The sequence below is a fragment of the Neoarius graeffei genome, chromosome 4 (assembly GCF_027579695.1).
Source record: "Neoarius graeffei isolate fNeoGra1 chromosome 4, fNeoGra1.pri, whole genome shotgun sequence".
Lineage (NCBI taxonomy): Eukaryota > Metazoa > Chordata > Actinopteri > Siluriformes > Ariidae > Neoarius > Neoarius graeffei.
The window spans coordinates 112,174,993-112,319,171 of record NC_083572.1 but is presented as its reverse complement, the minus strand read 5'-3'; the positions used below and the strand labels follow the sequence as shown (position 1 = coordinate 112,319,171).

The 144,179-nt window shown below is 43.0% G+C and overlaps 1 protein-coding gene across 1 annotated transcript; it reads left to right on the top strand.

Annotated features, from left to right (window-relative positions):
• The first annotated feature begins 64,116 nt into the window (after positions 1 to 64,116).
• On the top strand, positions 64,117 to 131,490 carry eif4bb (eukaryotic translation initiation factor 4Bb). Its single transcript, XM_060920206.1, has 15 exons — positions 64,117 to 64,141; positions 87,576 to 87,716; positions 88,908 to 89,113; positions 97,490 to 97,606; positions 97,721 to 97,775; positions 98,296 to 98,436; positions 98,517 to 98,675; positions 98,923 to 99,042; positions 99,169 to 99,415; positions 114,199 to 114,272; positions 123,006 to 123,210; positions 123,305 to 123,339; positions 123,436 to 123,571; positions 131,162 to 131,228; positions 131,345 to 131,490. Exons 1-15 carry the CDS (start codon positions 64,129 to 64,131, stop codon positions 131,420 to 131,422), a joined length of 1,794 nt encoding a protein of 597 aa, XP_060776189.1. The 5' UTR covers positions 64,117 to 64,128; the 3' UTR covers positions 131,423 to 131,490.
• The last annotated feature ends 12,689 nt before the right edge of the window (positions 131,491 to 144,179 follow it).

Genomic DNA, 144,179 nt, shown 5'->3' with positions numbered 1-144,179 from the left:
TACACACTGATCCAAGAACCTCCTCCCTCACTGGAACAAGAAGAAGACCCAATATACCAGGTACACAAAATCTTCAATTCTCAGTGCAGACAGGGCAACGAGCATACTTAATGAACTGGGAAGGGTATGGCCCAGAGGGACACAGCTGGGTAAATGCTCAGACATCTTCAACCCACTCCTCACCCAGGAATTCCACACTGAAAACCCAGACTAGCCAGCACCAAGAAAAAGAGGCTGTCCCAGAAAGGAGATCGTTCCCAGAGTGAGCGCCTCAGGGAGGGGGCGTTGTTCTGTCAGGAATAGCACTGAAAACCTGAGTTTGGAGCAGCCTCCAAACATGGCTGCTCCAGACTACATTTCCCAAGCACCATAGCACCCCTCATCTAGAGCAGTAGCCTAGCCTGACAAATAGCAATATTGGACAATGTGCAATATAAATGTGCAATATAATGTGCAGTACCTCTCCTGCTGGACTTTTTTTTTTATATTTGTGTATGTAAATACTTAATTTAAATTATCTAGAAGTTTTCTCTATTTTCTATTCTTTGTTTATCCTGTAATGATGCTGCTGGAATTTTTAATTTTCCTGAGGGAACCCTCCCAAAGGGATCAATAATGTTCTATCTAATCTAATCTAATCTAATCTAATCTAATCTAATCTAATCTAATCTAATCCAATCCAATCTAATCTAATCTAATCTAATCTAATCTAAATCTCCAGAACCCTAGGAAGTACACCTATTTCTCATTTCCCCGTAATTATCTCCCTATATAAGCTCAGCATTCACAAATGCTCACCGCAAAGTATCTTTGTGTCCCTGTGCCTGATCATACCAAGCCTTCTGACTTTCTGCCTGACTTCTTGTGCTTTTGACTTTTTTACATTTATTTATGACTACAGTTACCCTCCTGCCCTTTGACATTCTGTTTGTGAATAAACTGACCTTTGCCTGTCCCTGACTATGTCTTCAGATTGCTGTATTGGATTTGCTTTCCAGTTTGCGATGCACCTGCTCTCCCCTGCGCTTGCATCTGTAAGTGCCTGAACCCATAAGTCATAATGAGAGAGACAAGAAAGCAGTTGTGGAGCTATTAAAGCAGGTGCCATTGTCATAATAATAATAATAATAATAATAATAATAATAATAATAATAATGGGTTGTTGTGTTTTTGTGATATACCTCATATTTTAAAAGTGACAAACTGACAGTCTCTCTCTGTCTGTTTCTTTCTTTGCATCTGTGTCTGACTCACATAGTCTCACTTGGCTCTTCTTGAGGTGAATGGTTGTAGAGATTTTGCTGATAGCTATTTTTGTGGAAAGCTATTTGGACATTTTGCAGATGGGTGCAGTGTTTCAAAATCTGCACTAATGTTATTGAAGGTATGCAGTGATATGTAAAATATATGTAGATATGTAAGAATGTTGACACAGTTCTCTTTGCCTTTTCCTGCTGTGTGCCACTTGCTGTAGTCTCGTCTCGTCTTCATCCGCTTATCCGGGGCCGGGTCACAGAGGCAGCAGTCTGAGCATGGAAGCCCAAACTTCACTTTCCCCAGACACCTCGGCCAGCTCCTCGGGAAGAACACCGAGGTGTTCCCAGGCCAGCCGAGAGACATATTCCTTCCAGCGTATCCTGGGTCTTCCCTGGGGCCTCCTCCCAGGGGGACATGCCTGGAACACCTCCCCAGGGAGGCGTCCAGGAGGCATCCGAAAAAGATGCCCGAGCCACCTCAGCTGGTTCCTCTCGATATGGAGGAGCAGCGGCTCTACTCCGAGCTCCTCCCAAGTGACTGTGCTTCTCACCCTATCTCTAAAGGGGCACCCAGCCACCCTGCAAAGGAAACTCATTTCGGCCGCTTGAATCCGCGATCTTGTTCTTTCGGTCATTACCCAAAGCTCATCACCATAGGTGAGAGTCAGAACGTAGATCGACCGGTAAATCGAGAGCTTCGCCTTTTAGCTCAGTTCCTTCTTCACCACGACGAACCGGTAAAGCAACCGCATCACTGTGGAGGCTGCACCGATCCACCTGTCAATCTCATGCTCTATCCTTCCCTCACTCGTGAACAAGATCCAGAGATACTTAAACTCCTCCACTTGAGGCAGGACTTCTCCGCCAACCTGGAGAGGGCAAGCCAACCTTTTCCGGTTGAGAATCATGGCCTCGGACTTGGAGGTGCTGATTCTCATCCCAGCTGCTTCACACTCGACTGCAAACCACCCCAGTGCATGCTGAAGGTCCTGGTTTGAAGAAGCCAACAGGACAACATCATCCGCAAAAAGCAGAGATGAAATCCTGTGGTTCCCAAACAGGATTCCTTCCAGCCCCTGGCTGCGCCTAGAAATTCTGTCCATAAAAATTATGAACAGAGCTGATGACAAAGGGCAGCCCTGCCGGAGTCCAACATGCACTGGGAACAGGTCTGACTTACTGCCGGCAATGCGAACCAGACTCCTGCTCCGTTCATACAGGGACCGGACAGCCCTTAGCAAAGGGCCCCGAACCCCATACTCCCAAAGCACCCCCCACAGAATACCACGAGGGACACAGTCGAATGCCTTCTCCAGATCAAAAAGCACATGTGGACTGGTTGGGCAAACTCCCATGAACCCTCGAGCACCCTATGAAGGGTATAGAGCTGGTCCAGTGTTCTGCGACCAGGACGAAAACCACATTGTTCCTCCTGGATCTGAGGTTTGACTATTGGCCGAATTCTCCTCTCCAGTACCCTGGAGTAAACCTTCCCGGGGAGGCTGAGAAGTGTGATTCTCCTATAATTGGAGCACACTCTCCGGTCCCCTTTCTTAAAAAGAGGGCCCACCACCCCAGTCTGCCACTCCAGAGGCACTATCCCCAACTGCCACATGATGTTGCAGAGGCATGTCAGCCAAGACAGCCCCACAACATCCAGAGACTTGAGATACTCAGGGCGGATCTCATCCACCTCCGGTGCCTTGCCCCCGAGGAGCTTGCAGACCACCTCAGTGACATCAGCTTGGGTAATGGACAAGTCCACCTCTGAGTCATCAGCCTCCACTTCCTCAATGGAAGATGTGACGGTGGGATTGAGGAGATCCTCGAAGTATTCCTTCCACTGCCCAACAATGTCCCCAGTCGAGGTCAATAGCTCCCCACCCGCACTGTAAACAGTGTTGGCAGAGTACTGCTTCCCCCTCCTGAGACACCGGATGGTTTGCCAGAATTTCTTCAAGGCCGACCAATAGTCCTCCTCCACGGCCTCACCGAACTCCTCCCAGTTCCGAGTTTTTGCCTCCACAACTGCCCGAGCTGCAGCATGCCTGGCCTGCTGATGCCCGTCAGCTGCCTCAGGAGTCCCGGAGGCCAACATGGCCTGATAGGGCTCCTTCTTCAGCTTGACAGCATCCCTTACTTCCGGTGTCCACCACCGGGTTCGGGGATTGCCGCCACGACAGGCACCGGAAACCTTGCGGCCAAAGCTGCGAACAGCCGCGTCTACAATGGACGTAGAGAACATGGTCCACTCAGATTCAATGTCCCCCGCCTCCCTCAGAAGCTGGGAGAAGCTCTCCTGGAGGTGGGAGTTAAAGACCTCCCCAACAGAGTGCTTGGCCAGACGTTCCCAGCAGACCCTCACCATATGTTTGGACCTGCCAGGTCTGTCCAGGTTCCTCCTCCACCAGCGGATCCAACTCACCACCAGGTAGTGATCAGTTGACAGCTCAGCACCTCTCTTCACCCAAGTGTCCAAGACATAGGGCCGGAGATCAGATGAAATGACAACAAAGTCGATCATCAACCTCCGACCTAAGGTGTCCTGGTGCCACATGCACTTATTGACACCCCTATGCTCAAACATGGTGTTCGTTATGGACAAACCATGACTAGCACAGAAGTCCAATAACTAAACACCACTCAGGTTCAGATCGGGGAGGCCATTCCTCCCAATCACACCCCTCCAGGTGTCACTGTCGTCACCCACGTGAGCGTTGAAGTCCCCCAGTAGAACAATGGAGTCCCCAGTCTGAACACCTCTCAGTACCTCTCCCAGGGACTCTAAGAAGGCCAGATACTCTATACTGCTATTCGGCCCATAGGCACAAACAACAGCAAGAGCCCTCTCCCTGATCCGAAGGCGCAGAGCGGCGACCCTCTCGTTCACTGGGGTAAACTCCAACACATGGCGGCTAAGCTTGGCAGCTATAAGCAAGCCCACACCAGCCCGCCACCGCTTACCATGGGAGACTCCAGAGAAGTGGAGAGTCCAGCCCCTCTCGAGGAGCTGGGTACCGGAGCCCAAGCTGTGCATGGAGGTGAGCCCGACTATCTCTAGCCGGTACCTCAACCTCCCGCACAAGCTCAGGTTCTTCCCCCCCAGCGAAGTGACATTCAATGTCCCAACAGCTAGTCGCTGTGTTCGGGGATCAGGTCATCGAGGCCCCTGCCTTCACCTGCCGCCCAATCCACACTGCACCGGCCCCCTACGGCTACCTCTGTGGGTGGTGAACCCACAGGAGGTCGGGCCCACGTTACCGCTTCGGGCTGAGCCCGGCTGGGCCCCGTGGGCAAAGGCCCGGCCACCAAGCACTCGCATACAAGCCCCAACCCCGGGCCTGGCTCCAGGGTGGGGCCCCAGCTGCGCCATACTGGGCGATGTCATGGTCCTTGATCTATTATTATCCATAAGGGTTTTGGTGAACTGCTCTTGGTCTGGCCTGTCACCTAGGACCTGTCTGCCTTGGGAGACCCTAACAGGGGCGTAATGCCCCCTACAACATAGCTCCTAGGATCATTCAAGCACACAAACCCCTCCACCACAATAAGGTGGCAGTTCTAGGAGGGGACTTGCTGTAGTGCTGTTAATAATTTTTTTTTTTTTTGCTATTTGGAATTTCAGAATATATTCCACACATCTTTGACCTTTTGAACTATTGATCCCTTCTCATTGTCTTCTTTATGTCAGAGTGCAGGCACTTATGAATGTATGTGCAGAAGAAGGCATGAAGCAAACTGTAAACAAATCCAAATCGAGAGACAGAACTCCTGGTCAGTAGCAAGCAAGGGTCGGGCGATCAGCAAACAATGTGGTAGAGGAAAGACAAAGGGCGAAAACGTGAAAGAGTGAGCAAAGGTCAGAAATAGAGAGGCAGTCAGAATAAATAAGGCTTGGTATGAACTGAATGGAGCAGAACAATACTTCACACTGAAGTGGCATGTGTGCGAGGCTTAAATGGGGAGAGTGGTGATTAGGGAAATGAGTGTCAGCTGAGACCAGTAGTCAGGAGACAGAGGGCGCTGTGAGACTTGGGGATTGTAGTTTGAGGTGTCCATGTTTGTAGTCAAAGCGTTCTCAGCCGATTTACTGACAGAACCTTCCCCCGAGGAGCTCCCTTTGGGAGCTACATTCTTCCTGGGATGCCCCCTACCTCTGGGTGCTGGTTTTTCAGGATGTAGGGTGTGGAATTTTTGCTTGAGGAGCATGTCTAGAACATCCTTGGTGGTGACCCAGCTCTGTTCTTCAGGGCCGTAACCCTCCCAGTCTACCAGGTACTCGATTTGTCCTCCTTTTTGTCTTGAGTTGAGCATCTTATTTACCTGGTAGACTGGTTCACCCCCTATGTCGAGAGGTGGGTGCTCCTGGACTGGTGCATTCTCAGCAAGGGGCCCTGGGATTGCAGGTTTTAGACTGGAGACGTGAAATGTGGGTGCTAGCCTGCTGTGAGGGTGGAGTTCCAGACAGTATGAGACCTCATTTATGCAACAGATGACCTTGAATGGTCCAATGTATCATGGCTGGAGCTTCTTACAGGTGTTGAGTTCTCTGAGGTTCCTAGTTGCCACCCATACTCTGTCGCCTGGAGAAAAGTCTGGACTGTTTGCCTGCCACTTGTCAGCATACTCCTTATACTGGGCATTGACTGTTTCCAGACGTTGGTGGACCTCTTCCCATATAGCTTGGTTGCATGAAAACCAGTCTTCTACTGCTTGTATGTGGCTAGGTGCATCATCCTAGGGGAACAAGGGTGGTTGGTAGCCGAGTGTGCACTGAAATGGTATCAACTGAGTTGTGGAATGTTTCAGGGAATTCTGTGCATACTTGGTCCATGCAAGGAAACATGCCCAGTCCCCCTGGTTGTGCATGCAGAAAATTCTTAAGAAGCAGCCAATTTCTTGATTAGCTCTTTCAATTTGACCGTTTGACTGTGGATAATACCCTGATGTGAGACTCACTGATATCCCCAGTTTTTCCATGAAGCAAGTCCAAAAGTGTGAGATGAACTGAGGGCCCCAATACCTGATGATGTCTTCAGGAAGGCCATAATATCTAAAAACATGCTGGAACAGTAATTCTGCAGTTTGCGCTGCTGTGGGGATGCCAGGTAACACGATAGGGCTTTGGAGAAGTGGTCGATGGTGACCATGATGGTTGTATTGCCTTGAGAGGGGGGGAGGTCAGTGATGAAATCGATAGCTATGTGGGACCAGGGTCTCTGAGGTACAGGGAGGGGATAGAGCTTGTCTGCTGGTGGGGTTCTTGGAACTTTGGCTTGGGCACAAATGGAGCATGAAGCGATAAAATGGTTGATATCTGTGATCATGCTCTCCCACCAATACTTGTTCTTCAACAGCTGATGGGTGCATTGACTGCCGGGGTGTCCAGTAGCGGGAGATGCATGACCCCATGTGATGAGTCTGCCTCTGAGGTGATTTGGTACATATAGTAGTCCTGGTGGAAGATTGAGAGGTTGAGTTTGAGGTTGGGATTCCTTTATTTCCTTATCGAGGTCCCAGGTGATAGACTGGACAAAACACTTCTGTGGGAGAATTGGGTGTGTGACAGAGTCTTGATGAGGTGGGGCAAAGTCAAGTCAAGTCAAGTCAAGATTATTTGTATGGTGCTTTTAACAATAAACCTTGTCGCAAAGCAGCTTTACAGAATTTGAATGACTTAAAACATGAGCTAATTTTATCCCTAATCTATCCCCAGTGAGCAAGCCTGTGGCAATGGTGGCAAGGAAAAACTCCCTCAGATGACATGAGGAAGAAACCTTGAGAGGAACCAGACTCAAAAGGGAACCCATCCTCATTTGGGCAACAACAGACAACATGACTATAACATTAAAAGTTTTAACATGAAGTCAGTTTCGGTGATGTTATAACTCTTCATTGATGGAAACTTGAGTGCAAAACTGTTCATGACAACTGTAGTCCTCAGCCATAAAAGTATTACTGTAAGAGTCCAGAGCGTATACATATTGCCCTGAGTACAAGCAGGGACTCCGGCAAAACTAAGACAGCATAACTAAAAGGGGAGAGCCAGAAGGTAACACAGGCATGAGGGAGCCCCAGGACATAAAGCAGCAGCCACTACACCATCAACAAACTTGAGTGAGCAAGCGAGAGGGGGACTGACAGCATCCATACATCCCAGTTTACCAAAACACTCTGTCTGAGGATCCTCCAGATCTACACCTTTACCTCATAAACACCATTATCACAAGGCTTGACTAAACAGATATGTTTTCAGCCTAGACTTAAATGATGAGACTGTGTCTGATTCCCGAACATTACTTGGAAGGCTGTTCCATAACTGTGGGGCTTTGTAAGAAAAGGCTCTGCCCCCTGATGTAGCCTTCACTATACGAGGTACCAGCAGATAGCCTGCACCTTTTGATCTAAGTAGGCATGGAGGGTCATAGAGGACCAGAAGTTCGCTCAGGCACTGTGCTGCAAGACCATTCAGTGTTTTAAAGGTCAATAGTAGTATTTTATAATCAATACGAAATTTGGTTGGGAGCCAATGCAGTGTGGATAAGACAGGGGTAATGTGGTCATATTTTCTAGTTCTAATAAGGATTCTTGCTGCTGCATTTTGAACTAACTGGAGCTTGTTTATGCACTTATTGGAACATCCAGACAGTAAGGCATTACAATAATCCAACCTGGAGGTAACAAAAGCATGAACTAGTTTTTCCACGTCATTTAGTGACATTAAATTTCTTATCTTAGCAATATTTCTGAGATGAAAGAAAGCTATCCAGGTAATGTTATCAATGTGAGTTTCGAATGAAAGACTGGGGTCAATAATCACTCCAAGGTCTTTTACTGCTGCACTTGAAGAAACAGAAAGGCCACCCAGAGTTACTGTGTAATCAGAAAACTTACTTCTAGCTGCATGTGGTCCTTGTACAAGTACTTCAGTCTTGTCAGAGTTAAGCAGAAGGAAGTTAATAAGCATCCAGTGTCTAATGTCCTTCACACATTCCTCAATTCTATTAAGCTGGTGTCTCTCATCAGGTTTTGCGGAAACATGTGTGTCATCAGCATATCAGTGGAAATAATACAATGTTTATGAATAATATTACCCAGAGGTAACATATATAAAGAAAAAAGCAGTGGACCCAAGACAGAACCTTGTGGAACACCAAACTTTACCTCAGTATGTCTAGAAACATCACCATTTACATCAACATACTGATAGCGATCAGTTAAATAAGAGCTGAGTCAGGAGAGGGCCGTTCCCTTAACTCCCACAACATTTTCCAGTCTATCCAGAAGAATGGAATGATCAGTGATATCAAATGCTGCACTAAGGCCAAGCAACAGAAGCAGCGAGACACAGCCCTGATCAGACACCAACAGTAGGTCATTTACTACTTTAACCAGAGCTGTCTCTGTGCTATGATGAGGTCTAAATCCTGACTGATACATTTCATGGATGTTATTCCTATGTAAATATGAGCATAACTGCTGCGCCACAGCTTTTTCAAGGATCTTGAAGATAAAGGGGAGGTTTGATATTGGCCGATAATTGGACAGCTGACAGGGATCAAGGTCAGGTTTTTTAATCAGGGGTTTGATAACTGCTAGTTTAAAGGATTTGGGTACATAGCCGATCCTAAGAGAAGAATTTATTATTTTTAGAAGCAGTTCAGTTACTTCAGGTATTATCTGTTTGAATAGACGTGTAGGTAAGGGATCTAGTACACAAGTTGAGGCTTTTGATGTAGAGATTAATGAAAGTAATTCAGTTTCTCTAAGGGGAGTAAAACATTCTAATTGCTGATCTGATACAGTTATATTGTTAACTACAGGGTCACTTACATTGTCTGACCTTAAATTTGTAGTTTGAATTTTTTGTCGGATATTTTCAATTTTGTCATTAAAAAAATTCATGAAATCATTGCTACTACATACTACAGGTGTGCATGTGTCTATAGTGGACTTATTCCTGGTTAATTTTGCTACATTATTAAATAGGAATCTCTGATTATTTTTGTTATCTTCTATTAGGGAGAAGAGATATGTTGATCTAGCAGCACTAAGAGCTTTTCTATAGATTAGATTAGATTAGATTAGATTAGATTAGATTAGATTAGATTAGATTCACTTTATTCATCCCACATCGGGGAAATTCACGTGTTACAGTAGCAAGAAAATGTCAAACAGATAACAAATAAAACTGAAATAAAAATTTGACAAACGAAGGATTAAATACAGAGGGCTATTTGCATTATCTACTGTGAAAAAGTATAGAAAAATTGCCTTATTGAGAGGCTCAGAAAAATTGCACATTACAGGTAGACTCTGTATATATACAGAATATATACATAAATTATATATATAAGTATGCATAAAAATAGGTTAGGGCCTATATTATTGCACACAATAATTGCATCGATGAGAGATGGCAGAGGTAGTAGTGGTGAAGTAGTGCAAATTAAATGACAAACAGGTTATTGGTGCTACGTTACAAGTTGTGGATGTTATACAGTCTGACAGCCATAGGTATGAATGACCTGCGGTACCTCTCCTTCTTACACCGTGGGTGTAGCAGTCTACTACTAAAAGAGCTGCTTAAAGCCCCCACAGCCTCATGTAGGGGGTGAGAGGGGTTATCCATGATTGAGGTCAGCTTGGTTAACATCCTCCTCTCACCCACCACCTCAATGGAGTCCAGAGGACAGTCCAAGACTGAGCCAGCCCTTCTGACCAGTTTATTAAGTTTCTTCCTCTCCCTCTCTGAACTTCCACAGCCCCAGCAGACCACAGCGTAGAAAATCGCTGATGCTACTACAGAGTCATAAAAAGTCCTAAGCAGTGTCCTGCACACACCAAAAGACCTCAGTCTTCTCAAGAGGTGGAGACGACTTTGGCCCTTCTTGTACAGGACATCTGTGTTGTTAGTCCAGTCCAGTTTGTTGTTGAGGTGAACACCCAGGTATTTGTACTCCTCCATGATCTCAATGTCCAAACCCTGGATGCTCACTGGTGCAATTTGAGGAACCGTCCTTCTGAAATCGATCACCACCTCCTTTGTCTTGCTGGTGTTGATGCGGAGGTGGTTCAGTTTGCACCAGGTGACAAAGTTCGTGATGACCTCTCTGTACTCCAGAGGGGAGTACTCTGTACTCCCCTCTGACACACGTCCAATGATGGCTGTATCATCTGAGAACTTCTGGAGGTGGCAGCTGTCCGTGTTGTAGCTGAAGTCAGATGTGTAAAGTGTAAAGAGGAAAGGAGAGAGCACTGTACCCTGTGGAGCCCCCGTGCTGCAGACTACCACATCAGACACACAGTCATGGAGCCTCACATACTGCAGTCTGTTAATGAGGTAGTCGATGATCCATGCAGCCAGGTGGCAGTCGACACCAGCTCCCTCCATACTCCATCCTCTATTCTTCAGGAAGCTCACTTTCCATGCTAATTTGAACACTACCAATTTTGTTTGACACCATTTACATTCCAATTTTCGAGTGGTCTGTTTTAAAGTGCGAGTGTCATCATTATACCAGGGTGCTAATTTTTTGTCTCTGACCATTTTCCTTTTAAGAGGAGCTACATTAACTAAAGTATGGTGGAACGTTGACTCTAAGCATTCAGTTGCCTGATCAAGTTCTGCAGGGGCTGACAGTGACCCAATCAAAGTTGATAACTCTGGGAGATCATTTATAAAGCTCTGTGCAGTAGTTGACGTGAATGTACACTTAATACAGTAGCATGGTGAGGTGCATATATTATGACATATTTTGAATGAGATGAGATAATGATCTGAGATAATTTCAGACTGTGGAAGTATGACTATATTTTCTACGTTTAACCCGAATGTTAGTATTAGATTGAGGGTGTGACCATTATTATGGGTCGGTCCTATGACATTCTGATTAATCCCTACTGAATCTAAAATGGACACAAATGCTGTTTTCAAAGGGTCTTCTGGGTTATCGAAGTGAATATTAAAATCTCTGACAACTAAAGCTTTGTCTAAGGAAATAATCAGGTCTGAGATAAAATCTGCAAATTCAGAAAGAAACTCAGAATATGGCCCCGGGGGCCTGTAAATAATAAGTAACGGAATTAACTGGGAATACTTATTTTTCGAGGCTACATACATATGAGTATGAAGAACTTCAAATGTATTAAATTTATAACCAGGTTTATGTGTTACACCTAGATAATCATTATAAATAACTGCGATGCCTCCTCCTCTGCCAGTTAGACGAGGCTGGTGTATGTAACTGTATCCAGGAGGACTCGCTTCATTTAATGCTATATATTCATTTGGTTTAATCCATGTTTTAGTTAAACAAAGTACATTAAACTCCTGATCAGTAATAAGTTCATTAACCATTAGCACTTTAGATGTAAGCGATCTAATATTTAATAGCCCCACCTTTAGATCAAAGGTGCTGGCAGCAGCTGTACAGTCCGTATGATCTAATTTTATATTGATTAGGTTACTGGAACAAACTCTCGGAGTATTTCTACTTTTTTGTTTAGCTCGGGGAACAGACACAGTCTCGATGTAGTGGACCCTGAGTGACGACTCTGTGCAGCTAGCAGACAGTCGGTTTAGCCTGTTCATCTGCTCCCTGGCCTTGGCTCTGGATTATCAGAAATTAACTAGGCCTGTTCTGAGACTATGAACTATGCTGCAGGAAACGAGAGCAGCACCTTCCCGAGTGGGATGGATACCGTCCCGCCCTAACAGGCCAGCAGTGCCCTCAAAATTAGCCCAATTATCTATAAAGCCCACACTGTTTTCAGAGCACCACCTGGACAACCAGCAGTTCAGAGACCATAACCTGCTGTAAGCCACATCGCCATGCCACAAAGACTTGTGATAGTGCATCGGCATTGGTATTCTTAGAGCCTGGACGGAATGATATGTTGAAGTCAAACCTTGTAAAGAAAAGAGCCCACCTGGCCTGATGAGGGTTTAATCTCTTAGCTTTTCTCAGAAAAAAGCTAAGATTTTTTTGATCTGTGAGGATGATAAACAGATGAGTTGCTCCCTCTAACCAGTGTCGCCACTCTTCAAGGGCTAGTTTGATGGCAAGCAACTCTCTGTTCCCCACATCATAATTTCTTTCTGCAGGCGAGAGTTTTCTGGAGAAGAAGGCTATAGGATGAGTTTTCAATTTCTCCCCAAAACGTTGTGACAGAATGGCCCCTACTCCAGTGTCAGATGTGTCTAACTCAAGAATGAATGGCTTTGATGGGTCAGGATGCTGTAACACTGGGGCTGAGGTGAAAGCTTGCATCAGACGACTGAAGGCTTCTTCTGCCACTTACCATTCCTAAATAGTTCCTTGAGGTCCAGATAACATTCTGGGACGTTGTCAAGTGAATCCAGTTGCAGACTTTCTCCCGATGTAGATGAAATGCTTACTTGAGGTTGAGCGATGCAACCCTGGAAGCAGGTGAGTGACTACTAGAGTATTTCTTTGCTTTGCCAGGAAATCAAAGGATTGTGAAGCTGCAGCCAAGGGTAGCCAAGGATGATATTGTGGTCCTCCATAGAGGTGATGTAGAGGGAGATGAACTCTGAATGTAACACCCCCACCTGGATGTGAAGGGGGATGGTGTGCCTAGTGACAAGACCCTTTCCTGTGGATCCTCTGTCGATAGCTCGCATGCTAAGTGCACTTTGGAGAGGGGTTGTTGACAGGTTGAACCGCTGGGTAACGGAGTCACTGACAAAGTTCCCCTCTGCCCCTGAGTTGATAAATGCAGAGAGGATATGCGTGGAGTTTGCCAACTTTAACAGTACAGGAAACGATTTTGAATTGAAAGTTTGTGTGGGACTCATGTTACTGCAGTGGGAGCTGCACAAGACGGACGGAGGTGACACTGTCTGAGCTGGTGCTCGGCACTCCTGCAGTAGACACATAAACCCTCCTGTTTCCTCCGGAGACGTTCGGAACGTGTCACCCGGGTACGAGATAGATCCATGGGTGAATCGCTTTCAGATGACTGAACTGGCTGAGCACTTTCCTGAATGGAGGGGCTGTGTGAAAATAGATGGCCCAGGTGGATGGCTAGGTCGATGAGTGAATCTAAAATGCATTGTTTATTGTTAAATGCGCTGTACAAATAAACTTGATTTGATTGTTCATCTTTGCAGACGAGTTCACTGGGAATCTTGGGACACAGACCTTGACGAAAGACTGCCTTCAACGCTGGATCATTCCATCCACTGGTGGCCACCAGTGTCCTGAAGTCCAACACGTATTCAGCCATGCTATGCGAACCCTGGGAAATGTTGACAAGGCTCTCTCACCTGCTGTCAATTAATGTGTGTGTGTTTGTTACAGGGGCAGAGCATAAAAGGAGGAGGAGAGCAGAGAAAAGAGGCTCCCGACCAGAATGCGTGTGTGTGTGTGTGTGTGTGTGTGTGTGTGTGTGTGTGTGTGTGTGAGAGAGAGAGAAAGAGAGAGAGAGGCTGAAAAGCTACACACACACACACACACACACACACACACACACACACATATATTTAAAAAATAAAAGTTTGCAAGAACTTCAGGTCCCGCCTGCCGTGCTTCTGTACTCCACCCAAATCATGGATTTGCTACAGTGGTGCTGAAACCCGGGAGTGAGCATGGAAGGGAACCACCCAATGGAGCCCTCCCCAATTATGGAGCTCATCCATGCCCTCACTGCTGTCCAGTAGAACCAGCATCAAGCACTGACCGCCCTCTGGAAGGACCAGGTATAACACTTTGAAGCCTTGATGCTGGCCCAGCAGGAAGATCGCCAGGTGTTCCGGCATCTGCTGGTGTCGGCAGGGGCATCCAACATTACCACCCTGGACTCCCCTCAAGTCACCCTCACAAAGATGGGCCCGCATGACGAGCCTGAAGCCTTCATTGCTCTCTTTGAGCAAGCAGCCCAAGCGTGGTGGTGGCCAATCGAGCAGCATGCGAATCACCTCCTCCCACTCTTGACAGGCGAGGCACAGCTCGCGGCGCAGCAGCTCCCTGCCGACAGCCGGCTCAACTATGCCAACCTCAAGAGGGCCATTTTGCAGTGGGTCGGCCACTCCCCGGAGCAACATTGCCAGCGGTTCCGGAAGCTGACACTGGAGGAGGTTGGTTGACCATTCGCATTTGGCCAACAACTCCGGGATGCCTGCCAGCGGTGGCTGAGGGTGGAAGACTGCGACGTCAACAGGATCATCGACCTGGTGGCACTGGAACAGTTCATCTCTCGGCTTCCGGAAGGAATGGCAGAATGGGTCCAGTGTCACTGCCCAGTGTCACTCCAGCAAGCCATCGAGTTGGTGGAGGACCAACTGACGGCGGTTCCGACGACAGGCGGACGAGGCAAAGGTGCCTCTCCTTGTTTCTCTGCTCTCCCACTCCTTTTATGCTCTGTCCCTGTATCAAACACATACACACACACATTAATTGACAACAGGTGGAATGACTTACCTTCACTTACCTTCCCCGCCCCCACCCTCCATTCACAGACTGCTGCTTGGCCACACCCCTGCTGCCACAATGGTCAAATACCCCTCTTGAATCGAGGAAGAAATTGTTTGTAAGACTTCGTTTGCTCACCTCCTTGGTTCCAAATGGCACTGGCCCATCAGAGTGCTTTACCGGTGAAAAAAAAGAGAGGAACTTCGCAATTTTATGTTCTTCAGACAGGTTAGGCATGGAAGCAAAATACATGGAGCACTGTAGCAAGAAACCCTTACATGCATTAGTGTTTCCCGCGAATCTTTCTGGAGCAGGAAGTTGCAGCGCGAGGTTTGGAGGAGTCTCGGGGCGTGCTAGGAGGGCCTGCAACATCACAGAAGCTAGTTGCACCATTCTTGTGTTGAGGTCCGCTATCATCTGCTGATGTTCTCCCACTTGCGAATGTATGTACAGAAGAAGGCATGAAGCAAACTGTAAACAAATCCAAATCGAGAGACAGAAATCGTGGTCGGTAGCAAGCGAGGGTCGGGCGATTGGCGAATAATGTGGTAGAGGAAAGACAAAAGGCGAAAACGTGAAAGAGTGAGCAAAGGTCAGAAATAGAGAGGCAGTTAGAATAAACAAGGCTTGGTATGAACTGAATGGAGCAGAATGATACTTCGTACTGAAGTGGCATGCGTGCAAGGCTTAAATGGGGAGAGCAGTGATTAGGGAAATGAGTGTCAGCTGAGCTCAGTAGTCGGGAGACAGAGGGCACTGTGAGACTGGGGGATTGTAGTTCTGTCACGCTTCTGGGCTCACCCTCCATCTGCATCAACCCACAGGACTCCAGTTCCTACAATCCCCCTCCCACACCAGTCACTACCATGTGCACTCCATCATCCAATCCGGAACCACTTCCTAGGAGTGGTTCACCTGAGTTCTAATCACAAGCACCTGTACCTTTTTGTTTTTGTCTGTATTTATACCCCTTTGTCTGTTTTGTTTTTTGCACAGTATTGCCTTTACTTCTCATAAGCCTACTGAGCATTATTATTTTGATTGTTTCTCTGTGTATGACCCTATTTGCCTTCCATTTTTTTTCTCACTTAGCCTAGCCCTTTTGTTTTGATTGCTCATTTCTCTCAATTCCTGGTTTCTCAATCCTTGTCTGTTTTCTAACTATGATTTGCCTAGCCCTTGTGTTTACAGTGGTGCTTGAAAGTTTGTGAACCCTTTAGAATTTCCTATATTTCTGCATAAATATGAACTAAAACATCATCATATTGTCACACAAGTCCTAAAAGCAGATAAAGAGAACCCAGTTAAACAAATGAGACAAAAATATTATACTTGGTCATTTATTTACTGAGGAAAATGATCCAATATTACATATCTGTGAGTGGCAAAAGTATGTGAACCTCTAGGATTAGCAGTTAATTTGAAGGTGAAATTAGAGTCAGGTGTTTTCAATCAATGGGATGACAATCAGGTGTGAGTGGGCACCCTGTTTTATTTAAAGAACAGGGATCTATCAAAGTCTGATCTTCACAACACATGTTTGTGGAAGTGTATCATGACACGAACAAAGGAGATTTCTGAGGATCTCAGAAAAAGCGTTGCTGATGCTCATCAGGCTGGAAAAGGTTACAAAACCATCTCTAAAGAGTTTGGACTCCACCAATCCACAGTCAGACAGATTGTGTACAAATGGAGGAAATTCAAGACCATTGTTACCCTCCCCAGGAGTGGTCGACCAACAAAGATCACTCCATGAGCAAGGTGTGTAATAGTCGGCGAGGTCACAAAGGATCCCAAGGTAACTTCTAAGCAACTGAAGATCTCTCTCACATTAACATTAGCCAATGTTCATGAGTCCACCATCAGGAGAACACTGAACAACAATGGTGTGCATGGCAGGGTTGCAAGGAGAAAGCCACTGCTCTCCAAAAAGAACATTGCTGCTCATCTGCAGTTTGCAAAAGATCATGTGGACAAGCCAGAAGGCGACTGGAAAATGTTTTGTGGACAAATGAGATCAAAATAGAACTTTTTGGTTTCAATGAGAAGTGTTATGTTTGGAGAAAGGAAAGCACTGCATTCCAACATAAGAACCTTATCCCTTCTGTGAAACATGGTGGTGGTAGTATCATGGTTTGGGCCTGTTTTGCTGCATCTGGGCCAGGATGGTTTGCCATCATTGTTGGAACAATGAATTCTGAATTATACCAGCAAATTCTAAAGGAAAATATCAGGACATTTGTCCATGAACTAAATCTCAAGAGAAGGTGAGTCATGCAGCAAGACAGCAACCCTAAGTATACAAGTCGTTCTACCAAAGAATGGTTAAAGAAGAATAAAGTTAATGTTTTGGAATGGCCAAGTCAAAGTCCTGACCTTAATCCAATCGAAATATTATGGAAGGACCTGAAGCGAGCAGTTCATGTGAGGAAACCCACCAACATCCCAGAGTTGAAGCTGTTCTGTATGGAGGAATGGGCTAAAATTCCTCCAAGCCGGTGTGCAGGACTGATCAACAGTTACCACAAATGTTTAGTTGCAGTTATTGCTGCACAAGGGGGTCACACCAGATACTGAACGCAAAGGTTCACATACTTTTGCCACTCACAGATATGTAATATTGGATCATTTTCCTCAATAAATAAATGACCAAGTAGAATATTTTTGTCTCATTTGTTTAACTGGGTTCTCTTTATCTACTTTTAGGACTTGTGTGAAAATCCGATGATGTTTTAGGTCATATTTATGCAGAAATATAGAAAATTCTAAAGGGTTCACAAACTTTCAAGCACCACTGTATATTGCCGATGTCTCCTGATTCCCGGTTCTTTGACTATTGCCTGTTTTCCGACCACAATTTGTCTAGCCCTCGTTACTGTTTTGGATCTCTCAGTATTGACCTGGCCTGGTTTTTATACATTGTTTTTGATTACCCTTTACTCATTAAAACCTTGAGTTCATTTATAATCCGCGAGCATCTGGTCTGTCACAGTCGCATGGTTGCAAGTTTTTTAGGTTCTGAAAAAGTCATTTTTCCAAATTGTGTAAATCCGTTGAGATTTTCGGGGGGGGTGTATAGGGGTGGCCCTCTCACTGTCTCACTCTCAGTGTATTACCGGGTTACCACGGTACAGTCTCTGCACGAGACAAATCGTTTCATCTCGTCTTCACCACAAACCTCATTCAATTTATACGCCACTCACCGACGAGCGGTCCTGACTAGCCCGTTGTTTCACGGTGTTATACATGTGTGGTTTCACGCACATAGCACATTGTTCAACCAAATCAACACAGCTATTCCCATGAGTTGCCATTTCTTTTGGTGCAAGTTAGAACGGTGCTTTTGATTGGCTCACTGTTAACTACTGTCCAATGAAACTTCAGCTTTTATAATAAGCCTTATTTCGCTTCCCTCCCTTGTGACAGATGCACGTGCTTTGCCTCTGGTTGCTGATCAAAATATGTCAAAATTAAGTTTTTATCGGAAGGCTTCAATACAAAAGAATTAGAAAAGACGTCTAGAATTAAATGGAGATGGGAATGGTTAAGCGAGTGTGACAAAAACGGTGACAAATGGGGAATATGGCTGAGAAAACCAGACGTCCCGGGAGTTGCGTATTGTGACTGCTGTTCAAAGATTATCAAGTACTTAAGAAGGGACTTAAAAGTCACACCGATGAGACTAATCACTTTCCTGATTTTTGTGCTATGTAGTAATAAGTGAATTCAAAACATTTATTGGTGATTTAAATTGTCATCTGATATTGTGTGATGTGCAAATGCAATGTGCTTTCTTCTAGAATTGAAATTATTCATCACAAGTATCTGCTTTTATAAACATGTTTTGTTTTTTTACATTTGATTACCTTTCGGCATGGTGGTGTAGTGGTTAGCGCTGTCGCCTCACAGCAAGAAGGTCCGGGTTCGAGCCCCGTGGCCGGCGAGGGCCTTTCTGTGCGGAGTTTGCATGTTCTCCCCGTGTCCGCGTGGGTTTCCTCCGGGTGCTCTGGTTTCCCCCACAGTCCAAAGACATGCAGGTTAGGTTAACTGGTGACTCGAAATTGACCGTAGGTGTGAATGTGAGTGTGAATGGTTGTCTGTGCCTATATGTCAGCCCTGTGATGACCTGGCGACTTGTCCAGGGTGTACCCCGCCTTTCGCCCGTAGTCAGCTGGGATAGGATCCAGCTTGCCTGCGACCCTGTAGGACAGGATAAAGCGGCTAGAGATAATGAGATGAGATGAGGCTAATACAGGGAATGGGGGTAGAAGAACATTTTCACATGCAGCATGCATATGCGACTCGGAATGACCTATGGTATTTCAAAAAGAGCAAGTATTAAATGGTTTGTCGTGGAATGACACCTTGTGACGGCCATGAGCTTTTGAGTAATGATTGTTTTTTTTCCTGTTTAGTGCGTCTCTCTAATCTGTCTTGAAGCGCAGGTGTGTGCAAGGGGCGGGCCGCTTCTAATGGATTATGGCTTCCACCGGCGCGCAGGTGGAGCCTCTCCTTCAAAATGAGCGTCACCCGCGACCGAGGGGAGCTTCCCTTCTTTCTTCTCACCTGGATTCTACAGACAGACAGCACGTTCCACTCCACTCCTGCGTTTGCACGCACTGCTGGTGGCCTGCCGTCCCTCTTTACACTATTGACTTTGATCGCAGTTTTTGTTGGAACTGAGATTTTGGGTCTTTTAAAAAATAAATAATACGTAGGATTTTTCATTGCAAACGTCGTGTCGTCTCCCCCATTCTTTTTGGTATTGTGGTGACTCCCCTAGGTCACAACAATTTGGGGGCTCATCCGGGATGCGCACCTCACGTGCCCACTGGTTTTGTGTGCTTAAAATCCCCCCATCGGTAACCGCAGAAGACCTAGGGTCTACTTAGTTTAGTTTTGGAAGTGTTTTAGTTGGGTAGATGGGGATGTAAGCGTGAGACTGCTGATAACAGTTGTGTGGTTATTTGGTTTTGGATTTTCGGTACGCCTTGAATAAAGCAGGCTGTTTTGTTTGGATATGTCGATCGTTGACGATTTCGTTGCCACTCCCTCTGTGGAGACGTTTAATTTATTAACTAAAATCCAGCTCTTGGACATTGCCGAGCGTTATAAGGTTCCTCTAACTAGTGAAGACAAACGTTCCAAGTCGCTCATGCAACTAGTTGTTAAAGCGGCGTTGATTAAAGCGCAGGTGCTGCCCGAGGAGGAGGCGACTCCTCCCTCTCCGGCAGCGGCGGCTGAAGTGACATACGAACAGCAAAAAGAGCTCCTTAGGCTTCAAATGGAGAAAACCAGACTGGAGTATGATAAAGAAATAGAAAAACGACGCCTCGACCGGGAAGTGGAATTGTTTAAATTGGATGTCGAGCGCCAGCGTTTAGCTTTGATTGAACGTGGCAAAATGCCTGCTGGTACTCCTGGGGAATTTGATGTGGCATGTAGTTTAAAGCTGGTGCCTAAATTTGATGAAGCCAAAGTGGAAACTTTTTTTACTCTGTTTGAGCGTGTCGCCAATGCGTATCACTGGCCTGACGTCGAGCGCACACTGCTACTGCAGTGCACCTTAACTGGCCGCGCCCAGGAGGCCTATTCCGCGCTGGATGGCACCGAAAGCCTGAAATACGACTCTGTTAAACAAGCAGTGCTCAAAGCTTACGAGCTTGTTCCTGAGGCCTATCGCCAAAAGTTCCGTAGCATGCGAAAACGACCTACGCAAACCTATACCGACTTCGCCCGTGAGCTTGCCGTTCAGTTTAATCGTTGGTGTGTAGTGTCTGGCGCTGAAACACAAGCTGGCCTTATAAACCTAATTTTGGTTGAACAGCTAAAAAACACACTACCCGAAGCTATGGCCACTTTCCTTAGTGAACGTGAAGCGATCACACTGACTGCTGTAGCTGCATTGGCCGATGATTATGCCCTCATTCATAAAAGTAGGTTCTCTGCTCCACCGAGCCGTGACATTCGCTGGTCACGGAACACTCAAACACCCCGCGATGCTGTACCTTCGAATAGGGGCGCTCCTCGCGCTCGTAATCAACCAGATCCAAGCAGCGTTTGTAATTACTGCTTGGGGAAAGGGCACTGGAAGTTTGAATGTCCCGTCTTACGGGGTAAAGAGAAATGTAAAATTCCCGTTAAGGACAATGCCTTGGCTGTGCCAGTTGGTCATCTTGCTTGCGTGGATGAAAGTTTTTCACCCTTTGTGTTTGATGGTTATGTGTCACTGCGTCATGGCAGCGATAAAATCGCAGTGAAAATCCTGAGGGATACGGGCTCCGTAGAGTCTTTCATTTGTAGGTTCGCCTTGCCTTTTTCAACGTCTTCTGATACCGGCCAGTGTGTTTTTGTTCATGGCATTAATTTGAATGTCCTGACCGTGCCCTAAAACAGCGTGTACCTAGAGTCTGTTTTGGTCAGTGGAGATGTTTCACTCGGTGTGCGCCCTATGCTCCCTGTCCGTGGGGTTTCTGTTATTCTTGGGAATGGGTTAGCTGGGGCTTGTGTATGGGCAACTGGGGTGATTGAATGTGGGGGTGTCCAAAATTCAAATAGTGCTCTCTCAGACCGTGAAGTTGCGCCTGTGTCCGTGGTAACGCGCTCGTCCAGTAAAAGGACAGCTGCGCTGGAGAACGATGATGCTCATTCTTTAACTGGTTTGCCGACCTCGATCTCTCGCCAGCAGGTGATTGACGCGCAGCGGTCGGATGCTTCCCTGCAGATGCTGTTTCCCAAGGCTCGTGGCTGCGACGATGACATATCTGAAGGTTACGTACTGAAGGACGAGGTCTTGATGCTTAAACGCCCTCCAAGCGGCCCAGCTGATGAACATGCATGGCAGGTAGTGGTGCCAACCACCTTGCGTAGCCTGGTGTTAAAAACTGCCCATGATGACGCCGGGCACTTGGGTGTCCTTAAAACCTACGACCGAATCACACGCTACTGCTACTGGCCTAGGGTAAAACGTGACATTACGGAACATGTGCGAGCCTGCCTTGTCTGTCAACAGACTGGCAAGCCTAATCAAATGTCAAAACCGGTTCCTCTGCGACCCATCACCCCTGCGTCAAAACCGTTCGAACACCTCGTCATTGATTGTGTCGGGCCACTTCCTCGGTCCAAAACCGGATGCAATTATTTGCTAACTGTCATCTGTCAAACCACCCGTTATCCTGCGGCGTACCCGCTTCGGTCCATTACAGCCAAACCCGTTGTCAAAGCGCTGTCTCAGTTCATGTCAGTGTTTGGTATCCCAAAAACCATACAGTCAGACCGCGGAACGAACTTTACCTCCAAAACCTTTGGCCAGGTGTTGCGCTTACTGAACATCCGTCACAACAAGGCGTCAGCGTACCACCCCCAAAGCCAAGGGGTCTTAGAACGGTTCCACCAAACGCTCAAGTCCATGTTGAGGGCGTACTGTGTGGAGCTGGGAAGCTCCTGGGACGAAGGACTGCCCTGGTTGCTGTTGGCGGCCAGAGAGGTGACCCAAGAAAGCACTGGCTTTAGCCCAAACGCGCTGGTGTTTGGCCATACAGTGCGAGGTCCGGTAGCAACGTTGATGGGCGATGTTGACTTGTCTAGCGGTCCTCCGCAATCTTTAACTGACTACGTCAATGGGTTTCGCCGTAGATTGTATGAGGCGGGGAAAATCGCACGGGAAAAACTGCTCTCCACGCAAACCAAAATGAAAAAAGCATATGACAAAAAGACTGTACGTCGTGTGTTTAAAGTTGGTGATCAAGTAATGGCCCTTCTCCCAGTCGTGCATTCGCCTTTCCAGGCCAAATTCGCTGGCCCTTACAGGGTTGTTCGCGTAGAGCAAAATGACAATTATGTGGTGGCAACACCGGACCGGAAGACTAAAACCCAACTGTATCACGCCAACTTGCTGAAACAATATTTTGATCAGGCAAAGGTTGAACCTGCTACTGCTTTGGCTACCTCTGTCTGTCCTCTCTCTTGCTTGTCTGTGGCAGGGTCGGCTGAGGAGAACGACAGACGTCCATCCTTGGGTGAGATGACTCCTCCAGCGGGGGCAGCGCTGCAGGAGGTAGAGGTTCGTGAACCTGACGATGCGGTCTTGTTAGGAAGGCTCAAAAATTCTGAGTCATTGGCTAACCTTCCGATGCTATTTAACCATCTTACCCCACAACAGTCGTCCGAATTGGAAGCTTTGATAAAGGAATTTCCGTCCTTGTTTTCTGACACCCCCACCCAAACATCTGTGCTTACCCATGACATTGACGTTGGGGACTCTCCCCCCATTAAACAGCGTTTTTACAGGGTTTCCGGGGAAAGACAAAAAATCTTGGAGGGGGAAGTGCAATATTTGTTGAAACACGACCTGGCTGAGCAGTCGTACTCTAGCTGGGCTTCGCCTTGCATCTTGGTGAACAAACCCGACGGTACCTATCGATTTTGTACGGACTACCGTAAATTAAACAGCGTCACTAAACCTGACTCCTTTCCACTACCACGTGTAGACGACTGCGTTGATCAGGTGGGATCTGCCAAGTTCGTAAGCAAGTTTGACCTGCTCAAGGGATATTGGCAGATTCCCTTGACTGCCCGTGCACGAGAAGTCTCCGCGTTTGTTACACCTACAGGTCTTTACGTTTACAAGGTGATGAGTTTTGGGTTGCGTAATGCGCCTGCCACCTTCCAGAGATTAATGAATAAAGTTGTCGCACATCTGGAAGGCGTTGCGGTGTTTCTAGATGATGTAGTCCTGTGTAGCGAAACGTGGGAATCACATTTGCATCGCATCCGCCAGCTTTTCATACGGTTGGCCCAAGCCAACCTTACGATCAACCTGGCCAAATGCGAGTTCACTAAAGCAACGGTTACCTATCTTGGCAAAGTGGTGGGGCAAGGTCTTGTGCGCCCTATTCGTGCCAAAGTCTTGGCTATTGACGCATTTCCACAACCAACTTCAAAAAAGGAACTTATGAGGTTCCTGGGGATGATTGGCTATTACAGAGGGTTTTGCCAAAACTTTTCGTCTATCATAACACCCCTCACTGATTTGCTCAAAAAGAGCAAACCGTTCGTTTGGAGTCCTGCTTGTCAAAACGCTTTTGACAAGATCAAAAGTGTCCTCACCTCTGCGCCACTCCTCGCGGCACCGAAATTGTATGAGCCTTTTAAATTGCAAGTTGACGCGAGTGGGGTAGGCGCTGGAGCTGTTCTACTGCAAGAGGATGATGAGGGTGTTGAAAGACCAGTGTGTTACTTTTCGCGTAAATTCAACACTTATCAGTTGCACTACTCCACCATCGAAAAGGAAGCGCTCGCCTTGATTTGGGCCCTTCAACATTTCGATGTGTACCTGGGGGGTAGCGTAAGCCCAATTACGGTCTACTGCGACCACAACCCCCTTACCTTTCTCCACTCCCTCCAAAATCCCAACCAAAGACTAATGCGCTGGTGTATTTTCTTGCAACCTTTCCATCTAAACATCAAACACATCCCAGGGAAAGAGAATGTGGTAGCGGACGTGCTGTCACGCTCTCCAGCCCCATAGATCTATCCACTGTGTTTGTAATGCTGTTATACTGTGTCTTCTATTCCAGGGCCCGGAATTTGAAGGCACCGCTGGGTTGCCACCAGGCCAAGTCGGGTTGGTAATGTAGTACGAAAATGGTGAACATGGATTTGTGACTGTTTTGTGTGAATGCCTTTGGTGTATGGTGTTATATCCCCTTGATATTTGCAACTTAGAAACGCTACTAAATGTGGACTAAAGTGGCTTGAGAAAGCAAGAACCAAATATGCTTGTGTTGAGTGATAACCATGGTTAGACTGTGAAATGTTTTGAGAATTTAGGAATTGTAAGTGCACTAACTATTTTGTGTTTTCGGAGGGTATTCATTTGCTGGAAACCCATAGGGTTTCTTTTAAAGGGGGAGGTGTGACGGCCATGAGCTTTTGAGTAATGATTGTTTTTTTTCCTGTTTAGTGCGTCTCTCTAATCTGTCTTGAAGCGCAGGTGTGTGCAAGGGGCGGGCCGCTTCTAATGGATTATGGCTTCCACCGGCGCGCAGGTGGAGCCTCTCCTTCAAAATGAGCGTCACCCGCGACCGAGGGGAGCTTCCCTTCTTTCTTCTCACCTGGACTCTACAGACAGACAGCACGTTCCACTCCACTCCTGCGTTTGCACGCACTGCTGGTGGCCTGCCGTCCCTCTTTACAATATTGACTTTGATCGCAGTTTTTGTTGGAACTGAGATTTTGGGTCTTTTAAAAAAAATAATACGTAGGATTTTTCCTTGCAAACGTCGTGTCGTCTCCCCCATTCTTTTTGGTATTGTGGTGACTCCCCTAGGTCACAACACACCTTTAAGAAAATAAGGTTGTGTGTGAACATCATCTCCTGTATGCTGCACTTCAGTGTTCCACCCATGTCAGGGATAATAACCTTTCAGTTATTAAATAAAAGTAAGGTAGGTCTTGAAATAAGTTTGGTAGCTTTTTTATCATCTTTTCTAATGTGGTTGTTAGGTTGAAAACTCATTTGTAGTCAGTAATGGATTATAAAATATAGATATTTTTGTATATGGAAAAGCTGAATCTTGTTATTTGCTAAAATCCAGGAGTCTCTGAGGACATCAAGACATGTGGCCCCTTATTTTAACTCAAGCTGTGTAAATATTGTAAAAAAGGTATCACAGCAAAAGCATATTAAAAATGGTTGTTTCAACATTTAAATTAGTAGTTGCTAGATGTTTTGAAATATCAAGCCTTGTACTTGAAGTATTGCTATTTCAGATGAATTTATGAAATGTATTAAACATTTGATGTGAATATGCAAATCATATAACTATTAATATTATAAATGTTTGCATGAGATTGCATGAGAGACAACCATTTTAACTTGTAATTTAATTTTTTTTTTCGAGCCCTAAGGGGGGCTCACCCCCCTGCATGGCTGCACCATGCATGTCTGACTTTGTCAGACTTTTCAGGTTTTTGAAAATTTTATACTTGCACCCATGCAGTCGCGTTCCAGAATACTGTGCCAACATGCAGACGGCGGATTACATGGAGTTACAGGTAGCGATTAGCAGCCAAGGACAGATGCTTGGATAACATCACCAGCGTTTTGATTCCATGACTCAGTCCATCCAGACTCTCATGCAACAGCAAGAAGAGCAGCAAAAACAGTTGGTACAGATTGTTGAAAGCATGAGAGAAATTATCACCCAACGCCAATGACTCAGCTCCTCCAGCTCACCTATAGTTCCCAACCAAGCTGCTCCCTCCACGACTGTTACCAGTTTGTTTGTTGTCAGTAAACCAGATAAATTTGATGGCATGCCTAATCAGTGTAAAGGGGTTTTATTACAATGCTCTATCTTTTTTGCTAATTCCTCTCCAAGGTCTGACAAGGCTTGTATTTCTTTTATGATATCTCGTCTTACGGGCAAGGCGTTAGATTGGGCTACCACAGTTTGGCCCATAGTCCAATCCAACACTTATGACCACTTTGTTAGAGAATTTAAAGCAGTTTTCGATCACGCCAATGAGGGCTGCTCTCAAGGGGAATTACTCACCTGACGACGTCAGGGTAACCGCTCAGTTTCCGATTACGCTTTGAAGTTTCGCACTCCTGCGGCTGGGAGTGGTTGGAATGAGCCTGCATTACAAGTGACATTTCACAATGGACTGAACTCCGACATCCAAGCTGAAATGGCTTGTAAGGACGATGGTCTTTCACTAGAAAAGTTGATTTCATTGGCCATTTGCCAAGACCAACTGAAACACAGGAGAGGTCCTCGTAAATCTTCTATGGTTCCAGCTGCTACATTGACCCCTCACTGCTCGTATCCACCAATGACCCGGATTCGTGAGGATCCAGAATCCCCGGAACCTATGCAGTGTGACGCATTTCATTTGTCTGCGGAAGAAAGGCACCGACGTCTCCATGAAGGGTTGTGTCTCTATTGCGGAACCGCCGGTCACCTTCTACGTGACTGTCAAATCCATCGACATAAAATTCCGGTGCCAACCCCGGAAAAGTGCATGACGTCTACTCCATGTGCTAATGTGGCGAGTACACCCACTAAGGGGTTGGTCTCCAAGTCCTTTCTCTTACCTGTGACAGTTAACTACCCTCAGTCTGTCTCTGTGTTCTCAGCATTGATTGATTCCGGAGCTGAAAGGGACTTTATTCATGCCAAGCTGGTGGAGCAACTCCAGATTCCTTTGGAGCCACTGAGATTGACTGCTGTCGAAGGGGATCCCATGGGAGAAGGACTTGTTAGCCAGGTCATGAAACCCATCAGTATGACTGTCCATGCTTTACATTCAGAAGGGATCTGTTTTTTGTATTAAATTCTTGTGAGTATGCTATTATTTTAGGTTTGCCCTGGCTTAGAAAACTGAACCCCATCATATCTTGGTCCGATAAAGAAATACTCTCTTGGTACAGTTACTGTTATAACAACTGTCTAGCACTTCCCACAGTTATGGTATCGTCAACGACTATAGAAAGCCCCAATGCCAATGTTGTAGTCTCCATTCCCCCTGAATACAGTGACCTGTTAGAGGTGTTTAACAAGAAAAGTGCTACCAAACTTCCTCCTCACAGAGAATATGACTGTTCCATTGAGCTAATAGATGATGCTATTCTACCCAAGTCTAGGATTTATCCACTCACTCAAGCAGAGGAGAACGCGATGGAGGAGTATGTTCAGGAGGCTTTAGAACAGGGTTTCATCCGTCCTTCTACATCTCCCGCAGCTGCAGGGTTCTTCTTCATCAACTTGAAGGATGGGGGGCTTAGGCCCTGCATTGATTATCGTGGGCTAAATCAGATCACTAAACCCTATTCATACCCACTGCCTTTAGTCCCCGTAGTGCTAGAACAACCACCATTTGCCCTTCCACATTTCTCTCTCATACACTATATCTGCCCATCACGTCCTCATCTCCTCTGTTTCCCTCACCAACATGTCCGTTGAAATCTGCTCTTATCAGCAAGCGCACCTAATGGAGATGTTTGACATAAAATATCTGACATAAAAATTTAAATATCAATACCCTCTGACATCAGCCTTTCAACTTATGTCCCTATCTTCAGCTCCTAATAGCAAACACTATGATTCTCTTGCCCCTGCACATTTTTAAATCCCACTACACATTCAATTGAAATATCTCGAGTTAACACATTGCACACAACAATATGATTGCTTTTTATTTACTTTAGGGTACATTTTAATATATGTGCTGCCATAGCAAGCACTACTTTAGGGTATAATTTTTAACAAAAGACACAACCAAATTGTCATTTCTAATTTGTATTTATTTATTTATTTGTTTGTTTGCTTGCATAGTGCTTATAACAATAAACATTGTCGCAAAGCCGCTTTCCAAAAAAATATAAATTTTAAACATATGAATTTAAAACTGTATCCCTAATGAGCAAGCCTGAGGCAATATTGGCAAGGAAAAACTTGCTGAGATGAAATCTCTCTCTCTCTATCTCTATCCATTTAACATCAGTTTCCACTGCTGGTGAGCGGGTTTGATGGTGCATGGTATGAATATGGTTTCCTCCTCCACTTTATTCGATCATGGGCATCTGCAAGAGTGAGGCTACTCAATTTCAAGTCTTCAGATAGCACCTCTCCCTATGTTTTACAGGGCCTACCCCATTTCTTGCACCTGTCCACCTGGGAAACTGAGGTCTCATTTATTCAGTGTGTTTGTAGGAGGATCTTCTACAAACACAACATTCTGGTACATTTCAGACCCAGTAACACTCTGAAGCAGAAACTGGTCCACCCTAAGGACAGAATACCCAGACACAAACAGGACAACATAGTGTATGCCATTCAGTGCAGTGAGGAATGCACAGACTCGTATGTTGGGGAGACAAAGCAACCGCTTCACAGGTGCATGGCTCAACACAGGAGAACCAGTTCCTCAGGCCAGGACTCTGCTGTCTACCTTCATCTTAACAACAAAGGACACTCATTTCAGGATTGCAACGTATGCATTTTAGCCAGAGAGGATCGTTGGTATGAGCGAGGAGTTAAAGAAGCCATTTTTGTCAACCTGGAACGGCCATCACTGAACAGAGGTGGGGGTCTAAGGTGGTGTTTACATTAGACCGTATCCATCTCGTTTTTGTCGCGGATGCACTGTCCGTTCACATTAAAACACCGGGAAATGACTCCACAGGCGGAACAACTTGAATCCGCCAGGGCCCACGTATTCAATCCATTCAATCCGTATCTGATCCGGTGCTGTGTAAACATTGAGAAACAAGGATATGCTGTGCTGAGCTCTAGCTGACGTCGTCATTGGACAACGTCACTGTGACATCCACCTTCCTGATTCGCTGGCATTGGTCATGCCACGTGCTGACGTCGTCATTGGACAACGTCACTGCGACATCCACCTTCCTGATTCGCTGGCGTTGGTCATGCCACATTGGTCATGTGACGCGACTGCTGAAAAATGGCGCAGACTTTCACTTCCTGCTATTTGTCCCGAATCACTGCTCGTGTGCTTCACTCGCTCGCTCTGTGAGCTGCGCAGGGCCGGAGTGCGCACCCTCCAGAGGGCACTCGCTGTTCAGGGCGGAGTGATTTGGAGCGCAGGATGCCTGCAGAGCCGAGCGTATCCATGTATTGGCGTTGCTGTGTGCACGCGAATCGTTTTAAAAACGTTAATCTGATGATCCGCTGATACAGTCTAATGTAAACACCACCTAAGACATCATTTATCAGCCACCTACAATGCAGTCCTTGGCACACTTCCCAGACAACTGAATGCACACCAAAACCCAGCTGTTTTCAGTGACTCAGCCCATGTTTATATTAGACCGTATCAGCGGATCATCAGATTAACGTTTTTAAAATGATTAGTGTGCACACAGCAACACCAATACACGATTTGCGTGCACACAGCAACGCCAATATACGGATACACTCGGCTCCGCAGGCATCCTGCGCTCCAAATCACTCCGCCCTGAACAGCGAGTGCCCTCTGGAGGGTGCGCACTCCGGCCTTGCACAGCTCACACAGCACGCGAGTGAAGTGCACGAGCCACGATTCGGGACTGAGCCGCTGTGTGTGTGATCCCAGCGCATATCACTTACTACTTGCAAGTGGAAGGATGGCAAGCCTAAAGACAATCATAACTACACAATAGGCAGTATTTGCATCAGTATTTGCAGTATTTTCATACTTTTATACTCTTTAATGAAAGGTGATACAAGGCAGAAGTCCGCGCCGTTTTTCAGCAGTCGCGTCACATGACCAACGCCAGCGAATCAGGAAGGTGGATGTCACAGTGACGTTGTCCAATGAGATGCCAGCTAGAGCTCAGCACAGCGTATCCGCGTATTCTGAATGTTTACACAGCACCGGAGCTGACACGATCTGGATTGAATACGTGGATGCTGGCGGATTCCCGTTTCCTGGCGTTTCCAGGCGGTTTAATGTAAACGGACAGTGCATCCACGAAGAAAATGAGACAGATACGGTCTAATGTAAACGTAGCCTCACAGGAGGACAGAGAGAATCAGCATTCCATTGATCACCCTAACAGGCAATCCATTGATCATCCTAGACTCTCGAGGCCATTCACAACCAGCCCCCAGTTGACCCACACCAACAGGATGACTCAATGACACCTTAGATGAGATTTTCATCCATGAGAGGATAAATACCTGATGCTCCCTACCAGTCAGACAGAACTGAAGAAGCCTTTCGGATGAGAGGTGAAACGTCTTCAAGAATCTTCAAGCAAGTCCAGTTGCTCTCTTTTACCACCCACAGCATGTGTGTGTTCACTGCTTCAGATGGGTTAAATGCAGAGAGGAAAATTTCACAAATGCGTGATGAATAAAGTTGTGCTTTCTTTCTTTTTTCTTTTTCTAAAGAGTTTGGACTCCACCAATCCACAGTCAGACAGATTGTGTACAAATGGAGGAAATTCAAGACCATTGTTACCCTCCCCAGGAGTGCTCGACCAACAAAGATCACTCCAAGAGCAAGCCGTGTAATAGTCGGCAAGGTCACAAAGGACCCCAGGGTAACTTCTAAGCAACTGAAGGCCTCTCTCACATTGGCTAATGTTCATGACTGTCAATGTGTGCTCAAAGAACATAGACATAGAACATGGCGCGCACGCACAGTTGGTTGGGCTCCGTGCTTGCTGCAATCGGTGCATTTTTTATCGGATTTACTCATATTTTTACGCATTTTAAATATAATTTTAATAAGTTTTTTATGACAATACGTGCATTGCTGCAATATGTTAGAAAACGTAGTGCCTGTGTGCATGTTGAACAAAAACAACTACAACATCAGAGACGGCACGCAAACGAACAATGGCACCTGAATCACCTGCTAATGTTAGGCCTACTGCTGTTTATCTGTGCTGTGGCGGCATTTCTCGTCTCTACGGGTTTGTTTGGATCATCAACATCTAGATCCCCACCAAAACTCGTAAGAAATGTCCAAACACTGGGTTTTATCCCGGACAAACTCCATCTGAACAATTTTGGATATGGGCAACTCGCCATTTATCGCTCATTTTTAATCCTTGGTCCAAGGCGCCGTCTGTGCACGGCAGTCCATTACTCTAAGCGCATAAGAACAAATAAATCGCATTGGAAAGCATACCTTCTCTTCCTGATCTTGCTTGCTGGAGACATACAACTCAATCCAGGCCCAGGCCCTGTGGATACACCTGCTGACAACGTGGCGGGCCTTCCTCGCCAACCGGCGGAATTTCCTACTATGGATGTCGCGGCTCTGATCACCCCCACGCTACCTGGAGTACCCGCAGGTTTCCTAACGCGTTTGACTAACGAGGACGGAGCCTGCTACGGCGATCCGAATCTACATCATGGCGTGGAGAGTTTAACAGCACGATCTGTGAATCCATCCTGTATGGTTGAAAGGTTGGTGGAGGCTGCAGAGCTTGGAAATAAACAAGAACCGACAGGCGCCTTGGATTGTTTAACTGACCGTGCCGGCTGGCGTGGAACAACTGTCCCCATTAAAGTAAGATCACTTCAAACACAAGCACAGACAAAGCAGAGACGGACTTTATTCTTTCAAACTGTTAATCACGCCAAAGTAGTGTGGGACCCTACGGTAAAACCTAAAGGTATTTTGGGGGGTCATCTAAACATCCGAAGTCTGGTTCCTAAGTGTGATGAGATCAGAATGCTACTGTCCGAGTCTAATATTGATTTTCTATGTATTAGTGAAACATGGCTGCATGAAAAAATTTTAACCAGTATAATCAATGTTCCGGGATATAAATGTTTTAGAAGAGACCGAACTTTCGGGAGGGGAGGGGGTGTTCTTATATATGTTAAGGACTCGCTCAATGCAAAAGAAGTCTCCCTGACGGCTGATATTGAATGTCTATGTATTAATGTCACATTGTCGCAAAACATGCAATTTAACATAATGGTGGTATATAGCCCTCCTTCTGCGTGTACTACAAAGCTTTGTGCGAACTTAGACGCACTGTTTAAAAACTTTAAACATAACAGTGAAATACTGGTATTCGGGGATTTTAATATAAATTGGTTAGACAAACGCGGTAGAAAACTTTTTAAAGATCTCTCATTTAAACATGATTTTAGCCAGCAGATTAAAAACCCCACACGCATTACCAAGAGCAGCCAAACACTAATAGATTTAATGTTTACAAATAAGCCTGACAGAATCATAAAAACTTATAATTTAGTCACTGGTTTGTCAGATCATAATTTGACACTAGTTGCAAGAAAACTCACAAAAAAACGATTGGCAAAGTTTATAAATCAAAACAAAAAATCCTATAGATTTAAGATTCCTCATAAAACAATGACTGCATTTGAGAACGAATTAAAGGGTGTTAATTGGGATGACCTCCTACAACTTGATCAAGTAAATGCTTGCTGTGATCATCTAACATCTGCTATTGTATGCATTATTGACAAGTTCACGAAAAAGACAAAACAATCCCACAAAAAATTTCAGTTACCATGGATGACTGATGATATCCGAAAACTGATGAAAAAGCGAGATTATACTCTGAAAATGTTTATTAAAACTCGTAGTGATATTGATTCAAAATTATATAAAAGTCTGCGTAACCAGGTGGTTAAACAGCTTAGAATGTCCAAATCAAATTACTACATCCATGTTTTATCAGAGGCCAAAGGGAATGGCAAGCTTATCTGGAAGCAACTAAATAGTCTATTAAATCCAGAGGGTAAAAACACCCAAAATCAATTTAAACTCAAACTTGGAGAAAATGTCATCTCTGATAGTACACAAGTCTCAAACGAATTTAATAATTTCTTTATAGAATCTGTCAAGAACCTTGCCTCAGGTTTCCCCTGTAAGAATAATGCTGTCCAAACAGCATTAATCGATGACCAAGAGAATTCATTTCACCTTAAAGAGGTCAGTCATACTGCTGTTTTAAAAGCTATAAATGACCTAAACACCACATACTCAAAAGACATTTATAATTTAGACACAGCTTTTCTCAAGAAATACAGCAGCATCCTAGTCCAACCCCTCACCCATCTTATTAATATTTCTATTAAAACTGGACAATTTCCAGATGGGTGGAAAACTGCTCAAGTAATACCACTCTTTAAATCTGGAGATGCTGGAATTATATCTAATTATAGACCCATTAGCCTTCTTCCAGTTTTTTCTAAAGTCCTGGAGAAGATTGTTTTAGAACAACTAATGCGCTACCTTGAGTCAAATCACTATTTGCATCCTTTGCAATTCGGATTCAGATGTAACTACTCTACAGAATCCGCTACTTGTTATTTAACTGAAAAAATAAAACAATCACTTGACAAAGGGCATGTGGTCGGTGCAGTATTCCTAGATTTAAAAAAAGCGTTTGATACAGTCAATCACAATATTTTAATTTCAAAACTAATTAAGTTCAATTTCTCTAAAAAGTCATTGTCTTGGTTTGAGTCATACTTAAAGGGCCGGGAACAATGTGTTACTATTAATGATGTGAGTTCTAATTTTCTTAAAATTGAAACGGGGATCCCTCAAGGTACTGTCTTAGGGCCTATACTGTTCAGTCTTTATATCAATGACTTACCAGATGTGTGCCCAGATATAGGTCTACAGATGTATGCAGATGACACAGTGGTATATGCATCTGGTAAGACCTGTACTCTTGTGGCTGAGAAACTAAATACTACCTTGCATAAAATAGCATTTTGGCTGGCTTCATCCTGTTTAACCCTAAACATTAAAAAGACAAATTCTGTGTGTTTCTCTATAAAGAAACAACCAATAAACACCCTGGATATAAGAATTAACGGTGAGCCCATTGAGCAAGTCCCCGAAGTGAAATATCTGGGTATAATCATGGATTATCAGTTGAACTTTAAAAGTCATGTAAAGAAAATGTGTAAGACTATTAAGGCAAATCTAGGATGTTTTAAGATGATAAGAAATTGCTTAACTCTAAATTGTGCCTTTGTTTTTATGAATTCTATGATTTTCTCACATATATCTTACGGTTTGACCACATGGTCTCAGGCTCACCAGACAACAATAAAATGCATAGAATGCCTCTATAACCAAACCCTCAAAGTTTTAGACAAGAAAAGAATAAGGCATCATCATTGCCAAATTTTAAACAAATATAAGATTCTCAGTTTTACTAATTTTATTTCATTATACACAGTTAAATTGGTTTTTAAATGCCTCAATAATACTGCTCCTCAACTGCTCTGTGAGTCAATAACAAGACTTCAAAGTGGTACTAGATCCACCACCCGAGCAATGTCAAAAGGCAATTGCACTGTTCCATTCCGTAGAACTTCATTTGCACAAACCTCTTTTTCAATAAAAGGAACACAATTATGGAATTCTCTACCAGACAGTTTAAAATCCATAGCTACACTTCTCTCTTTCAGAAAACAAACAAAACAATGGCTAGTTCAACAGCAATCCTGCTCTCATATTTAGTTTGAATCACTAGTTTAGATACTTAGCTTGTTATTTGTCTTTTTATTTTTACTATTGCTATTGTTATTTTTAATTTTGTTATTATTATGATCATTATTTCTTATTTTATTTTATTTTTATGTATATATATTTTTTTCTCATAGATTTTAAATATTCATTTTCTCTTTTTTTGTTTTGTTTAATTAAAAGCCCAACTAGGGACAAGTGTTGTGAATTAGCTTTGGCTACAAATACTGTGATGCATACATCAGATAACTGTTCCAGATATCTATGTTTTTGTATCTGTCCCTATTCAAAAATAAACAATACAATACAATGAGTCCACCATCAGGAGAACACTGAACAACAATGGTTTGCATGGCAAGGTTGCAAGGAGAAAGCCACTGCTCTCAAAAAAAACCATTGCTGCTCATCTGCAGTTTGCTAAAGATCATGTGGACAAGCCAGAAGGCTATTGGAGAAATGTTTTGTGAATGGATGAGACCAAAACAGAACTTTTTGGTTTAAATGAGAAGTGTTATGTTTGGAGAAAGGAAAACACTGCATTCTAGCATAAGAACCTTATCCCATATGTGAAACATAGTGGTGATAGTATCATGGTTTGGGCCTGTTTTGCTGCATCTGGGCCAGGATGGCTTGCCATCATTGATGGAACAATGAATTCTGAATTATACCAGTGAATTCTAAAGGAAAATGTCAGGACATCTGTCCATGAACTGAATCTCAAGAGAAGGTGGGTCATGCAGCAAGACAACGACCCTAAGCACACAAGTCGTTCTACCAAAGAATGGTTAAAGAAGAATAAAGTGAATGTTTTGGAATGGCCAAGTCAAAGTCCTGACCTTAATCCAATCGAAATATTGTAGACGGACCTGAAGCAAGCAGTTCATGTGAGGAAACCCACCGACATCCCAGAGTTGAAGCTGTTCTGTATGGAGGAATGGGCTAAAATTCCTCCAAGCTGGTGTGGGTGCATTTGGGTAATTGAGTGATCAATCTCATTAAATCAGTCTCATTAAATTTGAAGGTTAATAATTAAATTGGGGCGGCACGGTGGTGTAGTGGTTAGCGCTGTCGCCTCACAGCAAGAAGGTCCTGGGTTCGAGCCCCGGGGCCGGCGAGGGCCTTTCTCTGTGGAGTTTGCATGTTCTCCCCGTGTCCGCGTGGGTTTCCTCCGGGTGCTCTGGTTTCCCCCACAGTCCAAAGACATGCAGGTTAGGTTAACTGGTGACTCTAAATTGACCGTAGGTGTGAATGTGAGTGTGAATGGTTGTCTGTGTCTATGTGTCAGCCCTGTGATGACCTGGCGACTTGTCCAGGGTGTACCCCGCCTTTCGCCCATAGTCAGCTGGGATAGGCTCCAGCTTGCCTGCGACCCTGTAGAACAGGATAAAGCGGCTAGAGATAATGAGATGAGATGAAATTGAATCATTCAAGTGAATCATTCAAGTGAATCATTCAAGTGAATCACTTAAAGTGAATCACTTAAATTATTATGATCACTTACCGTATTACATAACATATGCACCTTTTTGAATTCTTTGGGAGATTGGGGACTTCGAGTATATTGTTGGGCACAAATAAAACACACAGTTTCATTTATAAATGAATTTATTATAACAAAGATAAAAATGGATAATAGCAGATTGAAATATATACAAACAGTGAGGTGTGTGTGTGTGTGTGTGTGTGTGTGAGAGAGAGAGAGAGAGAGAGAGAGAGAGACCTTGGGTGTGGCTTACAAGAGGGTTGGTTCTTGTAGCTAACTCCACGTGTGTTTGTGGGAGAGGAGTTAAAGGATATGGGACATGAAACATAAAAGCACACTATATCAGTTTCTTTCCATTAAAAATATGAATTAATTGCATCAACAAATACAAAATCATCTATTAAATTCAGCAAAATCGTTATATTCGTGATGATTATATGGCATTTCTGCTCGACTTCCGATATGCATTTTTTGCAACCGGAAGAGCCGCTGTCACGTGATCATATGTCACAAAAACTTTCGGGCACAGCACAAGCGGGTAGATGAATGGAGAAGTGGATGACAAGAAAATTGTTTTTATAGTCTTTAAAGTACATTGGACATCATACATTGGACATCATGGTGTATTGTGCTGCTTATGGTTGCAATAATTCCAATGGGAAATGCCCTGGAGTAAGTTTTTTTGCATTCCCCAAGGACCCGAAGCTGAGGAAAGTGTGGGCTCACCTGCGCATGCGCAGTAGGCTTCGCGCAGTAGGCTTGGTAGGACAACTTTACAGAACGCCTGTTGAAAAAAACTTTGCACCTACTGTTTCCCATAAACTGTATTCGGACCATTTCACTGAGGATTCTTTCAACATTAATACTCAGGTACTGAGCGATATTAATTCATGAAACATGAAACAGGAAGCATAAGGATGAGGAAAAAAAACAGTTAAAATCAGGAAGCCGCGCACACCTGCGCCAGGCTGCACAAATGCGCGCAGCTTCCCGACCCAAACCGCCTCTCTCTCATCCTTACACTTCATGCCTCATGCTCCATGAACCAACATCGCTATTTTTTTTTTTTTAAATCGGATCTGCGCGATTCAGCCGTGAAAAAGGCAGCATCCGCCGAAAGGCGCGCTGTTTGCATCCCTGCACGGAGGCCAGGGGACAGGGCAGGAATATTTTTGTTGATATGAGTGATCCGGTGCGATTCCGCGACCCCCCTGTTGAAGACCTCTGCGCTAAGCGACTGAAAGCCGAGGTAAGGATTAGTATTATAATTTGGGTGTATCAATTATTGATTATCATAATTCTGACTCGTTTCGCCATTTTGAATGTTTTCATCTCGGACTCTGGAAGCATTGTATCTCAATCAATCTCGAAAAATATCAGCAAAAAAAAACTAGCTTGCAACGGACTTTAGCTAGATCTATGATGAACTTTCAATGTATGATACAAAAATAATACTTCTTTCAACAGATCATTAGCCTTTGAGCAGAATTGTTTTTAACTTATCAGGAAGTGTTATTGAGCCGACCACTTTCAGTTTCATGAGGGCTGAATGAACTCTCACTCTCAGAATCATCTGACCCGTCAGAGTAAAGACAAGATCCATGTTCATGTGAATTTCCAGCTATCGGTTCGAATTGATAGGGTCTAACTTCACATCTCTGTGAAACATCGGGAATATCACTGTCAATGGTGTCCATTTCAGTAACCTGTTTACATTAGATACCCAAGCGCTGGCTCCTTGGAAAGTTTTTGTGATGTCACGGGTCACGTGACCACCTAGCTCATTAACAAATCCTTGTTTTACGCTGATGTATAGAAAAACTTGAATAATGTGATGATTTTCACATTTTTGACGCCCTGCAGTGATTTAGATGGCATTTCTTATGTCCTTTATACATAATTATGCCCAGGTAAAAATCCATGTCCCATATCCTTTAAGGCCCAAGGACCCTACCTCGTGGAGTTAAAACAAAGGAAGGTGTGTGTGAGTGTGGGAGAAGGACTGCCACGTGTTGAAGGCCTAGATTAACCTCGTGTGGCTAAGCTAAGACAAAGGGAAGCTAGCAAAAGGTGTGTTTGTGTAGGCCTAGATTAGCTTTGTGTTGCTAAGTAGACAAAGGAATGCTAGCTCATAACACTACTAAATCCACTGAAGTCTTGATGCAGTCAAGATGTATAATAAGAGAGCTAAATATGTTAGTTGGAGTAAAGAGAAGCATGCACAGCCTATCTATTAAACAATTGAGAGAACATAGAACAAAATAAATAAACACGCTACGTATTTAACAGTGTAACAAATAAACCTGGGTTTAAATTCACACTATTTCAATAAAAGCAAATTCTTAAGACTAGCTTTAATTATGCCCAAAAATGCCAGTCTTACTTAATATCCCGCTTCTACGCGAGATTATGAGAAGAGAGACTTTGGAGTTTTTCACCGTTGTGAAGCACATGAGTCACAGGGAAGTACTTGGAGAGGTTGAGTTTCACAGAGGCCCGTGGAGCACGTCTGTGGAAAGCAGAGAATTCTTGATCCGGCGCTTCGTGGCTCGTGGGAAGAAAAACTCTGATTAACAATGTGCACAGTGCTTCAATCAGGAGGAATTCTGGTCGCTCCTAATTATAAATTAACTGCTTTGAGCTGCAGTCATACGTACTTAATGAATGAAACCGGTTGTAACTCACTGAGTTTAAAATCGCGCGATCTTAGAGTCTACCGTGGCCAAAGGTAAACAAAGAAAAGCGCGAAACTCTGATTCTTGCAAGAAAGAAAAAAAAAGAAGTCTTTATCTGGTTGGCTCGCAGAGCGAGCCTTCCTCTCTGTGTCCGTGTGGAATCACGGCGCCAAAAGAGAAAGATATGGCAGATTTCCAGGTCCTTTACGGAATCATGGAGGATGTGATGAAAGTGATCCCGCCCAGGCGTGACATAGGTCAACGCGGAAGTTGGCTGATGGGAAATGTAGTTTCTTAAAAAGGGACTGTACCTACAATCCCCCTTTTGGTCTCAGGGGTATGATGGAGTCATAGCACTGAGAGCACAGTACCGTGCAGTCCACATGTCCGTAGTCCTTGAGGTAGCCTTGCTCTGCACGGTCCATGGTGTCCTGTGAAAACTGTGTAAACTCATGAGTTCCAGTAAAACAGTTGGAGGCAGAGGCATTTTGGGCATATAATCACTATAGGCATTTTGGGCATATAATCACTCTAGCTAACTAGGTCAACATCACATCTAAAAAAAAAATTAAACATTGAACATGAAACATGTAGTGTTTAATTTCCTATGCAAAAAGAAAAACAAGAAAATGGAAGAAATGAAGGAAAGAAGTATTAGTGTTTGGGTTGGTAAACCTAATCTTCTAGAAAGGAGTAATAGCAGTGGGTGGTCTGGCCAGAAAGCGTGCGCTACTGCGTCTAAAGCTGTCAGGGACGCAGACCATCTTATCCAGCTTGGCGTGTAGTGTTATGTATGGGTTGCCTGGGCAGACCAAGTGGATGTCTTTAGTGGAGGTGCACATCTCTAAGTCTTGTGGATTCACAAAAATGAGGATAGCACTGCCAAGACTATATGCCAGGTGTATTTGCAATGAATACACACTAGTAATAATCGCGGATTTTAGTATTTTATCTATCATGTTATACCGAAGGGTTATTACTTTATTGGGTTGGTAAGTCTGACCAGGAATGTTAGTGTACGCTTATGGGTGAGTGAGGCATACAAGCTAGGTGGACAGGATGGGCCTAACTGTCGTCCCCCCCCCCCTTTTGGAGTGAGGACTGTTCAAAGGCTTCATTTGATTGTTATGGAAATCGATATGAGAGCGTTTGATTGGGTCTGGATGTCCTAATGCGATACGTGACAGGGGACAGTTTTCCTACGATCGAAAGGTCCCGACCAGTGTGGTAGGAACTTTTTTTTTTAAAACTCCTACCAGTTTGATGAAGTTAAAATATAGGACTTTGTCGCCTATTTGATATGTGTGATGGGAGGCTTTTCGGTCGTAGTAGGCCTTTTGTTCTTTTACGCTCATTTCGATTTATTTTGTTGAGGGGTCTGACCTCTTTTGTAACAGTTCTTTAATCTCAGCCAACTGGGCTTTTAAAGATTCCAGCTCTGAGCAGAACTCACCAGGTTGGTCTAAGTCACTGAGTCACTAAGTTGGTCATTTCTACCCCTACATTTAGAGTTACGGTCGGAACGCTCCTGCCGTCTCTGGCCAGAGCGGGGATGACGGTCTTGCTGCCAGCTGCCTTGTTCCCTACGACCCTTTTTACATGATGGGCGGTTACCATAGTCACTGTGGACTTGCCTTCGGTCCCTCCTGGTCTTACCTTGCCGATTCTCCCACTCACCTTGGTGATGGCTCGGCAAGGGGTGGTTTGGACCGGGATTTCTCTGGGGGGGGTCCCCCTTTTGGAGCTTCACCTCCTTCTAAGGCTAGCGGGGGCCCGTCTGCATCCTGGAGCCTAAGGACTCTGGGTTCATTATCATTTCCGTTTGCAGTTTTAACAATGGTCTCCCAGGTCATTTGGGCTAGTCGCCTAATTTCCCTCATCGAGTGAAAACCCTGTCGACACGTCAGTGTGACTTGAGTCCACATGCTTGGGTGGAGGTTATGTAAGAAGAGGGATTTGAAACCTCTATCTTCTTCCAAGCCTGATGCGCTACTACCCTGGAAATAGGCAGTACGTAGCCGTCTATAATATTTACGAGGCGCCTCAGACCATTTTTGTTTGATTTGTAATGCACACAACATCACGGAGGTTTCATCCGTGTACGGCGCATATTCTTCCCTCATGTAATTGCGAAGTTTCGAGTAACTATCGCGAATGTTTGGGGGTAGAGTCTCTAAAAAGGCACGAACGCTGCTACTGGAGGTCTTCCAGATTAGTTTAAGTTTTTCTCGCATTGTGGCATTCGGCAGGTCCATCAGGCATCGGTCTATTTCTCGTAAATAATCATTCACGTTAGTTCTTTTATTGTCGGGATCGAATCGCTCAACATCGTTGGCAAGTAGGTCAATTTGCCGTAAGCGAAGGGTTTGGTGCACGTCCTTGTGCAACCTTCTTGGCTCTTCTGAGCACTCATTATCTAAGCTACTCTGGTGTTGCTCCTGTTTTGCACTAGATTCATAGCCTGATTCATCCGACAATGGATCAGGGACACTGTAGCACACTGACTTGGGTGTGCTATGGGTCTGGGCTCAGGATGAGCACAGTACGGCTCCACCCTGGCTAAACAATGAAGTCGTGTAGCAAGTTGGAGTTTGGCGGGGTGTCTGGTTCTCGACCAGGTCATCTATGGTGTCCGGTTCGGACGCCTCTTCCCGCTCTGAACTTTGGCAAATTGTTGGGGGTCTTTCACGCCCCTTGTGCTCTTCTTGGGGGGTCTGCTCCTCAGCAGCCCTCTTGGCAGCCTTTTCGGCTTTTTCTAGCCTTTCGGTGCCATCCTCAAGGGAGTTCTTCAAGAGCTCACACTCCCTATGTAACTTATTATTATCGGCTGCCAGCTCAGTGTTGCTGGTGGTCAGCCTTTCAACCTCTCCAAGGAGGCATCTGATTTCTGAATCAGTATCTCGGAAATATGATAGGAATAGCTTACCTAGTGCCGCTTGGACACTAAAAGTTGTTCTTTTTGGATCTCTCATATGTTTATTCAAGTTATCTATGTTGTTTTGGCATTCACTCTTACTCGTGTTCCTAATGTTCGGCTTTTCAGAGGCAGAGCAGTGAATAAGGTCTGCGATGACCTCAAGGAGAGACACGTCTTGAGCCCTGTCTTCAATTTTTGAGACACGAGGGGATGCCATTTCGCTGAGGTTGGATATTGGATAATTAATTAATCAATGAGTTAATTTATTAATTAATTGTTATTAATTAATATTAACTATGTAATTAATTAACCAGTTGATAAGGCTGTTTTTGCTGACAATGCTCTGTTATCCTAAGTTATGAATAGGTTATGAGTATTTGTGATATGGTTATCACACTACTGTTAACCGTTTTAACACCTGGGAATATACCTTAGCAGTTGATGAATCAAACTGATATTTTATTTGTTGTTACAGTATTCAAGAAGTCAACAAACCAATCTCCTCACATGGGGCACCAATTTAATATGTGGGTGCATTTGGGTAATTGAGTGATCAATCTCATTAAATCAGTCTCATTAAATTTGAAGATTAATAATTAAATTGAATCAGTCTCATTTGAATCATTTAAATTGAATCATTTAAATTGAATCATTCAAGTGAATCATTCAAGTGAATCACTCAAAGTGAATCACTCAAAGTGAATCACTTAAATTATTATGATCACTTACCGTGGTCCTCGCCCTCCGTTACTACCTGCTGGGGGGCCCTTTCACCCTCTGTTCGGACGACGTGCCCCTCCAGTGGCTCCACCGCATGAAGGATGCCAACGTGCGGATCACCCGTTGGTATCTGTCACTTCAACCCTTTAACTTCAAGGTGATCCACAGGCCGGGGGCGCAGATGGTCGTAGCGGACTTCCTCTCCCATCGGGGGGGGGGAGTCGGCTGCGGGCCGGAAGGCTGCCCGGCCTGAGTCGGGCAGTGGGGGTATGTGGCAGTGGGGGCGTGGCCAAGTGTCGGTCTGTGACCGGAGGGTGGAGTCAGGGAAGGTAAGTGGCAGAATCACTACACCTGATGTGAATTAACCTGTGGTTGTGTGTCTTCCCCAGTGACCGTGCCCTATTTAAGGAAGAGAGCGAGAGCAGAAAGGGTTCGCTCCCCAACCAGACGACTGGTGTGTGCATGTGTATATAAAAGTATAATTAAGGCTGAAAAGCTATAATAAACATGTTTGTGAACTCAGTCCTGGCCTGCCGTCCTTCTGTGCTCCACCCACCCATCCAAGTTGCTACAGGGGTCCTTCTCACTTTTTAAAAGAAAAAAAATCGAAGCTTGGGTCAAAGTAGGTGGTAATGAGCCATTTTCAAAAGATTCATTAAACACTGACAAAAGTAAAGGGGACAATTTATTGATAAATTTCTTAAAGAACTTGATAGGGAGTCCATCCAGGCCAGGGGCCTTATTAGATTGCATTGCTTTAATTGAAGATTTTAATTCCTCAAGGGAAAGAGAAGCATCCAATTCCTTTGCTTTGTTAGGTTCAATAGTGGGAATTTGAAGATCAGCCAGAAACTTGTTCATTTCAGTGGTGTCAGTGGGGAAATTGAGATTTGTATAAGTAGGAATAAAAATATTTAAATATGTTATTAATTGCTACAGGATCAGTGACAATAACATTGGAGTCATTATTATCCTGGTATATGAGACAAGAAGTGGATTGATGCTTCAACTGGTGAGCTAGCAATCGGCTTGGTTTATCACCATGTTCATAGTAAATACCTCTGGTTTGTAATAGCATACGCTCTGCATTTCTGGTAGAGATGAGATCAAACTCCGCTTTAAGGTTTAGCCACTTTTTAAATAATTCTGGAGAGGGAGTAGAGGCACATTCCCGATCAAGGTCATCAGTAGCAGAGGCTCACTCTAAGTCTAGCATTCCATTTCTTGTTAGAATAAGAAGAAAAAGATATAATCTGTCCACTAAGAAAGGCTTTTAGAGACTCCAAAAGTAATGAATAAGATGTGGATTCATTTTGATTAAAGGACAGGAAGTCATATATAGATTTGGAAATAAACTCACAAAATGAATTATCTGCAAGTAATCGAGAGTTAAACCTCCAGAGGGGAGGAGTAGGTTTAAGCATGGAGAACTGGATGTCTAGATACAAAGCCGCATGATCAGATATTAGAATACTTGATTAATCAGAGGAAACAACACATGAATTAAGTCTATTATCTACAAAAAGTGGTCTATTCTCGAATACAACTGGTGTACTGGTGAAAAGAAAGAAAATGTCTTTGCTAGGGGATTGCGGAATCTCCAAGGGTCAACCAAGCCACTTTGAGTCATAAAATCAGAAAAAGACCTAGCCATGGCTGAAAGGGGTATAGAGTGGGGACTAGAGTGATCCAGTACAGGGTCAAACATGCAATTCAGGTCACCTCCAAGAATCAACATGTGGGTGTTCAAATGGGGTATATTGCTAAGTAATCTATTAGAGAAATTAACATCATCAAAGTTTGGTGCGTAAACATTAACCATCACCACTTTTGTTTGCATTAGTGTACCTGCAACTATAATATATCTGCCATCCTTATCAGCAATGATGTCTGTAGACTGAAACTGAAGACATTTATTGAATATAATAGCAACCCCTCTAGCTTTAGAGTTGAAGTCAGAGTGGTATGTCTGCCCTATCCAGGGAGACTGGAGCCTGTAATGATTTTTACGTCTAAGATGGGTCTCCTGCAAAAAAATTATGCCAGAATTAAGTAGAACTGCCCAAACCACATGCGTTCCAAGTAAGAAAATGAATTGGCTTACCTGAACACATTTGTGTGTAAAGAAATAAGGGACCCCCAGAAACGATTTAAAAGAACCAGAGTGGACTAAACTCCCATCCCACCCCCCCCCACCCGACACATATACACGAACACACAACAACGTAAAATTGTGTCTCCAAAAGGGAGAACACAGTGAAAAAGGCGAAAAGACCATTGTTACCACAGAACCATGACAACAACTCAGAGAAAACCACTTCATGGAATGTCACTTCGCTGGGGGGGGAAAGAGCCTGAGCTTGTGCGGGAGGTTGAGAGGTACTGGCTAGAGATAGTCGGGCTCACCTCCATGCACAGCTTGGGCTCCAGAACCCAGCTCCTCGAGAGGGGCTGGACTCTCCACTTCTCTGGAGTCGCCCATGGTGAATGGCGGCGGGCTGGTGTGGGCTTGCTTATAGCTCCCCAGCTCGGCCGCCATGTGTTGGAGTTTACCCCAGTGAACAAGAGGGTCGCCTCTCTGCGCCTTCGGATTGGGGAGAGGGCTCTTGCTGTTGTTTGTGCCTACGGGCCGAATAGCAGTATAGAGTATCCGGCCTTCTTGGAGTCCCTGGGAGGGGTACTGAGAGGTGGTCAGACTGGGGACTCCATTGTTCTACTGGGGGACTTCAACGCTCACGTGGGCGACGACAGTGATACCTGGAGGGGTGTAATTGGGAGGAACGGCCTCCCCGATCTGAACCCGAGTGGTGTTTTGTTATTGGACTTCTGTGCTAGTCACGGTTTGTCCATAACAAACACCATGTTCGAGCATAGGGGTGTCCATAAGTGCACGTGGCACCAGGACACCTTAGGTTAGAGGTTGATGATTGACTTTGTTGTTGTTTCATCGGATCTCCGGCCCTATGTCTTGGACACTCAGGTGAAGAGAGGGGCTGAGCTGTCAGCTGATCACCACCTGGTGGTGAGTTGGATCCACTGGCAGAGGAGGAAGCCGGACAGACCTGGCAGGCCCAAATGTATGGTGAGCATCTGCTGGGAACGTCTGGCCGAGCACTCTGTCGGGGAGGTCTTTAACTACCACCTCCGGGAGAGCTTCTCCCAGCATCCGAGGGAGGCGGGGGACATTGAGTCTGAGTGGACCAAGTTCTCTGCCTCCATTATTGATGCGGCTGTTCGGAGCTGTGGCCTCAAGGTCTCCGGTGCCTGTCATGACAGCAATCCCCGAACCCGGTGGTGGACACCAGAAGTAAGGGATGCTGTCAAGCTGAAGAAGGAGTCCTATCAGGCCATGTTGGCCTCCGGGACTCCTGAGGCAGCTGACAGGTATCAACAGGCCAGGCGTGCCGCAGCTCAGGCAGTTGCGGAGGCAAAAACTCGGAACTGGGGGGAGTTCGGTGAGGCCATGGAGGAGGACTATCGGTCGGCCTCGAAGAAATTCTGGCAAACCGTCCGGTGTCTCAGGAGGGGGAAGCAGTACTCTGCCAACACTGTTTAAATTGCGGGTGGGGAGCTGTTGACCTCGACTGGGGACATTGTCGGGCAGTGGAACGAATACTTCGAGGATCTCCTAAATCCCACCATCACGTCTTCCATTGAGGAAGCAGAGACTGATGACTCAGAGGTGGACTCGTCCATTACCCAAGCCGAAGTCACTGAGGTGGTTAGCAAGCTCCTCAGTGGCAAGGCACCGGGGGTGGATAAGATCCGCCCTGAGTATCTCAAGTCTCTGGATGTTGTGGGGCTGTCTTGGCTGACACGCCTCTGCAACATCACGTGGTAGTTGGGGACAGTGCCTCTGGACTGGCAGACTGGGGTGGTGGGCCCTCTTTTTCAGAAAGGGGACCAGAGAGTGTGCTCCAATTATAGGGGAATCACACTTCTCAGCCTCCCAGGGAAGGTTTGCTCCAGGGTACTAGAGAGGAGAATTCAGCCAATAGTCGAACCTCGGATCCAGGAGGAACAATGCAGTTTTCGTCCTGGTCGCGGAACATTGGACCAGCTCTATACCCTTCATAGGGTGGTCAAGGGTTCATGGGAGTTTGCCCAACCAGTCCACATGTGCTTTGTGGATCTGGAGAAGGCATTCAACCATGTCCTTCATGGTATTCTGTGGGAGGTGCTTCGGGAGTATGGGGTTCGGGGCTCTTTGCTAAGTGCTGTCTGGTCCCTGTATGAACGGAGCAGGAGTCTGGTTCGCATTGCCGGCAGTAAATCAGACCTGTTCCCAGTGCATGTTGGACTCCGGCAGGGCTGCCCTTTGTCACCGGTTCTGTTCATAATCTTTATGGACAGAATTTCTAGGCGCAGCCAGGGGCCGGAAGGAATCCTGTTTGGGAACCACAGGATTTCATCTCTGCTTTTTGCGGATGATGTTGTCCTGTTGGCTTCTTCAAACCAGGACCTCCAGCATGCACTGGGGCAGTTTGCAGTCGAGTGTGAAGCGGCTGGGATGAGAATCAGCACCTCCAAGTCCGAGGCCATGGTTCTCGACTGGAAAAGGGTGGCTTGCCCTCTCCAGGTTGGTGGAGAAGTCCTGCCTCAAGTGGAGGAGTTTAAGTATCTCGGGATCTTGTTCACGAGTGAGGGAAGGATAGAGCATGAGATCGACAGGCGGATCGGTGCGGCCTCCGCAGTGATACAGTCACTTTACCTGTCCGTCGTGGTGAAGAAGGAGCTGAGCCAAAAGACGAAGCTCTCGATTTACCGGTCGATCTACGTTCCGACTCTCACCTATGGTCATGAGCTTTGGGTAATGACCGAAAGAACAAGATCGTGGATACAAGCAGCCAAAATGAGTTTCCTTCGCAGGGTGGCTGGGTGCTCCCTTAGAGATAGGGTGAGAAGCACAGTCACTCGGGAGGAACTCGGAGTAGACAAATAAAGAGATGAGACAAATAAAAATAATGGTGGCCAACACTAACCAAATACTAAAGTACCATATTTCAATAAGTGAACATACCAGTATATCATATGAGGGAGCATATGATACGCAGTAGAAACATCCAGAACATTGCAGCTTAGTAAGTCCTGACTTTTTAAGGTTTGAGGCATAGTACAGTATATTATCAGTGCAAAATATTAAGTAAACAAAATATTTATAAATACTGTACAAAGGAGAAGACCTATTAATAATTTTATTTTTTAAGTTTATATCTTGTACCTATATTTTATATTTCATGTTTATTACTGTTTGCACCACGGATAAGAGGAAACGCAATTTCAATTCTCTGTATGTCCTGCACATAATGGCATTATTGACAATAAAGTTGACTTGAACTTGAACTTGATAACACACACATACACAAACAAATAATGCGAGGCCAATACTATTCACAGGTAAGCAAACGGCCTGAAGGCCTGCAGCCCAGTGTGACAGTACTACACCATGTAGAGTAAAAATGTCAGGCAGTGTTCAGCTTCTTGGCATAGGTCATAGCATCCTCTGCTGAAACAAAGTCCTTAACCCTCTCCGTTATGGCTGATCCGAAGTCGAGCTGGAAAGAACAACCCATAATGGACCCCCTCCATACCATGCAGTAGCTTTCGGACTTCATTGAACACTGCATGGGCCCTGGCCACCTTAGCAGTATGGTTAGGGAACACAGAGATCCTCGTGTTGCCAACAGAAATCCGTTGAGCCTCTCTGGCGTGCCACAATACATCCGCACAATCGCTGTAGTAATGGAACCTGGCAATGATGGGACACGGCCTCTCTCCTGGTCGCGACTTGGGCTGGGTGGTTCGGTGCGCACAGTCAAGTCATGGTTCTTTTTCCATTTTTAATGCCTCCTTAAGCAGCGCAGCAACTGCAGTGATGTTAACAACCATCTCTTCAGCGACGCCTACGATCCTTATATTATTCCTATGAGACCTAGATTCAAGTTCTTCACATTTACTTTCCAGTTTGGAAACCTGAGCCGCTAAATTCTCAAGTTTGGTGTTAATCTCAACAACATCATCCGCGCAGCCATAAAGAGACACCTTGATATCCCCACAGTACCTTTGAGTGTGGCTATCTCGGCCTTCGTAGCAGCCTTGTCGTTCTCGAGTTGCATTTTCACTGATTGAAGGTCAGCTCTTATTGCAGTCAGGTCGTCGCCCAACGCTTCACGGAGTTCAGCCTTAAAAATGGCCACAATATCTAGCCTCAACGATGCTAGTACTTCTAGCTTCAGTGCCTCCATATCGGAAGGGGTGGGGTCACCCGGTGAAGCCGAGGTACCTGAGCACGGGGTCTTGCTGTGTGCAGCAGGCCGTGTCTGCCGAGAAGTTTTACGAAGCTCGGTGGACTCTTTCTGCATTATCAACTAGGTCAAAAGTGCTGAAATTTGGAAACTTGTAGAAAAACACACCGTAGCATCAAAAAGAGTCAGGAGTTATGGCCAACTAAAAAGGATTTAAAACAAAGTCCGTGGGAGCTACTAAATATGTGTCCTACTCCATTAGCTGCTCTCAGGTGCCCCCCGAGTTTGTATGTTCTCCCCGTGTCTATGTGGGTTTCCTCCGGGTGCTCTGGTTTCCCCCACAGTCCAAAGACATGCAGGTAAGGTAAAGGTCCAAAGCCCAGATAGACTGGGGAGGGTTGTGTCAGGAAGGGCATCTGGTGTAAAACCTATGCCAAACCAAATATGCAGAACAGATTCACTGTGGTGACCCCAAACATATGGGAGCAGCCAATATGAGAAGAAGAATTGTGACAGAAAAAGTCTGCAGTGGCAACTTATCTCATCTCATCTCATTATCTCTAGCCACTTTATCCTGTTCTACAGGGTCGCAGGCAAGCTGGAGCCTATCCCAGCTGACTACGGGAGAAAGGCGGGGTACACCCTGGACAAGTCGCCAGGTCATCACAGGGCTGACACATAGACACAGACAACCATTCACATTCACACCTACAGCCAATTTAGAGTCGCCAATTAACCTAACCTGCATGTCTTTGGACTGTGGGGGAAACCGGAGCACCCGGAGGAAACCCACGCGGACACGGGGAGAACATGCAAACTCTGCACAGAAAGGCCCTCGCTGGCCACGGGGCTCAAACCCGGACCTTCTTGCTGTGAGGCAACAGCGCTAACCACTACACCACTGTGCTGCCCCGGAGTTTTATTCATAAGAGAAAAACACAAAACAAACACAGTGACCAAGGCACTGGGAATGCGGAATAAACTGGGCTGAGCAAGACAAAAAGGTGCACAAAACTCAGGCTTTTAACAAAGAACTAATTACCCAAATAAACTCAGAATAAGTGTGCATCATCAGAAGCATGTGATCAGCTCAGGGGCTGTTGGGATATGGAGTTCATCATCAGATGAGAGGTACGCTCTCCACGAAGCTCAGTCTGGAAGTCCCACCTGCTGGCATGACAGTAAAGCCAATTTAGGTGAGCATCTGAACAGAACTGAAGACAATGCTGTCAACAATTGTACTGTACTGCATCAGGTGTTTGCCAACAGCATACATCAGCATATTTTTTATAAGTTATGACTACATTTTATCAAATATAAATGCTCATTATTGACAGTTAGGCCTACAATACAATAAAATCACATAATTTAGCAACTCACGTAACATTTGGACAGATGAAATTCAAACATGCTTGTCAGCTTGTTATTTGACCTTTTTATAACAACTTTATGACAATTCAGTTGATGCCTGGATGCGTAAACATTTGTGCTTTCTGACTGGTCGACTGTGTTCTGTTAAATTGTCAGCAAGGTCAAAGTTCACTGACTCACAGATTGTAACTCATTAAAATTGAATTTATTTTTTTGTAAATATTTCCATAAAAAATGCACAGATTAGCTCCTTTTCCCAGTTATTTAAAACATGTAGAAATAATGCTACTAAAATAGCAGATCCAGGAGTTATATTTGGTGATTAGTATATATAGTAGCTGTTTAATATTTTCCAATACAGTGGACAGACTTTTACATGAATACTCATGATCAATTCATCAAGCTATTACAGATGAAAAGAGAAGTCTTAGAAATATATTATTGCACAATGTAAAAACTTAAAACATGCTTTTGTAATCCAACAACATTTCATTCACTGTTATTGAAAATTTATGTTTGTTTTTCATTTTTCAATTTGACCTTTTTTTATCTTACTAAAAATAGTGTTTTCTGACATGTATAGGAATGAGGAAGGAAAACAACATTTTGGTTGAAATTGTTTTTATCACTTGTCTCTAAAGACGTATGTTATGACAACAGATGTTGATAACAAGAAAATCCAGGCTCAAAATATACTGTAAAGCAAATGTATGAGCCACATACCAAAATACAGACAAGACCTATTTTTCTTGCATTGCTTTATTGTAAGCCGTGTTATTCCTTTTTTTTATCCTGTATGCCTCTGTAAAAGACAGGTTAGTCCTGTTTTTAATGTCGTGACTTCTTGAAAATGTCTTGTTAATTTTGTATCATTTTACTGTAAGATGTTTGAGCATTGCTCTTCCTGTAATAATCATTTTAATGCACATAGGAATGTCATGGTACTGGTTACCTGTCCTGTAGTAGTGTGTCATGCAATTATCTCATTTGGCATCTGGCTTTCCTGCTGTAAACCATTTGTGTCGAATAATTATGTCATTATAAACCTTGAGTCAGGTATGTTGGCTCACATATGCAGTATTTGGTTTCCCACTGGAAATGAGAAGTAGTGAGAAGCTGCCAGAGGTCTGTTATGGTTCTGTGTGACAAATGTGTTTGTTGAACATCCCATTCCAGATTTATTCACCCTTTTTTGGTATAATAAGCTCCACTTTTCTTTCAACTAGATTTTAGGGTGTGGTTGTGTGGATTTCTATTCTTTCAGCAACAAAAGCACTAGTGAAGTCAGGTACTAATGTTGTTTAAGGAGGTTTGGGGTGCAGTCTGTGTTCCAGTTCATCCCAAAGATGTTCAGTGGGGTTGTGGTCAGTCAGGGCTCTGTGCAGGACACTCGAGTTCTTCCACTCCAACCCTAACACACCATGTCTTCATGGAGCACAGGAGCATCACCATGCTGGGACAGGTTTGAGCCTCTAAGTTCCAGTGAGTGAAATTGTAATGCTGCAGCATGCAAAGATATGTATGTGTGCACATACCTTTGGCCATACAGAGTGTACAGCTGTCCTATTCGAGCTATAACACCTAACCCAAATGAGACCCTAGTTAGAATGCTGATTAAGTATTCATTATAAAATCAACATACAACCCCAATTCCAAAAAAGTTAGGACACTGTGTAAAACATGAATAAAAGCAAAATGTGAAGATTTGCAAATGAACTGTAGGCCATGTAAACTGTAAATAAAAATAGACCATGATAATTTCCAAATCATGGAAATCTAATATTTCATCGAAAATAGTACAAAGACAACAAATCAAATGGTGAAACTGAGAATTTTATGGTTTTTTGAAAAATATATGCTCATTTTGAATATGATGTCAGCAATCCGTTTCAGAAAAGTTGGTACAGGGGCAACAAAAGACTGAAAAAAGCTGCGTAATGCTAAAAAAAACTAATTTGGTTAATTAGCAACAGGTCAGTAAGATGATTGTGTATAAAAAGGGCATCCCAGAGAGGCGGAGTCTCTCAGGAGTAAAGATGGGGCGGGGTTCACCACACTGTGAAAGACTGTGTGGGCAAACAGTGCAATAATTTAAGAATAACGTTCCTCAATGTAAAACTGCGAAGAATTTGGGGATCACATCATCTATGGTCCATAATATCATTAAAAGATTCAGAGAATCTGGAGAAATCTCTGTATGCAAGAGACAAGGCTAAAAACTGACATTGGATGCCTGTGATCTTCAGCCCCTCAGGAGACACTGCATTAAAAGCAGACATGTGCCTGTAGTGGAAATCACTGTATGGGCTCAGGAACACTTCAGAAAACCATCGTCTGTGAAAATACTTCATTACTGCATCCGAAAATGCAAGTTAAAACTAGATATAAACAATATCCAGAAACACCGCCACCTTCTCTGGGCCCGAGCTCTTTTACGATGGACTGAGGCGAAGTGGAAAACTGTCCCGAGATCTGACGAATCAAAAGTAGAAATTCTTTTTAGAAATCATGGACCCCACGTCCTCCAGGCTAAAGAGGAGAGGGACCATCCGGCTTGTTATCAGTGCACAGTTCAAAAGCCAGCATCCGTGATGGTATGAGGGTACATTAGTGCACATGACATGGGTAGCTTGTACATCTAGGAAGGCATCATTAATGCTGAATGATATATACGTACACGTTTCAGAGCAATATGCTGCCATCTAGACAAAAAATTTTTCAGGGAAGGCCTTCCTTCATTCAGCATGACAACGCCAAACTGCCTTCTGTACATATTAAAACTACATGGCTCCGTAGTAAAAGAGTCAGGGTGCTAAACTGGCCTGCCTGCAGTCCAGACCTGTCTTCCATTTAAAACATTTGGTGCATTATGAAGCGCAAAATACGACAAAGGAGACCCCAACTGTTGAGCAACTGAAATTGTATATCAGACAAGAATGGGACAACATTTCTCTTTCAAAACTACAGCAATTGGTCTCCTCAGTTCCCAAACATTTACAGAGTGTTGTTAAAAGTAGAGGTGATGTAACATAGTGGTAAACATGCCCCTGTCCCAACCTTTTTGAAATGTGTTGCTGACATCAAATTCAAAATGGGCATATATTTTTTAAAAACAATCAAAATTTCTCAGTTTCAACATCTGATATGTTATCTTTGTACTATTTTCAATGAAATATCGGGTTTACATGATTTGCAAATTATCACATTCTATTTTTATTTACAGTTTACACAGCATCCCAACTTTTTTGGAATTGGAGTTGTAGATTGCAAAATTATTTACAAGTTGTGATTGCATAAGTGTTACTTTGAAACCCCTAAATCCATTCTGTTGCATCCAGTTACCATCAGGAGTTGCACAATTACTTAAATAAAGTCAAGGTGTCAAGTGATTTCAATATAAATAAATCTGTCCCTGAAAGAACCCAGAGTTTGATTGAGAAGGAACTAGGATTGATAAGTGTGGCAGTGGGGACGTGGCCGAGCATCAGTTTGTGAATGGACGGCGGGGTCAGGGAAGGTGAGTGGCAAAGTCAATGCACCTGTTGTAAATTAATGTTGTGTGTGTGTGTTTGTTGCAGTGACAGCAGGGAGTAGAAAAGGAGGGAGAGAGTGAAGAGAAGTGCACTCTCCCGACCAGAACACGTGTGTGTCTGAGTAGTGAGCGAGTGAGTGAGCAAATTTTTATTTATTTATTTAACCTTTCTTTAACCAGGAAATGGTCCCATTGAGTTACAATAACTCTTCTTCCAGGGAGTCCTGGCCAAGATAGGCGGCTAAAAAGTTACATTACAATAAAACACATAAAACAAACCACAGCTACACCACATCTAAACAGACAAAAACAAATCAATGCTAACAGCCTATGTATACACAGACTACTAAAAAAGCACACGGCAAACAAATAATGATATTAAAAACAATTACAATGCTCAGTTAATGTTGCTTTTAAAAGGTCTTTAAAAGAATTAATGGGTGGAAGAATTTCAAGATTTAAAGTAGCTTGAAGTTCATTCCAAAGCTTTGGTGCATATGAAGAAAAGGCAGTTTTACCAAGTTCTGATCTTGTTTGTGGAGCATGTAAAAGTATTTTTCCTGATGACCTTGTCCGGTAAACACTATTATGAAAAGAAAGCAAATTAAAAATGTACAGGGGTAGTTTACCCATTAGGGCTTTAGCAATAAAAGTCAGTGCATGGATTCTCCTTCGGAGAGAGAGAGAAGACCATTGTACAGTTTCATAAAGAGTGCAGTGGTGAGTCCCGGCTGATACACCAGTGATGAAACGCAGGGCTGAATGGTACAACACATCCAGTTTTTTAAGTAAAAACAAACTGGAGTGCATATATAATGTGTCCCCATAATCAAGCACTGACAAGAACGTGCTTAGAACTAACCTTCTCCTTGCATGATAAGAAAAGCACTTCCTCATTCTAAAGAAAAAATTCAACTTTGGTCTCAATTTCTTGCAGAGGCTCTCAATATGTACACCAAAAGACATCTTATCATCCAACCAAATCCCTAGATACTTGTATGATGATACTCTTTCTATTTCAGTGCCATCTAATGTTGACACACCAATATTAGCTGGAGAGCGTGATCGTGTAAAAGACATTATTTTTGTTTTTTTAGCATTCAGTACCAACCTTAACTCAATAAGAAATGTTTGTACATGATTAAAAGCAGACTGCAGTTGTGCAAATGCATCATTCACTGATGAAGCTGTGGTATACAAAATGGTGTCATCTGCATAAAGATGCACCTTTGCTTGCTTCAAGTTCTTACCTAAATCATTTATATAAATAGAAAATAAAATTGGGCCCAAAACAGACCCTTGTGGGACACCCATAAAGACTTCTAATGATGATGAAGTATAGTTATCAATAACAATACATTGTGTTCTACCACTGAGATAATTTGAAAACCACCTTAATACAGTACCACTAAAACCTATGCTTTTTAATCGCTTCAGAAGGTGGTCATGGTTCACCGTATCAAACGCTTTAGAAAGGTCAATAAATATTGCAGCACAAGACTCCTTATTATCCAAGGCATTTAAAATATCATTTGTGACTACGGTTACGGCTGTGACTGTACCATGGCCTTGTCGGAAGCCAGACTGCATAGGATTTAAAATGGAGTTTTCAGTTAAAAAATGTTTAAGCTGCTCATTTATAAAAGCTTCAAACAGTTTAGCCAGCACAGACAATCTGGAGATTGGGCGATAGTTGTCCAATACAAAAGGATCTCCACTTTTTAAAAGTGGGAGGACAAATGCAGACTTCCATGATTTAGGTATAGAACCACTGAGTAAACTAAGATTAAAAATGGAGGCAATAGGGCCAGCAATCAACTTAGCAGCAGTCTTAAGAAAGTAAGGCTCGATCTGGTCAGGGCCAGCAGACTTTTTACAGTCCAATCCAAGCAAAGCCCTCTGAACTTCACAGGCAGATATAGAGCTGAAATTAAAACTATTTAAACTTAAGTTTGGATCTGGGACAGTCATTATACTATTAATAAAATTGGTTGGAAGAGTCGACTGAATAGCAATTCCAGCACTAATAAAATGCATGTTAAAAGTGTCTACCATGTTTTGTTTATCCCTAATTTCTCCCTGGCTAGTCACTAAATATTCAGGAATAGTAGGAGGTGGCACATTACCCGAGGATGATTTAATTGCTGATGAATGAAGCTGATGAATGAAGCTGAAAAGCGATAATCATAAAAATAAAGTATGTGTGAACATCATCTCCTGCCTGCCGTGCTTCAGTACTCCACCCACATCAGGGCTTACTACAGTGGTGCTGAAACCCAGGATACTGAAGGGAACCACCCATGGAGTCCTTCTCATTCAAGGACCTCATCCATGCCCTCGCTACCATCCAACAAAACCAGTATCAAGTTCAGATTGCCCTCTGAATGGAGCAGGAGCAATGCTTTGAAGCCTTGGTGCTGGCCCAGCAGAAAGATCCCCAGGCATTCCAGCACCTGCTCACGTCAGCGGGGTCCTCGACCGCCACTGCAGTGGATCCTCCCCACATCACCCTTATGAAGATGGGCCCACATGACAATCCAGAGGCTTTCATTGCTCTCATCGAGCAAGCGGCTGAAGCAGGGGGGTGGCCAGTCAAGTAGCGCATGCCGCACCTTCTTCCACTACTGACCGGTGAGGCGCAGTTCGCCGCACAGCAGCTCCTCGCCAACAGCCGGCTCGTATACGCAGACTTGAAGTGAGTGATCCTGCAGCATGTTGGCCACTCCCCGGAACAACACTGTCAGTGCTTCTGGATGCTGACATTGGAGGAGGTTGGCAGGCCATTTGCATTCAGCCAACAGCTCCAGGATGCCTGCCAGCGGTGGCTGAGGACGGACGACCACAATGCCAAGGGAATCATCGACCTGGTTACACTGGAACAGTTTGTCATGTGACTTCCAGAAGGAACGGCGGAGTGGGTCCAGTGTCATCGCCCGGCATCGGTGGAACAAGCCATTGAATTGGTGGAGGACCATCTGCCAGTGGTTCCAACGGCAGACAGACATATCACCGCTTCTCTTTTTCTCTCTCCTTCCCCCCCTCTTCCCTTCCCCGCCCTGTTCCCCCACCACGGAGGCAGGGGCTGGCTCCTCCCCAGCCAGCCCATCACACCCACGGTGTCCTCCCATCTTCCCCTTCCATGTCTGTGTCTTCTCCCCCTCAGGTGAGTGATGCCCATAACACTGGTGCAGAGTGGAAGCCTGGACCAGTGTGCTGGTGCTGCGGGGAGCTGGGACATCTCCAGAATCAATGCTCCATGATGGAGGTTGGAGCAGTAATCCAGATCCCTGATGTACCAGAGACCACCCCTGATTGGGCTGGGGCATATCACATACCGATAAGTGTCCAAGGGGATATGTATCACACATTGGTGGATTCCGGCTGTAATCAGACTTCAATCCACCAAAGCCTGGTGCAAGATGAGGCATTGGGGAGAGCACGAATGGTGAAGGTTCTGTGTGTGCACAGGGATGCTCATAACTACCCAGTAGTGTTTGTCCACATTCTATTCCGGGGAGAAAAGCATAGAATAAAGGCAGCGGTTCATCTTCGTCTCACCCACTCTCTGATTTTGGGGACTGATTGGCCAGGATTCAAAGGATTGATGGAACACATAGTAGGGGGTGGGTCCTGCATTACTACATCATGGGGAGAACCCAGTGTGGCATTGACTGGGGAAGCTGTCACAGAGCTGTCGATGTCAGCACCGCATCAGGGCGATATGAGGAGTGAGGAGCAACTCATCCCTCCTCCCTCTCTCGGGGATTCCCTCGAGGATTTCCTGTTCTAGCAGTCATGAGACAAGACTCTGTGTCATGCGTTTGACCAAGTGAGAGTAATCAATGGTCAAATTCTCCAGCCAAATGCAACACCAGCCTTCCCGTATTTTGCTATTATTAAGGATAAGCTGTACCGAGTGATGCAGGACACTCAAAGCAGTGAACAGTTAACCCAACTGTTAATCCCTAAGAGTCATAGGGAATTTGTGTTCCATGTGGCTCACTTTAGTCCCATGGCCAGACACTTAGGGCAGGATAAGACACTAGCCTGAATAATGGTCCGGTTCTATTGGCCAGGGATTCGCGGGGATGTCTGTCAGTGGTATGCAGCATGCCACGAATGCCAGTTAGCAAATTCTGTGTCCACTCCAAAAGTGCTTTTGCATCCTCTCCCTCTAATCGAGACCCCCTTTAAGAGAATTGGTATGGATCTCGTCGGGCCATTAGATTGGTCATCATGTGGATATTGCTTTATTTTATTCCTAGTGGACTATGCAATGCGATATCCAGAAGTGGTGCCTCTCCATAATATCTCTGCATGCAGTATTGTGGAGGTGCTCTTCTGTGTTATCTCCCGGTTTGGGTTCCAAAAGAAATCCTGACAGACCAAGGCACTACATTTATGTCACACACACACTGCGTGAGTTGTATGAGTTGTTGGGAATTAAATCTATCTGCAGCAGTGTTTATCACCCACAAATGAATGGTTTAGTAGAGCGCTTTAACCAATCCCTCAAAAATTTAATTCAGAAATTTTAAGTGAGGATGCACATAATTGGGATAAATGGCTTGAGCCCCTGTTATTTGCAGTACGAGAGGTCCCGCAAGCCTCCACTGGATTTTCCCATTTGAATTATTGTATGGGCAGAAGCTGCATGGCATTTTAGATGTGCTGCGAGAAAACTGGGAGGAGGGGCATTCACCTAGTAAAAACGAAATTCAATACATTCTTGACCTGTGCACAAAGCTCCACACCCTTAAACACTTAACCCAGGAGAATTTGTGGCAGGCACAACAGCATCAAGCCCGGCTATATGACAGGGGTGCACACCTTAGGGAATTCACACAGGGAGAAAAAGTACTTGTGTTATTGCTCACATCAAGCTCCAAATTAGTCACCCAGTGGCAAGGGCCCTTCGAGGTCACACGGTGAATCAGGGACATCAACTATGAGATGAGGTGACTATGACGTGAACAGATGGGGGGAACTCTGCAAATATACCACCTCAACCTCTTAAAACGTTGGAATGAGGGGGTCCCTGTGGCATTGGCGTTGGTAGTTCCAGAGAGGTAGGGAAGGCATTAATCAGAGAAGCCACTAAGTCACCAAGGGTAACTCTAAAAAAGTTGGATAGGTCTGAAGCTCAGATGGGTGAATCTGGTCACAGGATAACTATTGCTTGGACACTCCACAAAGCTCAGTTTTATGGAGGAGTGGTGAATAGAGAAAAATAAGTCATAATCTAGAGGTTTGCTAAAAGTCATGTTAGATACATGTGGGAAAAGTTTCTCTGGTGTGATGAGATGAAAATTTTAATTTTTGGCCTTGGCACAAAGTGAATATGTTTGGCAGGAACATATTCAGTGACTAAGTTGGACAGGACTAGAAATGAGTACATTCAAGGGACAGGACATGTAGGATGGCTTGGAGACAAAGTGAGAGAGGTGAGATTGGGATGGTTTGGACACGTACAGAGGAGAGAGCCAGGGTATATTGGGAAAAGAAGGCTGGAGTTTCCAGGTAGAAGGAAAAGAGGAAGCGCAAAGATGAGATTTATGGATGTGGTGAAAGAGGATATGAGGATGGCTGGTGTGATGAAAGAAGATACGGAGGACAGGAGGAGATGGAGGGACATTATCTGCTGTGGCAACCCTAACGGGAACAGCCAAGAAGAAGAAGAAGAAGAGGTGCTTGCTTATGAAAATCTGGAACTGTGATAGGATACGTAGCAAAACCTGGATATTTATTCCACCCATCCATCCATCCATCCATCCATTATCTGTAGCCACTTATCCTGTTCTACAGGGTTGCAGGCAAGCTGGAGCCTATCCCAGCTGACTATGGGTGAGAGGCAGACAAGTCACCAGGTTATTGCAGGGCTGACACACAGAGACAAACAACCATTCACACTCACATTCACACCTACGGTCAATTTAGAGCCACCAATTATTCTAACCTGCATGTCTTTGGACTGTGGGGGAACCAGAGCACCCAGAGGAAACCCACACAGACACGGGGAGAACATGCAAACTCTGCACAGAAAGGCCCTCGCCGGCCGCTCAGCTCGAACCCTGAACCTTCTTGCTGTGAGGCGACAGTGATAACCACTACACCACCATGCCACCCCTGGATATTTATTATTCTCATTATCTCATTATCTCTAGCCGCTTTATCCTGTTCTACAGGGTCGCAGGCAAGCTGGAGCCTATCCCAGCTGACTACGGGCGAGAGGCGGGGTACACCCTGGACAAGTCACCAGGTCATCACAGAGCTGACACATAGACACAGACAACCATTCACACTCACATTCACACCTACGCAGGACCGGATTATGGACCGGGCCAGTGGGGCCAGCACCCAGGGGCCCAAGGGGTCCAGGGGCCCGGGGGGGCCATAGTGATGCTGATGCCAATTGTGACATCAGAGGGCCTCTATTCTCTAGGATCTTATGACTACTCACACTGTTATAGGGCATATCTGAAGAAAACAGAGGGAAGGGGTGGGTTGGTGGGCGGCGGGGGATGGCAATCAGAGGGCCCCTGGCCCTGCTGTAGTGCCTCTCATGAAAACTCCTGAGGCCATAACGTCTGTCAACGAGGGGTTCAAGGAAGTAGGGGGAATGCTTTCAGAGGATCCTATGATTATAAAAGCCCCTGCTAAGGGTCGTGACTTCTGGCTATCTGGGGGCCCTAGAGAGAGCCCTAACAGGAAAGCGTACTGTTAAGAGTAGCACCAAATTCTGGGCCCTATGGACCTAGCTCAAATGGACCCCCCCTACAAAAAAAAACCTGACTCCCTATGGGGCCCCCGATACGTAGGGCCCTGGTGACTGAGTCCCACTTTCCCCCCCTACTTCGACGCCCCTGAAGAGAGCCCTCTGATTACAAACGTCCTTACAAAGGGCCTCTGATTTACCAAGGGTTTTGGTGTTGGGGTTCATTTTTGTTCCTTACTTCATGTCATGTCATAGGCAAATAACAACATGCCTTGTGTGCCTCACGCCAGGGACACATACACACGAATTTGGCAAAGCGAAGCAAAATTCGCCATTCATTCCTATGAAGGAAGTGAAGTGGGGCGAAGGCAAGCGAACAGGGCGAAGCGAAGTGAAAATATTTGGCTAAGTTTAATATTATGCAAATGAGGAGCGAATTTCGCCTGCGGCGGCCCTCATAGACCCAATCAAGCGTAGACCCGACCTGTCAGGCTCAGGCCTCAGGCCCACAATCAGACCAGGCATCACCTGAGAAAGTGTTTCCAAGTGAGGAGGAGTGCACGGAGCCCAGTTTCACACCAGAAGCTTGGGACTCCAACTCCAGTTGTGAAACACTTAATGACCCTGCTTTATGGCCAAATACCACAACCGACCAAGACTGCACTCTTGTTAGTACAGGAGACTCACTGTCAGACCAGGCATCGCCTGAGAAAGTCTTGTCAAGTCAGAAGGGGTACACCAAGACCAGTATCACACCAGAAGCTGGGGGCTCAAACTCCTGGTATGAAACAGATAATGACCCTGCTTTATGGCCAAGTTTCATTACTGAACAAGCCAAGTCGATTCTGGTTAGTAGAGGAGCAGCTGCTTTTCAGAATCGAAGTGAAAAGTACCCTGCCTCAAGTAGGGATAGGACAATGGGGGGCATGACTAGGAGTTTCACAAATTCCTTACTCAAATATTCTCTACCTAATGGCCAATCTGTGACTAGGCAGTGGCTACTTTACTCCCCTTCAACTGGTTGCATCTTTTGTTTTGCTTGCAAGCTATTTTCAAGTAAGCACAATGCATTTGTCCATGGATTTTCTGATTGGAAACATTCTAAGCGTATCGGTGAGCATGAGAGGAGTGAGGAGTATAGGGCTTGCATGCTAGCATTACACAACCGCTCCAAAAACACAGGAAGAGTTGATTCTGATCTTGTCAAACAAATGGGTGCAGAGAGGCAATACTGGTGGGAAGTTTTGAAAAGAGTTGTTGCTGTAATCCAGTTTTTGGGGGAGAGGGGCCTTGCTTTCAGGGAAGACGATGAGCAGCTGGGATCACCCCACAATGGTAATTTCTTGGGCATTGTCGAACTGTTGGCCAAATTTGACCCTTTTCTAGCCGACCATCTCCAAAGGTTTGGAGGCAAGGGCAAAGGCTCTGTGTCCTACCTCTCATCAACAATCTGTGAGGAATTTATCCACTTAATGGGAGAAAGAACAAAGGAAGCAATTATCAGCGAGATTAAAGAGTCCAAATACTTTTCTATTATAGTTGACTCCACTCCAGACCTTGCTCATGTGGACCAACTCACTTTTATTTTCAGGTTTGTAAATAATGGTGGAGAAGTAGTTGAGCGTTTTCTGGCTTTTGAGCCTATTGGAAATCATAGTGGGAGAAGTTTGGCTGAGTGTGTTGTTGCTATGGTGGAGAACCTGGGCCTAGACTTAACTAACTGTAGAGGCCAGTCTTATGACAATGCAAGTAATATGTCAGGAAAGTACAATGGAGTCCAAGCTCATCTGAAATGAATAAACCCATTAATTTGTTATGTCCCCTGTGCAGCACATTCGTTGAATTTAGTTAGTGTCAATGCTGTTGACAATTGCCCAGAAGCTGGCCGTTTCTTTGACTTTGTGCAATCACTATACGCATTTTGTACCTCATCAACACACAGGTGGGGAAAGGTGTTTCGTGATACAGATGTGAAACTCACATTGAAATCGTTGTCAGGTACTCGCTGGAGTTCAAGAGCTGAATCCACAAAGGCTCTTTGGAAATATTATCCACAATTGAGAGAGGCACTGAACAATATTTCCAAAGATTCACAGGAGAAACGTGAAACTAGAAGCGAGGTCTCTGCACTCTGTGGCAAGCTGGACACCCTAGAGATAGCCTTCATGTCACACTTTTGAGAAACAATACTGCAGCGGTTCCAAGCCACAAGTCTGCAGTTGCAGAAACATAACATTGACATACACACAGCTACACGGCTTCTCCTTTCACTTCGTGACTTTGTGGCAGAACAGAGAGACAATTTCGCCTTTTTTGAAGGGTCAGCTTTAAATGTTACCCATTCAGTCTCCCAAGACTACAGGCATGACCTCCAGCGCACAAAGAAGCGCAAACGTATGGCTGATGAAAGTGAAGAGCCAGGTGTTGAATTTAGTGGAAAAGAAAAGTTTCGGATTGAAACAGTCAATGTTCTAATTGACAAACTTGTGTCCTGTCTTAACCATCGGTTAACTGCATACACACACTTGACCAATCTTTTTCATGTTCTTTTCATGCCTGACAATATGTCCAACAGTGAGCTCACTTCAAGGGCCAAATCACTTGCTGCAGCATATCCCACAGATTTGGACATGAGCCTGGCAGATGAACTTGTACAATACAAATCATTCATGTCAGAAAATCAAAAATGCCCAAGTACAATGCTGAAGACCATGGTGGATTTGGATCTACAGTCCACTTTTCCAAACGTCTACATAGCACTCAGACTTTTTTTGACCCTGCCTATTACAAATTGTGAAGGGGAACGTTCATTCTCCAGACTGGCTCGTATTAAGAATGAACTCAGGATGACAATGTGCCAAAATTGAATTGAATTCACTTTCTCTTCTGGCAATTGAATCAGAGTTGGTCCTACAGCTTAACTTTGATGAATTAGTGGATGACTTTGCAAGAAGGAAGAGTAGGGAAAAACTTATATAGTCTAGAATGAATTATTCCTTAGGTACGGCTTAATTATTGACATATCCTAATCAGTTTCCTTGTTAACTTCTTGACACAATACATATATCATAATCACTAACGTTGTATGCTTTAATGTTCTAAACATACAGTATGTTCACGTCACTTTATTTACTTCATTCACATGTTGCCCTCTGCTAGTTTGCGACCTCAGTAGCCTTTGTGTGTGTGTGTCTGTGGGGGGGCTTTGCGAACTCCTGGCCCCGGAGCCCAGACCCCCCCATAATCCGGCCCTGCACCTACGGTCAATTTAGAGTCACCAGTTAACCTAACCTGCATGTCTTTGGACTGTGGAGGAAACCGGAGCAAACCCACGCGGACACGGGGAGAACATGCAAACTCTGCACAGAAGGGCCCTCGCCGGCCACGGGGCTCGAACCCAGACCTTCTTGCTGTGAGGCGACAGCGCTAACCACTACACCACCGTGCCGCCGATATTTATTATTATATATTAATATTTATTATTATACCTGGCGACTTGTCCAGGGTGTACCCCGCCTTTCGCCCGTAGTCAGCTGGGATAGGATCCAGCTCGCCTGCGACCCTGTAGAACAGGATAAAGCGGCTACAGATAATGAGATGAGATTAGATAATTTATTCAGATAATTCGGGATGGAGTTACATAATGCTTTAATAGGTGATTATATGTGTATATATTGATTGTTGTTTGCAAAAACTGTATATTGCTGTCACAACCAGGCTTTAGCTTTTCTTGACGCGTCTCTATGACGCACTACGGTTTCATCCGGGTTCTGTGTGACGTGATCACTTTCCAACATGGCGGCGTCAGGTGAGCTGAATGTGCACTTACGGTCTGTGTGAATTTTGAGGGAAAGCCAAAGAGCAAGTTTCTCGAATGCAGCTTTATTTTAGGGAAATGATTATTTACGACACTGTAATAATAATCTGTGAGACGTTTGTGGAAAAAACGGTGAAAGAGAGAGTGCTGTTCAGCAGCGGCGGGTTAGCAGTATCAGGCGGAATAGCTAGCCACGGGCTAAACCAGACAGTTAGCCAGCCAGCTAGCGAAGTAGCAAATCACGTGGTTTGTCTGTCTGTCTGTCGGTCGGTCGGTCTTGTCGTTGTCGTGTTTGTACGCGTGCGCTGTTCTTCAGTCTTATTCCGAAAAGACTCGCAGCTGAAACGGCTTGTGGCGTGCAAACGCCGAGGTGCAGCTCCTGCGCATGCGCACTGCTGTGTCAGAGCAGATGAGGGCTTTTCCACGTGTAGTGATTGAGTCACTGCATGCACAAGTGTTTCTACGATTCGTTTCGAAGCCTCAAATACGGATTGTGAAAAAACACTACACTGCCTCCTGGCCGTGTTTCAATCAGTTATCTAATTATTTCACTGATATCATTAATTAACCAGGAAAAGGTCGAGGCTGTGTTCAGAATGCCTGACACTGTAGCTCACAGCTCTACTGAACACATGGACCACTGAAGTCTTCGTTTGCAACCACGTGACCAAAACTGCCTGCGTCATTGACCGTCGCCATGTTGGAGGATATACAATATACATCTACACTGTTAGAGTACAGACTGCAAGATAGGGCTGTGCGATATGGGGGGAAAATGAATATCCCGATACATTTTCTCCATTTCACGATATATATCTCGATATATTGAAGTCTCCTCTAAAGCCTAGGTCACAACCGGACGTACGATTTTTTTGGCCGTGCGATTTTTGGCGTTTCCCAAATCACTGCGTGTTTTTGTTTGTTTGGCCCAATCCCAATTCTAATTTCTACCCCTCCCTCTTCCCCTCCGCCTTCCCCTTGGCCCTTCCCCTTGAAACTGAGCTACAAGGGATAGGGCTTGAAATTCAACCCCTACGTATTGGGATAGCCCTTCAACGATCGCATACGTCATCGCGTACCTCCGTCAGCGTTTACGTTAGCAAAACGCGACCAAATGCGTCATTGGCTGCGACCAGCCGCTACAGTCAGAGCCAGAACAGAAATCTCTGCTGGCAGGGTGTGATTTGTTAACTAACACCACTGAATGGGATATCTTTGGCGCTTCGTGCACCACATCCGACAGAATGAGGTGTCAGAACACTCATGTAAACAATAAAAGCGAGAATAACAGAACAAAACGTACGCAGTCAAGCAACCGAAAACAATACTCACTCCCAAAGCTTTTTAGCAGCAGCTTGGATTTCAGAAATCGCTGCTCATTCTCAGCTCGAAAGCAAATCAAGCGGCGTGTTTCCTCTGGATAACAACTTAAAACACGTAAATAATGGAGAAAATACATTTATGACAATCTTTCGCCACGGGAACCGCCATCTTTCTGAAATCCGCATGAAATCTCGCTGAAATCCGCATGGCATTGTGGGAAATCACTCAAACCCCTTCGTTCGGAGTCAGCTCCAGGAAAATCTCCGTTTGGAGGGGTACAGAAGCCCTACCCCTTCCCCTACCCCTCCGCGTTAACTGGGATTGGGATACCCCTACCCCTTCACGTGAACGCGCAAAATGGAGGGGAAGTGCCAAGGGGTTGGTCCAAGGGGTGAAATGGGATTCGGCCTTTGTTTGTTTGTGGAGAAAGACACACGTTGGCCGTAAGTTTGTCTTGCAACCTGAAAAAAACATAAGCGCCCGTAGAGTTTGTTTGACATGACAAAGAACCTCTGCGGCTGGTCTACGGCTCGAAAATCAGCACGTTTCACGCGCGCCCTCCGTGCGTTTCTTGCGTTTTTTGCACGTAGACCGGCCGTACGTGACTGAGCACGTACGGCCGGTTGTGACTGAGGCTTAAAGGACTCCATGAACTCTAACTTTTACTCTTTACTGTTTTCACTACAATCCCTGCAGATTAAATAACATTCTTGGTTAACTTTACAGGTGGTTTTCAACAACACATTTTCATGTTAGTGATTAATCACAATTGAGTTGAAATAAGACTATTTTTATTCAACAAAGATGTGGCACAAACTGCAAAAACAATCTTGAAAATTGCAACAAAGGGGGAATACAATACAGAGCTGCTCAGAGCTCAAATCAATAAAGTGCAAGCTCAACACTGAGAGACATTTAGCCTAAAGAAGAAAAGTGCTCTTTCATTAAATTATTTAAAACTAGATAGAACTCGGCGTCAATGGGGATGCCTCCGCTTGGTAGACTGCACGCCTTATTAATGCCTTGGTCACAAGGAGCACGTACGGCCGGTCTACGTGCAAGAAACGCACGGAGGGCGTGCATGTGACGTGCTGATTTTCGAGCCGTAGACTGGCCGCAGACCGGCCGCAGAGGTTCTTTGTCATGTCAAACAAACTCTACGGGCGCTTACGTTTTTTTCAGGTTGCAAGACAAACTTGCGGCCGACGTGCGTCTTTCTCCACAAACAAAAAAAACGCAGTGATTTGGGAAATGCCAAAAATCGCACGGCCAAAAAAAATCATACGTCCGGTTGTGACCTAGGCTTAAGTTGTGATTTGGGGATGGACATTTGACCTCCCAGTAATCTTGACCTGGTGAAATTACTTGTATTAGCCTTGGAGATACTGTGTTCACAAGGTTCTTGGACAGACATTTGACCTCACAGTGACCTTGACCTTAGACCTTTTGATCTCAAAATCTAATCAGTTCATGTTTGTCCCAAAGCGCACAAATGGTGAAGATTTGGTGAAATTCTTTTCATTAGCCTTTGAGATATTGCATTCACAAGGTTTCGGGACGGACGCATGGACAGACGGAGAACCTGAAAACATAATGCCTCCTGCACCTTACGGTGGCGGAGGCATAAAAATAGAGGTAGATCTCCAAGCTATTAACCTGACTACTGAGAACCACTGGAACATTCACAATTGAGAGAGAGATTGAGAGAGGTCTGCAAAACATTATTTTTCTCTTTGCACACTTTTGAACTGAATGTTTTCTGGCTCAGGACAGAAGAGCCAAAACGAACACACAGCAGTTAGAGGCAGGCAAATTGTGACATGTAAATTTGAGAGAGTGAAAGAGAAAATGTGCTTGACCACCTGTTGTATTGTACATCTGTGCACTAACAGCACACATTTAACCTTGTGTACAGTCTCACGAGAGAGAGAGAGAGAGGCGATCTCTGCATATTGATCAGGGAATATGGTGTGAGAGGGGTTAATATGTGGGGTGTGAATGTGCTCTTTTTAGGTTTTGTGCCAAGAACACAAGCCTATCTAGCCTACGGCTTCTGGTTTCAGAGATGCTCTGTGATAAGTGACAATATTTCAACTGGTACTAAACACTTTGAGATGGAGAACTGGTTGCCAGCGCGCACACAGGTACTTCTTTGCCAAATGTCTTAAATTTGGGAACATTTGTTCATGGTCCTTCCACCATACCAGTGGATCTGATTCACTGTCCGCATCAACAGTCTGCAAGTAGGTAGACAACTCTGTTGCCAGCTGGTCCTTGCTTGAAGTTGTAGTAGAGGATGCGCTTGCCTTTTTAAAGAAGCTCCCTAGGGACTTCTTTTTAGGGGGCTCTGTCTCTGATGCATCTACTGATGGCTCACCTGGCTGAGCGACCCCCTCTGCTGTGGCAGTGGCAGACAGTGACTCCATCTCTTCTATAGCACAAGACTTAATGACCTCCACGTGGTCCTCATCGACGTAGGCTGTTTTAAATCTGGGGTCCAGTAGGCCTGCCATGTCCAGCAAATCGTTGGTGGCAGCAGCATCAAACTTCTCCCTGAGATAGTCCAGGATTGTGGTCCTGATGGACTTGGTAAGGGCAGTATCACCCTCTTGATCTGCCAAGATGCTGGAGTGAAAGAGATGAAGCACAGGTTTGACAAATGACACTGTGACATAGAGCATCTGTAAACTCTACAAGGGGTTTCAGAGCTTTGCTTACTGATTCAAGCACATCCATGTCTTGCCATGTCGGAACAAGATGCCGAGTCTTCTTGTCAGCAGCCAGCACTTGAGAAATGGCTCGCTCCTGCTCCAGTATGCGTTCAATCATCTTCTGACGGGATCCCCATCGCGTAGGAGACTCGCTTGCTAGTTGATGTGGAGGCAGATTTAGATTTCGCTGTACAGTGGCCATATCTCTCCTTTTCTTCCCATTGAAAGAGAAAGTGCTCACAACTTTTTTGCAAACTGCCACAGTACGGTCAATACGGTCATCTTTCATGCTTTTCTCTGAGGAACGAAAACATACTACAAATGAATAGGCTTATACAGTAGACTAAATAAACAAACATTTTACACAACTAATTTGGGCAGTATTTTCATTAGGCTATACAGTATGTAGACCATTGCAATAAATTAAAGTAAAATATTATAAACTCTTTTTGATACAATGTAAATTGATCCCATTGAATTAGTTTATCTATGAATTGTAGGCTAACAGTACTCTCAGGCTAATAGAAAATTGTTTGAAGTTTCATTATATAAACTCACCAATAGCCAGGTGCAGCCGATGTCCAGAGCACTGCAGTCGTACCCAGTCATTCAGCCTGGCAGCTTTTACTATGTTTGCGCCATTGTCGGTAGTCAGGCAGACTTGATGCGCTTCGGGCAAGTCCCATGCCTTGAGTACTTCTTGCAGGCTTTTTGAAAGGAACTCAGCCGTGTGGTGTTTAAGGAAAAAGCTCGTATGAAGGCACGCACTTTTTAACTCCCAGTTGTCAATAGGCTTGGGCGGTATGGTGAAAATATCGTGTACCGCGGTACGACAAAATACCGGCGGTATATTTTTAATACCGTCAAAAATAAATATATTTGTATTTTTATCCAACTTACTTGAAATGACTGTAATGTCATTTTATTATACAGACCCTCCAGGATGTTGCGATTTGCAGCTTCAATGCAAATTCAACCAATCCCCGCAAATTCAGGGCGGTGTTGCAATTATATCCAATCACCGCAACTTTCCCGTAAATTTGACCAAGCGTTGGCGTCGTCTTGAGGTGACGTCAACAAACTACCTTCCGTCTTACTTCCGTGTATACGTTCAAGAGAAGCAGCATGTGCGAGTCAGTGTTTATATAGGCTTAAATTCTGTTACTGAAAGTGTGTTATGTTTACAGTGAAGGACTGTGTGCACTCTACATTATTTTTTTTACTTAATACAAGAAATTAATGGATGCCAACATTTTTGCCAAAATGGTATTTTATTTTCCATTGTTTAGGCAGCTTCAGCATCATACTGTGAGATTCTGTTCAAATTGTTTTTTTTCTTCTATGAAGCCTGAGCCATTTATTTTATTAGTTTATAATTATTGTTTAATTTAGTCTTCAGGAGAGACTGCCTGCACACAGTACTAGTATTAATAGTTTTTTTTCTTACATGAAAGCTGAGGCATTTATATTATATTTTAAGGTAACTTCATGTTGTGCTGTGAGGTTCTCTGCACTTTAACTTTTGAACCAACAGGTGCATTTGGATAAGTAAAGCCTATTTTTCTGCATTTTTGTAGTCCTGGTAATCTTTTATATTGGTAAAGTTGTTTATAGGACCATTTCTCAGTGTCTTTGTTTTTTTAATCAATAGTTTTTCAGTAATAACTTAATATTTAACATATCACTCAATTTTAATCAGAAAAAGAGAAAATCGCAACAATTTCTTGCAACTTTCACTTCTTCCCGCAATGTAATCGCAACAAAAACCTAAAAAACACCGCAACTTTCATCGCAATTTTTTGGAAAACCCCCCGCAACATCAGACATTTTAGCCCGCAACAATCACAAAAAAGGCCCGCGAAATCCTGGGAGGACTGATAATAGTACAACCGTCTCTGGTACAGCGCGCGCACGCCACTAGATGGCAGTTTGCGGGTCAACAGCAAAGATTCTAGAATCTTTGGTCAACAGGCAGCAGCAGCGACAGTTGGTCCAGTCATAAGGCCCAGTCAGTGCGTAAGGATGGCGACTGCAAATGATGGTGGTGCGGAATTAGTCAAATGCCCCTTTTCCACCAAAGCAGTTCCAGGGATGGTTCGGGGCCAATGCTTAGTTTGGAACCGGGTTTTCTGTTTCCACTGACAAAGAACTGGCTCTGGGGCCAGAAAAAACGGTTCCAGGGTAGCACCAACTCTCTGCTGGGCCAGAGGAAAGAACCGCTTACGTCAGCGGGGGGGCGGAGTTAAGACCAACAACAATAAGACCGCGAAAGATCGCCATTTTTAAGTGACGAGAAGCAGCAGCTGTACAAACACGAAATCATCCATTATTATTATTATTGTTGCTGCTGCTTCTTCCGTGTTTTTGCTTCGATATTCGCGCCAAGGTTTATGCAAACGTAGCGACATAACTGACGTATACAGCGACGTAATGACGTGGCTTCTCTTAGCACCGCGAGCTATGGAAAGCAAACTGGTTCTCAGCTGGCTCGCAAGTTGAACGAGTTGTGAACCAGCACCAGCACTGGCCCCGAACCAGCCCTGGAACTGATTTGGTGGAAAAGGGGTAAAAAAGGCCAACGCCTCAGCCGTTGTCTGAGAGCATTTTGGTTTTCTGCTGAATGATAAAGGTGAGCGGAGCGTGCACAGGCAGAACTGTCAGTATATGCGCAAGAGGACACAATCCATGCTGAAGAAAACCCGCTTGAATGGTGGAAACTGAATGAAACACGTTTGCCAATGTCAAAATTTGCCCGCAAATACCTGTGCATATGCACGACAAGCGCTGCATCTGAGCGCGTTTTCAGTACAGCAGGAAATACGGTCACACCACAGCGTTGCCAACTGAAGCCAGATAAAGTAAATATGCTGGTGTTCTTGGCAAAGAATGTTTGATAGAAATTAATAATTGCTTGTGGCCTACCATGACCAGAAATGTAAATTTAAGTTAGCGAATTATTTTCATTTTGGCTATTGGGAGCATGGGGCCCCGTGTATGGTTTCTGTTCATGTTTGTTGTTTCTGCCTTGGATTGGCTATTGCACTGAATTGCATTATGTTTCGAGTTCTCTCCAATCACTCAGCTAAGGATGCGAACTCGTTTGCTTTGCATAAAGAGGCTTTAGTGCATTCCTGATTTTTCTTCTAAATGGGCACAGCCTACTAGCAGCGTGAAATAGCTTTATTTCGTTACTTGTACAGCCTATTTGCCTGTTTGAGTGGGAAAAAAGCTACCTGTTATTGCTTGAATTCGGCAAATTTATTTTCTTTTGATTTACAAACGATGTGATTTGAACTCGCATGCAATGTTTTGTTTTCTGCTGGCTTTGTTGGCATTTGCACTTCTTATTTTTATTAATGTGTGTTTTTATTTCCAACATTAATATAGGCCTACTTAATTGCTTGGCACTGAGTTCAAAAACGTCATCCTGGCAGTTTAAATAAATGTCTTTAAACATTTCAACTGTTTGTTTTATAATGTCAAATACTGAATATCTAAAACAGAATAGATAACAAAAAATAGAATAACGAAGAAACATAAATTACTATAGAATGTGAAGAAGATATGAAATAAAGCCTACAATAGTATATATAAAAAAACACACACAAAAAAAAACATAAATACCGGGGTATGAAAAACTGGATACCGCCCACGTCTAGTTGTCAATGAAATGGACAGTAAAACTCAGATATGACTGCATTGTCAGGGCTCTACATTAACTTTGTCCTGTCGGGCAAGTTGAAAGGAAATTTACTTGTCCGAAGAAATATTTGAGAAACCCCCCCACAAATAAACTATTTGTAACCCAACAATCTTTATTGCATTTGTTTCCGAATTCACAACATATGCATAATATCTAAGAATCAAAAGTAATTAATACTTGATATACTGAGGCAAAAGTTCAAAAATACACTACCGTTCAAAAGTTTGGGGTCACCCAGACAATTTTGTGTTTTCCATGAAAAGTCACACTTTTATTTACCACCATAAGTTGTAAAATGAATAGAAAATATAGTCAAGACATTTTTCTGGCCATTTTGAGCATTTAATCGACCCCACAAATGTGATGCTCCAGAAACTCAGGCCCTGTCCACACGGCAACGGATTCAGGTGACTCCGATACAAATGCTTATCGTTTAGGCCTGGCGTCCACACGGCACCGGCGTTTTGGGTGCCCAAAACGCAATCTTTTTGAGAACGGGTTCCAGAGTGGAAAGATCTGGCAACGTTGCCGTTGTGAAGTCGTCTGGATGAGTAGAAAGGATTTGTTTACGATGACGTCACAACCACATGACTGTGAGTGCTTCACGCCGGGTAGAAGTGTAACGAATATCACCAGGAAAAAGCCTTACAGAGCACTAGTGAGAGTGAAACACGAGCTTGGATATTATTATTATTATTATTATTATTATGTTCAGTGTTAGTTCACAGTGGTAATGCAAGAAGCAGAATAGTGACAGTAATAGTGAAGCAAAAACATGCAATTGTACAAACACTGCAGCTCTACAGCAAAATATTCATTTATGAAATGGTCTGATTCTTAACACCAGTAGTGCCAATGATCTCATTGCGATGCGAGTTGTCAACAAATCCTATAACTTGGTTCATGAAACGCGCTTACAAAATATTTTCACTGTGAATATTTATTGTGTAATGGTGCAATCCCGCCAGCAAAAATAGGGGAAAAAAGGAGCGATCTCACCTCTTGATTTAAGTCCGACAATACATTCCTTAAAAAGGGCGTAGAGGAGCAAATTAATCCAATTTATTCCGGACCATTAAAGACGCCGCCTTCCGCGTAGAATCATACGTCATCCTCGCCGCCATATTGGAGAGGTCAAAGCGGAGAATAAAGATTAGCTGCGTTTAACTGTACCAACAGGTTTACCGTCCAAACGAGATCATATGGGATTACCTTTCACAGGTGAGAAACAACAAATTAATTCCATCAACGTGTATCATTCACTTTATTCCGGACCATTGAAGACGCCGCCTTCCGCGTAGAATCATACGTCATCCTCGCTGCCATTTTGGATAGGTCAAAGCGGAGAATAAAGATTAGCTGCGTTTAACTGTACCAACACGTTTTCTGTCCAAACGAGATCACATGGGATTACCTTTCACAGGTGAGACTGGAAAAATACTTTTCATTGTATTTGGTCATTATAATGTAATTTTACGAACAGATTTTCCTGACTTTGTGGCTAATATGAAGTCTCGCACATAATAGTTTATGCGCATGCGTCGTTACTTCTATTGTTCTGGTGTCTCCGAAGGGACCATCTTACAGCGCCCCTAGAGGTGTGGCATGTGTATTGCATCGTTTTCAGCAAGCGTTGCGTTGCCATATGGACCTGATATTTTACTGATTGTTGCCCATTTGGACGCGATATATTTTTAAATAACATCTCGTTGCCGTTGTCGTGTGGATGTAGCCTCAATCTGCTCAAAGGAAGGTCAGTTTTATAGCTTCTCTAAAGAGCTAAACTGTTTTCAGCTGTGCTAACATGATTGTACAAGGGTTTTCTAATCATCCATTAGCCTTCTGAGGCAATGAGCAAACACATTGTACCATTAGAACACTGGAGTGAGAGTTGCTGGAAATGGGCCTCTATACACCTATGGAGATATTGCACCAAAAACCAGACATTTGCAGCTAGAATAGTAATTTACCACATTAGCAATGTATAGAGTGGATTTCTGATTAGTTTAAAGTGATCTTCATTGAAAAGAACAGTGCTTTTCTTTCAAAAATAAGCACATTTCAAAGTGACCCCAAACTTTTGAACGGTGGTGTATAGTAAAACGGACTGATTGATACCATAATTCACCGATTATTCTGCTGAAGTTCAGAAGCAATATATTCCAATAGAGTAGAAATTATGAACATAAAATTTTAAGAACAAAATAACTATACTATGAGATCCAGAAACACTAACCATTATATATACACAGATCAGCACTCTGCAGTTCAGTAACAAATATCACAAAAACTAACATTATCATAAAATTTATGACTTGATGAGATATCACTAGTTTGGACAAGAGAAGCAAATAACAACAATGCTACAAATAAAAACAATTGATAACAAAACTGACTGATAATACTGTAAATCACTGATTATTATACACTGAAATAGAGTTATCAAATTACAAGATAATATATCCTGTTATGAAAACCTCCACACTAGGGTTGGGCGGTATCCAAATTTTGATACCTTTAAACTGTCTCTGTGTTTTCCCGGGGTATACGGTATTACCGAGAAAAAAATATTTTGTTTCGGCCTACTGTGTAACGTGCGCCTATACCGGCGGACCTTGTCCAGACCTGCGCCTATGCCTCAAATGTACTATTTAAAAGCAGCGTAGCGAATTGTGTGCATTGTGGTATGGATTAAGCAGCAAAGCGAATTTTGTGCATTGATGAATGGATTAAGAGATATTTCAAAGCATCACGCAACTCTTCCTTCATCTTGAAAATAGCATTCAACTGTCGTTTACACATGTCTGCGTTGAAACGCCATTTGCAGCACTATTTCACCTACTCCATCAAAAAAAAGTACACGATGAGCAGGATCATACCCTTTCAAGCATGGGAAATTAAAAAAAAAAAAGAAAAAGAATCAACCAACACCCAAGTCCGTTTAGACTGCGCGATAAACCATATTCTTCAGCGCAAATGAGGCGAACCTAATTCAAATGCGTGATAGCTGCACAAGGCAAAATCATATGGGCCCACGTCATGCCATGGCGGGGAAATTAATAATCAAATGGCCTTACCTTGCTTAAAACGTTGTCTTGATCTAACATAACTTGTTCCCCTCTCGCGCCGTGACCGTCTTCTTACATACTTTACACACAGCTTCATCTGTGTTTGCTGGCTCTCCCTTTTCGTTTGGTTTGAAACCAAAATACTGCCACACTGCCGATGTTGTATTTTTTTTTTTTGCCACTAATTCGTTATCTTGACTTGCCATCTTTCAACCGCGGTCTCAGTCTCTTGCGAAGCTTTCTGTCAGACTCCAAATGTCATGCAGGGTTGCCATGGTAACGACATAAACAACCCTGCACGCGATGAGAACTTCTTTAGGAAATTGATAGAATTAGTGAAAATACAATCACACAGTTATTCGGGATGATCTTCAATTTATTATTTTATATTATGACCTCATGTACTCCATATTTATTTAGATATTATATATATATTTTTTAAATGACGGTAATGAGACCGATACCGTTGGTACTTTTGGATACCTCGGGATACCTTCTTACCGTAATACCGCCCAACCCTACTCCACACCTCTATTGACTCTCAGATGAATGGATACAAATGAAGTTTCTATTCATCTTCATCTATCAACCCTTGAGTTCTGCGTGTTCTGACCCCATTGGCCAAGCGGTATTGGCCGGTTTCTCAAGTGGAATATTGCGCATGCGCACATCGCTCTTTCCGAATAGAAACATCTGGCGATTCATCAAAACAATATGTCGAGTGAGATGCTTCGGAAATCATGTGAATAAACTGATAAATTTGATATGTAACCCGAATATCGGCGTATTTTGGCACTTGTCCGATCGGACAAGTAACTGAGACGATGAACTTGTCCGACATAAAGTATCACTTGTCCCGGACAAGCGGACAACCGTTAATGTCGAGCCCTGATTGTTCTACTGGACCAAAGTCGGTAGTCAGGGATCGAAACGGGCGGTCGCGCACTCGCCAATGCGAGTTGGAAAGGGTACGGGCGACTAGTGACAACATGTACTCGACCGAGTGGGCGACTGGCTCGCCACGCTATATATATCAAATTACTCACTGCCTCGACGGTTTCTATCATTTTAAGCAGAACTTGGTCTATTTTACCGTTTTTTACGATAATTTCAATAGATTTTGTGAGACATTTGTCAAGTTGGCATAGACGCGGGCGCCGCCATATTGTTTATGTGCGCAGTATACACCGCTACATGCAGCATGGCTGCGCGAAGTTTCGTTTCTTCCCGTTCATTTTCGTTGCTGCCCGTGAAGACAAATGTAACTTGAACCACTATTGGTCAGATAGATTAGACCCCCGCGAAGTTTAAAAGTCCTTGGCTTGACATTTCTGACAGCTATCAAAACAAACGGATATCGCTCAACAAGTATGACGAGGCAGAGCAGCCTGCAGGTGATGAGAGGGAGTATGTGGCAGGAGATGTAGAGCCCCAGGAGAGACAGAATGAGGAGGTGGAAGATGAAGATGGCGAGGAGGCGCAGCATGATGTGGTGTATGACCCGATAGATGATGATGATGATGATCTGGATGAGGGTTTCGAAGATTGTGATGATAATGAGATGACTGAGGAAGAAGTTTATAGACAGTTGAAATTGATCACTCATGTATAATATGGTTGTATTATATGAATAAATATATAAAATCGGCTTGAAATTTGTAATTATAAATACGGACCGGTGCTACTCCATTCGGACCAGTACCTCTGAGAGGCACTTGTCCAAATGGACCAGTGCTCCCAAATTCCCGTTTCGATCCCTGGGTAGTTGAGGAGAAATAGTCGCATTTTGCAGATGACGGGCCAGTTTTTGCCTCTCAGATGTGTATAATTCCGGTATTGCCTTCTCTGTAAAATGTCTGCGACCAGGCAACTCGTATTTGGGATCGAGTGTGTTTAGTAATTTTTGGAAGCCTGGTTTTTCCACTATACTAATTTGAGATCATGTCTTCGGCAATGACGTTAGTGATTGCATCCGTTATAGCTCTCCATCTCTGACTCGGTTTCTCATATGGGGTGGCTTTGGAGAACGAGGCCGCTGTGGTCGTTTGTTTAGCTCGTGGGCAAGTCGTTCGAGGTTTAAGAGACTCTTCATACTGGACCGGGTGAGTTTTCAGGTGATGGAACATATTTGTAGTGCTGCTGCCTTTTGTGATGAGAGGGTTTTTTTTGCACACTTTACAAACTGGCATTTGCTGTTCCACATCCTCCTCGCGATATCCAAAAAAATGCCAGATGACTGACCCCTTACTAGTTCTTTTAGGAACCAATTCATCCTCTTCCATTTTTAATTTGTCGCTGAAATTGACAGAGCTTACACGGTAGCCTATGCAGCACCAGCGATTGCACGAACTGAGTCAGCGCTGTAAACCGGAACTAGGAAATCTTCCCGCAAGTTTCTTTCAGCACCGAGATGTCACCCGGGATTGGTTGGTGAGTGTGTGACGTTATTGTTTTCTTTACCCTTAGGCAGCCTCTCACGTTACTGCCTGAGGGACAGGGAGAAAACCACCGGAAAAGGTTTTAAACAAACGCAACAAACACGAAACAAACGCAAGTTGGCAGATGACCATAAAATACTCGATAGTTTCAATATAATAATTTTATGTATCTCTCACAGAATTTTCGGAGATATATCGAGTATATTCGATATATCGCACAGCCCTACTGGAAGATAAAGTGGGGTTACATTTAGAAGCTTGTAGTCATTTCTCAAATCTATTTTAAAAACAATCATTTTGACTGCTTCAAAAGATTGAAAAGCAATCAAAAGATACGTTTGATTGACTCTGTGATCGTTTGGGAAGATTCTTCAATAATTTTGTGTTTCTTTCTGCACTCTGCAAGCCGAGCATTTCAAGCTACCGCTTTAGTACCATCTTTGATTATTTTGTGTTGGAGCCCAGTCTGGATCTGTAAAATTGAAGAGATCAGCTGGTTTCCCTAATGGACAGAAAAAGCAAAATAAATGCAGCGTCATCAAAAATGATATACAGTTCTATTTAAAACGAAATAATCATAGTAGCCTTTGATTGTCGGCTCACACATTCGATGATCACGGCAAGTTTCTGCACAACCAGGCTATTAAACGATCCAGTATTTCTTGTATATTGCGATCTTTCATTAATAACTCATTTGTAGCACTTACTGTTAATAAACTGTTCACTGCAGACTCGTGTGGTTTTTCCCTTCTCATCACTGAGGTCAGCCCGGTTTATGTTGGACAGTCAATAACGTCTATGCTCCATGCACAACTCTCTTGTTTTTTCTCCTTGGTTATTTATAATTGCTGGATTTCTAATGAACTTATAAGTTCCCTTGTCTCAAATAGAGTTGCGCCCACATCCACTTAAAGCACAAAGAGTCTGCATAGTGAAGAAACTAAAGGAATTCTTGAGCGTAACAACTTCTCGGGTATATCTTCTATAGTGAATGTGTGCCATCTGAGTTTGTCAAGTCAAGTTTATTTGTATCGCGCTTTTAACAATAGACATTGTCGCAAAGCAGCTTTACAGAATTTGAACGACTTAAAACATGAGCTAATTTTATCCCTAATCTATCCCCAATGATGAAGCCTGTGGTGACGGTGGCAAGGAAAAACTCCCTCAGACGACATGAGGAAGAAACCTCGAGAGGAACCAGACTCAAAAGGGAACCCATCCTCATTTGGGCAACAACAGACAACATGACTATAACATTAACAGTTTTAACATGAAGACAGTTTCGTTGATGTTATAAACTCTTCACTGATGGAAACTTGAGTGCAAAACTGTTCATGACAACTGCAGTCCTAAAGTTAGCAAGTCAATTGTAGTCCTCAGCCATAAAAGCATTACTGTAAGAGTCCAGAGCGTCCTCCAGGTGTGATTTTCAACTGTCCACATGGGGCCGTCCTCCACAGGAGCGATGCGATGAGACTCCAACCAGACGCAGGGCACCAGGATGGATCAGGCAGGTCCGAAGAGCAGAAGAGGTTCAGCATCTCGATCCCAGAACCAACATGTAACTCAGAGGGACAGATTTGGGGGGAGGGGGTGAGAGAGAAAACGCAGGTGGTTAGGTATGCCCAATGTCACCTGAATAAGTAGGAACAGTATACATTTTGCGCCGAGTGCAAGCAGGGACTCCAGCAACTAACTATGACAGCATAACTAAAAGCGGAGAGCCAGAAGGTAACACAGGCATGAGGGGCCCCGGGACATAAAGCAGCAGCCACTACACCGTCAACAAACTCGAGTGAGCAAGCGAGTGGGGACTGACAGCATCCATACATCCCAGTTTACCAAAACACTCTATGTCTGAGGACCCTCCAGATCTACACCTTTACCTCATAAACACCATTAACACAAGACTTGACTGAACAGATATGTTTTCAGCCTAGACTTAAACACTGAGACTGTGCCTGATTCCCGAACACTACTTGGAAGGCTGTTCCATAACTGTGGGGCTTTGTAAGAAAAGGCTCCGCCCCCTGATGTAGCCTTCACTATACGAGGTACCAGCATATAGCCTGCACCTTTTGATCTAAGTAGGCGTGGCGGGTCATAGAGGAGCAGAAGTTCACTCAGGTACTGTGATGCGAGACCATTCAGTGCTTTAAAGGTCAATAGTAGTATTTTATAATCAATACAAAACAGCGGTTGCGTTAGACTTTTTCATTGTCCGTCATTTTGACGGACAGGGTCGTAAAAATTCCGTCATTGTCCATTATTATCTGTCATTTTATTTTAACTTTTAAATGACCATGTATATAGGCTATAAATGCTATATATTTAATAACTTGTGTTTTCATGGACTCATTTTCATTTAAAAATTAATTCACAGAACAAGCTTGTATTATTTAATCATTTATTTATGTATTTATGATGCAAAAAGATGAACAGAGATTCTGACGTTCGATCACTTGTGAACCCATTTTCCCTCCGCTAAAAACATTGCGGCTGTTGAGCCTTAACGGGCATATGAACAATGTTGTTTTACAACGTAGCGAGACAATTGCAGTTAAAATATGAACTACAACGGTTTAAATGACAGTCTAATTTGACCTGTTTGCGTGAGCTCAAACCTTCCTTCTGGCCCGCATGGATTTAAATTGGGAGCTCGCTTGTGCATAATCAAAGTCGTCAATGGAGACTGCTGCCGAGGCAATTGTCATTAAATTTTGCGTCTTTGCCTCGGACAGACGACTTCTCATTGACGTTTTAATTTTATTCTGAAGGCTGAACCTGCGCTCTGCTGCGACACTGGAGACTGGAATAACCAGCGCCACTTCAGCCAAAGTTCTGAAGTCGGGAAACATTTCTCCCAGGGAAGTGATCAGAAGCCGGCAAGAGCCTCTGAAAGTTGGATTTCCCGACCCTGCTAGTCCTCTCTTCATAGGGAGGAAATCCTGCAGCATGCCGTCTTTCTGCACCAGTGGTGCAGCTGCACCCCGCGGTGACCCGTAGTGGGCTGACACGGAAGGTCTTAAATAAAACGAAGTTATGTTTAAATGTTAGTTTGTCTACCCATGCTCTCATTAAAATGATAGTTTAGCAGATATTCGAGCAGTGATGTTCCTAAGCTTACTGGGGAAGAATACAATAAATCGGCATTTGTTTCATTTTAAAAACAAGAAAACAACTAGCCTAAATGAGCGCTATTGCATTAAGACGTACAGGCAGGGAAACGACACAAACATCCCAATGCATCTCTTTTTTTAATAGCAAAAATGACGTGTCTTCTGCAGAGAAGGGAAACATTAATACAGCTCACTGTGCTAGTGGTTAGAAAAGTGAGAGCGCGGTCAGGAGCGCGATGGGGGGAACAGCCTTGCGCAGTGGCTACAGTGTATACATGAACAGCCTATGCACCGAACATCAAGACGCCGCAACGTCGGCTCAGACTGAAAGTGACGGCAATGAAGACTATTGGCCCTTTTCCACTACCCTTTTTCAGCTCACTTCAGCTTGCTTCAGCTCACTTCAGCCCGACACGGCTCGCGTTTCGACTACCAAAAACCAGCACGACTCAGCTCGCTTCAGCCCTGCTTAGCCCCTAAAACTCGCACCGTTTTGGAGTGGGGCTGAAGCGAGCCAAAGCAAGCCGAGTGAGGCTGGGGGCGTGAGCAGACACTCCCCTGTGCACTGATTGGTGAGGAGGAGTGTCCTCACATGCCCACACACGCCCCGCGAGCACGCTGGGATCTGTAAACACCGCAAACCCGGAAGGAGAAGAATTACGAATTACGAGAATTTCTGAAGCCTTATGCGCCTCGCCTCATCTATACGCTCTTGCCAGTATCTGTCCGCGTTGTCGGGTCGTGAGACTACCGCTTAAAAGCTCACTGATGTCACTGTTTGCGCTGCTTAACGACATCACGTGACGGCCACCCACTTTCGCTAACTCCACCCAATGTGTCCACCCACTTCCAGCCAGCACGGTTCAGCTCGGTTGTAGTTGAAATGCAACTCCAACAGCCCCGCTCAGCCCAACTCAGCACGGCACGGCTCAGCCCGACTCAGCCGCGTTTGTAGTGGAAAAGCGGCATATGTATACTGTATGTAAGAAAACTCTGCCACAACTTGCCAATCATTTCAATTGTGTTTCATTATGCTTTATTATTGTTGTTATTATTAGGCTATTATTGTTATTGGTAATGGTAACGGTAAACATCCGTCAAAATGACCGACGGCCTTCAGATTTTTCCGTCATAGCTAAAAAAAATCCGTCAGTGACGGACAATTGTCGGTTAACGTGACCTACGATACGAAATTTGATTGGGAGCCAATGCAGTGTGGATAAGACAGGGGTGATGTGGTCATATTTTCTAGTTCTAGTAAGGACTCTTGCTGCTGCATTTTGAACTAACTGGAGTTTGTTTATGCACTTATTGGAACATCCAGACAGTAAGGCATTACAATAATCCAACCTGGAGGGAACGAAAGCATGAACTAGTTTTTCCGCGTCATGTAGCGACATTAAATTTCTTATCTTAGCAATATTTCTGAGATGAAAGAAAGCTGTCCGGGTAATGTTATCAATGTGAGTTTCGAATGAAAGACTGGGGTCAGTAATCACTCCGAGGTCTTTTACTGCTGCACGTGTGTGTATCCTCCAACATAGCCCACTTCTGGTTCAAAGCCTCATGCAAAATTAGCTATGATGTCATTTGCAAATGAAGAATACTACACTGTTCCTCACAGGAGTAGTGTCCAGGGCGTGAGAATGAACATTTACTGCCCAGTCACATGATCTCTCTGTCTCAATCTCCCTCCGTCCACATGCCTTATTAGTTTACCCAGTTTCATTATGAAAGCCTACCAAGAATTTATCAATCATCTGAATTAAAATGTTTGCGTAAACCACTGTCACTATCGAGTAAAAGTATGAACATGTCCTTTAGTCCATTTAAGAGCAATAATGACCATGTCTAATGACTTTCACTGCCAGAACCTGCCCTGCTTCTGCATTAGAGCATTCACAGCGTGCGTTTTTCTGTCAAATAACTTCTATCAGTCCCCCCAGGATTCCGCGGGCCTTTTTTGTGATTGTTGCGGGCTAAAATGTCTGATGTTGCAGGGGGTCTTCTAATAAATTGCGCTGAAAGTTGCGGTGTTTTTTAGGTTTTTGTTGCGATTACATTGTGGGAGGAAGTGAAAGTTGCGAGAAATTGTTACGATTTTCTCTTTTTGTGATTAAAATTGAGTGATATGTTAAATATTAAGTTATTACTGAAAAACTATTGATAAAAAAACAAAGACACTGAGAAATGGTCCTATAAACAACTTTACCAATATAAAAGATTACCAGGACTACAAAAATGCAGAAAAATAGGCTTTACTGATCCAAATGCACCTGTTGGTTCAAAAGTTAAAGTGCAGAGAACCTCACAGCACAACATGAAGTTACCTTAAAATATAATATAAATGCCTCAGCTTTCATGTAAGAAAAAAAACTATTAATACTAGTACTGTGTGCAGGCAGTCTCTCCTGAAGACTAAATTAAACAATAATTATAAACTAATAAAATAAATGGCTCAGGCTTCATAGAAGAAAAAAAACAATTTGAGCAGAATCTCACAGTATAATGCTGAAGCTGCCTAAACAATGGAAAATAAAATACCATTTTGGCAAAAACGTTGGCATCCATTAATTTCATGTATTAAGTAAAAGAATAATGTAAAGTGCACACAGTCCTTCACTGTAAACATAACACACTTTCAGTAACAGAATTTAAGCCTATATAAACACTGACTCGCACATGCAGTGTTGCCAGATACTGCTGACGTTTTCCAGCCCAAAATATGTTCAAAACCCACCAAAATGCACTTGAAACCGCCCAACTGGGCGGGAAGCCACCCAATCTGGCAACACTGGAAGTAAGGCGGAAGGTAGTTTATCGACGTCACCTCAAGACGACGCCAACGATTGGTCAAATTTGCGGGAAAGTTGCGGTGATTGGATATAATTGCAACACCACCCTGAATTCACGGGGATTGGTTGAAGTTGCAAATCGCAACATCGCGAAATCCTGGAGGGTCTGTTCGATATGCGAAGATTTGCTCACAGTCTGTATATCTTCATTCTGAGCATGGATTCTGAATGAGCTGTTTATCCTAAACCAGACATGCTGTATGTAATCTGTGTGTGTATAAAGTGAGGTTTGGTGTCAGCATTAATGTGAACGTAACAGCACAGCGTGCAGGAGTGAGTTCACACAGCTTTTCATTTTAAACACAGTTGAATTGTTTCCGTTTCAGTCTTAAACATGATTAATAAAGGAACAGTGAGTGCAGGAAGGTCGTATTGAGCTCTGTTCACGTAGGAGATTATATCTTAGAAAAAGTGTATTGTGACAATTTATGGCGATATATTGATCTTACATGATCATATTACCCAGCCCTGGTGTGAACGGAAACCTATAGGTGTTCTGAGGTCGAGGAAGACTGACACGATAAAAAAGGACATAAACACTTTTGATAAAACCTTTTTATTTCTGGTCTGATTCCCAAACAGTGACCTTCATGTTGGTAATCTTTAGTGCTGGGCGTAAATTTGATACATTTATCATGTTATTGACATTAAATTAAGTTAAACTATCACCAGTGACATTAAAAAAACAAAATACAATTACAACCACTGCTTGGAAGCAGCTGATTCAATGATCTTTATAAGTGTAAAATGCTAATATTTATATCGCGTACACTGTAACCGCGCTACAACAAACTCTCTTACTATGAGCTTTCACATATAACAAACTAAGCTTGTGTCCCTGCCTTTAATGGCGATGAGTCGGAGTCTTCAAAAATAAAATTCACCGTGTCACATCCACACATTGGCGCTTGGAGCGTGCAGTAACATTAGGACTACAGTACCATGCGCCTGTTCCGGGTTAGAGTGCAATCACAGCGTGCGCTTATAAGCGCACTCTAAACACACAGACTTGAAGTGTGTGTGCTGTACCAAGTGTCTCACATTACCAATCCTTTATATCTGTGTATTGCCGTTCTGGTTTTGACTTTTTGTGTATTTGGACTCTGCCTTTCATCTATGCCTCCACCGTTCTGTTTGTGACCGTTGCCCATTTCATGACCCTACCTTTTTGTCTTACATTTTTGTCCAGTTTGCCTGCCTGTTTGTAAATAAACACACTTTCTGTAATTACATCTGTCATTTGCCTGTTTACAGACACACTGAGCCATGTGCTTCCTTATGGTGAGATATAAATGACATCAGTGATTTGCGTCACATGAGTGAACTAAATGGTGAAGATTTAGAAAACAGAGTGAGTCAGTGTGTGGACGTTGACGCGATACGATACACCGCTAACCTCTGTCATTTCCATAACAGACGAAGAAATCAATCATCGCCTCTGTTCTTGATCCTTTACAGGCCGAGAAATTCATATATTTTTTTCAGCAGCCAGCCGGACTAGTTCCCTTCCAGAGTAACTCGCCAACCAGAAAATCAACTCGCCAGAATTTGTTCATGTATGAATTTTACTTCTGTCAAAAATAACGCAAAAGAGAGTCGTTACCATTGTTCACGACTAATGTGCATTTATTTCAAGACCTGAGTATTCTGATACTGTTGTTAAACACATAAATGAGAACAACACAGAGCACCATAATATAATATCAACAAATAATAATATATTGGAAAACTTGGCAACTTGGTGTATGAGTATTGAAAACAAATATACTGACTATCATGACTATAGCACCCGAAATATGCCCAACATGCTTTCTGTATTTAACCATTTATGAGAGAGAAAGCATTAGGAGCTTCATATTGACGAGGAATCGGCTTGAAAAAAAATTAATTATTCCATAAAAATCGTATTGCAGCCCAGGCCTACCCTGCTCCCACGCTTGCTTAGAAGTCCTTTGTCGTTTCTCCTTCTCGTACGCTTTATCGGTGGCCTTTTTCTCCTCTTCAGACCAAGGTCACTTTGTCCCCGTCTCTGGCGGTTTCTGTACACCTTTCAGAAAATTCCACATCGCAACAGAGCTTTGGCAGATGTAGATGTAAACAACAACAAAAACACGTGTTTAAATGGGCGATAATGTGGCCACATCCAGGGCTCGAAATTAACTTTTTTTCTTTGTGTCCCCCAGTGGTCCCGAATTCTGTGTTGTATTGTCCCGAATGGAAGCAATAGTGTCCCCATTTTTTTTCCTCTCTGAAATAACCAGTGGTTAATATTATCATATGAAGTTACTATTATATTTGTAACTATGCGATTTTGAACCCTTTATATCATTTTTACAATAAGTCACAAGACACAAGCGACACATGTCCTATACATCATCTACTTCAAAATTACAGTTATTGCATTTTCAGTTTATTAAACTTTGGCGATCTCACTGTATGAATAGATACCCGTTTATTTAAAGGGGCCAACTAGCTCATTCAGAAAATGTTTCAACTCACTACATCTGCAGTACACTTTAGTTGAAAATAAGACCCCTTTTATGTTCATTTCATCTACTTATACCTTGAATATCTGTTGGCACTTGTAAGGCCAACTTATAATTTTCACCATTACCGTTATCCATTTTTATGAACTTTCCGTTATCCATTACCGTTATCCGTGTTTATGAACTTTCCGTTATCCATTTTTATGAACTTTCCGTTATCCATTACCGTTATCCATTTTTATGAACTTTCCGTTATCCATTACCGTTATCCATTTTTATGAACTTTCCGTTATCCATTACCGTTATCCATTTTTATGAACTTTCCGTTATCCATTTTATGAACTTTCGCTGCCGAAACGTGGGTGCGAATGTTAGCACCATCAGCATAGTGCCAGGTCCGAGCCTAGTTGTGCTGCTGACTGACTAAACTTTCTGAACTAGAAAGACACCAAGAAAACTCACTTATTCTGTTGAACGGTATCTTCCGTCAATATCATCCACATCATTCCTGTTGTATTTTATAACGTGTCTAACAGTGTTCATTCAGTTCATTCAGTTGCTAGCGTTGCCTGCAGACCAGGCGATGACACTTTGGATCCTGAAGGTCCCGGAGACGTTATGTCTGGGCTTTCAGTTTCTTCCCCGCGGTCGGTCCGCTTCAACCACTTCAGCATTTTTGTTCTGGCAAGAGTTGGCGCAGCGTGTGCGCTAGCAATTCCATTCCAAGTCCATATAACGCGGACTCCGGCCGAAGATTCTAGAACAGAATGCGCTGCTCTGTAGCCTACGGATGCAGGTGCATCGAAAGTGGAGCTACTATGTATTTTTCGCTGTTAACGTTTTAAAATTAAAATTGACAAATTAGGTGAATGTCTACGTATGTGTTACGGCTTTGTAAATAATATTAATGTAGAACTTTTTTTTCTAGATCTATTTTTTTCCATTGTCCCGGGATTGTCCCAGATATGATAATTTTGTGTCCCGATGACATTTTTTATGGTCCCCGGGACGTCGGGACACCGTTAGTTTCGAGCGCTGGCCACATCTATTGCATTTGATAATGTGATTACCGCGATATTCAGCGAGATGCGTTATATGCATGCACAGTAGTGAAAACACTTTTTTTTTTTTTTTTCCCCAAGAGAGTACGTTTTTGCGTGACTTTAGATTTGGTCTTAATTTTTTTTGGAACATGGTATGAAAAAGTCTTAAATTTAACTTGGACAAACCTGTAGACACCCTGCTTATGCAAAAAAAAAAAAGAAGAACCTGCAGGGAAAGTCCCCCCCGTAGAGGAGATATCAGGCGCCTTATTTCTGTTCACACACTGACTTGTGTTTAAGTGCACATGGTTGAGAGTGAGTCTCCCTTTCGTCATCTCAACATACTGACATTTCCATAAAGAGGAAACTGCTCTGCGTCTTGCTGTTATAATAAAATAATCAGTGATAAGTGCAGTTAGTGTTATTCCTTTGAAGTGAATCGTTTTCCTGTAACAGCACGTCCTGAAGTGTGTTATTCCTCTTCCACCTCAGCCAGCAATTACATTAATATAACCCTGCACTACTGTCAGAGCTGCTCTCATAGAGAATTAATCAACACCACCTGACCAGTCAGAGCCCAGAACTCAACAATGCTGTGATACTAAATAAAATATTCCAGGGCTTTATTTCTACTTAAGTGATTATCTTTGGTGAATTATTTTCCTTTTGCTTTCTGTAGCTAAGAAGAATAAGAAGAAGGGGAAGACTTTAACCCTGACGGACTTCCTGGCGGAGGACAGCAGTGGTTCCGGACCACCTGTTTATCCCGCCGCAAAGGCCACCAGTTGGGCTGATGAGACCGAAGACCTGGATGGAGAAGGTGAGCCGGAGTTAAACGAGGAGTGAAGTGTTGTTCAGTCTTTACTTCAGCACAGGCGCGAACATGTAGAGTGTAGGCGTAGCTCATACGGTTTTAGACCTGTTGCTATGGCGATTTGACTGAAAAACTAGCAAAATCATGTCCATCAATATTAAAGTGCATACCACGGGTAAATTCAGGAGCGAGATCAATGTAATTCTCCTGTTTTATATTAAACTCTGGTCAAATATCTGTCACATTTTGTGCAATACCAGAAAAATTCAGTTGAAATCGAGCCGTTTGAGGCGAATTGGTCCGCCTCTGAACAAACTTGGCGTTTGGATTTCCCGGCAAACATTGATTTTCGTGACGTCGCGTGCGGGACGCCTCCCTCTGAATCCTACGTCAGCGCTGGTTTGTTTATGAGAAAACGACCTGGTGGTTTTCTGCAAATTTCTTCAACGTTATCGCGTAATTATTAAAATGGTTAACAGATGTATCGTAGGAGGGTGTAGCAACACCAGTCTTGATGGGATTAAAACTCATCGTTTCACAAAAGACCGGACAATGAGAGAGAAATGGGAGCGCTTGGTCTACACAGGCTGTGCACTGAAACCGTGCAAAGCTCTCGCAGCCTGCTGACGCTTCCGCAGGTGACGTCACGAATCTGGCTCCAGACTCCCTTGGGATTTTTCCAGACGCGTTTTGTTATTTTATTTTTTTCTGCTGTAGACAGATGGCCTTGTGCAAAATTACCCTTCTGGATGAGCGTGTAAAGGGACATACTTTCATATAAAAAAAAACACGAAATTGGTCTGGAATATACACTTTAAAAGGGTAACCTACAGTGTTTCACAGTGGATTTTTTTTCATACACTTATGAAGGTTGTTTATCTGGAAAATATTTATTCAGGACTAAAAGAGTTGGATAAAAATGTGTAAAGTGCCATTGTTTAATATTAAATTAAATTTTTTTTATTTTCAGAATACTTTTTCTCAGCCTATTGAATAAATTCTTTTTAATTTCTTGTCTTGTTCCTTTTATCGACAACATCTGACTTGTTGCTGAGATTCTCTCTGTTATCCTTTGTGTTTTGACCTTTTAACAGGCTTGAACTCCTCTCTCTCTCTCTCTCTCTCTCTCTCACTCACTCACTCACTCACTCACTCACTCACTCACTCATCTACCTACCTCTGTGTCTCTCTCTGCAGTGTCTACTTCCTGGCACACCCCTGAAGATTCGTATCGTGCTCCACCCATCGATCGCTCCATCCTGCCCACGGCTCCTCGTGCGGCCCGGGAGCCGAATGTTGACCGGTCACGTCTGCCCCGCAGCCCACCCTACACCGCCTTCCTTGGAAATCTGCCCTATGATGTCACCGAGGAGTCCATCAAACAGTTCTTCAGAGGCCTCGCGGTGAGACGAGTGTGAATGAAATACACGTTCGTGATGTTCTCAGCCACACGCAGTGAAAACGGTCACTCGTTGATTCATTCTTTCTCTTTAGAGCAATGCTTCCAGACTGTGTTTTGTTTGTTTACGGTTTTATTCCTCTCATCATCGTACCGAACGCTGACTCCAAAACGTTCCCGCACAGCGGATTTGGAAGGCGATGGTGCCTCTTCAGAGTTGCTTCTGTCTGTCTCACTAGTGTTCGCCATTGTGACTTTGGAGCTGAGAGAAGATTTCTTTTAGTTTTCCGTCTCTTCTCCAACTCGTATTTGCGTGCAGAGCGCTAAGGGGCTCCAGAGATGTTCTCTGGATCTGAATGCACGACGTGCGTGTAGTCCGCAGTGCAATAAACAAATTTTGAAAATAATGGGCATATCGTAGTACCACAGTTCACGTGTGGCTTGAGCTGTATGGGCGTATGAACACTTGAGTAACATACAGTGTACCGTTCTCAGCTGTAGGTTACACTCTGGGGCTGCGCTCTGAGGTTACTCTGTCTGATTCCGCTATGAGGTTCCGTTTTTAAAGTTATGCTTTGAAGTTTCTGTGAGGTTGCGTTTTTATCCCCCGCTGGGTGAAAGGCCTGAAGGGGTATTATGTCGTGATGATGTCCGTCCGTCTGTCCCGGGAACGGTACTCACCTTCTGAAATCGACTCCTCTCAATTTTTGGAGGAATTTCATGAAACTTGGCAGGATTCTTTGTTATACTGGCATGCCATTTGGTCGCGGATCCGCGAAACTTTGTGGATTTGAATAAAATTTTGAAAATTTTGTGAAATGCCAAAATACTCAAAAATCGAGAGAGGTGTTGACTTGCGGTAAATGTGCAAACGTAACATTTGCTATTTTGCATCCGATTCCATGTCCCATTCCGTGTTTTACGGGCTGACCTTGACTCCGATTATGCGTGTGTAACGAGGTTCGTGATTGGAAGAAAATGTGTCAAGCGTTAGTAATGTAGCCAATCGGCAACGTGAATATATTCTGCTTGTTTACAACGTGGTAACCGCATTTCGAAGTTAGAAAGCGAATGTTTTGAACAATGGCAAAAATTATTGATTGAAAAGAAGAAAACTGAGCGAGGGAATTTGATAGTGGGTGCAGAGTGAAATGGAATTGGGAATGGTGTTCAAAACCGTTAAGTCATTTATAACGATAAAGAAATGGACACCACTGCGGGCGAATATTACCGGAAAGTTGACATTGCTGGTAAATGCAGGTGCGTCTTGTGTGATGCAGAGACTGACTATGCTGATCGTGGTTGCGTTGCGTTGCCCTGGTCGACCGTATCAGAACAAAAGCACACACACGGAAACTGTTTAAAAAGCGGCCAAATCATCAACTGCCGAGTAACTTTTTCACTCATCGCCGGGAAGATGCACAAAAACAAGATTTGACATGCGGCATTAGCCCTGTTTACTTACAGGCCTCGGGAAAGCCTGCAGCTACACCGTCTCAGCGTCTGACACCGTTTGTGGACAGGAAAGCACACATTGAGGTAAGAAACCACTTTTTGCCGAAGTTTTTGGCACTTTCCTCTTAACTGTCAAACAATGCAAAGAATATAATATATCCTAACTATAGAGGAAAGTTTCAAATTTAGAATGAAATGCTACTGATTTGACATTTAGATCTAGTTTTGAGTTACTTACAATTGCAAAATAATGAAAATACCTCACTAAAGTAATTTTATGCAGATAAAACTTATTTAATATTTAGATCTACTGCAGGCTAAGTTTGACTAATCAAATGTAGTTTAGTGTACATGTGAGTCTTCGTAATACACAACAGAACAGTTAGTGAATCTAATAGGCTGATATGCTTTTGCATGAAACTGTTAATGTTGTGGTTTAATGCTTCTCGAATTTAAATATTGTACATGTTGATATTAGCAGATATGTACTGTGATTTTAACTTTTAAAACTTTTTTTTTTCAGGCTTTAATTTTTGCTTTTGCTGCGGAGAAAGCTCTGGCCATGAGTGATGTAGAAGATCCTGTAGCCTTGTGTAAAGAAGTAGCTAAAGATTTAAAAAAAAACAAGCCTTGGATGCACTTCACATGGCAAGAAGTAGTGCAACTTACAAGCTGATTCATGGACTGGGGAAAACTTTGAAAGATTGTTCCACCCAAGAAAAAGAAAAAGCATGCTGCCAACTTAGGATGTGTAATTTTTCAGCAGTATAATAAAGTTATGAGCTATGAAATAATGTACATTGTTTTTGTATTAACTAATTTTGAAAAATGCTATCCTGTTTCAGTAATATTTACTGAAAATGAACTTATCAAACATCATTACCATTTTTAATAAGTTTTAGTAGCCCTCCACGAGTCAGAGGAGTGGAGCCAGTCAGATGAAATACCCCTCAGTGGTCATGAGATTTCTTGAAAGCGTGAAAAATTATGTTCTTGTAATTTGAAAGTTTCTCAAATTTTAAAATATCGTCACTGTCAGGTCAAAACCTGCTATGTGACATTTTTCCTTTTTTACAGGAGATGTAAAAAACTGAATAAAACTCTGAAATAACAAGCTGAGAAGCCAGTAAAAGTTTACTTGTTCTATTATTAGCTTGGTCAGTTAAATATCCATCAAAATAGCTAATTGCAGCATTATATTAGTGTAAATTGCAAAAGAGAACCCAATTTGACCTAAATTGTCTCATAGCAGGTTTTGAACTGACAGCGACGATATGTGCTATGAATTCTGTGAAAAGGTCCTGGCTTCTGGCCCCCAGACCCCCCAGTAGGGCATTGCCCCTGCCCCCACACCCCCTGGCTTGACATTCACTTTTTTTTTTAGATATCCCCAGTGGCATGCCTGGTTATATGTTGGTAATACATTATATTGTACTTTTGTTCAGTTTGGTTGCATTTTACGAGAGTTACAGCCCTTGATTAACAAAATTGTGCTTTGACAATTTCATGAGAGTGTGTTTTCCTTCTGAAATCAACTTCTCACAATTTGTGAAGGAATTTCACCAAACTTGGCAAAAGGCATTGTTATACATCAGTAATATGCATGTTGTTGTTTTCAATTCGGTTGTATTTTACCAGAGTTGTGGCCCTTGATTAACAACCTTGTACTTTCACAATTTCATGAAGGTGTGCTTGCCTTCTGACATCAACTCCTCTCACAAGCTTTGGATGAATTTCTCGAAGCTTGGCAAAACGCTTTGTTATATGACAGTTATATGCATATTGCGATTTCACTTAATTCAGGCAAATTTTACCAGAGTTACAGCCCTTGATTGTTAAACTTTTACTTTGGCAATTTCATTAAGTTGTGCTTGCTTTCTGAAATCAACTTCCCTCACAATTTTTGTTATCCCCCGCTGGCCAAAAGACCCAAAGGGGATGATGTCATGGCGATGTCCATCTGTCCTGGGAAGGGTACTCACCTTCTGAAATCAACTCCTCTCACAATTTTTGGAGGAATTTGGGCTCAACATTAACTTTTAAACCCACTTGCCCTGGGGGGGAAGTGGGGGTTAATTTCCACTTGCCCCCCATTTTGTGAGGGTTTTTTTTTTTTTTTTTTTGTTAGGAAAGCCATAGAATAGTTGTGAATTGCAACATAAAATGAAGATCACACATTGAGTTGAAGTTTGGTTATTGATTACTTTTTAATTGTAACAGACAATAACAATTTTATCCAAAATAGTTTTTCCTGCCTTAGTCGATTTATTTCCGTTTCACCTGCATGCAGCTGTTGTAAAGTTCAGTGTGTTTGTGTAGAACTCTCTCAGACTGTAGGTTCATTACTCGATAACGTAGGAATCATAAAATAGAAATCTATAACAAAGTTTGTATGAAGAAAACAGTAGGGTGCCAAGACTTTTGAACAGTGCTGGGTTTGTGTGTGTATGTGTGTGTGTGTGTGTGTATATATATATATATATATATATATATATATATATATATATATATATATATGAGTGATTCCACGCTTATGGGTACTGAAATGGGGACATGAACTTATTTTTAAAAATTCACCTAAAACCATTTCTTTTTTTTACCATCAGGTCACAAAACATGTAATCTTTAATGAATGATATGTTAAAAGATAACTTTAATTTTCTGAGATGTAATAAAAACATATTTATATGCCAAAGTCAGAACGTAACAGAAGTGTTGTGGACATATATATTCTCAATTTTAACAATGTAGAATTACTTTTTGAAACATAGGAAGGTGATGTTTTAGCAAATATAATTAATAAACATGTGTAGTAGAATAAACATACACATTCTTTCAATAAGATTAACATGGTATAGAGCTAGATTGTAATTAATTTGTAACAGACGCGAGATGGACAATCGTAACAGAAGTAATGGAACAGACATCATTTTGGAACTCATAGGCTTGACTTTGGCATATAAATATGTTTTTATTACATCTCAGAAAATTAAAGTTATCTTTTAACATATCATTCATTAAAGATTACATGTTTTGTGACCTGATGGTAAAAAAAGAAATGGTTTTAGGTGAATAAGTTCATGTCCCCATTTCAGTACCCATAAGTGGAATCACTCATATATAAAATATTGTGTGTGTGTGTGTATATATATATATATATATATATATATATATATATATATATAGCGCTGTCGCCTCACAGCAAGAAGGTCCTGGGTTCGAGCCCCGGGGCTGGCGAGGGCCTTTCTGTGTGGAGTTTGCATGTTCTCCCCGTGTCCGCGTGGGTTTCCTCCGGGTGCTCCGGTTTCCCCCACAGTCCAAAGACATGCAGGTTAGGTTAAGTGGTGACTCTAAATTGACCGTAGGTGTGAGTGTGAATGGTTGTCTATGTGTCAGCCCTGTGATGACCTGGCGACTTGTCCAGGGTGTACCCCGCCTTTCGCCCGTAGTCAGCTGGGATAGGCTCCAGCTTGCCTGCGACCCTGTAGAAGGATAAAGCGGCTAGAGATAATGAGATGAGATATATATATATTGTGTGTGTGTGTGTATATATATATATATATATATATATATATATATATATATATATATATATATATATATATTGTGTGTGTGTGTGTATATATATATATATATATATATATATATATATATATATATATATATATATATATATAAAATGTGTGTATGTGTATAAAAAAATTTTGGGGGGGCATCATCCACCTCTAGGCTAAAAAAAAAATGTACTGCGTCATGACAGACAGGATAATGTTTGAGTTTAAAATAATTGTTTAGTTTGTAGGTTGTGGGTGTTTTTTATACAGACGTAGCAACCTGAATCAGTGCAGCCAGTCTGTCATGACGCAGTGCAGTTTTTTTTTTTTTTTTAAATAAACCTAGAGATGAATGATATTTAAAAAAAAAAAACTGATATAAATATTTTGCACAGGACTGTGTTCCTCTGATAACAGAAACAAAGCTCCAGCTCTCGCTGCTCTTAATCTGTTCTGTTCTTTCAGGATTTATTACTCGTGTCGCTCCTTGCCGGAGTTGTTTGAACCCAATCTGGGTTTTCTGTGTCGAAAAAGGAAGCGGCTTCGCCTGTAAGAAAATCAAACCCCAGATTCTTAAGCAAACTCTTCCATCCTCACTTCCAACTTTGTTTTTGTAAAATACGTTTTAAATACAATCATGAATTTCTCTGGAGTTTTCAGGCTGAGCTCCTCTCCGTATTCTTTAACCGCTCATTTCCTCGTTGTTCTTGAAGCATTTGCTTCTGTTTAACATTTTTCTTGATAGCGGGGAGACGGTAACGCCTTTTATCTATTTATCTGTTTGAACAAACAAAAACGGCACAAAAATTAACCATGATGAAGACATTAAGCTGCTTGCATGAAAGACGGTGTCTGTCTGACCCCAGCTGTAATCACCGCGTGATGTGTGACGTCATGCACAAGGGGTCTGTAAACAGCACGTGTCCCATACTACACCAGCGGGGGTATACTATAAAATAACCCGCAAAGCAGTAAATGAAACTGAGACTAGGAAAACAGCCAAGACATAATGGCGGATACGTAGTGAGGGATGCGTTTAGGAACTGAAATAAAAGATCAAAAAGTCTAATTTTTGTGGTGCTAGTTCGTAATATATGCTCATTCCAGCTTGCCCAGTCAGGCGTGTCAGGGACAAGTTTCACTTGCCCTGGGCAATCAGGCAGGGCTTAATGTCAAGCCCTGGAATTTCACGAAACTTGACAGGATTCTTTGTTATATGTCGGTAATACACATATATTGTAATTTTGTTCAATTCAGTTGCATTTTACCAGAGTTATGGTCCGGTTACCAGCAGGGGATATTGTGCTCTCAGAGCACTCTTGTTGAAGGAGATATGCAGAGCCTTTATTTTTAAATAAATTTCTGAGTAGATAATATCTCCATCCTTGACTCTTGTATGCTGCATAAATGGGAATAAAAATATATATTTTTGAGAGTTAAAATCGACCGCAAAGTTGTCATTGGCGTTGCCCCGCTGAGCCAGCCAGCCCCGAGTGTGTGACGTCACAGCGGGAACCGGTTTTAAGGCCTTTGACAGCTATAGACCAAAGTCATATAAATAAAAAATTATGGTGAAAGTAAGAAATAGCGTTACCGACTCGCTCAACTAAGACTGATTTGACTTCACTGATTGTGGGTTGACTCTCATTAAAACAGGATGGGTGTTATAACTTATGCAATGTACATACACATGCATGCATCTTCACTGATAAAACGTAAAAGGCTCATTAAATAATGAGATGAACTGAGACGATCACATTCTGAAGCAAATTAAATAATCTTATACCGGTAACTTAAACACACAATACAGGTTACATGGATTAATCTAAATGCAGGTAAACGTTTTTGTTTATCCAAGTGAGAGTCAGAGCTTACCCGTCTGTGTTCTCGCTTCTCAAACGCTGATCTTGTGGCCAATTGTTTTTGAAACAATCTGACTTTCAGTTGTTCGTTCAGTTCTCCGGTCATTCACTTCTTCCACGTAAGGGCAAGATGGCAGCAATATCCAGTTTAGAAATCAGACGGCTGCTCCACTCATTCACTTTTCTTCATACTGTGTATTCCGCCATTACTGCTGGCCTCACTAAAACTAAAACCCAGGACGGAACGGGACGTCACCGTTTTTAGCACCAACTGCAGGGAGGTCACTGCCCGAGTGATATGTCCCATCCCATTCCGTCCCGGGTTTTAGCAGCAACCCTCGGCTCACTCCGGGAGGACTGGTGCAACTGAACTCACTTTCCTTTTAAAAAAAAAAAACAAAAGTACTTTGCTTTTCTTGTAGTTTTCTTTTACTTTAATTGTTGGTACTGCACCCTCTTTCAATCCAGGCTTATAGCCAACGCTCCTCAACAGATCAGAGGTCTCGTACGAGTCTTCAGTAAAACGTGCAGAGCAGAGGAGAGACCACTTCGTAGGCGCCCAATGTGCCCGTGAACTTCTTGCAAAATGCGTCCAAATCTTTGCAGTTTGAACATTCTTGGGCCGTGAATGCAACGTAAATCCACCTTCTGTTGTGTTCCTGCACCGGCCAGCAACACATCTCCATGGCATGGCGATAAATTAGCTCAGAATGGAGGATCGGAGTTGCAGTCAGCTGTGTTTTAGTCTAGCGGAAATGGCGATGAGACCGATAGACTTCCTGCGGTGACGTCACAGATGTCAAGGTCATTCACTCAGACCGCTACCTATATGAATCACTTTAATTGTAAAAAATTACTATATTAGATTTATCGTTAATGCTTAAAACTATTCCTGTGCCATTCTTGAGGTCTCAAGGCGTTTATAAACGAAAGTGAGGCCATGGCTCTGCGTATCTGCTTTTAAAGTTATGCTGTGATGTTGCACTATGAGGTTCCGTTTTTAAAGTTATGCTTTGAAGTTACTGCAAGGTTGTGCTCTGTGAGGTTGCACTCTGAGGTTGCATTCTTAAAGTTTCTCTGTGAGGCTGTGTTCTGTGAGGTTGCATTTTTAAAGATGCTCTGTGAGGTTGCATTTTGAGGTTACATTTTTGAGGTTGCGCTCTGTGAGGTTGCATTTTTGAGGTTGCGCTCTGTGAGGTTGCATTTTTAAAGTTTCTCTGTGAGGTTGTGTTCTGTGAGGTTGCATTTTTAAAGATGCTCTGTGAGGTTGCGCTCAGTGAGGTTGCATTTTTGAGGTTGCGCTCAGTGAGGTTGCATTTTTGAGGTTGCGCTCTGTGAGGTTGCGCTTTTCAAGTTGCTCTGTGAGGTTGCTCATTGACCTCACCCTTTGTTCTCCTTAGCTGTTAAATTTTAAGTTTAATCTGTGATGTTTAAACTTTTCTGTTACATCTTTAAGTTACACAAACGTGAGAGAATACGTGTATGAATTTGGTGTGTGTTCGTTCTCAGATCAGCGCTGTCCGGTTGCCGCGTGAACCCAGTAACCCTGAGAGATTGAAAGGCTTCGGCTACGCTGAGTTTGATGACGTCGACTCGCTCCTCCGTGCGCTCACCCTCAACGAGGAGGTAGAGTTCCACTCTACACGGGTCACTGTTACAATCACCACCACCACGTAGTGCTTCACATTCACTGTTTTTGTGTGTGTGTGTGTGTGTGTGTGTGTGTGTGTGTGTGTGTAGAACCTGGGGAACAGACGTATTCGAGTAGATATCGCAGATCAGTCCAATGACAAAGGTAAGTGAACGTGTTGGAGATAAACAGAGAAATTCCAGCAGGCTGTGATTGTGGTCCAGTTCATCATCACTGTCTGCTTTATAGGAAAATATTTCAGATTTCTCCGGCAGTTTGAGTATTTAATAAGAGAAATATCTTTAAAACTGATTTAAAGGAAATAATTTCAGCCATGGAGCTCTTTATTATCTGAAAATACAGAAGTCTTTACAAAGCAGTTTGAAGAAACTCCTTTATTTTTGTGTGTTAGAGATAAACTGATTATGTAATAGATTATTAATATATAGATATTATTTGAGCTTTGAAGAAATTCTGAAGCTGTAAATACAGCTTATTTATTTATTATGTAATAATAAATGTATTTGAAAACTTCCAGTTATGAAAATTAAATGAAGTGTGAAAGTGATCAGGAAACGGTTCAGTGATTGAAAGTGTGATGTTAAATACAAAATTTTCTCCAACATTGTTTTTTAACCATGTGTGTTTGTGTGTCTCTGATGATGTTACGGTGTTTCCTCCACAGAGCGAGATGGCGGTTCGATGTCAGGGCGTGATCGTGGGCGTGGCAGTGACAGCGGACCTGATAAGACAGATTCTGATTGGAGGGCTCGTCCCAGTGTGGAGCAGGATGACGGACCGCGCAGAGACGACGGCTACGGAGAGAGTGTGTTACTAACCACACACCTGTAATTTCACTCTGTACATTTATGCCTTTATAATTTCAGGGCCTCCTTTCTGTCCCAGGGTCACGTGACCGGTACGAGTCTGATCGATACAGGGATGGGCCGCGGCGTGATGATCGCTACGGCGGTCGTGATCGCTACGACGACCGGGATCGCTATGATGACTGGGATCGCAGGGATCGCTATGACGACCGAGGGGGCAGGGACTACGATCGTGGAGGTTAGCGGTTCAGCAGTTTGAGCACATTAATAGCACATTAGACAAATATTCATCGTTTGTTTGTTTGTTTGTTTGTTTGTTTGTTTGTTTGTTTGTTTGTTTGTTTGTTTGTTTGTTTGTTTGTTTGTTTGTTTGTTTGTTTGTTTGTTTGTTTGTTTGTTTGTTTGTTTGTTTGTTTGTTTGTTCGAGACATCTTTAATTGTCTCTGTATGAGCTTTGGGTAAGTGTGTAGTTGTGTGACCTGCAGGTTATGACTCCCGTGGTGGAGGACGCCGGGCATTCGGCAGCGGCTACAGGCGCGATTACGATGACCGGCGAGACGGAGATCGCTACGGAGATGACCGCTATGACAGACGTGAAGAGAGAGGTACAGCACTGTCAGAGAGAGAGATAATTTTTTTATTTATAATATACAAATAAAAGCCAAACCAGTAAAAACGCTCATATATGATCATTTTAAATCCTGCCTTAACTTTTTTTTTTTTTCCTCCAGCTCCTCCTCAGAGACCCAAACTGAACCTGAAACCCCGCAGTGTCCCGAAAGAGGAGGAACAGAGCGGGGGCTCGGCTATTCAGGCCAACCCGACCCGGTCTGCCTCCATATTTGGAGCCGCAAAACCTGTGGACACGGCGTCCAAGGAGAGGGAAGTGGAGGAGCGTCTGAAGAAGGAGCAGGAGCGACTGCAGAGACAGCTGGAGGAGGACATGCCCAGACCTTCAGAGAGACGACCTCGAGACCGGTGAGGACAAGGAACATGGAGTTAACCATAAAGCGTCAGAATAAACAATATAGACTGAGGGAGAAGATTGGGGAGGGGGGGAAATCTGGTAGAACACTGTCCTGTCATGAATTTTAAATTCAACTTTTAATTAAAAAAAAAGATCAGATAAATGTAGAATTAATTATGCTGTAGTTATCTGTTACCCTACATTCACAGTAACACGTGACGAGTGACTTGAGGCGCTTGTAGTTTGTCTCTTGTGGGCGTCAAATGAGTGCTGATTGTCAGTCATGGGCATGTCCCGTCTGTCCAGCGTTTTTCACTATTACGCAAAATTGCTAAACAGAAAGCTGATGTTTTATACATTTTGTCTCAAATTTTAGTTGTGTAAATTCTCTTCCTAATAATTTACACTTAACCCTTTGGGGTCAAGAGCTTCACCAGCAAAATTCAACAGGTTTAGAATGAGTAGGTCATGTATTGGGGTAAATATCTTTGTGAGTTTATCATAATACAAGCATGATAAACATATTGACAAACTTTATGCCTTACACTTTCCTCTGTGCCCAGTGCCAAATAATATTATAATTTTTAAATGACCTAAATCAGATGAAACATAAAACTTGTCACCTTCCTCAGTCACACCGGAGTCGGAGCGCTGAGCGAACACTTACACATTCATAAAACACTGTTCCCATGGTAACTGCATGATAATTACTTTCATTCTTTCGGTTTCGATTGGTTTCTCTTTCGTGGTGGGAACGCCCACCGCAAACAGGACAAAATCTGTCAGCCATAGTTCAGGCTATTTGGAGGGAAAACTTGCTGCGAGATGGCACGCGGATTTTATGCGCTTCGGATGATTCAGGACAGCGATTCGGTTCGGTCTTGAGAACAGCGACACTGATGATGAGTGGTGCCCCCCCCCCCCTTTTTCTTATTGATTTATTTTATTTTTTTAATAAACTGACTCGACCCAGCCAAAGATCAACTTGAGTAAGTAAATATTCCTGATGAGCGTATCGGTCAGTGGCGGCTGCTGGTTTTTAAAACAGGGGAAGCCCATTTTACGCATTCATCGTAAAACCTGTAGGCCGGATATCAAAGCATAGAAAAGTGTGCCCCATTAGCACAGTGAACTAGACAACCCTACCTAGTGGCAGAAAGTATTTTTGCTTGTACATTTCATGTTATAGTCTGGCTTGCCAGGCTAGTGCCTCATATCCTTAATCAAAAATATCAAACATCCAAAAATCACTGGCTATTCAACGAAGAGCCTTGAACATCATACCCTGATATGCAACACAGAGTCTTTAACACAACACCCAGCTGTGCGACACATCCTTGAACATCTTCTGCAACACAGTCTGGAAATTCATAACCAGGTAGGCTATGCAACACACACAACCTTGAATATCATACCCAGGTATAACCTATAACACAGAGCCCACCATTCTCTTAACATTACTGAACAATATACACACTTCAGATTCATGAACATGAACACTATTTATACACAAATTCTGCCCTCCGCTCCTTTTCCAGAAAATGGTCTGTGACCCTGTCATACCAGCTGGTTGTGCTTTCCAGAGACTTCACCAATTTCTGTTAGCAGCTAGCACTGCAGATCCCAATAAGGCTCAAGCTAGCCTACAACCAGATTGAACTACAAATGAAATAAACGAGTGAATTCACGAATGATTAAACTGATAGAATGGATGAAAGTTAACGGAGCACAATGAGTAATATTTACATTTATTTACAGAGTAATGTACAGAGACATCAATGAGAAGAAACGTTTATATGAAAAGAAATTCGGACAGCACTTTGGCACACGACTACACTTTCTCGACATCCACTAGGGACTGACTGATCATACTTCCGTGTTCCTTGCCGAAGTACCGCCCTCCTCATGTCTTTCAAACACTACCTCCAATAATCCTTTATCAGCCCGGCTTCTTGTCCCTCCCACTGTCTCATTTAGTCCCAGAGAAGCCCGGCTTCCCTGGAAGTGACGATTTTGTTGATTTTAACCAATAACAACTAGCCGAAATTGGCTGTTCAGAGCCGTCTCGTAGACTGCAACGGATACCCGGCTGCCAGTCAGTGTTGCCAGATACTGCTGACGTTTTCCATCCCAAAATATATTCAAAACCTGCCAAAATGCACTTAAAACCGCCCAATCTGACAACACTGCTGCCAGTCCATAGAGCCCATTGAAATAAGAAAGGTTACAGCCTGGCAGCAAAGGTGATTCTCGTAGCGAACTGCAAGTTCGTCAGACATCACTCAAATAAGTTACAGGATAGTTATGAACATAAATACAATCTTGGGCATATGTTATGCAAGTTATTGTTTTAATGAGAATTCAACGTCGTAGACGCCACAGTTTGGGGAGAGAATTTTAGGGGAAGCTCGGCTTTCCTTGTTGTCTCTGAGAAATCGCCCCTGGTATCGGTTAATGTGCGCGGTGTTGTGCAGACACAGGAAAAATGACTCCACAATTTTTCCGGAGTTAAAAGTATTTTTCTCAAAAATAGTTAATTTTGCTCTGTTTTGAGTTTAGAGAGTAAAATTTGGAGTGGGAGCAAAATTACAGAGTAAGTGTGTAACAGAGTTGATTGTGGCTCTGAACTGAGTAAAATCGTACAAGAGTTAATTTCAAGACTCACTGAATCGAGTCAAATCCCAAAATAAAGTCAAATAGCAGATAAATGAAGGTGCTGTAAAAAGCAGTTTTAGAACAGTGTTGGAATGTGTGGAAAAAAACACGACCTTACCCATTGGGACGTCACCTGATGGGATTAAGAGTTAATCTGATGGGATTAAGAGATGGCAGTGGGAGGGGTTTTCACTCTTCTCATTATCCCCTGCTAAACTTTGGTCAAGTGACCAAAATAGTTCGACACAGTGGGTAAGGTCCAGGGCCTTACGTTAGCACCCGCCCACCCGCCAAATGTGGGTAAAATTGGGCTTTGGCGGGTAATGACTTTAGTCTCGCTAGTCTCTTTGGCGGGTGGTTTATTCTGTGGTATGACAATATATTTTAATTGTAGTTTTCACTGAAGGCATCTGATATAATAAACGCATTGCAATGTAATATTACGCACCTACAACTCCCATGAGCACCTGCATAAACATTCTGACAACATGTTAGAATTGTTTAGAACGTTCGTTAACGTCTCAGATAAAATCAGTGATGCGGTAACCTGCGGTTAATGAACGAAGCAACAAAGTTGCTGACGACTGACAAGTGGCGGCGTATAGCTGGAGTTTCAAACCCTGCTGCTCAGGGAAAAAGGGGCAGAGATGCGCAGGGCCGGAGCAGCATTTTAAAATCACCAAGGTCCGTGATGCGCAAAGCGCGTGCCGAAAAAATTTTCGACATGTTTAAATGAGAGGGTGAATTACACACCACACGAGATCTATTCCTGAAATTACTTTTAATGGTGTTTGAACTGAATATCATCAGTTTTGAAAAAAAAAAAAATCATGTGGCAAGAGTAAGAATAATTTAAGCTTGTTTAATGCTTTGATCTGGCCCAAGCAATGAGGACAAAAGTTACCCAACCATGTAGCCTATAACAATCTGGCATCCATTACAACTACACAAAAAAAAAAATTCTGGGAAAAAAAATCAGTACACACCACCATGTTTTAGGCAAAGTTATCCAAGGAAAACATAAGTTGAAACTTTCCACTCTATTGCTTTGGCTTATCGAATGATTTATTTTTAAAATCACAAACAAGGTAGCAGAGGCGATTCTAGAGTCTGTTGTGGCCCCAAGCAAAAATTTCCAGGGGTCCCTTCTGACCAGTGTTCATCACCAATATGTTATAAATAATCTGACACCAACGAAAAATGTATGAAACCAAAGTTTTTTTAAATTCCAAATGTGAAAATACAATGGTAAAGAACAATAAAAAACAAAATAAATAAGCCCTCGGGCCCTGACTCTCGGGGGGGCCCTGGGCCAGGGGGCCCCAAGCAGTTGCCTGCCTTGCCTGTTCACAAGCTGCACGTCTGCAAGGTAGGCTGCAATTGCGCTGCTTCAAAAATGTAAATTGAACAGCTTGATGGAAGTGCGCTGATGGTTCCCATGGAAACCCTGTGTCTCCTGCACTGCGTTCCTCACCTGAGTCGCGCGCTCATTCGCTTTTGTGTTCTTGGTCTCAGAGCCGCGCGCACCAAACAGACACACAAGACAGAATCAGCGTTTAACATAATTAACAATGCACTTTTTATGGAGACGTTTTAATGTTATTCTTTATTTATTTTTTTATCCAGTTGAATATTTAGCGTACAAATATATTTTCAGCTCTTAAAAATGACTGAGGTCCGGACCCCAGGGGCCTCAGAGCTGGCTACAGCCATGGAGATGAACAAGACACTAATAGGAAGATAAGACAGTTCAGTGACAAATGGAAGTTCGGGTGAGATTGGCTAGTTCATAGCAAAACCGAAAATACCCTGTACTGCGAAGACTGTAGAAAATCTGGCAAAGACAGGCACCAGTAATTTTAAACTCGAAACTATAAAAGACCACGAAAAGTCAAATGTACACATCGGTACTATAACATCAAAACAGGCGAAGACGGCTGGTTCACTACAGGACAGCATTGCTTTCAGTCCCTGGCTGTCATGAAGTCGGCTGAGCTGGAGAGGATGGAGCTGCTGTTTAGAAATGTTCACGCGATTGGAAAGAAGTTGATCTCGCCCCAGCTATCAACTTATGGCCTGCTGGAAGCCTCAGGTCACGAAGACCATTTTTCATGGACCATTCAGACTCATCTGATGATGAATGTAATGAGGACATTTAATGTCTCTCTCTACACATGCTCACACACGCGCGCGCGCGCACACACACACACACACACACACACACACACACACACACAATTAATAGACTATACATAATACTTGATAATACACATAATACTTGCATATCAAAACATCAAATTTTTTCAGTGATAAATGTTTTGAATTGGACTTTTAATATTAGAATCAGTTCAGTTGTGCTGAATGTTATTTTTCATATTATACGATATTTCATATTGTAAGGGGCTTGAATTTGAGTTCAATAAACAGAATACTCTCTTTATATTTTTGTCTGAACTGGTTGCATGTTTTCATATAGGGAGCGACCTTAACAGCACTGAATACTTGAGTGCTACTGTAGAGATACATTATACGCTGCCGTTCATAATTAAATCTAGATCTTCCGAACTTTTAACGCATCATGGTGAAGAAAAAACTGCGATTTCCTGGCAATAAAATTGTGGCTAGTGAAAAGGCTGAATGGCTAGTGACTCAGGAAAACCACTAGCCACAGTGGCCAGTGAGCAAAAAAGTTAATGTAAAGCCCTGGTAAGGTCATGTTTGTTTGTTTTTTTGTTTTGTTTGTTTTAATAATACACATTCCAACACAGTTCTTAACCTGCTTTTTTTTTTTTAAAGATTTTTGGGGGGCTTTTTTCACCTTTATTGGATAGGACAGTGTAGAGACAGGACAGGAAATGAGTGGGAGAGAGAGACGGGGCGGGATCAGGAAATGACCTCGGGTCGGAATCGAACCCGGGTCCCCGGATTTATGGTATGGCACCTTATCCACCTGAGCCACGACGCCCCCTAGACCTGCTTTTTACAACATCATTTAAGTATAATCATGACATACAGACTACAGAGATTATTGTAGCTGAACTTGTGCTGAATGCAAAAAAAGTCATATGACTGAAAATACTGCTAATATTTCTTGAAATTGATGACAAGTCAAGTTTATTTGTATAGCACTTTTAATAGTAAACATTGTCGCAAAGCAGCTTTACAGAATTTGAACGACTTAAAACATGAGCTAATTTTGTCCCTAATCTATCCCCAATGAGCAAGCCTGTGGCGACGGTGGCAAGGAAAAACTCCCTCAGACGACATGAGGAAGAAACCTCGAGAGGAACCAGACTCAAAAGGGAACCCATCCTCATTTGGGCAACAACAGATAACATACAGCATGACTATAACATTAACAGTCCTAACAAAGTCAGCTTCGTTGATGCTATAAACCCCCCACCGACAGAAACCCGAGCGCAAAACCATTCACGACAACAGCCGTCCCAAAGTCAGCAAATCAACTGTAGTCCTCAGCCATAAAAGCATTACTGTAAGAGTCCAGAGCGTCCTCCAGGTGTGACTTTCAACTGTCCACATGGGGCCGTCCTCCACAGGAGCGATGTGATGAGACTCCAACCGGACACAGGGCACCAGGATGGATCAGGCAGGTCCGAAGAGCAGAAGAGGTTCAGAGTCTCGATCCTCAGAGGGACCGGGGGGCGGGAGGAGAAAACGCAGGTTGTTAGGTATGCCCAATGTCACCTGAATAAGTAGGAACAGTATACATTTTGCGCCGAGTACAAGCAGGGACTCCGGCAACTAACTATGACAGCATAACTAAAAGGGGAGAGCCAGAAGGTAACACAGGCATGAGGGGCCCCGGGACATAAAGCAGCAGCCACTACACCGTCAACAAACTCGAGTGAGCAAGCGAGTGGGGACTGACAGCATCCATACATCCCAGTTTACCAAAACATATTTTCTAGTTCTAGTAAGGACTCTTGCTGCTGCATTTTGAACTAACTGGAGCTTGTTTATGCACTTATTGGAACATCCAGACAGTAAGGCATTACAATAATCCAACCTGGAGGGAACGAAAGCATGAACTAGTTTTTCCGCGTCATGTAGCGACATTAAATTTCTTATCTTGGCAATATTTCTGAGATGAAAGAAAGCTGTCCGGGTAATGTTATCAATGTGAGTTTTGAATGAAAGACTGGGGTCAGTAATCACTCAGGTCTTTTACTGCTGCACGTGTGTGTATCCTCCAACATAGCCCACTTCTGGTTCAAAGCCTCATGCAAAATTAGCTATGATGTCATTTGCAAATGAAGAATACTACCCTGTTCCTCACAGGAGTAGTGTCCAGGGCGTGAGAATGAACATTTACTGCCCAGTCACATGATCTCTCTGTCTCAATCTCCCTCCGTCCACATGCCTTATTAGTTTACCCAGTTTCATTATGAAAGCCTACCAAGAATTTATCAATCATCTGAATTAAAATTCAAATGATTGATAAATGTTATGTTATGTAATGTTATCAATGTGAGTTTCGAATGAAAGACTGGGGTCAATAATCACTCCAAAGTTATTTACTGCTGCACGTGAAGAAACAGAAAGGCCATCCAGAGTTACTGTGGAATCAGAAAACTTACTTCTAGCTGCATGTGGTCTGAGTACAAGTACTTCAGTCTTGTCAGAGTTAAGCAGAAGGAAGTTAATAAGCATCCAGTGTCTAATGTCCTTCACACATTCCTCAATTCTATTAAGCTGGGGCCACATTACAGAAACTTCCTAAGTGTAAAATCCTATCTTATCTTAAGTTAGGAAGGCATTTAGGAGTTTTGGTATTACAGGAGGAGGTTTCCTAACTTAACTTAGGAAGAAATCCTATCTTATCTTAAGATAGGAATTTAGCCATTACAGAACCATCCTAAGTTAGGAATATCTTAAGTAAGGATGCCCAAGTTACAAGGCTATACACTCTGTCCTAAAATTCGAATTTTCAACTGTCAGTAACTGAAAAAATGGCAGCAGCACTGCTAGTAGGTCTGTATGAGGATGAAGAGAAAAGAAATTTAATGGTTGAAAGGCTACTGAGACCACATAATGACATGTTGAATTTTTCGGATCGTGTTTTGATGTCTTTTTATCGCCTGCCAAGACATTTAATTTTGAATTTGGTGGAGGAGTTGCGTCCAGCCCTGGAAAGACCCACAAGGAGACACAGAGCCTTGCCTATGGTGATGCAGGTAACAAATGCTCTGCGTTTTTTTGCCAAGGGTGACCTCCAGACTGAGGTTGCAAGCCTGTCTTCGGTGTCACAGCCATGTATTTCAAGGAATCTCATGGAAGTCACTAAGGCCATCTGCAGTCTTACACCTAACTACATACAGTTTCCATGTGGAGAAGAGCTGCAGCGGATTAAGGAGGAGTTTTTAAGGCAGAGTGGGATGCCAGGGGTAATTGGACTTCTTCTCGTCCACCGCCACAACTAAAGCCTCCAGCTCGTCGTGCGCAAAATTAAATGCCCTCCGCTTCTTTTCTGTCATTTTTGTCAGCTTTTCTGAAGACTTTCTAGGGCCAAGTTTACATTAGACCGTATCTGTCTCGTTTTCTTCGCGGATGCACTGTCCGTTTACATTAAAACGCCTGGAAACGGGAATCCGTCAGGGTCCACGTATTCAATCCAGATCGTGTCTGGTCCGGTGCTGTGTAAACATTCAGAATACGCGGATACGCTGTGCTGAGCTCTAGCTGGCGTCATCATTGGACAACGTCACTGTGACATCCACCTTCCTGATTCGCTGGCGTTGGTCATGTGACACGACTGCTGAAAAACGGCGCGGACTTCCGCCTTGTATCACCTTTCATTAAAGAGTATAAAAGTATGAAAATACTGCAAATACTGATGCAAATACTGCCCATTGTGTAGTTATGATTGTCTTTAGGCTTGCCATCCTTCCACTTGCAAGTGGTAAGTGACTTGCGCATGCCTGATATGCACTGGGATCACACACACAGCGGCTCAGTCCCGAATCACTGCTCGTGCGCTTCACTCGCGCGCTCTGTGAGCTGCGCAGGGCCGGAGTGCGCACCCTCCAGAGGGCACTCGCTGTTCAGGGCGGAGTGATTTGGAGCACAGGATGCCTGCGGAGCCGAGCGTATCCGTGTATTGGCGTTGCTGTGTGCACGCGAATCGTGTATTGGCGTTGCCGTGTGCACACGAATCGTTTTAAAAACGTTAATCTGATGATCCGCTGATACGGTCTAATGTAAACCCCACCTAGGTCTTTAGACCTATAACGGTTTAGGTCGTTACAAAGTAATTACTCATGCACATTCGAAGTGGCAGAAACAGACACGACCAATCGAAAAAAAAAATCACTGACAGAACAGTTAGGATTTCCTAACTTAAGATATGATAGGAGGCCAAAGATAAGATAGGAAACGGCCAGCAACTTGGGAATTGTTTCTGTAATAGGAAATTAGGATTTTTCCTATCTTTGAGTTCCTATCTTAAGTTAGGACGAGCGGTTAGGATTTTTTCTGTAATACGCCCCCTGGTGTCTCTCATCAGGTTTTGCAGAAACATACAACTGTGTGTCATCAGCATAACAGTGGAAACTAATACCATGCTTACGAATAATATCACCCAGAGGGAACATATATAAAGAAAAAAGCAGTGGACCCAAGACAGAACCTTGTGGAACACCAAACTTTACCTCAGTACGTCTAGAAAAATCACCATTTACATCAACATACTGATAGCGATCAGTTAAATAAGACCTGAGCCAGGAGAGGGCCATTCCCTTAACTCCCACAACATTTTCTAGTCTATCCAGAAGAATGGAATGATCAATGGTATCAAATGCTGCACTAAGGTCAAGCAACACAAGCAGCGAGACACAGCCCTGATCAGATGCCAACAGTAGGTCGTTTACTACTTTAACCAGAGCTGTCTCTGTGCTATGATGAGGTCTAAATCCTGACTGATACATTTCATGGATGTTATTCCTATGTAAATATGAGCATAACTGCTGTGCCACAGCTTTTTCAAGGATCTTGGAGATAAAGGGGAGGTTTGATATTGGCCGATAATTGGACAGCTGACAGGGATCAAGGTCAGGTTTTTTAATCAGGGGTTTGATAACTGCTAGTTTAAAGGATTTGGGTACATAGCCGATCCTAAGAGAAGAATTTATTATTTTTAGAAGCGGTTCAGTTACTTCAGGTATTATCTGTTTGGATAGACGTGTAGGTAAGGGATCTAGTACACAAGTTGAGTCTTTTGATGCCGAGATTAATGAAAGTAATTCAGTTTCTCTAAGGGGAGTAAAACATTCTAATTGCTGATCTGATACAGTTCTATTGTTAACTACAGGGTCATTTGCATTGTCTGACCTTAAATTTGTAGTTTGAATTTTTTGTCAGATATTCTCAATTTTAATATTAAAAAAATTCATGAAATCGTTGCTACTACATACTGCAGGTGTCTGTAGAGATCTTGCAGTCACGTGACTGGAAAGTACACAGCTGCCATCTGGTTGGTAAAAAACACCGCTGAATACTGCTGCACTCGTGTACAAAATGGATAAATTTCAACCGACGGACTACACGGCTCATTTTTCTAATGAACAGATAACTAGATATATGTCTAAAATAAACGACCTACAGATTAGTGACCCTTATCGATTACCGGACGTAGTTTTCACGACCGTGTCGGTGGATATGGAACTGCCAGAGGTGGAATACCCAGATGTGTATAATTACCTCATTAACTTTCCCTCGCTGTTCAGTGGTGAAGCACTGCGTGCTTATAAATCTCTGGACAGTTATCTTTACAGAAATTCAGGATTTGTCAGTGACTCAGATGTGGCATCTTGTAAACAAGAAAATAACTATCCTCATTGGACGGGTAAGTCACTTAAGTATTGATACTATATACATCAGTAGTATCTAGTATAGCACTGACCAGCCGATTAGAGAATAGAATAAGGTAATTCCAGCTGTAATTCCAAATCGTCCGTCTTGTTTACCATGGATCTGGCGTTGGAGAGGTAGAGGCTTGGCAGTGGAGGTTTGAGTGGCTGTTTTCTGAGCTTAGTCAACAGGCCGGCTCTGCAGCCTCGCTTTTGCTTCCTCTCCCGACGCCGCCTCCTTCGCCTGCCAGACCCGATAACAATCCATGGAGACCCCGCTGGTCTCGCTATCTCGTCCGGAACGTTGTGCATGCGATGGAAATCGCTACAAACCGTCATTTTCTGCTAGAAACCAATGTCCAGTAAGTCCATACGGTTGTAGTGGATATTGAAGTCCGGTACAGACGAACAACACGCAAAAATACACACAAAAAACATAAACGTGCACAGGTAGGGAGAGCTTGTAGCCGTTGTAGTAGAATTGTATATAGTAGGGTTTTCCAGAAGAAAAGGTAGAAGCAGAAGTAGAACCAGAATGAAGTAGAAGGCAGAAATATGGCGTTTGACCGACAAGATGGCGTCTGTTGCAATCTGGATCGGCTGTGACGTCACATGCAAGATCTCTATAGTGGACTTATTCCTGGTTAATTTTGCTACAGTATTAAATAGGAATCTAGGATTATTTTTGTTATCTTCTATTAGGGAGGAGAGATATGTTGATCTAGCAGCACTAGGAGCTTTTCTACACTTCAGGAAGCTCTCCTTCCACGCTAATTTGAACACTACCAATTTTGTTTGACGCCATTTATGTTCCAATTTTCAAGTGGTCTGTTTTAACCCTTTGATGCAAAACATATGCACACCCCTTCTAATGCACAACATGGGTCAAAAATGACCCGCATTCATTTTCCAGGTTATTTCATGCTGACTGAGTTTTTCTTTGCTCTATCTTTTGAAATCAATTTATTTTATGATTGAATATTCCAAGTATTCTTTAAATATATTGTTTTTAATTACCACAAATCATTAATTTAATTTTTTTCTTTCCTACTTTATGAACAAAAATACTTTTTATATTACTACACATGGGTCATCCAAGTGTGATTTAAAATTAAATGTCTTAATACTATAATAATAATAATAATAATAATAATTTGTTTCAAGTAATTACTTTAGCAGTGAATGGGGCCAGTTATTTATTTATTAACTATGTAGTTAGCTAAGCCAACTACAATAAAATTAGCTAACTAAAGTAGAATATGTCGACAGCTCGGTAGCTAATAGTAATTACTGTAACTTTCTGACAAGTAATCTACTCACTCTCAAGGGAACCTAAACATCATCAATTTTTTTCTAAGGTAATGTTAGAACAATTGAAAAACATTACTTGCATGTATGAGATGGGCAAAGGGCGCTGTGCTGAGCTGTGAAATGTCTGACACAAGCACAATTCACAGTTCCCACCAAACGCTGGAGTAAATGCATGCGGGTCGGTTCTGACCCATGTGTGTAAACTTGATGTAGAATTACAAAAGCTGTGCTTGTTCATAACTTAAGAAAGGAAAAATAAAAATGATGATTTGTGCTCAACAAAAACAAGATATTTACTGCATATTTGGAAAAGTAAATGACAAAATGGATTTATTTCAAAAGTAGATCATAGAAACACTCAGCCGTACATGAAATAACCTGGAAAATGAATGCAGGTCGTTTTTGACCCATGTTGTGCATTAGAAGGGTAGTGATACAAAAAGGGTTTTTATTCAAAAAGTAAGAAAGGAAAAAATAAAATAAGGATGTATGATGATCAAAAACAAGTTAATAGAGGAATACCTTGAATACTGAATGATGGAATTAATTTATTGCAAAGATATAGAAGACAAAAACTCAGCCGGGTCACTTTTGACCCATGTTTTGCATCAAAGGGTTAAAGTGCAAGTGTCATCATTATACCAGGGTGCTAATTTTTTCTCTCTGATCATTTTCCTTTTTAGAGGAGCTACATTATCTAAAGTATAGCGGAACGTTGACTCTAAGCATTCAGTTGCCTGATCAAGTTCTGCAGGGGCTGACAGTGACCCAATCAAAGCTGATTACTCTGGGAGATCATTTATAAAGCTCTGTGCAGTAGTTGATGTGAATGTACGTTTAATACAGTAGCGTGGTGGGGTGCATATATTATTACTCAGACATATTTTGAATGAGATGAGATAATGATCTGAGAGAACTTCAGACTGTGGAAGTGTGACTATATTTTCTATGTTTAACCCAAATGTTAGTATTAGATCAAGGGTGTGACCACCATTATGGGTCGGTCCTATGACATTCTGATTAATCCCTACTGAATCTAAAATGGACACAAACGCTGTTTTCAAAGGGTCTTCTGGGTTATCGAAGTGAATATTAAAATCTCAGACAACTAAAGCTTTGTCTCAGGAAATAACCAGATCTGAGATAAAATCTGCAAATTCAAAAAGAAACTCAGAATATGGCCCCGGGGGCCTGTAAATAATAAGTAATGGAATTAACTGGGTAGACTTATTTTTCGAGGCTACATGCATTATATGAGTATGAAGAACTTCAAATGTATTAAATTTATAACCAGGTTTTTGTGTTACGCCTAGATAATCGTTATAAATAACCGCGACGCCTCCTCCTCTGCCAGTTAGACGAGGCTGGTGTATATAACTGTATCCAGGAGGACTCGCTTCATTTAATGCTATATATTTATTTGGTTTAATCCATGTTTCAATTAAACACAGTACATTAAACTCCTGATCAGTAATGAGTTCATTAACCATTAGCGCTTTAGATGTAAGAGATCTAATATTTAATAGCCCCACCTTTAGATCAAAGGTGTTGGCAGCAGCTGTACAGTCAGTCTGATCTAATTTTATATTGATTAGGTTACTGGAACAAACTCTCTGAATATTTCTACTTTTTTGTTGAGCTCGGGGAACAGACACAGTCTCGATGTAGTGGGCCCTGAGTGGCGACTCTGTGCAGCTAGCAGACAGTCGGTTTAGCCTGTTCATCTGCTCCCTGGCCTTGGCTCTGGATTGTCAGAAATTAACTAGACCTGTTCTGAGACTATGACCTATGCTGCAGGAAACGAGAGCAGCACCTTCCCGAGTGGGATGGATACCGTCCCGCCCTAACAGGCCAGCAGTGCCCTCAAAATTAACCCAATTATCTATAAAGCCCACACTGTTTTCAGAGCACCACCTGGACAACCAGCAGTTCAGAGACCATAACCTGCTGTAAGCTACATCGCCACGCCGCATTGGGATGGGGCCAGAGCATACTACAGCATCGGACATCGCCTTCGCTAATTTAAACACCTCTACAAAGTTACTCTTCGTAACCTCAGACTGACGAAGGCGTACCGGTATATCATTAGCTCCTGCATGGATAACTATCTTTGAGAACCTGTGTTTGCCTCGGACCCTAATATTACCTGCTATGTCCGGCACCCTGGCTCCCGGTATACACCTGACTAAAGCTGCTGGTGCTCCTAAAGGCTGAGCTAATTTCACATGCCATGTGATCGAGTCCTCTATAACCAGAGCTCTTTCAGGTTTCTCAGTGGGTGCATCACTGAGGAGAGCAAACCTGTTTGAAATGTGAAGCGGAGAGGAGTGGTGCTCCCGTGGGCGAGCCTCAGCGGTGCTTTGGCTCTACGCTTATGCCGCCAAGTCATCACCCGTTTGCCCCGCTGTAAGGGCTCTAATGCCGGAGTTGGGGGATTGCTAACTCCACCTCGGGCATCCAGACTTTCTCCTTCAGAAACCACACAGTTCTCATTCTCACTGGCCTTCTCTAAAGCCTGGACACGCATTTCTAGGACTGCAGTCTTCTCTGTCAGAGAGCTAAACTCATCTGCACTTTTCACAAATAAAGCTGTCACTAGTGACGGAGGCAGAATGACTAAACATCCTGCACTCGGCACACTGAACAAGCTGAAGGTGTGCCATGATGAAAAGATTCACGTACCTTAATCAAAGATCTGTTAATATTAAAGCAGATCCGATGTGGATGGCCTCCGCTTGTGGTCTTTACGCAGTTATCAGCACACAGTGTCTTGGGTCAGTTAGTCTTAAATTTGATCCGATTTGTTATTAACACAGCAGTTATATTGGCTCACTTCATTCAGTGTTTAACCTACGACTCCGTTATGTCTCAGATTATCAGTGTCACTCTGTAGCCGAACATTAGTGAACCTCACAGCGTTTCTGAGACCGCTGTAAAAGGCGTCACTGTTCTTCTGTGTGCAGGGACCCGAGTTGGCGCAGCGAGGTGACGACCAGTGAGCCCGAGCTCACGAGGAGTGAATCCACACACCAAGAAGGTAATTAACACTTTAACACCGCTGTTTGTACCGCACCTGACGGGTGTCTTAAAGGAGGGAACTCACCAGATGTGGACCAGATGTCCTGGAATAAGAGTGTATAATGTCCAAAAACATAGAAAAAATGTAGGTGGTGTTTTAAAGCTGCAGTTTGTAACATTTAAAAGTATTCTTTGGCTTGTAATAGTCATAAAAGTTGGGGGGAAAATTAGCTCTGCCCCTTAATTGCTGCTCAACTCTGCTAATTTTACTTAGACTAATATTAATGTTTCATTTATTTACCTGCTTGTTTACTTGCATATTTACTTATCTGATTTTATTTATTTATTTGCATGTCTGCATTTTTTGATATTTACGTTTTTGTTTATTGCTTGGAGGTTTTTGTGCTTCATTGCTGATTTAATTCTTTGCTTATTTACTACTTTATTAGGTTAATTGCTTGCTTGTTTATTTGTTTTAATTATTTGCCTGCTTATTTGTTTATTCATTTGCATATTTACTTTATTTGCATCCTTTTTTTAAAATTATCTGCTTATTTATTTGCATATTTATTCAGTTTAGTGATTGGGGTTTTTACTCATTTGTGTGTTTTAATCCTTCGCTTATTTACAGTATCCTTGCTAATTTAAAGGTCATAGGCAACGGTCGGAGGTGAAACATAGAATATCGACTTTATTGTCGAGAAGAATGACCCAAAAAGCGAATTCAATCTTCCTGGTGTCTAATTTGCACCCTTAAATTGAATAAAACGGTTAAAATATACTGTTTTGCCCAATTTCCGAAGGTTTGTTTACATCTCACTTATGCGCACTTATGACTTATGTGACGTCATTTAAGCCAAACAGACCGGGAGCAGCTCTGTGTTTACCTGCGAACCGAGCACACGTGTACGGACTTTGGTCGTGAGAGGTTGTGTAAAATGTCTGATAGCGATTTTGAAGTAGAAACTCTCCAAATTGAATATCGAGAGGTGAAACCCACGCGAAGCAATCGGTGAATGTGGCTCACTGGTTTGACCAGGCAGCCTCGGAATCGGACAGCGACTCGGCCGACTCTGATCGCGGTGACCCCGGACCTCAACAAGACTCGCGCCCAAACGATTTATCCTGGTAGTTATGATAAATTCCTACTTTCGTCGTAATACTAAGTAAGAGCCCTTTTGAAGAATAATTAAACTGCCCTCCCTAGTGGATATAGGGAACGATTACTGGACAGTGCGCCGGTAGGCCACATTAGCCTGCCATCCGCGGCATTATACTATTTATAGCCGATTCTAAGTGAGGAAATATCCCTTTGTCTCATTTCCACAATGATTGTACAGGATCCCTCAGGATTCTTGACTTGCCAATTGCAAGCAAAAGTAAAAATGTTTACCTCCAATCTTCTTTTTGCTTGAGCGTTGATGCTCCGTTTCTTCTTTGACTGTTTGATTTTGTTTCACGCGCACAATCCACTCTCTCCGTCTCTTCTCCACTTCCGAAAAGAAACAACCCTCTGGCTTCACGCGCACAATCCACTCTCTCCGCCTCATGTCCTTTTTCGGAAAAAGCCAACCCACTCGCTCCGCCTCTTCTCCTTTTTCGGAAAAAGCCAACTCACTTGCTCCACCTCTTCTCCTTTTTCGGAAAAAGCCAACCCCCTCGCTCCGCCTCTTCTCCTTTTTCGAAAAAAGCCAACCCCCTCGCTCTGCCTCTTCTCCTTTTTCGGAAAAAGCCAACCCTCTCGCTCCGCCTCTTTCGGAAAAAGCCAACCCTCTCGCTCCGCCTCTTTCGGAAAAAGCCAACCCTCTCGCTCCGCCTCTTTCGGAAAAAGCCAACCCTCTCGCTCCACCTCTTCTCCTTTTTCGGAAAAAGCCAACCCCCTCGCTCCGCCTCTTCTCCTTTTTCGAAAAAAGCCAACCCCCTCGCTCTGCCTCTTCTCCTTTTTCGGAAAAAGCCAACCCTCTCGCTCCGCCTCTTTTGGAAAAAGCCAACCCACTCGCTCCGCCTCTTTCGGAAAAAGCCAACCCTCTCGCTCCGCCTCTTTCGGAAAAAGCCAACCCTCTCGCTCCGCCTCTTCTCCTCTTCCGGAAAAAGCCAACCCTCTCGCTCCACCTCTTCTTCTCTCTCGGTAAAAGGTAAAAGCTTCTTCCTGAACCGGTCCTGTTGTTACAGTTCACTGCACAGCAATAAGGCATGGGGGTTTTTCTTTGGAAATTCCTGAACGCAAGTCTGCACTCAAGCTGAATGGCAATGTAAGTAAATGGAAGTGGACTCAACTCAAGTGGTTTGTTTGTCTTGAATGACGTCACGCGCCGAGTGGTCACGAAAATCGCCAAACGGAAATTCGCCGCGATCTGCACTAACTTATTTTAATTATTACTTTTTAACAATACTTCTTAGGACCAGAAGAAAATTACAGAGGGTTTTTTAACATGTAAAGTTTCACATGTGCATAAATTGAAAACCGTTGCCTATGAGCTTTAAGGTGTATTTAGATTTGTTGCAGATCATCTCATGGACAGCAGAGGGTGCTAAACATTACATTATCCACTGCGTTATACATTAAAGCAATAAAAGTTCACTCTTGTGCATCAGTTTTTATAATTAATCTGAGGTGTTTAATGCCGTCCAATATTTATTTCGTAATAAAATCATGAGTGTTATTTATTCATTTTAAACTTCATGGACGTGTTGGTGTTTATTCTCTTTGGTTGACGGTTTTCTACATGACCCTTAAAGCTGTTCTGCTAGCTGCAAATACTGGAGCTTCATCAACTCTGACAGTTCAACAATAACACTCGAACAAATTAGCACCAGGATCGCTCAGCAGAGATTTGTAGCAGGCCAAGCATGAAGTGGTGTTGTTGTTACTACAACAACAACATTTGGACCATTTAGCCCCACCCACTCAAATTTATGACAATTTGCATAATATACAAAGCCTGTTGTGTGTCCTAGGATTAGTCCTTAGGATTTTTTCCCCAAATATCTTCACAAAATTTGGTTGTAAAATTACCCGTCTGTACTTCAGTAATTTTCAAAACCATGTTTGTAAACAACACTGAGTGCCACAGCTTTCAATACTTGTGGTGCTTTATTTACTCAAGGAACAATAACTCATGGTTGGTTGCATGGATTCGCGCAAAAGCTTAAAAGCATGTTCAGGAGAGCATTCTGAGGACATGCGCACAGTTTGGGGTGTGGTCATTTAAAAGGGGTGGGGTTCAATTTAAGTAGACACATCTAAGAAATTGTCAGCCAGATGAAGCTTAAGCTTGGTGTACAAAAATTCAAACAAGTTGGGACACTGAAATGTAAATAAAAACAGAATGCATGATTTTGCAAATTCTGTTCAGCCTATATTCATTTGAATACAAATTAAAGACAAGGTATTTAATGTTCAAACTGATAAACTTTTTTATTGTTTTTGTAAATATACACTCATTGTGAATTTAATGCCTGTAACACGTTCCAAAGAAGTTTATATCACCTTTACTTTTAACAACACTGAGTAAGTGTTTGGGAACCGAGGACACTCATTGTTGAAGTTTTGAAACTGAAATTCTTGCTTGATATCCGATTTCAGTTCAACAGTTTGTGGTCTCCGTTGTTGTATTTTGAACTTCATAATGCACCACACATTTTCACTGGGAGGCAGGCAGGCCAGTTTAGCACCTGCACTCTTTTACTACAAAGCCACTCTGTTGTAACGCATGTCTTCCTAGAATAGATAGGGACGTTCCTGAAAAAGACGTTGTCTGGATGGCAGCGTATTGCTCCAAACCTGTATGTACCTTTCAGCATTAAAGGAGCCTTCACAGATGTGTAAGGTACCCCTGTCATAGGCACTAACGCCCTCATACCATGATGGATGCTGGCTTTTGAACTTTGTGCTGGTAATAATATGGATGGTCCTTTTATAGTGCTTTTAACAGGAGACATTGTCACAAAGCAGCTTTACGGAAAAATAAAGATATGAACTCGTGAATTTATCTCTTTAGCCAGACAAACACAAAGCCCATGATTTCCAAAAACGGTGTGAAATGTGGACTCATCAGACCACAGCACACTTTTCCACTTTGCGTCAGATGAGCTCAGACTCAGAGAATTCCCCGGTGTTTCTGGATGTTGTTGATATTATTATGGTTTTCTCTTTGCATGGTAGATGCAGCGATGAGCTGTGTTTACTGGTAACGGTTTTCCAAAGTGTTCCCAAGCCCTTGTAGTAATATCCTTTTATATAATCATACTGGTTTTTAATGCACTGCTGCCTGAAGGGTCAAAGGTCACAGGCATTCAGTTTTGGGTTTTGGCCTTGTGTCTGTACATAAGAGATTTATCTGGATTCTCGGAGTCTGTTAATATTATGAATTGTTGATGGTAAAATCCCTAAATTTCTTGCAGTAGTACATTGAGAAACACTCACTACGTTTACATGCACATAGAGAGAATCGAATTTCTGCCGTTGCTCGACTGAAATCGAAGTTCAAAATGCCATGTATACACCTTAATTCGGCTGAAATTGAACCGAACTTGATTTCTCGGAATCGAGCTACACGACCTAGTTTATGCGATTTCTGCCGAGCTACTTTGTGCATGTATACCCTATCGAGCTAGTTGTCGAGCTACTTCCGGAAGTGACGAGTGACGAGACCACAAGCGGGAAACACAACAGCCTCGGTCGGCATGACAACAGTAGTAGCGAGCAGCAGAAGAGGTCAGGAGGAACAAATGAAGAAGAGAAAATGGCAATGTAGAGCTCTCTGAAGTGTGGGTGGAGCACAGAGGACGGCAGGACAAAGCTTCTGGTACTAATAGGCTTTTTATTGTCAGACTTTTCAGTTTAACAGCCTACTTTTATTCTTGAGAGAAAAACACACGCGCGCGCACACACGCACGCGCGCGCGCTGTGTTCTAGTCCCGGGATGAGCTCTCCCCTCTGCTCTCCCTCTGCCTCCTTAAATAGGGCGCGGTTACTGGGAAAAAACACAAACACAGGTTAATTACCGTCAGGTGTAGTGATTCTGCCACTCACCTTCCCTGGCTCCGCCCTCCTGTCACAGACCGGCGCTTGACCACGCCCCCACTGCCACAGGCAAGCAGAAACGTGCACTTCTGGAGCAATGAGGAGACAGAGTTCATGCTCATTCAGCTTAAGGAGTTGAATATATTAAAATTCATGGACGGGAGAAAAACACGCAATGGAGAACACGGAACTGATAACTTTGTTTACACTCTTGAATAGCTCTTCTTCATGACGACAACCGGAAGTGTACCAACACGATGGGGCGTGTTGCGCCACCTGTGGCTCGGGTGCACAATGCACCTCACACAATAGCCCGATTTCAGTTGTGTGCATGTAGGATTGGATTTCTCTGGCACCCTGCTGGGATCTTCAGCTCGATTACCGACAGCAGCTCGATTTGGATGTGCATGTAAACGTAGTCACTGTTCTTAAACTGTTGGACTATTTGCCCATGCAGTTTTTATCCCCCGCTAGGCAAAAGGCCTAAAGGGGGATTATGTTGTGGCGATGTCTGTCTGTCTGTCTGTCCGTCCGTCCCGGGAAGGGTACTCACCTTCTGAAATCAACTCCTCTCACAATTTTTGAAGGAATTTCACGAAACTTGGCAGGAGTCTTTGTTATATGTCGGTAATACACACATTGTAATTTTGTTAAATCCGGTCACATTTTACCAGAGTTACAGCCGCTGATTAACAAAATTATACAACCCTGACTCCAAAAAAGTTGGGACAAAGTACAAATTGTAAATAAAAACGGAATGCAATGATGTGGAAGTTTCAAAATTCCATATTTTATTCAGAATAGAACATAGATGACATATCAAATGTTTAAACTGAGAAAATGTATCATTTAAAGAGAAAAATTAGGTGATTTTAAATTTCATGACAACAACACATCTCAAAGTTGGGACAAGGCCATGTTTCCCACTGTGAGACATCCCCTTTTCTCTTTACAACAGTCTGTAAACGTCTGGGGACTGAGGAGACAAGTTGCTCAAGTTTAGGGAGAGGAATGTTAACCCATTCTTGTCTAATGTAGGATTCTAGTTGCTCAACTGTCTTAGGTCTTTTTTGTCGTATCTTCCGTTTTATGATGCGCCAAATGTTTTCTATGGGTGAAAGATCTGGACTGCAGGCTGGCCAGTTCAGTACCCGGACCCTTCTTCTACGCAGCCATGATGCTGTAATTGATGCAGTATGTGGTTTGGCATTGTCATGTTGGAAAATGCAAGGTCTTCCCTGAAAGAGACGTCGTCTGGATGGGAGCATATGTTGCTCTAGAACCTGGATATACCTTTCAGCATTGATGGTGTCTTTCCAGATGTGTAAGCTGCCCATGCCACACGCACTAATGCAACCCCATACCATCAGAGATGCAGGCTTCTGAACTGAGCGCTGATAACAACTCGGGTCGTCCTTCTCCTCTTTAGTCCGAATGACACGGCGTCCCTGATTTCCATAAAGAACTTCAAATTTTGATTCGTCTGACCACAGAACAGTTTTCCACTTTGCCACAGTCCATTTTAAATGAGCCTTGGCCCAGAGAAGACGTCTGCGCTTCTGGATCATGTTTAGATACGGCTTCTTCTTTGAACTATAGAGTTTTAGCTGGCAACGGCGGATGGCACGGTGAATTGTGTTCACAGATAATGTTCTCTGGAAATATTCCTGAGCCCATTTTGTGATTTCCAATACAGAAGCATACCTGTATGTGATGCAGTGCCGTCTAAGGGCCCGAAGATCACGGGCACCCGGTATGGTTTTCTGGCCTTGACCCTTACGCACAGAGATTCTTCCAGATTCTCTGAATCTTTTGATGATATTATGCACTGTAGATGATGATGTGTTCAAACTCTTTGCAATTTTACACTGTCGAACTCCTTTCTGATATTGCTCCCCTATTTGTCGGTGCAGAATTAGGGGGATTGGTGATCCTCTTCCCATCTTTACTTCTGAGAGCCGCTGCCACTCCAAGATGCTCTTTTTATACCCAGTCATGTTAATGACCTATTGCCAATTGACCTAATGAGTTGCAATTTGGTCCTCCAGCTGTTCTTTTTTTGTCCCTTTAACTTTTCCAGCCTCTTATTGCCCCTGTCCCAACTTTTTTGAGATGTGTTGCTGTCATGAAATTTCAAATGAGCCAATATTTGGCATGAAATTTCAAAATGTCTCACTTTCGACATTTGATATGTTGTCTATGTTCTATTGTGAATACAATATCAGTTTTTGAGATTTGTAAATTATTGCATTCCGTTTTTATTTACAATTTGTACTTTGTCCCAACTTTTTTGGAATCGGGGTTGTACTTTAATAATTTCATGAGCGTGTTTTCCTTCTGAAATCAACTTCTCTCTCAATTTTTGGAAGAATTTCACCAAACTTGATAAGAGACATTGTTATATGTCAGTAGTACGCATATTGTTTTGTTCAATTTGGTCACATTTTACCAGAGTTGTGGCCCTTGATTAACAACCTTGTACTTTCATAATTTCATGGTGTGTTTTTCTTCTGACATCAACTGGAGAAATTCATCCAAAAACTTCAGTTTTTGGATGAATTTCTTGAAGCTTGGCAAAAGGCATTGTTATATGATGGTAATATGCATATTGCGATTTAATTTCATTTATGAAAATTTTACCAGAGTTTTGACCCTTGATTAAATAACTTGTACTTTGACAGTTTCATGAAGGTGTACGTTTTTCTGAAATCAGCTACTTTCACAATTTGTGGAGGAATTTCACCAAACTTGTTGTGTAACTGTTGACCGTTATATGCATATTGAAATTTTGTTTAATTTGGGCAGATTTTACCAGAGTTATGCCCTTGATTATTAACAAACTTGTACTTTGGCAGTTTCATCAAGGTGTGTTTTTGCTTTCTGAAATCAACTTCCCTCACAATTTTTGGAGGAATTTCACGAAACTTGACAGGATTCTTTGTTACGTGTCGATAATGCGCATACTGCAATTTTGTTCAGTTCCATCGCATTTTACCAGAGTTATGGCCGAGTTGCCAGCGGGGGATATTGTGCTCTCGGAGCACTCTTGTTCACAAAGTGGTAAACTTCACCCCATCCTTGCCTGTGAATGACTGAGTTTTTCCAATTATTAATGAACCTGTTTACATGGAGAATGTACCAAAAAGGTGTTTTTTGAGCATTCCACAACTTTCCCAGTCTTTTGTTGCTCCTGTCCCAGCTTTTTTGGAACGTGTTGCAGGCATCAAATTCAGAATGGGTGTATATTTACAAAAAACAAAGTTTATCAGTTTAAACATTAAATATTTTGCCTTTGTATTTTATTCAATTGAATATCGGGTTGAAAGGGATTTGAAAACCATTGCATTCTGGTTTTATTTACATTTTACACAGTGTCCCAGGTGTTTTGGAGTTGGGGTTTTTACATCTTTGTGGTAATCATCTGGTTTTTGGATTTCTAATAAAGTTGGCATTATTTAAAAAAAAAAAAGGCTGCCATCATCCAATCGGATATCAGTAAGCATTTTGCGTGGGTAGTGTTAACTGACTTTCACACCACTTGAACAGTATGTTTATCTCTGGTCTCTCTAGTGTGTTAAGTAACTTGGAATGAGCTGCCCACTGAGGGTGCTGTTTGTGGAAAATGTGCTTGGACCCCACAGATCGCTGCTTGCTGTGATAGTTTAGGGATATGTTTTTGGACATCACTGATTATGTGTGTGTGTGTGTGTGTGTGTGTGTGTGTAGGTTCTAAGTATCATGAAAATGAGCATTCGGAAAATGAAGTGGATGAACCTACCTCTCCTGGGTCCCGCCCACCGACATCCGCCAGTCAGGGAGCTCTCCCGCTGAAGGTGATGCCGGCTCCTCCGCCAAAGGAGAACGCCTGGGCGAGACGGAGCACAGGAGGCACACCTTCATCCGGCGGCGGCACGGCTCAAAAGTCTATCAGGTGAGAAATCACAGTGACTAACTTTTCTTCTTCGCCATTTCATCATAATGTTTAACCTTCTCCCCCCCCCCCCCTTCTCTTTTTATCTTTGTAGCTCCTCAGATTCCGTCGAGAGGATATCTGGAAAAGGTTCAAATGCCACACCCACACAGTACATATACATCAACGCAGTTAAAATAGCAAAAGCAGGTGTCATCATTGTATCATCTGTGTGCGTGTGTTCAGATGAGAATCAGTTGGACGGTGTAGGACGGGAGAAAGGCGTGTCTCAGGGAAGAGGGGGCGGGGCATTGAGAGGAGGAGGAAGGGGTCGAGGAGGAGATGCACCTAACAAAGACAGACGACAAGATCCAACAGACAAGTGAGATTATTATACACACATTAGAGCTCAAAATGCGTTCTTAATGTTTTAATTTTGGGGTTTGTGTGTGTCTGTCTATTTGTTTACTTGCTTGCATATTTACTTTATATAAATATCTGCCTGTTTATTTACAGTCAGGTCCATAAGTATTTGGACAGTGACACAATTTTCATCAATTTGCCTCTGTACACCACCACAGTGGGTTTGAAACGAAACAAACGATGTGATTGAAGGGTAGAATTTCAGCTTTAAAGGAACAGTCCACCGTACTTCCATAATGAAATATGCTCTTATCTGAATTGAGACGAGCTGCTCCGTACCTCTCCGAGCTTTGCGCGACCTCCCAGTCAGTCAGACGCAGTCAGACGCGCTGTCACTCCTGTTAGCAATGTAGCTAGGCTCAGCATGGCCAATGGTATTTTTTGGGGCTGTAGTTAGATGCGACCAAACTCTTCCGCGTTTTTCCTGTTTACATAGGTTTATATGACCAGTGATATGAAACAAGTTCAGTTACACAAATTGAAACGGAGTGATTTTCTATGCTATGGAAAGTGCGCACTATAATGACAGGCGTACTAACACCTTCTGCGCGCTTCGGCAGCGCATTGATACGGAGCTCAGATATCAATGCGCTGCCGAAGCGTGCAGAAGGTGTTAGTACGCCTGTCATTATAGTGCGCACTTTCCATAGCATAGAAAATCGCTACGTTTCAATTTGTGTAACTGAACTTGTTTCATGTCACTGGTCATATAAACCTATGTAAACAGGAAAAACGCGGAAGAGTTTGGTCGCATCTAACTACAGCCCCAAAAAATACCATTGGCCATACTGAGCCTAGCTACATTGCTAACAGGAGTGACAGCGCGTCTGACTGCGTCTGACTGACTGGGAGGTCGCGCAAAGCTCGAAGAGGTACGGAGCAGCTCGTCTCAATTCAGATAAGAGCATATTTCATTATGGAAGTATGGTGGACTGTTCCTTTAAGGCATTTAACAAAAATGCTGCATTAACCATTTTTAGATTAGATAAAACTTTATTGATCCCTTTGGGGAAATTAAGAAATTTTAGGAACTACAGCACTTTTTTAAATAAAAATAAGTCTGTTTTTGCAGGCTCAAAAGTAAATGGACAGTTAACTGATAAACAGCTTCATGAAACAAAACCATAACTATGGTTTTGTTTCATTATTTCATGACAAACTAAGTAGGAAAAAAAGGTCTGGAGTTGATTTCCAGGTGTTGAATTTGCATTTGGTAGCTGTTCATGGAAACTCTCAATATGCAATCCAGAGAAGTATCGATGCAAGTGGGGGGGAAAAAACAAACCCAATTAAGGCCCGGTCCCACAATACCGATAACTATAACTACATCTGTAATGATAACTATAAATAAATGGGTCCCTTGCGGTTTATGTAGTCGGTGCTCACACCAGACTGATATTGATCCTTATAGCCCAGGCCTGGGTTTATCTGTATCAGTGAGATTGCTTCTGGAGCCATTTTTCCAGGCCTGGACCTGATCCGATAAAACATCTGACCAGTCAGGTAATTGTTTACATGTGATGTTGTCTGAGCACGTGCCATTTTCCTTGGGCATCTTTGTGCATCCTTGTTGCATTGCAGTCAGTCACGGAATCCGGATTCACGGAAAATAAAAAATATTATACAAAGCACGGATCTTTTATTCACGGATATGTGATTATTTGCTGTGAAAGATCAAGTTCACAGAAATTAATAAAGTAAACCTATAAATGCAGGTAAGAGATTTTAATGATGAACTTCGGCAGTGTAAACATTTTGTTTTAGATTTTTTTTTTTTTTATCCGTAACGCATCATCCGTGTGAAATCGGTAACCAATCTGTAATGTACTGAAACGTCCGTGACCAATCCATAATCTGTGGTTGGTAGAAGAGAGCAACTGGACTTGCTTGAAAAGTCTTGAAGACGTTTCGCCGCTCATCCGAAAGGCATCCTCAGTTCTGTCTGTCTAATAGGGAGTATCAAGTATTTATCCTCTCATGGATCATCATAGAATCTGAATCAGAATGCTGATGGCTGCATTGTAGGTGGCTGATAAAAGATGTCATAGACACCCACCTCTGTTCAGTGATGGTCATTCCAGGTTGACAAAAAATGAACGATCCTCTCTGGCTAAGATGTCTGCCAGTTTTCTGGAAGTCCTCTCATACTCCCACACCAGTCGAAGGGATCTCATCCCAAAGTGCGTAGAAACATATCTGTGAAGATACTCAGTCATCCAGGTACATAGTAATCTGTGGTTGGTAGAAGAGAGCAACTGGAGTCTTCAAGACTTTTCAAGCAAGTCCAGTTGCTCTCTTCTACCAACCACAGATTACTATGTACCTGGATGACTGAGTATCTTCATAGATAAGACCAATCCATAAATTATTAGCACCCATGATGCATGCGTATTAAAATCTGTAACAGCTCCGTATATTGTGTCCTTTTTATCCCCCGCTGGCTGAAGGGCCCGAAGGGGGATTATTTCGTGGCGATGTTTGTCTGTCCATCCCAGGAAGAGTACTCGCCTTCTGAACTCAACTCCTCTCACAATTTTTGGAGGAATTTCACAAAACTTGGCAGGATTCTGTTATATGTCGGTAATACACATATATTCCAATTTCATTCGATTCAGTTGTATTTTACCAGAGTTACAGCCGAGTTGCCAGCGGGGGGATATTGTACTCTCAGAGCACTCGTTTATTATACAGGGTGTTTTTTAAAAAATGTGATATTTCACGATCTAATAACTTTTTGCCAATTCTTGTTCAATTGACCCCAGATTTTAACAGCATGTGTGGAAACAGGTAAAAATTTAATGTCTGTTTTTTTTCATTTTTACCTTTTAGGTATAAAAATGTCATTCACTGGAAAAGAAAAGGTGTTTTGTGTGTTAGAGTACTCTCAAACACAGTCGAGCAAGACTGCAGCGTGCATTTATGAGAGAATTCTCTAAAACTGCACCAACTGCAGTGCGGATTTGGACACTGCACAAAAAGTTCAAAGAGGAAGGCTGTCTGTGTGTGTCTCAGGTGGCACGGTATTGAAAGTTTGTGAAATTGTTCATTGAATCCATATATACCTTTTCTGAATTTCTCATTCAAATTTTGAGAAATAAAGCTTATATTCCTCAAGATTAAGCCTGTTCAGTTTCATTTGCCTAGACTATGTAGTTTCTGGGATATTTACATTTCAAATAATAATATATTTTTTTGAAACACCCTGTATTTCCGTAATCCGTGACCTATCTGTATTTTATTAACCACCGGAGTGTGTGCATGGGTTGTTTTGAAGTCCAAGCTGTACAGTACGACCCGGACTAATGTGCTGCTACTTAGGAATAGTCATGGAAGTTTTTCCAAGTGGCATGCATTTATTTCCCCGAATGTCAGGATCAACCGATATTATAGTGGGGATTATAGTTGTGGTGTTTCTGCTCCAGACTGGGACTAAATTCAGGCGGAGTTAGAGTTATAGGTGTAGTTAGAGTTGTTGGTGTTGTGGGACCGGGCCCTTAAGGCCAATTTATGCTGACAACCCAGTCCTCGCAGACGGTGTCGCAGACAGTGTCTGCGTAGCCCCCCCACCTTCGCAGACGCTCTGCGCGCACCTCCCAAAAATTGTGACCACCGCAGAAGCCTCGCAGACAGCGCCGCAGATAAGAGGGCTCTGATTGGTCCACTCTACCCGCTGTACACGCACTTCCGCTTCCCTACTTTCCCGGTTTGTTTTGTTTTCACGACCGGCATTTTTAAAAACACGAGCGAAGATGGAGCAGCACGAAGAGCGGTTGATCGAGGAAGTGAGGAAGTGCGTACATCTATACGACTCCAGTTCTAATCATTATAAGTAACCAGAGGATAAACACTCCACTAACCACACCCACCAACTACTCCTAGCGACTTCGCGCCCCCTTGCGTCGTGCCGGTGAATAACATCGCGCACGCCTATTAATCCCGGCTCAACAATAAATTACAACTGTCTGCGAAAAGCTATCTGCGAAAGCCTTGTCGCACGAGCATGCAGAGGCCTTTAGGCTGAAAAAAACAAACGCGACCTCTCAGAGAAACAGCAGAAATTTAGGAGTGTCCAAATCAACAGTTTAGTGTGTATAATATATATATTTTATTTATTTTTATTTTTTTTAAATAAAAAGAAGGAATGCACTGGAGAACTCTGCTACACCAAAAAGCCTGAAAGTCCACGGAAGACAACTAAAGTGGATGATGATGAAGTGGATGATGAAAGACCAGGTTAGACTTTACTAGAAAGTAGGGCTGTGCGATGTCCCCTTAATTGGCATCGACGATGTTTACAGTGCAAACATCGTGATGGACGATGATATCGGGGGGGGGATTTTAATACCACGTTATTAAATATATTATTATTATTATTATTATTATTATTAAAAGTATTAGATACTCATCCGAGGCTTTGGCACGTAAAGGAAAAAAAGCGCTAGGTGATGTGGAATATTTGGCCTTGACAACGGATATGTGGTCCAGCTGCAACATGATGCCCTATATGTCAGCTACCGTACATTATGTGGAGTCCAAATGCCTGCAGACGAGTTTCATGCCAGAGACACATTCAGCGGACAATTTAGAAGACGCATTGCGCGAGACACTTGCCGAATGGAAAATAGAGGAGAAAAAGATCGCCTGCATAACAACGGGGCGAATATTGTCACAGCCATCAGGCAATTGAAATGGCCGTGGTTAAGTTGTTTTGGGCACAATTTGAACCTGGCCATAACCAACTCGCTTGCGCAACAGAGGGCCAGTACAGACCGAGCGTTTGGAGTTTGCCGAGCAGTCAACACTGCGTTTGCGCACAGCTGGCTTCCGAGAAATGAGCTGCGCAAAGCGCAGGTGGAAATGAACCTCCCCGAGCACTCACTGATCACGGCAAGATATTAATCTGCTCTAACAATGAAAGACTAGTATTCAAACTATGAGAAGAAACTACACTTAAGCTATTACTCATTGTTTATTTACACCATATCAATTGAAGATGCGTTTCGGCCTTTAGTGCGCACTTGAACGCGCTAATTTTTCCAATTTATTAGTGTTTGAATTATTGCACCAGCTTTTAAAATCATGATTTAATATTGTTTTTTTTACTGTCTTTACATTTATCAGAATCACCTTCATTCTTCCATTTGGTTTGACATTATGGCTTAGAGTGGACCATTTTGTGTCTGAAAGTAGGCCTATTTACCAGATTAAAGTTATTTGACTTCTGCCGAAGTCTGCGCTTCACTGCTGTTTGATAAGGTGCAATATTTCCCGACTGAAGTCGTTAATAGTGGCTATTTGTTTGAACAACATGACAAATTTTACATTAAAAGTATAGTGTAGGCTAAAAAATGAAGTCGAAATTTATTATTAGTAGCATACTGTATTTGTGTAACCACGTTATGTTCACTAGCACGTCGCTGCACCATAGCCTACGTGAACAAGCGGTAATAGGATATTACTTTATAATGATTTATATAATTATGTATTTATATATATGTTATATAATATATTTATATATTAAACAAAACTAACTAACTAAACTAACAAAAAACTAACTTTTTAGGTTAAATAGGCCCAGATGATACCGTATATGCATGTTTATGACAGGAGGGGGCGTGGTATCACAATGGTGGCTCTCCATCGTGATGGATGACCACCATCGTCGATGGACGATGGCATCGTCTATCGGCACAGCCCTACTAGAAAGCCTGCACAGGTCTGGAAAAAGATTCTTTGGACGGATGAAGCTAAGATTAACTCGTATCAGAATGATGGGTAGAGAAGAGTATGGAGAAGGAAAGGAACGATTCATGATCCAAAGCTCACCACATCATCTGTTAAACATGGCGGACATGGGCGTGTGCGGCTGACAGTGGAACTGGGTCACTGGTGTTTATTGATGTGAATGCTGATAGAAGTAGCAGGATGAATTCTGAAGTGTATCGAGCTATACCTTCTGCTCAGATTCAGTCAAGTGCTGCAAAACCGATTAAACTGACTGTGCTCCACAGTACAGATGGATAATGACCCAAAACAGACCACGCAAGCAACCCAGGAGCTTCTCAAAGCAAAGAAATGGAATGTTGTGAAATGGTCGAGTCAGTCAACCCAGTTGAGCTGCTTTTCACTTCCTGAAGACAAAATTGAAGGCGGAAAGATCCACAAGCACATAGCACCTGAAGGCAGCTCCAGTCAAGGCCTGGCAAAACATCTTAAGGAGGAAACTTGGCATTTAACTGCAAAGAATTTGCATCCAAGTATTAAAAATGGTGCTGATATTTTATAATTGTTTTAGTTTGTCCAGTTACTCCTGTGAAAGTGGAGAGACTATGTTTAAAAAAAAAAAAAATGGTTGTGATTCCTACACAGTTGATGCAGTGGTGTTTTGTTGAGTCCCTTGATAAAATTGAAAGTCAGCAGTTCAGTCACATCATGATGGCTTCATTAGCTCGTCTCTCCATGAAGCCGATGAGCTGTTGCCATGGCGTTGCGCCCGTCTGTCATCTGCGATTCAGTTAAATCGTATCTCCGCCGTCAGTTCTGGACGGATTTCCATTCCGATTGTTTTGTTTGAAAGGGCTCATCACTTCAGACAAAACTTGGTCGTTGTTTTGTCAAATTCTTTGCGATTGAGTTTCTAATTAGGCCAAATTAACGACTTTTCCAGGCCTGTCACTAGAATTGTATCTACTCTCTCATTTCTCATCTGATTCCAGTTCTGATCGATGTTTTGGGTTGATCTTCCCATGAGGAACAAAACTTGGTCGTTTGTTTATTGTTTTTCCTGTTGTAAACAATTTGTTTATTTTCAGTAAAATCATTTCTCCTCCCTCCTTCAGTTCCCAATGGATTTCAGTTCTGATTGTTCTATTTGAAAGAACTCGACCTTCTGCACAACACTTGGTCGTTGTATTGTGACTTTTTTGCGAACAAATTAGTCATTGCGCCACTTTACACATTTTCTTCGGACTAGAGTTGTCTCTCCTCTCTTGTTTATCATGTGAATTTAGTTCTGATCATTGCTTTGGGTTGATCTTCCCTCGGGGAACAAAATTTAGTCCTTTGTTGATGTTCCTGTCGTAAACAGTTTGTCATGGAGATTGGTCCTCTCTCACATTGTCATGTTTCAGTTCTGTTTGATGTTTTGTTCATCAGGGTTGTTTTGATGGCAGGCCAGATGAGCTCCGACGCCCTTGAAGTTCTGGTTTCAAATCCATTGTGGTGGAGTACAGAGGCATAGTTGCCAAAAACGTCATTTGTCCAAATACTTATGGACCTCTGTGTTTTTATGCATTTTGTTTTTATTTGCTTGGTTGTGTCTTTTAATTAAATACTTTTTGCTTATGCATTTATTTGTCTTGGGTTTTTATTTGCTTATTTATCGCCTTGCGCTTGCTTTATTTATTTAAAATGTGTAAATATTAGGAAATTCCACGTTAATCAGAGAAATTTATGATGACTGGAATACACCCTGATCTTGGTTTTTAGACTTAGCATTACGTGAGTCCTGATGTAACAGTTGACACGTTTCTGTATTTTTGATGGTTAGGAGAGAGAGCAGGCGAGAGCCCAGAGCCGCACCAGAGCCAAAGAAGTACGAGGAGACTGCAGCTCCGGTGAGTCCTGAACATCCACCTTGTCTGCGTATTTAAAAAAAAAACCTGAATTCAATAAGTCATTCTTGTTCTCATATTATATACTCAGCTTTTTTTGTTAACTTATTTTCCCCCAGAAATTCAGCTCAGCCAGTAAATATGCTGCACTGCTGATGGACGGTGAGCAGGCAGAGGATGAAGATGTTGACGATTAAACGAGAAGGAAGAAAAGAGTGCATACAAATGTGGATAATGTTGAATTAAAAAACCGGATCAAATACTTGCTGAGACTTTGGTTCTGCCAGTTTCTGCAGTGAAGGTGGTGATAGACTGAGGAGAACCTTCACACAGGTTCTCACAGCTGTTCTTTAATGAGTATTGAAATTTTCTAAAAGGTAATCTAAAATTTGACTAGTTTTAATTAGTTACAGGAAAGAACGGCTTATAAAAGTGTAGACGCTCATTCATGCATTTAGGGATTTAAAAATGAGTAATTTGCAAGTTGTTATAAATAAATTTGAAAAGTATGTTAAAAAAAATTGTTGTTTTGGTCTCACTACATCGTTCATGCTTGAAATCTGACAAGTCTCTGGTTAGCATTAGATCCGAGTGATCAGATTGTAAGTGAACAGCCCTGAGTACATATATGAACCGTGTCCGAGTCGTACTGTGGTCCAATCACTCATCACCTTCAAAGGCCGTCTGGGACACACAGGTCCTGATGTGTCCAGGAGAGCAATGAAGGACCAACTAGTCGACTGCATCATTGCTGTAGCTGGAAACTACATCATGGTCTTAACATTATTCATCATCTCGTCTCATCTCTGATTCGTTTAGAAGTTTCATTAAGAGACAAAGAAAACGCCCCCCTCAAGTTAGAATTCCTGTTTGGGACCTCAAGATCTGCTTTACCGTGAGTTCAGCAAGTGACGTCAAATCAATAAGTCGTCTCATAGCATGAACAGTAAACACAGCAGCACTTCCTTCCATCCATCCATTATCTATCCTGCTTTGTCCATCAGGGTCAAGGGGGAACCTGGAGCCAATCCCAGCTGAATCCCAACTGGACAGGTTGCTAAATCAGAGACGAACAACAATCACACACACCTATGGGGGATTTAGAGGAGGAAGCTGACAGCTTAGATAGATGGATGACATTTTCATTGAGAGATAGCACTTTATATCCTGTAGTGTAATATACACGTGGCTCTCTTAACGAAAATGAAATATATGACAACAGTGATAGGAAGAAAATCTAGTTTTCACAGAAAAACAGTCCTTGTGAATGCCGTGAAAGATTTGCATCATTTTACTTCCAGAGGAAGTGAGTTCCACAGTTTTGCAGCACTCAACATGAATGTTTCATCACCAAAAGAGCAATTTAAAAACGCAGCAGGATAATGTTCGTGTTCGCATAGTTCCTTCCATGGACCTCCGTGAAGTTGACCAACCTTTTCTGGAGGTATTCAGGAGCAAGACTGTGAAGAGCCTTGAACACTAAGGCGCATTTCATGCGTTTTACTTGAGTGTGGAATGGCACGATATCAAGTTCCTTAAAAAGGCTTTCAGATGGATGGTCCCATGTCACGTCCATGATGCTTCTCACAGCACGCTTCTGGAGCATAAGCATAGCATCCGCATGTTTCTTGAAGGTCTCTCCCCAGATGGTTGCACCATAATCCATGATGGGCTGGATTAGGGTCTCAAAAAAGGTTTTCCTGGCTCTTTAACGAAAAATTTCATGTGTCACGTCAACATATTCATATTTGTCTTTGGACTGTTGGAGGAAACCCACACAGGCATGAGGAGAACATACAAACTCACAGAAAAACCCCAGAACCTCCTTGCTGTGAGGTGACAGTGATGACCACTGCCCTGCCCACCCAGTAGCACTTCTTACCTTTAAATGAGTTACGCTGTATATACACACACATTGGCTTTAGATCAGTCAACGTGTTAAATCTAAAACACTGACTCTGTTCTGAGGAGGTAAATGTACATCACTCATCACAAAAGATGAACATGGAGATTGAATACACGCCATAATTCTGAGCTCCACCTTCCTGCTTCTGAGGTAAGTGAATGCCTTTTCAGTGTTGCTGGTTCAGGCCACGCCCACTTTAAGTTTAAATCTGAATACAGCTACAGATAGTGACATAGTTTTGTGACACAATAAACAGCTTGCTTGGTGTACAAACACTGGCAGCCTGAGGATCCTGGGATTCAAACTTGCATCCTTCGGATCAGCCATCCAGAGTCTTCCCCACTGAGCCTCCACTGCCCTGAAGCAGATCAGGTTAAGGGCCGTGCTCAAGGGCCCAACAATGGCAGCTTGGCAGTGCTGGGGCTTGAACCCCCAACCTTCTGAGCAGTAGCCCAGAACCATAGCTGTTGAACCATGACTGCTCTACAGACCTGACTTCAGATTATTCTCAGAGTGGAGTATGGATTTCAAAGTACTAGTCCTGTGCAGTGTTTCTGAAAGATGAGAAGCGAACTCATGCTGCTCCTGCAGGGGCGCCGTTAAGGGGGGGAAAGTTAGGATGAGTCTAAGGGACCCTCAGAGGACAATATTAATATTATTACCATGTTTAAGTTAATTTAATAAAAATATTTTTAATAATTTTCTCTTAAAATAAGCAAATACAGCAACCTTCTGGTTTGGTTTTCCATTTTCTGCAAAATTTATTAGAATAGATCGTCTTTATATTTCACCAGTCTCCTTATTCGTTACATGGTAGTGTTGTGTAGACTAGGGTGACCAGATTTCCCTAGTCTGAAACCGGGACACTTTTGCATGCGACCATGCTCATGCACGCACACCTTTTTTTTTACGTAAACGTGACACTCAGAGAGGTGCTCTTATCATTTTGTTGAAGCTCACATTTATCAACATCTCACATGAAATAAAACAAACAGGCATTTTGTTATCTAGTAGCATAGTGATCTACAGATCAGTTAAATTATGGTCAGACAACAGATGTTGTAATGGCTGAGAATAGGCCAGGCTATGTCCATAGGCCAAATTTAAACTGATTTATTTCACCTGTTTGTGAGAACACCAAGAAGAATGCATATGCACATGTAGGCTGTATCTCTAAAATTGTATGCACTATAGCATGAACTTAAAAAGTAGATATGTGACCTCAACATAGCCTCGGTCAGAATCAACCTTACTAACCATTCCCCACAACTGAATGAATAAAGCAAGAAGATGTGGACAGAAGTGAACACTTTAATGGAAGGTGCAACAAGCTGTTCAACACAGCAATATGGCCAAACTGTCAGAATGGTATGTTAAACAGAATCCTTTTTTTTTTATTCACCTTGTTATCCCGAGATAACGACATAATTCAGGATCTCGAGAAAACAACACAACTAATTTGAGATCTCGAGAAAACAAAACCGTTATTCCGAGATAACGACATAATTAATTCAGGATCTCGAGAAAACACAACTAATTCGAGATCTCGAGAAAACAAAACCGTTATTCCGAGATCTCGAGAAAACAAAACAATTATTTCATGATCTCAAGTAAACAGCTGAGAAATGGTTCATTCAGGTGCGCCAAGAGACTTGTGATATGCTGACTTTGGGGCTATTTCTCATTCTGTATAGACGCAACTTTGGTCATTAGAATGTCTGGAATAATCGATCACCTAATAAGGCAATATTTTGATCAGGGGTTGACACAGGGAGAGATTGCATTAAGTCTTTTATTAAGGGATAATTTCAAAATTAGCTCGCACCACCTCCGCAGAAGACTGGCCCGGCTTCGTCTCTACCGACGGAGATACAGTGATCCAGCTGAGATCATGAAATAACGGTTTTGTTTTCTCGAGATCACGGAATAACGGTTTTGTTTTCTCGAGATCCTGAATTAATTATGTCGTTATCTCGGGATAACAAGGTGAATAAAAAAAGATTATATGAAGGGCCTCTCGCGGCTTCCCTAAATACACAGTCAAACAAAACAGCAGTAAAGGAGGAGAGGGGCGACAGCCCGAGGAAAGCCCCCACAGGAGCGCACAGCATTTGCAGCATAGGCTACCCAACTCAGTACAAGAACAAAACACAGTGTGTGCAGTCGGCTTCGTGCGCATTGTTCTGCACCTCTCGGAGGAAGGGGTAGGTGCCCTGTAAATCTTTGGAAAAGGTACGTTTTCTTTTCGGCATAATTGCTGCGGCATTACTGCTGCTAGCTGCTAGACAAAGAACATTTGGCCCAGTTAATGTTTATTTTATTGTTGCATGGCAACACGTTCTGTTGTCTGGAATAATGTGGCTAAATAAACACCCATGCCACAGGGCCAGGGGGCAGTAACCAGGAAAGTTTGCGATTCCTGTCAATTCATCAAAATAGTAAATGCAGACATTTCTCCGCTAATGATTCCCACGCTGCTCAGTCGCGAGTGGCGAAAACCGGGACATATCCGTGTCCCGACAGACTTTTGTCGGGACTCGGGGGACACAACCCCAAATCGGGACTGTCCCGGTAAAACCGGGACGTCTGGTCACCCTAGTGTAGATGGGGCCAGAGCGTGACACTGCGTTAGGTTTGTTGCTTTCCAATCCAGCACTGTTTGCTGCGCACGGTAGAAACTGAGTTGACGGTAAATTGACACCACCATGAAGAAGTCGGGTTACCAGAAACGTGAAGAGAGGCAGTAATGAAAAGGAGTAATGAGTGTAACTTTGGTCTGCAAAGAGCTCAGTGAATTTGTAGGTCCACTATATAGCTAGTGCACCAGCTGGGTTAAGGTGCATGCTAACAACTAGCTTGTTCACTCATGAGGTCTGACCTCAACATGCTGCAGCCTCAGGATTAGGAAACTCTCCCTCACCCCCCCTCCCAGTTGTAGCAGAAGGAGGTGAGCAGTATTTTGTTGTTGATGTATTTACAGAGGGCGGCACGGTGGTGTAGTGGTTAGCGCTGTCGCCTCACAGCAAGAAGGTCCTGGGTTCGAACCCCGGGTCCGGCGAGGGCCTTTCTGTGCGGAGTTTGCATGTTCTCCCCGTGTCCGCGTGGGTTTCCTCCGGGTGCTCCGGTTTCCCCCACAGTCCAAAGACATGCAGGTTAGGTTAACTGGTGACTCTAAATTGACCGTAGGTGTGAATGTGAGTGTGAATGGTTGTCTGTGTCTATGTGTCAGCCCTGTGATGACCTGGCGACTTGTCCAGGGTGAACCCCGCCTTTCGCCCATAGTCAGCTGGGATAGGCTCCAGCTTGCCTGCGACCCTGTAGAAGGATAAAGCGGCTAGAGATAATGAGATGAGATGAGATGTATTTACAGAGCAATCTGTGAATAAAAGCCTCTGAGGTTAAGGCTCTTGCAGGCCGATGTTTAGTATTGATGCTGCATTAACCATGTGAGCAGCTAGCTATAGTGAGCAAGTACAGTTTTAGCTGATAATGTTCATATAGACATTCCAATAATGAAATTAACAAAAACCGGCTAAAGAGATCATTAGCTCAGCTTAAACTGTAAAGTGAATAATGCCATTGCCACTTTTAAGATCACCTTTTTTAGATATTTTTCCTTTTAAGATCAGCAAATGTTACTCACCAAGCATGCAGCTCATTCCATCCAAATATTAGTAACACATACACACAGTTCTCACTAACACTGTGTTCGTACGATTATAGGACAGATTCTGAATTATGCACAACAAAGCCCATGAGTGACTTTTTAAAACTGTATGTAGAGTGTGTGCAGTACAGTGGGTATCAAGCTCATATGGGGCTGTTGAACAGTGAGATACTAAATGTTTGAGGTTAAGAGATTTATTCTCTGCCATTTGACCTTTTTGTATGTTTAGATGTTTTGCCATTGTTTACATTTATATTTGTCATTATTGTCTCATCTCATTATCTGTAGCCGCTTTATCCTGTTCTACAGGGTCGCAGGCAAGCTGGATCCTATCCCAGCTGACTACGGGCGAAAGGCGGGGTACACCCTGGACAAGTCGCCAGGTCATCACAGGGCTGACACATAGACACAGACAACCATTCACACTCACATTCACACCTACGCTCAATTTAGAGTCACCAGTTAACCTAACCTGCATGTCTTTGGACTGTGGGGGAAACCGGAGCACCCGGAGGAAACCCATGCGGACACGGGGAGAACATGCAAACTCCGCACAGAAAGGCCCTCGCCGGCCACGGGGCTCGAACCCGGACCTTCTTGCTGTGAGGCAACAGCGCTAACCACTACACCACTGTGCCGCCCCCGTTATTGTTCAAGTCTTTATTTAATAAGTTGATTAATGTTGAGTTTTTCCTCACTGCATTGCTGATTACTGTATTTACTGTGTTTTCTATTAAATTGGCACAGCCAGAAAGAAGAAAAAAAGAAAGAAAAACACTCAGTGGATTTCTTGTAGAGCACCATGTAATCATCTATCAATTAAATAGTGATTCATCAATCTAGAAATTTAACTGTATATAACGAGTCGGTACCTGAAGGAGACATCAGGATGAATTTGGAAGCGTGTTTGCGAGAGCAAGGTCAGCCGACACTCAGTTTGTATTTATCTACTAGTTTATCTACTAGCTTACAGCCTGGGTAGGTCTATAATTAAATTAAATACTGACACCTAGTGGTGAAAAGTAATATCAGGGTAGAAACGAGGGCTGTGTTTTCTGTGATCAGTTCAGTAGAGGTGTTCAGATCCCATAAGTCATTACTGGTGTTTGACAAACTCAGACTTTTGAAGTCATGTGTTTTTGTTAGAAAATGACACTAATAACACTTCCTCTGGATAAACTAAGGGTCTTTTTGTTTGTCTGTTTGTTTTGGGGGGGCAATATTATATTATAAAACCTCATCACATCAATCAATGACTACCGGCCTGTCGCACTCACTCCCATTATGATGAAGTGCTTTGAGAGGCTGGTAAAGGAATACATCACCTCCAGACTCCCTCCCACATTCGACCCCTTCCAGTTTGCCTACCGGCCAAACCGCTCCACTGAAGACACCATCTCCTCCGCTCTTCACCTGAGCCTTGCACACCTGGAGGAGAACAACACTTGTGCGGATGCTGTTCCTGGACTTCAGTTCAGCGTTCAATACTATCATTCCACAGCATCTGGTGAACAAACTGGGTCTCCTGGGCTTCAGCACCCCCCTGTGCAACTGGCTGCTAGACTTCCTCACCGAAAGACCACCGTCAGTGTGGGTTGGACAGAACACCTCCAGTGTCATCACCCTCAGCACAGGCTCCCCTCAGGGCTGTGTCCTAGCCCTCTGCTGTTCACTCTGGTGACACATGACTGTGTCCCCAGGGCTACCAGCAACCACACTGTGAAGTTTGCGGACAACACAACAGTGGTGGGCCTCATCAGGGACGATAACGACCTGGCCTATAGAGAGGAGGTGGAGCAGCTGGTGGGCTGGTGCAGGGAAAACAACCTGATCTTGAATGTGGACAAAACTAAAGAGATCATTGCTGACTTCAGGAAAAACCAACCCAGCCACGCTCCACTTCTCATCAACAACACAGCCGTGGAGGTGGTCAATAGCACCAAGTTCCTGGGGGTGCAATCACAGACAACTTCACCTGGTCTGACAACATCGCACCACTGGTCAAGAGGGCACAGCAACGTCTGCACTTCCTGCATAGGATGAGAAGAGCCCACCTGCCCCCGCCCATCCTCACTACATTCTACAGAAGCACCATAGAGAGCGTTCTAACCAGCTGCATCTCTGTGTGGTGTGGAGGCTGCAGTGCCTCTGACTGGAAGAATGTGAGGAGAGCAGTGAGGACAGCAGAGAAAATCATTGGGACTTCTCTTCCCTCCATTCAGGACATTGCACCAAGGCGCTGCATGTCTCGAGCCAGAAACATCATCAGTGACCCCTCACACCCTCACTATAGACTGTTCTCCCCTCTGGCCTCTGGAAAGAGGTTCCGCAGCATTCGATGCAGGACCACCAGGTTCTGTAACAGCTTTTCCCCCAGGTCACCAGACTGCTGAACTCCAAACCCAAACTCTAAACTTCTGTTTATAACTTTTCCTAATTCCACAGGTCACTTTATACTATTGCACTTTTTTATAATATTTTTGCTGCTGCATAATTTAATTTAATTTAATTTAATACACTTCATACTTATTTCTTTGCTGAGCCAAATTGCAACGAAATTTCGTTCAGTGTACACTTGTTGCATACTGAATGACGACAAAGGTTGTCTCAGTCTATATTCTTTCAGAGGGCCCAAAATTTCTCGTGGCGGCCCTGTGCAGCTCCTGGACAGTGTTCTTCTCACTGTGTGTTTAGATGGAGTGATGATGGAATGTAAATCCAGCTATAAAGAGACACTCGGTGAAGAAATTAAACAAACACCTCAAGCTGGTTCTTCACTCTGCCCTGCATTGGCAGTTCTCTCAGACGTTCCACCGTCCTGTTTATAAGAGCGGCTTCGGCTTTTACAAACACAGCCTGCAGTGTGACCCAAACGAGGTCATGTGACCAACCCTGTGGCTTCTGGAGATGATTTTTGATGCAAATTATTTACTCTGTGTGAATGGTTTTTTTTTCTTTGGTCTTTAATGTGTGCAGTGAGTGTGTAAGAGGAACTTTGTTGAAGCTGTAAGTTCCTGCAGAAGAGTTTTAATGAATAAGATCAGCTTTCAAAACACTGACCCAGAACATTTAATATTAAAGCATTCAAAATAGTCAGGCCCATCCATCGCACAGGAACAGCGATTACTCAAATGGACACATTTTTAATTAGATGAAGCATTATTTCCATGAATAAATTTCTGGTTTTTGAAAAAGTTCCAAAACAAAATATTCCTGTATGAATATCAGCAGTGAATTGTTAAATACAGTATATTGTTTAAAAAAAAAAAAAAAGGGGAAAAAATCTTATTTCACCTGCAGTGCACCGCTTTTAAAAATGCTCTCGGGTATAAACAAAAAAGATTGTATTTTAAAACTGCTAAATTGTATTAACGAATGCACTCTTGAATTTTTTATTTTCCAAGTATTGGTACTGATTATTACTGTCTTTTGTATTTATTTATTTATTGCAGAAATTGTGGGTTCTTTTCTAATTTGAAAGACATGTAAATGCATGTAAGTATTTTTCTTGTTTCTCTCCTTTTTAAAATCTTTTTTATAAACTGTTTATTTTTCTTTCCTCTCCGTCTCTTCAGACTGGTTTTAATGGTCAAATCTTAAAATAAAAATACGGTTAAAAATTAGCTTCATACGTATATTGCTAACAAAGTCTGTTTCTTTTACTTTGTTTCTTTCCACCCCAATCTTTCAAACACAAGCAAGCATAAATAAATTGTAGCTTATAATGTGTCCATTTTACGTGAAACTTTTAGGAAAACTGCCAAGCTGAGAAATTTAATATTCAATATGAAAATGTTTATATTGATTTTCTTGTCATTTGAAAAGAGTGTTTTTGGGTGAATTAAAGTTTCTGATGCTGTGACAGTGACGCACACCGGAGTGTTTTGTGTTTTCAGATGAGTACGGTGTGTGTTTTATGGCGCTCTCCTGCTGCTCGCTGTTGATGTGCTCAGTGGAGGTCTCCGAGACGAGGGACCTCACAGAGCTTTACAGAAATATTCCACAGATTTTCACCTTTAAAAAATTTCTAAATCAATATTTAAATTAACTTTTAGTTTGATGACATGCATCTATACTATATTATCCAATAAATAAATTAAAATTAGGTATAAAAGGATATAAAACACGGCGAGTTTTTCAATACTGGTCCTTTTTTACTTTAAATGTTCACAAAATTAAAGCAGAGACATAAACAGAAGACAGAAGAGCAAGTGTTTTAGGAGTTTAGTCTTCAGTACTTTGAACACATGATCCAAGAGAGACTTTTAAAATAGTGGGCAAAAACATTTGAGACAGCTGAGACACCTTACTCCCTGGGACGTGGTGTAGAAGACAGTGTCTAATTCAGGGCTGGAAATAATCTCTTTTTATTTTACAAAGATAGTAAAGGTAACTCAGTTTGTTTATTCAGTTACACTCAGATGAAGACTGATGAGTAAATAAACTTAAAAAAAAAAAAACCCGAAAGAAATTACTCATTAATGCATTGCTGCTGAATTCTGGACTCTGATTGGTCAGAAGGTATTGATTAATTCTCTCTAACAGCAGCTCTGAGAGTAGTTCAGGTTTATATTAATGTGCTCTTTTTTTATACTTTATCATTTCTATAGGTACAGCTCATTCGCAAGGACTCGTACAGTAGACGCTCTGCATACACAGATTTAAAAATGTGAAATCGTTGATATGAAGTTTGTTGTCAGGATTTGTTGATTTAACATTGATGGAAGGAGTCTCCAGTGTCTCTGATTCTGTAACAGTCAGAGGTAAAGCTGTAACTTTATTTTTTCTATTTATTTTATTCAACTTTTTTTTTAACATCCCCAAATCAGAGAAAGTTGGGACGTATGGAAAATGCAAATAAAAAAAAAAAGAAACCAGTGATTTCTAAATTGACTCTGACTTGTATTTCATTGCAGACAGAATGAACCCAAGATATTTCATGTTTTGTTGGTCAACTTCATTTAATTTGTTAATATCCATCCATTCGTGCGTTTCAGTCCTGCAACACATTCCAAAAAAAAAAGTTGGGATGGGGCAATTTAGGGCGAGTAATGAGGTACAATAATTAAATAATGATGTGATTTGAAACAGGTGATGTCAAGAGGTGATTGTAATCATGATTTGGTACAAAATCAGTATACAGGAAAGGCCGAGTCTTTGAGGAGTAAAGATGGGCTGAGGATCTCCAGTCTGTCAAGAAATGCTTGAGGAAATTACTGAAATGTTTAAAAAACAATGTTCCTCAAAGAAAGAGAGGAAAGGATTTGGATATTTCACCCTCTGCGGTGCATAATATCATTAAACTATTCAAGGAATCTGGAGGAACTTCAGTGTGTAAAGGGCTCAAGCCTAATCTGAACCCCCATGATCTCCAATCCCTCACTACATCAAGAACCTTCATTCATCAGGGGTGTAGCTAGGATTTTTCAAGGGGGGGGGGGGGTGTCACACAGTGACTATGTTTACATGCACATCCAAATCGAGCTGCTGTCGGTAATCGAGCTGAAGGTCCCAGCAGGGTGCCAGAGAAATCCAATCGTACATGCACACAACTGAAATCGGGCTATTGTGTGAGGTGCATTGTGCACCCGAGCCACAGGTGGCGCAACACACCCCATCGTGTTGGTACACTTCCGGTTGTCGTCATGAAGAAGAGCTATTCAAGAGTGTAAACAAAGTTATCAGTTCCGTGTTCTCCATTGCGCGTTTTTCTCCCGTCCATGAATTTTAATATATTCAACTCCTTAAGCTGAATGAGCATGAACTCTGTCTCCTCATTGCTCCAGAAGTGCACGTTTCTGCTTGCCTGTGGCAGTGGGGGCGTGGTCAAGCGCCGGTCTGTGACAGGAGGGCGGAGCCAGGGAAGGTGAGTGGCAGAATCACTTCACCTGACGGTAATTAACCTGTGTTTGTGTGTCTTCCCAGTAACCGCGCCCTATTTAAGGAGGCAGAGGGAGAGCAGAGGGGAGAGCTCATCCCGGGACTAGAACACAGCGCGCACGTGTGTGTGTGCGCGCGCGCTTCTCTCAAGAATAAAAGTAGGCTGTTAAACTGAAAAGTCTGACAATAAAAAGCCTATTAGTACCAGAAGCTTTGTCCTGCCGTCCTCTGTGCTCCACCCACACTTCAGAGAGCTCTACATCCACATTTTCTCTTCTTCGTTTGTTCCTCCTGACCTCTTCTGCTGCTCGCTACTACTGTTGTCATGCCGACCGAGGCTGTTGTGTTTCCCGCTTGGGGTCTCGTCACTCGTCACTTCCGGAAGTAGCTCGACAACTAGCTCGATAGGGTATACATGCACAAAGTAGCTCGGCAGAAATCGCACAAACTAGGTCATGTAGCTCGATTCCGAGAAATCAAGTTCGGTTCAATTTCAGCCGAATTAAGGTGTATACATGGCATTTTGAACTTCGATTTCAGTCGAGCAACGGCAGAAATTCGATTCTCTCTATGTGCATGTAAACGTAGTGACTGACTGGCAGTCGAAAGAAGGAGGAAAGTTTTGCTTGTTTTGACATGGCGAATTATTAACACAAGAGGAAATACTCGTAATTCACAACTACTGCAGCTACGCTGGCAGCTTGGCCACTTTGTGTAAGATTGAATTTACTAAACTGAAAGGTGAAATGTTGTTCAAAATTGCCGTTAAAATAAAGATGGTGAAAATGAGTACAGTACCTCTCAAAAATGCTCTTAAAACTATGGATGGTGTAGAAAGGAGGACATCCTGTATCTTCTAACATGAAACATTTCCATAACACGGCCATGTGAGATAGCTGCAGCAGCCTTTTGCAGGTACTCGACAAGCTATGGAACACTGCTGAGAGCGGTAGGTGCTTCATAATCTTCAAGATTATTTCATCTGGCAAATCAAGAACGCCTACATCGACCAAAAAGAATGGTTGAGCTTCCTGACTGTACTAATGTTTTGGGCTAATTCTATCAAACCAAACAACAGCGACCATAGCATAAGCAAACCAAGCTCACTCACCGGCAACTGCCGCTTGGGCCGGTGTTTCTTGGTCTACTGAAGGCGATGATGCATCTTGTTTTGAGTCTGTTTTATCATAAAAAAATTGACTTAGTACTAGAATAGAACTATGAAAAATATGTAACAAAAAATAATTACCATTGCTAGTTTTAGGTAGCTTAGAAACCGGCTCTTCCATTATTGCTGTTTCTTCCATGTTTTCTTGATATTGTGTTCTAGAAACGGCACTAAAACTTAGCTTCAAAGCAACAAAATGCAACTCTGATGGAAAAAAATAGAAAAAAAGGAGAGTCTCTTCACTTCGAGAGAAGGAGGAAAGTTTCACTTGTTTTGACATGGCGAATTATTAATACAAGAGGAAATACTTGTAATTCACAACTAAAAAGACTG

Coding starts and splice junctions, on each gene's coding strand:
- eif4bb (XM_060920206.1), top strand. Junction 89,114..97,489: donor AGTTCTTCAGAGGCCTCGCG/GTGAGACGAGTG, acceptor GTTCGTTCTCAG/ATCAGCGCTGTCCGGTTGCC. Junction 123,340..123,435: donor CGAGAGGATATCTGGAAAAG/GTTCAAATGCCA, acceptor GCGTGTGTTCAG/ATGAGAATCAGTTGGACGGT.